The sequence below is a fragment of the Eptatretus burgeri genome, chromosome 14 (assembly GCF_056783735.1).
Source record: "Eptatretus burgeri isolate ZD-2024b chromosome 14, Ebu_testis_v1, whole genome shotgun sequence".
Taxonomy (NCBI): domain Eukaryota; kingdom Metazoa; phylum Chordata; class Myxini; order Myxiniformes; family Myxinidae; genus Eptatretus; species Eptatretus burgeri.
The window spans coordinates 2,194,064-2,306,563 of record NC_140974.1 but is presented as its reverse complement, the minus strand read 5'-3'; the positions used below and the strand labels follow the sequence as shown (position 1 = coordinate 2,306,563).

The window sequence follows — 112,500 nt, the reverse complement described above, 5'->3', positions numbered from 1 at the left end:
ATTCGAGTCACGTGGCCGTTCGCACGCCGGCGGGCGCGAATTCGCAACACTGGTGTCAGGAGTGGGATACAAACCCATCCCCCCTCCTGGCAACACTGGTGTCAGAGAGCGGAAAAACAGGCTCTCCTGTCTCCAGCTAAATTCACGGGAATCGGTCCAGGGGTGGGAGGAGCGACCCCCGATTCCCTCCAAATTACAAGCGATTTAAATTAACCCGTTACGAGAAATAAGATGGCGTCTCAAGGCGAGCGGGAGCTGGGGGTATTAGAAATGGATTTAGAATGTGTAGAATCCATGGCCCAGGATAAGAACCCCGAGCAGGAAATGCTGGTTGTGCAGGACGAACTTTCCCCCCCAAACTGAACCCAGAGTTCGAAATGGGCGCAGTGGCTGGGGTGGCGGACGAACGTCCCCCACGTGCGAATTCTCCCACGGATCGGACGATGGAAATGTTTGAGGCATTGATGAGAAAAATGGAAGGGAATACGCAACAAATGCACGAAATGAAAACGAAAATGGATACGAATACGCAACAAATGAACGAAATAAAAACGAAAATGGAAAGAAATGCGCAAGGAATGAAGGAAGAAATGAAAGAACTGTGGGGTGAGACGCAGAACCTGGGCCGAAGCCTGCAGGCGGGCATGAAGGCAATAACCGGGGAGCTTAAAATGGCGACGCCACGTGTGGGAGCGAACGAGCTTAGAGGGGGTGCAACGGCTGTCAGGCTCGCGGTGGAGGCAGGTGAGGACAAAATAATTCGGGAGACGTGTTGGGCGAGGGTCGTGAAGGAAAAAGTGACGGTGACTGAGAGGGAAAAATTAAATGGGGAGACCAAAACGTGTGAGATGAGACACGAGGTGACGACAAAGGAAATAAAAATAGTGGAGACAAGGGAGGTAAAGGGTGAAGAGGTGACCGAGTTGGCAGAGACACGGAAGATAGAGAGTGAATTGGACGGGGTTAGAGACGCACACACACACAGAGGTAGTGGAGGACAATGGGGGTGAGCTGGCGGACTGGGCTGAGACCCGGTGCGAGCAGCTGGATGGCCTCCTCCAGGAACGAGGGGAGGGAGTATGCCCCCCCCTTGAGACGACTCACGACCAGGTGGCTTCGGTCGTGCTTTGCGAGGTCGAGGGGAGGAGTGCTGTGGACAGGTGCACGGAAAGCTTGGGGGGTATAGAGGCCCCGGACCCCCTTGTGGGGACACGAATCCCCAGTGTGGTTGTCCCGGTGTGTGTGGCGTCGAGGTGTGTGTTCACGAGTGTGGCGAAATGCGTGCTGCAACGCACGCATAGCGCGGGTGCAAGGGCGTGTGTGAGAGCGACCGGGTGGGTGACAAAGACCCCGTGTGTGGATGAGACCCCAGGTGTGAGTGTGCCCCCGTGTGTGAGTGGTGTGTTTGCGAGTGTGCCGGAGTGCATGTGCTTCCCAGCACACCGTGTGTAAAAGGGGCACCGCAAGTGGAAGAGGCCGTGTGTGTGAGTGAAACGGCCAGTATGAATGGAGCACCACGTGTGGGTGGAGCCGCGTGTGCGCCAGAAACGGCACGCGTGTGCGAGGCACGGTGTGTGAGTAAGGCACGGTGCGTGAGTGAGCGGCCGAGTGTGAGAGATACAGCATGTGTAAGGTCGCTGTGTGTGAGGGAGATGTCGGTCGGCATGCGCAAGCATGCAGCCGCGTCTCCCAGTGTGAATGTGATGGAGTGGAGAGTGAGCGTCGTAGCACGCGGGAGTGCGTGTGTTGAATGGCGACGGAGACTGCGACAGAGGGACAAAAGCCGGGTAGCGGCTGTAGCTGTTTCGGGGACCGTGCCGGGTTCACCCAGCAGCGAGCGCGAGGTCCGTGCTGTGCAACGCACGAGGCCGCCACGTGCTCGCTTGCGGGAGTGAAGCCGGGTCCGGAAACGCACGTGGTGGATGTTGCCGATCCCGCGGACGGACAAAGTCTAGGCAGGTAAACGGACTTGGACCGGACGGGTTCTCCACGCGGGCGTTTGTGTGAAGCTCAATGGGCAGAGCACATGTGTTCGCGTGGGGAACCCCTCGAGATGTGGGGCTTGTGGTTTTTTTTATGCGCCGGGTGACGTCTTGGCTGCGTGTGTGGTTGGAATCCGGCAGGAGGGTGAATCCCTGCCGGATGGTACCGTCCAAGAGGGACGCGAACAGCTTCCATGACGTCACGCCAAAGGTGCGCGGCTGTGAATTGCCGCGCTGGTGCGCAGGTTGTGAGTTTCCGCGCTGGTGCGCAGGTTGCGAGTTGCCGCGCTGGTGCTGCGCGATGAAAAAAAAACAAAAAAAAACAAAAGCAAGCCTCGCTTTCGGATGAACAGGATTCCTGGGCAAGGTGTGGAAGACCCCCTTTCCTGGGCACAGGATGAAACGAGTTAGGGGGAAGGGTTAGCTGAGCTACTTCGGTTAGACCGACTTCATGGGGCAGGGGTAAGTCCTCATTGAGTCCGTGGAATGGATTAGGTAGAGGGATTTAGATGAGATTTAGGTTGGGAAAATGGAGTATGGGATTATTTTGGAGACAGTGACAGACTGTGGATGTGTAGAGGGGACGTAGCTTATCTACGTGGTGTTAAAAGGAACGTGCTACTAGTTTAAGGGACGACGTGGGAGCACGAGTTAGGGGATGTAGTTAGAAGGATGTCAGGTCAGGTTCGATCTGTGACCTGCTACAGGTACCATGTAAACCTGTACTAACCTGTTCCATGGTCGGGTTGTCGGCGACTAAACCGTCTCCCCCACCAGGTTTTCTGGTGAGGAGGGTGTTTGGATATGGACACCCAGCAGGATTAAAAACAAAACCTGTCAAAGGGCGGAGGAGCTCCTTGTGAGCCAACGGCCATCCATATCTAGTGCCCAACTGTGTCTGCGGACGTCCTCCTGCAGTTGGGGTCACTTCTTATTAGGAGGTTGGTGGCAGGATTTGCACTCCGGCCACCGTAAAACCCTTCATTCCGCAAAACGCAAAAACGCAAAAAAATCTGAAAACCCACTCCGTGGGAGTACCTCCTGTGCAGCTTCCCTTCGCAGGGCAGCTCACCGGATGACGGGATTGGGGCAAAGCCTTCGGGACCCCCAATCGTTGATAGGAGGGAAACCACGGGGTAACATCCCTGGGTCAGATTGCGGGAGAGTGTGTCGGAGTGGTGCTGAGGTGTCGTCCACCAGACGGCGGTCTCCTTGGGTTAACCTGAGGCGGTCCCTTCGGGTGGATGCCTGGAATGTCCTATCCCTAAGAGAGGATGATCACCTGTCTCTGTTATCATCTGAGCTCAAGCGTTTGGACATCGGGATTGCAGCTCTCTCTGAGGTTCGGAGACCGGATTGCGGCGAGATAATGGTGGGTGGTTACACCTACTATTGGTCTGGTCGCTCTGATGGTTACCATACCCAAGGAGTTGCTGTAGCTGTGTCCAATAAGCTGACCCCAATGATAATTGAGGTAACACCGGTCAACGAGCGTATTATGAGATTGAGGATTCGTCACTCCTTAGGTGTCATTTCCCTGGTCTCTGTTTATGCTCCGACTGAGGCGAGTGATCTCACCGTGAAGGATGCATTCTACGCCACACTCGAGTCTGTGGTTGATCAGTGCCCCAGACGAGATACACTTCTAGTCTTGGGGGATTTCAATGCATCGACTGGAAGTGATAGGGACGGTTATGAGGTGTGTGTTGGTCCCCATGGGTCAGGAACTATGAACCAGAATAGCACTAAGTTCCTTGACTTTGCAAGAAGTCATGGACTTAGGGTGGCTGGTTCATGGTTTCAGCGCCCACAAGCTCATCGCTGGACTTGGTATTCCAACGCTGGCGGTGTGGCAAAGGAGATTGACCATGTCCTCATTGACGGTCGTTGGAGGATGATCCAGAACTGCAGGGTCTACCGGAGTGCTCAGTTCCTCAATACTGACCACAGGCTTGTTGTAGCAACTCTAAAGCTGCACCTTAAATCCTGGAGAATGGTACCATCCCAGCCTAGGCTGGATGTTGCCAAGCTCAGGGATGAGAGAGTAGCTGAGGAGTTTGCAAACAGGCTGAGTGGACACTTGGGGGGTCTGGGTGCTTTGGGGGGTCCTGAAGAGTTGTGGAGCGCCTTCAAGACCACCGTCCTTGATGTTGCCGGTGGATGCCTTGGAGCTCACCGCAGGGCAAAGAAGAATTTTGTCTCTCAAGGGACACTGGATACCATTGACCAGAGTCGCAGGGCCAGGCTGAATGGCAGAGCTGAGCTGTTCAGGGAGCTGAGGCGTAAAACTGTACGTGCACTGAGGGTGGACAAGGAGGCCTATGTGCGAGGAATCTGTGAGGGGGTAGAGCATCACCTGTGGACAGGTGATTCTCGTCCCGCTTACAGGGGAATTCGCGCATTACGTTCATCCAAGCCCATCCCTCGGAGCACTACAGTTCGAGCAGAGAGTGGTAGGCTCTTGACAGAGGAGTCTGAAGTGAAGGCCCGCTGGGCCGGTTACTTTGAGCGGTTGTACCAGGCTGATCCCCCAACTGTCGAGTTGGACGTCAAGGGTGTTACAATCCCTGTTGCTGACCCTCGAATCAACTGTGGTCCACCTACGCTTGTGGAAACACGGGCTGCGGTGAACCAGTTGAAACGGGGCAAAGCTCCAGGGATCTGTGGCATCCATGCCGAACTTCTCAAGGCTGGTGGAAATGCTGCACTCGTGTCGTTGCATGCAGTTTTGTGCTCTGCCTGGAACACAGGCATCATCCCAACTGACTGGAAGAGGGGCCTTGTTGTCCCTCTCTGGAAAGGGAAGGGTGATCGCCAAGACTGCAACAACTACCGAGGGGTGACGCTGCTCTCAGTGCCGGGCAAGGTCTTTGCTCGGATAATTCTCGATAGGGTTCGCCATCATCTGCTTGAGCACCAGCGTCCAGAGCAGTCAGGCTTTACACCAAAGAGGTCAACGATTGACCGTATCCTTGCACTTCGTGTCCTCACCGAACGCAGACGAGAGTTTCGGCAGGGGCTGCTTGCAGCCTATGTTGATCTCTGTAAAGCGTTCGATTCAGTGAATCGGGACGTCCTCTGGAGGATTCTTGGTCTTCGTGGGGTGCCACCAAAACTGATCGATCTGATGTCTGAACTCTACTCTGGTACTGAGAGTGCTGTGAAGTGTGGTGGTACCATCTCTGACTTATTTCCAGTTGTTACTGGAGTTCGTCAGGGATGTGTACTTGCTCCCACACTTTTCAGCACTTGTATGGACTGGATTCTAGGGAGGATGTCGGAGAGATCAAGTTGCGGTGCGTCATTTGGGAATGTCAAGATCTCGGACCTTGACTTTGCAGATGATGCAGTCATCTTTGCGGAGACTTTAGACATCCTCTTGGGGGCCCTCGAGGTGCTGAATGAGGAGTCGGAGCCGTTGGGATTACGGGTTTCTTGGGTCAAAACTAAGATCCAGGCTTTCGGTGACATCTTGGATGCTGCTGTCCTGTCTGTGTCTGTTTGTGGTGAGGATGTTGAGGTCGTGGAGAGATTCACTTACCTTGGCAGTGATATTCATGTCTCTGCTGGCTGCGAGTCAGAGGTCAATAGACGTCTGGGTCGGGCCTGGGGAGTCATGGACTCACTGGATCATGGGGTGTGGCGCTGCCGGTACCTGTGCGGGAGGACGAAAGTCCGAGTCTTCAGGTCCTTGGTACTTCCAGTCTTGCTCTATGGGTGCGAGACTTGGACTCTGACCAAGGATCTGAGACGGAGACTTAATTCCTTTGGTACCAGGTCTCTTCGGAGAATCCTTGGCTATCGCTGGTCGGATTTTGTGTCCAACGAGCGGTTGCTGAGAGAGACTCGGATGAGATTTGTTACCTGCATAGTCCGTGAGCGTCAGTTGCGGCTGTATGGACATGTGGCTCGTTTTCCTGACTCTGATCCTGCTCACCAGATTCTCTCAGCGAGGGAGTCTCATGAGTGGAGGAGGCCAGTGGGTCGACCACGTGCCTCATGGTTGCAACAGGTTGACCATCATCTCAAGGAGATGGGGATGGGCCTGGCATCTGCCTGGGGGATGGCCAGACGGAGGCCCCTGGAGTACCGGCGGAAAGTGGACGCAGCGACGTGCTGTTCTGGCACATGCTCCCATACCTGACCTGACCTGATGGCGGAGTTCAGTGGTGTGTGTGTTGAAGAGTAGGTGAGTGAAGTGGAAAATGTGCTTGGTGAGTGAGTGAGGCCAGCAGGTCTGTGTGAATGGAGCGAATGTGGAATGCATGGTGCGGAGTGATTGGGGGGAGGAGTGACTCCTGCCAAGGGACCCCGGGGTCAGTGTAGAGTGAATTAGAGGGTTAGTTAAATTGACAAAATGGAGGTCGTTTTGTTGTTGGTGGGAGTGTAGGCTCGATACCCATTTGGAGGGGTGCAGGAGCCCTGTTGACGGACTGGGAGCGTGGCTGCGAAAGGTGAGTATCGCTGAGTGGGTACCCCGGGCACCAGGCTAGTCGGCCGTAGTAGGCCAAGGGCCCATGGAGGGCCGGGACAGCGTAGTGGGCACGGGTGCGCCCGCATGGTGCGGGGGCCCGGGGCGCCATTAGCCGCGTGGGCAGTGTTGTGGGCACGGGTGACCCTCGGAAAGGGGCCAGGGAAGCCAGCCTGCCACGTGTTCCTTTCAGGGGAGGTGCCATGGGGGGTGGGCACTCCCCGGTGTTTAGGGAGCTGGTAGGCTCGATGGCAGTGTAGTGCCCGGGGGTGCCATCGTAGGGGAATCGGCAGAGAGTCGTGCCTGCCAAGGGGAGCCACGCATCCCAGCCATGAAACCGTGTGAGGGCACGGGAAGAAAATTGGGGGGCGAGGCCCGAAATTGTAAGGACACCAACACAGGCGATGGGAATCTGGGTTTTTAGAACCAATAGCTTAAGCGAGAGGTGCTTGTTGAAAGCCCCGGGGTAGTTTAAAGGTAAATGGATAGGGTAGATTAGGAAGTGTACTCCTCCGCACCATCCATCCCCTCGCTCTCGTTGTGGGCCGCTGGACCCACTTTGGGTTAAGATCGCTGAAGTCTGGGGAGGCCATCTTGAGGCTTGAGTTGGGCCTCGATGCAGGACTCGAGCTCTCCCTTATTCCCCTCCGGGAAGGGAAAGTAGGGGTTGGGAGTAGGCTAGTAGACGATAGGTTAGCTGAACAAGGACGATAAAGGGGGTTAGGGGACGAATTATAGTGGGAGTGTTTTTAATATTGTTTTTAATAACATCACATTGAGGTGTTTTTGATAACGTGGAGGTGAGGTGTTTTTAATAACGTGGAGGTGAGATGTTTTTAATAATGTGGAGGTGAGGCGTTTTTAATAATGTGGATGTGAGATGTTTTTAAGCATGTGGAGGTGAGATGTTTTTAATAATGTTGTGAGGTGTTTTTAATAACGTGGCAGTGAAGTGTTTTTAATGTGTCATTGAGGTGTATTTAATAACACGGGGTGAAATGTTTTTAATAATGTGGAGGTGAGGTGTTTTTAATAATGTGGAGGCGAGATGTTTTTAATAATGTGGAGGTGTTTTTAATAACGTGGCAGTGAAGTGTTTTTAATAATGTGTCATTGAGGTGTATTTAATAACATGGAGGTGTTTTTAAAAACGTGGCAGTGAGATGTATTTAATAATGTGTCATTGAGGTGTATTTAATAACATGGAGGTGTTTTTAAAAACGTGGCAGTGAGATGTATTTAATAATGTGCCATTGAGGTGTATTTAATAACATGGAGGTGTTTTTAAAAACGTGGCAGTGACATGTATTTAATAATGTGTCATTGAGGTGTATTTAATAACATGGAGGTGTTTTTAAAAACGTGGCAGGGAGATGTATTTAATAATGTATCATTGAGGTGTATTTAATAACGCGGGGGTGAGATGTTTTTAATAATGTGGAGGTGAGGTGTTTTTATGTGGATGCGAGATGTTTTTTATAATGTGGAGGTGAGATGTTTTTAATAATGTGGAGGTGTTTTTAATAACGTGGCAGTGAAGTGGTTTTAATAATGTGTCATTGAGGTGTATTTAATAACATGGAGGTGTTTTTAAAAACGTGGCAGTGAGATGTATTTAATAATGTGTCATTCAGGTGTATTTAATAACATGGAGGTGTTTTTAAAAACGTGGCAGTGAGATGTATTTAATAATGTGTCGTTGAGGTGTATTTAATAACGCGGGGGTGAGATGTTTTTAATAATGTGGAGGTGAGGTGTTTTTATGTGGATGCGAGATGTTTTTTATAATGTGGAGGTGAGATGTTTTTAATAATGTTGTGAGGTGATTTTAATAACGTGGCAGTGAAGTGTTTTTAATGTGTCATTGAGGTGTATTTAATAACGCGGGGGTGAGATGTTTTTAATAATGTGGAGGTGAGGCGTTTTTAATAATGTGGATGTGAGATGTTTTTAAGCATGTGGAGGTGAGATGTTTTTAATAATGTTGTGAGGTGTTTTTAATAACGTGGCAGTGAAGTGTTTTTAATGTGTCATTGAGGTGTATTTAATAACGTGGGGGTGAGATGTTTTTAATAATGTGGATGTGAGATGTTTTTAAGCATGTGGAGGTGAGATGTTTTTAGTAATGTTGTGAGGTGTTTTTAATAACGTGGCAGTGAAGTGTTTTTAATGTGTCATTGAGGTGTATTTAATAACGTGGGAGTGAGGTGTTTTTAATAATGTGGAGGTGAGATGTTTTTAATAATGTGGAGGTGAGATGTTTTTAATAATGTGGAGGTGAGATGTTTTTAATAATGTGGAGGTGAGATGTTTTTAATAATGTGGAGGTGAGGTGTTTTTAATAACGTGGAGTCCATGCATCCATGCCTCACATCTTATGATCACCTTGACGCCAAGGTCTTCAAGACTATCGGAATCTCCCGCGCTGCAGCCGAGTCTATGGGCCTATCAGTTTGTCATTGCAGACAGGTCGGTGGTCTCTTTGTCTTCTCCAAAAATCCAGAATCATTGCTCACCTACACTCATTTGTTCCTCTTTCTTTTTTTTCCAACTTCCACATCCACTTCAAACTCATTCTTCCATTCAGGTCTTCAAGACAGCTGCTCACCACCACCCCCTCCAAAACCATAATCATTTATAACACCATAACTCCCCCCCCGCCCCCCCCCCGCTCTCAAATAATTTTTCCCAGTTTTTCCCTCCTAAGTTTGCTTGTATATACATCTTTTCCACCCCTCGTTCCTGCCCACACCACATATTTCTCCAAGTCTCCCTCTATTTTGTCCTTCAACCCTGCTGTTAGAGTCTCAGTCTCAGTCTCTCTCTCTCTCTCTTTCTGTTTCCTTCTGATCCGTTCTATGTTCAAGCTCTTCCATGAGCCTTGAGCCTTGACCTTGTTAAAACAAACAAACAAAAAAAAACATGGGAGATGGTTATTTGATGCATGGAAGAGGTGATTTTTCCACAAAACCTATTAACTTGATCTATGATTGTAGTGTCAAGGAATATAGGACAATTAAAAGTACAACATATTACCACTTCATTAACAGCCCCAATTATTCCCATTCTTGTCGGGTCAGCCAGGGAACATTTTTGGCCCAAGTCTCACGAACTGGTTGGCCAGGTCTGCCGTTCAACCGAAGGTGATTTGTGCAGGAAAGAGTTTGTCGAAGGTGCCAGCGATAGCTTGCCTACTCTTCACGAAAGACTCCGCTGAACGTGTATCGCCTAACATCAGTCCAAGGGACGAAACACGTTGTGATGAAACATCCTGCTAGTGAAGCACAAATCTGAAAGCTTATATACAGGTTGGGAAACAATTGCAGACAAGACCATTCAAAGGTAAATTATATAATTTAAACCTCTACATTATCCATTATCATTATACAGTAATTAAAACCTCTACGCAGACTATACCTCGACATTACCCCCATCAGATATAATTTAAAACACAATACATCTTAACAATCTCGTCCGATGATGGACTTATGAGATCCAAAGCAGAAATCCTCCACAAATTGAGACATCTGGCACATATATGAATAATACAAAAAACAATCAATCACAGTGTGTAAGTGGGAATTGAATTATTCCTACACCAGCAATCCAATGGTTACATTCCATCAAAAACACCGTTGGTCGTCAAATTGTTATTTATTTAATTTAATCTGCATTGCACTTATAGCCATTTAAAAAAAAAAAACCCACCAAACCTCACAAAAAGGACAACACCATGGAACTGTTCAATCAGATTTCAAACTACACGGCATTCAAAACCAAACAAGAACAAGAAGAATCAAGTTCACAAAAATGCCAAATGAAATGTCAGTTATATTAATTATTTGTGGCAATACAATGAAAAAGCAATGTGGAATAAAAATATACCTCAATTGTACAACAGTGGAGATTGGCCGTCTGGACAACCTTCACCAAGACAGCTCGTTAATGAAGATTATTCACTCATCTGCTTGGGTTAACATAAATGTCATGGACCATCTTTAGTGATAATGTATGGAACAACCACCATGGCAACAACTCCTGCGAAGACGATGACAAGGAGAAGTGCACAAAACTTATTGAAGAATCGGTCATGGCAAGACCTTCTCAGAAATGATGGTGGACCATCAGGCAATGGAACAATGATGGGTTTTTCATCGCTCGTGTTTATATGTTCAACAGAGACCGAAGTTGATGGACAGTCAATGGTCTCTATCTCAAGCCTATGTCGGGCAACTGGACCACAATTGGTTATTGTGGGATGGCCTGCACAGTTAGCTCGGTCATTTTTACAGACTTCAGCAGCAGAAGGACTCGTACCACATTGAGGAGTGTCTGGCATTTCAGGATGAGAAAGCAGTGAAGAATCTCCCAAAAGTTGAGGGAGAGCAAGCGGTGGTAAACGGGACAAAATGTCACGCTTCCGTGGACAAGGATCGGCTACAGAATAAGGCACGGAGAGAGAGTCATTGTTAGCAGGAAGCACTGGGAATGCAGAAGAGCACGTTCTGAGATTTGGTGGTTCTGGAAAGATAAACTCGGCATCGTAAGCAGGGGGTGGAGATGCTGGTAGCAAAGAAAATCCATTTGTGTGGAATGGGCACGACGCCTCGATGCTCGACAGGGACCCTATGAAGGCCGGGGGCAATTTTTGTTCTGTCACGGGTTCTGTCGTTCCTCGAGGTCTTGTCTCAATTGAAATCTCGACATTGCATGAGCCGACTGAATCATCTGGCCGATTCTCCTTGGGAGAATTGTCTCCACAAACATCAGCAGCAGTTGCAGCAGCTAAAATCTCAACAGAAGGATGTTCCTCTTTGGGCGTCCGTTCCTCACGACACGCACAAACCGTTGGTGCAGAGAGTGTAACTTGTGGTATCACCGCACCACTGGCCATGTCAACACGTTTGCGGATACAGCAGAGCAATCAGTCTTCAACCATGCATCCTGTTATCCAGAACGAGGTAATCATTCGGATCAAAAACAAGAACAAAAAGGGAGGGAGGCACAAAGGAAGAGCGTCACAATGATCCCCAACAGCCTCAAATACACTCTATTCTGATATGAAACGAAATTTTCAACAGCTCCTACATTTGGCAAGATCAATGCACACTCACTCACTCACTCATTCATTCATTCAGTGACACTCACTCATTGAGTATTTTGTTTGTCTCACCCTTTACTCCCATCTTCATGCACTCCAAATGTGAACGTGCCCAGCTTAACATGCCCACCTTGAGCAGGTGAAAGTTACTTGCATGTCTCCGCAACATGCGGTGGGTGAAGGGGCGTGGCCACGGTGTAGGGGCGTAACCATCTATGGCAACCAATGAGAATGTTTATAAAATGCAGAATGGGGAGGTCGGATCAGAGAGGTTCGTGGAGCAAAAATTAGCAGCAGATAATCATAAATTTTCCTTGAACTTGAAATCATATGCGATTGTACGCTGCACTCCCTGGAAATGGAGAGAAGGGTGCTGCATAGTGGAGCATAACATCCTTCAGGGGATCGTCAATCCAGTGGTCTGTCTGAAGACAAAGCTGAGTACAAAGGACAGGTCAAGTTAACAAACAAAACTCCAGTAAACAATGCAATGCGGTGAAGACTAAACAATTAAAAACGTGAGCCAAGATGGACGTACAGGACATGTTTTAAACAAAAGGGTGAAAAAGAGAGACCAAGGAACAGTAAGATGGGAAACAGGACTCTGAAACATCCCATCCCTCCCCAACCCCACCAACCTAACTCACCTGAGGAGGAGGAGGAGGGAGGAATCTCTTATCATGATCAATCACATCGAGAATCGCCAACATGCCATTCCAACCAACCAGGCACGGACTATCATTCCAATTAATCTGTTTCTCCTTACAATGGACTGCACATAGAGTTAAAACGGTTTAACGGACAAGAAAACGTTACAGCACTTTTACTTTAATAGTAACAAGTAAACTTTACTGCATGTACTTTAATCATAACAAGTAAACTTTACAGCACTTACTTTAATCGTAACAAGTAAACTTTACAGCACTTACTTTAATCGTAACAAGTAAACTTTACAGCACTTACTTTAATAGTAACAAGTAAATTTTACAGCACTTACTTTAATAGTAACAAGTAAATTTTACAGCACGTATTTTAATAGTAACAAGTAAACTTTATAGCACTTACTTTAATAGTAACAAGTAAACTTTACAGCACTTACTTTAATAGTAACAAGTAAATTTTACAGCACTTACTTTAATAGAAACAGGTAAACTTTACAGCACTTACTTTAAGAGTAACAAGTAAACTTTACAGCACTTATATTAATTGTAAGTAAACTTTACAGCACGTACTTTAATAGCAAGTATACTTTACAACACTTACTTTAATAGTAAGTAAACTTTACAGCACTTACTTTAACAGTAACAAGTAAACTTTACAGCACTTACTTTAATAGTAACAAGTAAACTTTACAGCACTTACTTTAATAGTAAGTAAACTTCACAGCAATTAGTTTGATAGTAAGTAAACTTCACAGCAATTAGTTTAATAGTAACAAGTAAAGTTTACAGCACTTACTTCAATAGTAACAAGTAAACTTTACAGCACTTACTTTAATAGTAACAAGTTAACTTTAGAGCACTTACTTTAATAGTAACAAGTAAAATTTACAGCACGTACTTTAATAGTAAGTAAACTTTACAGAACTTGCTTTAATAGTAACACGTAAACTTTACAGAACTTACTTTATTAGTAAGTAAACTTTACAGCACTTACTTTAATAGTAACAAGTAAACTTTACAGCACTTACTTTAATAGTAACAAGTAAACTTTACAGCTCTTACTTTATTAGTAACAAGTAAACTTTACAGCACGTACTTTAATTGTAACAAGTAAAGTTTAGCGAGGAAAGGTGAATCTCCGCCTGTGGAGTAGATCTCGTGATTGAAATCCCTGAAAATGTCCAGCACGAGGGAAATAACTGAACACACCTTGTCAGTGTGACCTGTAGCCAGGTGGTGGCTTGGGATCCCAGGGTCCTGAGTTCAAGCCTCGTTTCCCCCTGAATTAATAAACCAGGGGGTTGACTCAGACTGTCATCCTTCCGAGGTCGGCGAAATGAGTACCAGTGTGTACTGGTAGAGGGGCACTGCATCAGCGACACAGTCGTGCTTCCAAGAAATGATAGCTACCCCGACAGCTTCGCTGCCATACGCAAGAAGAAGAAGTGTGACGTGCAATCAAGTTTCTTGTGGAACGCTCGGTAAGTGTTGTAATTAAGCACTCAAGCAAGCACTCCATTCAAAACAGTTGATAAGGAACGGTTGGCTTGGGAAGCGCTAGCTCGATGCTTGTAACTGAACACACCATCAGTGAGGGAGCAGAAGCAGAGCGGTGAAGCAACAAACCCCGCACAGGGTTTTATGTGTAAACACCAAGCAGTTCACATGAAAGAGGCATCAAGTGTGCCCTTGGGAACGTTACCCCCCACGCCCCCCCCCCCCGTGACGGTGAGCGAATATCCTTCCCAGACCAGCATTGTAATTGTGCCCACTTGCTTGTACAGACGAGGGAAACAACACAACGTCATTGTGGAACAAGTGAAGTGTAAACGTTATTTCAAGGACACAGGTTCGTAGTGTCGACTCCCGTTAGTCGGGATATCTACATATTACGTACACACACACAAGCAAATCAGACACAGGTGGAGGCCATTCCACCCATCATACCTGCGCCACATCAACACCAAAACAACTCATCGACACTAGATCCGAGGAAGAAAATACAATTTATTTATTTATTTAATAGTTACAAAGGAGCTCCGCTGGGTCTCAACATCACCACCGATAAGTAGATCCACACAGTTTATATTTCCCACTCCTTCCGAAAAGGCAATTAATAATCTCCTTTGGAGTACAAGTACACCTTGCTATGGGTACAATTTACACATGGGATTCGAGGTCTCGCTTCCACACATCATGATCACTGGTGCTCAAACGATCCTCCACCGACACACGCTCAACAAGGTCTTCATTGCTCGTTGAAAGCAAATCCAGGGTGTTGGCACTTCGTGTTGGCTCTTTCACAACTTGTACAAACAAGTTATCAATGAGGCAATCTACGAACGTTTGTTCAATTTCACTGTGTGCACATCCTGATCTCCCATGAGTGGAACATTGTCCGTATTTACAGAGTTTATACAATCACAAATGTTTGTAACATTGTGAAGATGGCCTCGTTCAGGTGGACAAGCGACTCCAACAAGGTTCAGACAAACACGGCTTCAGCACACTCTTAACAACAAGCAGAACTCCTCCTCTCCCACTACTTACATATCACGTGCGTACCCTCTGGATACAAGCTCAGATCTCCATCTTGTCTGAATATCTTTGTCTTGTCCTTCCACATAAGATTCATGATCTGAGACAGGCCAGTCAAACAAGGTTTCAGTGATTACACAAATATCCAAATCAGTAAGATCGGTAAACTTGTTCCTCATGCATTGATCATTAAAATAACACAATTTGAGGTTTGTAGTCCTCACAGGCACAAATAGATACAAGTAGTACTGGGAGTTTCCTTTTGTACACCTGAACTTGAAGAATTATTTACACGAGATCGTCTCACATCAACACCAGAGGGGAGCCATTTGTGAAATTATTATAAAAAAAAAACCACCAACGTTTCAGTCAGTTCTGGCCAAGGTCGTTATTAAACTGGAATAAGTTTTGAGGAAAGTCGACGTGATTAAAGCATTTGTATACTTGTCGCGTCTCCCTCAGATGAACGGAGCTGAGCCGTCTCGACTTGCTCGCCCTCTAGGTAAGCGGCAGCGATCTTTAGCTAACAACGCTGGTTACGAGTCTTTACACATGAACGATGGAGGTTGTAGCGATTTAACTTGCCCACCTCCCCAAGGGGGTGCTCCATCTTTGGGGAAGTCCGTGATATTTCTGAATCTACCCGGAAGTTTGGGGTAAGTTGTTGGCGTTGTGGTGGTAATCATTAAGCTTTCCAGTTGGTACAGGAATTATACCTGTAACAACTGTGGTAAGCGGGGACACTTGAAGTGTTGTTCTCAATCCAAGTTAAAGAACTTGTCTCCTGATTATCACATCGGGGTGAACCCTGATGCAGCGGACGATAGGTCACAGAGCACAGTTTGCAGCCGAGAGTCAAGTGAGGAACTTTATGAGGTTTTCTCTGTTGGAACAAAGAGCTCCGATGCTCCAATTATAGTTGATGTAACAATCGATAAGATCCCGGTGAGGATGGACGTTGATACCGGCACTTCCAGATCAATTATGAGCGAGAGCAAGTGTATGGCTAATGGCTCTCTCCTGCCGAGTGCACTGGTATTCAGTCCAGAACGGTGCACCTGTGGTGCGAAAGTGCGTACATGCTATCCTCGTGCCTTCCCAAAAAAGTTCCCATAGCCAGTATCCGCATCCACAGGCACCAGAAGGCATTCGAGAATGCTGTATGTTAAAGGATGGGGAAATGGAAAAAACAACAAATCCACACATTCCGTGAGCACGATGTCACTATACTTTGGTGCCAACCTCCTCGATATGAAAACAATGGCATTTGGAACACTAACAAAGGTTTGTTTGAAGCAATCGAATGAAACCTCCATTGTGAACCAAACCAAGGATCAAATAGAGATGCACGGTGTGATGCACCATGGGTTATTCATGTTATTCCAACCATTTGCAGTGAAACAGGACACACCAAGTTCCTGGAGCTGCTTCTCAACCATCCACCCCACGTGGCATCTGAAAAGCCATGAATCCATTCATGCGTTCCAATTTGAACGAGCACAGCTGCAGGAGGCACGGAGAGCGTTACATGTTGATGGTAATCACGCACACATGAACAAAAGTACGTGCTGGATAAACGAGCGCATTGTAAACTAGAATGTATCTCAAAATGTAAGACCCATCCACGTCTGCTTTGCACTCAAACTAAACTTGACAAAAACAACAGCTAAAAACAAGATAATTTTTTTATTATTAGTACTTGGTATTGTCCAAATTCTCATAACACAGTTTGGTAGAATATTTGATGACAAAAGCTCAAATGGAAAAAAAAAAAAGAGTTCTGGCCTGGATGGACAGACACAATGCCCTCCTCCTCCCTCCCCCCCCCCCACCCACCTCTCCAGGTGTGCAGGCAGACACGCTAAAAGAAAGGTCTTATTGGGAATCACATCACAAACTCACGGTGTGATACAACTTACATACTCGAAAAAAACAAAATGATGCCCTTCATGCCATTAAAACAGTTAAATAAGACTATACTTGTGTTCTAATTATTTTACATCATGTTTCGTTTTATCTTGAAATGGAGAACACGTATCCACAACGGAATCGAGACCAATAACACATCGAAAAATGGGACAAAAAGACTGAAACATAATTCCAAAGTCCCTTTTCAAGAGCAATCAGAGAACGAGCCAGAAGTCACCGAACGTCGGGTCGTTTCATCATCAGTTCTGGTGTCCAGTCGAGTAGGAGGAAATGTCTTCAGACATGGGTTGTGGTGAGGAGAGCAAACGGGCAAAGAAGCGGGTAATGGCTGGCTGCCCCCGGTGGATGGAATTCAAGATGGGGGTTAACCCCCACTGTGCAGGAAGCAATGCATCATCAACGCCAAATGGCTGCTCGAATGTGCGGCGCACAAGGACACAGGACGCTGCGGCCCGGAGCTCGAGACCAATCTCGTGAATGATGCGACGGAGGGCAGAGCACGTCTCATTCACACAGTGCACCTCTGAGGCAAAGGGGGTGAGGGGGTAGGAGTAAAACAGATGAACCGGTGAAATTAGCAAGGTGGACAGAAAGTGCAAATAAAAGCATAATGGTGAAATGTACAAACCCAACCCGAACCGCCCGTGATTGCTTTAATCAAGACCGCATGTTGTACGTCACAAAAAAACTGCATGTCTATCTGCAACTCTCAATGAGGATGTAAAATGAAGTGAAACATGAAAAAGGACTTTTTATAACACGTCGTTGTTGCTGCTCTTGTGGTGGTTGTTATATGTGTGCTCATTCCATGTTCTTCTAAAGGATTCCTGCTGTCATACAATAATAAATGGTACTGTTGGAACCACTGCATTTAAGCTCTTCTTCCTCCTCATGGGATGAGGGCTTTAAAAACAGGAAACCTTCATATTAAACGGACACATTTTTGTTGTAGTAAATCGCTTTTTAGCTTTCCAATGGTACCATTTTTATTATCCTACAACAGTAGGAATCCTTTAAAATGAAGTACGATATGGACTGACTGATGCTTCTCCTGTCGAGCACACGTTTGTGTCGGCTCATGAACAATTTTTCAAAGTTGCACTTCCAGCATTTCATAAGGATTTCTTGTTGAGGTTTTGACAAAGTTGCTGTTCTGCTCTTGGAGCTCTTCATTTTACACGAGGATATCTGGCCACACCAAATACTATCTTGAATGATGCAACGAAGGAATTAAAAAATAAAAAAACAATACAAAACTCGTGTCTGCTTTGTACTCCAACTAAACTTGACAAAAACGTCCGTTTTTAAAAAAAACAAACAAATGTTCATTCTATTAATTTGTGTTCTCCACAATCTCATAATAAAGGTTTGTTGAAGATTTGATGACAAAAGCTCAATTGGTAAAAAAAAGTTCCGGCCTGGATAGATACAGAGAAGTGATTGCAATACTCCGTCTTCCGCTATGTGGGGGGACGGCCATACATATATATATATATATATATATATATATATATATATATATATATATATATATATATATATATATATATATATATATATATATATATATGTTACTAAAACTCTCATCTTGTATGAATGTATGTATGTTGGGATTTGCTAGATATCCGTTATTGTCGGGTTTTCCGTGTGTGTGTGTGTGTGTGTGTGTGTGTGTGTGTGTGTGTGTGTGTGTGTGTGTGTGTGTGTGTGTGTGTGTGTGTGTGTGTGTGTGTGTGTGTGTGTGTGTGTGTGTGTGTGTGTGTGTGTGTGTGTGTGTGTGTGTGTGTGTGTGTGTGTAACGCGAGGCTCCACAGCACAAACCAGCAAACCGATTTCGATGAAACTTGGCGACCAGGTGCCATATGGGCTGGGAGTGTGCGCGTTTGAGTTTCGTTGCCAGGCAACCACCCGTTGCTATACAGCGGCCGAAAAACCGCGTTTTAAGAACCCAAACGGTAACTGACGTAGCGCGGCTTCTATGATAGGTAGAACGACCAGGCCCAACTCCTGCCTATTCCTTGCAGCCCCATCTAGTTATCGCGACAGCATAACGTTCCTCTATCTCTCATTGTTTCGGAATGGCAGCCCTCCGAATGCGGAAAGGTGGTGAACCAGGGAATATGTTAAGTGACCTTGATCTCGGAAACCGTCGACGGCGGAATGTTCAAATTTGGTGTATGGATAGAGTTTAATAACTACTACGAAATTGAACCGCAGCGTTTTTTTCCAGATTCGATCACCAAAGGTGTCGGGGCTGAAATACGCAAAATTCGAAAAAAAAAAAAATTTCTCGACATACGTTCACTATTTTCAATACTTGTCCTACAGTTTTGAATGTGGAGAAACGAGACTTCGGAATTAAACACTTCGAGATATTTAGAAAATTTTACTCGAGCCGATTTTTGAGTGAGGTTTTATTTTTCAAATTGTAGTCCTGTGAGGAGTGCCAGTTGGTAAAATACGCAATCGGAAAAATCTTGCCAGGCAGAGGAACAATCACATGTGAACCAATACGTCTTGGCAATGAATCTTTGGCGGTGGATCGGTCAGAATGAAAAGCATCGAATCCAGCGCTTCGATCCGAGCGGATCCCTCGTCGCCTACCGGCTTGTACGTATGCAATGTATGTATGTTCCCGAAATACAGCAAAAATGGTACAGGATAGTGCAAAAATTTTAGTGCCACCTTACTCACCATTCTCCTGCGGTGTGCAGTTTCAAGTTTCGTTCAAATCGGACAACAACGAAAAAATTAAAAAATAAATTCACGATTCAGTCAAGTACTCTTCGGGAGAATTTGATCAATGCAAATAACCTTAGCGGTATAGTTCGCTGGAGCTATCTTTTTTTTTTTTCTTGAAATGATTTATTTTAAAATCTCAAAGATTTAGTACAGACAAAGAACAATTTATTTTTAAGCATAAAATAAACTGCCATTTTGATCTAATACTTCCGTGTTCATTTATAAATTAAATTGTGTTTCAAAGATTACGCACAATAATTTCTTCGACTTTCTTTTCTCCATTTTTTTTTCCACATTGACGCGCAATATCAAGTTTCATTCAAATCGGGCAACGAAAAAAAATTATCAAAAAATCAATTCGCGATTCAGTCAAGTACTCTTCGGGATTATTTGATCAATGCAAACAACCTCAGCAGTATAGTTCACTGGAGCTATCTTTTTTTTTTTTTTTGAAATGTTCTTTTCTTTTCAATTGCTGTCACAACGAGAACCCAACAGGTTCACAGGTCGTCTAATTACAAATCGAATTACTGCTTGTGCGTGGAACATCATCACTCCTCATTGGAAAATTAATGGAACACATTCACAAACTGAAAGGGGATGCTGAACAAGACACGTTTTATGGAACAAGCTTATGAATGGATATTGAACTGGGAAATAATTTTATGATTTGGCCCACTGGGTGTTTCATCACTGAAGCATGACTATGCCACTGATGCAGTGCCCCTTCAAAATTCAAGCAGGAAGGGCAAAATGGACATACTTCCTTGCAAAAGGCACTATGGTATAATTGTCCATCAGCAACCGATGTAGGCAGACAGGTCCCCAGCTTAAAATCCCATCCGACGGAAGGCACACTTGATCATGCAACGTGGAATCATCGGTCCAACCGTTTATAGTCAAGTTGGGAAATGAACCCAGACTAGACAACTGAAACGCAAGTTTGCAACCTCTGCACCATCCCGTCTGACCATGAACCGATTTTTATTATCTTTTTTCTTTACAGAAAGACTTGGATCAAACAGAAGATGCCCAATCAAGAGTTGGTGGTGGAGGCCTGAAGACTGAACCTCTTCCACTGGATGACCAATGAAATAAAGGGGTGGGTTTGTTTTTGATCCTTCCAGAGCAATAGAGTGAGACCGAGATATTCCAAGATTGAAGGACATCGTTCACTTATCAGACTAGAGTCCAATCATTTCCAGATCAGATTTCCAGATCTGTCTAGCAGAGGGATGGGCTACAGTACGACACAACGTTGAATCATCTGCAAAAAGGAAGAGGGGTTTCCAGAGCATCGATGAGGTCATTAATATAAATGACGAATTAGACTGGGCTCAAAACACCGCCTTGGGAAATTCCAGCCTCCACTGTGAGATGGGAGGAGAGAGGGTTCCATTTATGTCAACACGTTGACTACACGAGTGGAGGAAGTCAGAAATCCAGGAATGAAGGCGGCCTTCTATACCAAAGGCAGTGAGCTTGGAAAGCAAAGCAGAATGCCAGATTGTGTTAAATGCCCGAGACATGTCCAGGGAACTGGTCCTCACCTCTTGTTTGAGATCGAGGGCCTCCAACCATTGTCAAGTAGCAGAAGCAAGTCAAGATTTGAGTATCTGGGATGTAATTCAAACAGATGGTCAGAGATCGGACGGTTTTAAAAGAGGAAAGATTTGACATTGGAAGCAATAATGGATTCTATCACTTTGCTTGAAATTGGAAGCAAACTCACTGGGCTATAGTTGGTAGAGTCCGTTTTTGCACTTTTCTTGTAGACAGGAGTGATACTTGCCGACCTCCATGCATAGGGGAGGTGGCCAAAAGAGGACAGACTGACTAGGGCAGATATAGGGGAGCAAGAATGTCAGAGCAGGATATGAGAACAAGGGCACTAATGATATCTGGGTCCATTAGGGAAGCAGGGTCAAGGCCGGACAGAACTTTCGCTACCTTCTCAGTTGAGAAGGACACAGTGTCCAGTAGATAGTGGGGGTAAGAAGGTGACAGAATGGAATCGGTTGGGTACATGAGATTTGGAGGCAAAGATCGAGTGGACATTCTGCCTCGTCTCTGGCAGAGTTTGCAGTACAGTCGTTTGAGGTGAGGGATGGGATAGAAGGGGAGCAAACACCAGACTGACTTGACAAGGCACAACCATGACTTGGAGGTGAAGATGAATGTTGTGGTGAAGTTTCATCGAAATCATATGTGTAGTTTCAGAGAAGAAGTTGCATGTATTTGTAGACAGATGGACGGACGGACGATGTGCCATCTCAAAAGCTCCCCGGAACTACGTTCCAAGTGAGCTAAAAAAACAAAAAACAAATAGCTTCACAAAAAACGTCAAAACAATTATTTATTCACACTACATACATACATGGGGAGCATGCTCCACAGTGCGTCGCTGCGTCCGCTTTCCGCTGGTACTCCATGGGTCTCCGTCTGGCCATCCCCCAGACAGATGCCTGGCCCATCGTCATCTCTTGGGGAAAGGGCATTCCAGGCACCCACTTGAAGGGACCGCCTCAGGTTAACCCGAGGAGACCGCAGTCTGGTAGACGACACCTCATCACCACCCTGACACACACTAAAGTGTGTTTTGCGTTGTGAAAGGTTTTTGTGATGGCCAGAGTGCAAATCCTGCCACCAACCTCCTAGGGAAGGTAACCAACTGCAGGATGACGTCTGTAAACGCAGTTGGCACCAGATATGGATGGCCGTTGGCTCACACTTGGAGCTCCTCTGTCATTTGGCAGGTTTTGTATTTAATCCTGCTGAGTGTCCATATCCATAATACAACCTCCACACCATGGGGACCTGGTGGGAGGACCTAGCTTAGTCATTGACACTCGACTATGAACAGGTTAGTACGGGCTTTACATGATAGCCATAGCAAGTCACAACAGATATGATTTAACATGACCTGGCAATCGGCGTTGGGTGCCGCCATATCAGCCGGGCTACTTTGTACCATCTATTAGTGCAGCACCACACAGGGCTCCCATCCTCGAGCGATCCCCCAACCCCAGCCTCTGAGTATCCGGATTACAGGCACACGCCACTACATCCAGAATACAATTATTCACAGGTCGAACCTAAAGTGAAATCCGGCAGGTGAAAGTGCACACAACGCACGGCAGTTAGCAAGGTTGGGCTGGACTGCGTCGGTCTGAGAAAGCCCTGTGCTGCCATCTCGTAAGCAGTCTGCGATGACAGGTCAATGCCAGAGTACCTGGTGGATGGGGGAATACAGATATTATCACAGAGTGATGAGGAATACGTATCGGAGTGATCACTGATGGAATATCTTGGTGAGGTGGCGATTAGTGTGTGAAAAGCTCACGTGAGCAGGGCCTTTTGATGACTGCTGTGCACCATGGCAATCACGCGTTCTAACCTCTCCCGAGTCACATGATCTGCAACAATACTCGTTCAGATTGGCCCAATTGGCATTCCCGTTTGAACCCTGTGGCTCAAGATACTGAGTCAAATCCTAAAAAACTACGGTACATGTATTGGGCCAGTATTAACAACCAATATCATCTTAATCCTGGCATACAAAATTTGAGAAGTATCTGTTTGTTTGTAGGTTTGGTTGTTTGCCTTGTCTGCACTCAAACTGTTGAAAGGAATGAGTTTAAAATTGGTGGTTGTAATTTATGGTGTGATGGGGAAGGTTTTAGGTGGTTAAAAAAAACAAAAAACATTCATAGCCTTGGGGGTTCAACATTTACTTAGACACAAGTTCTAAGTAAATGTGTATTGTGTAGTGCAGCTTCCGGTGTGAGGGAGTATTGGGCGGACAAAATAATGACTTTACTTCAATCATAATAAAATAATGATTTTAAATCACAATAAAATAATGATTCATCATCACACCATTTTAAAGCCTTTATCCTTGAGCAGGGGTCAGCTTTTTTGCGGGCTCCAATCATGGTACCCTTTCTTGTGGCAATGTTTTTGCGGCCGGATGCCCTTCCTGACGCCAACCCTTGAGTCGCCTTCGACATGCAGGGATAATTACCAGTATACTGGTGCTCATTTCGCCGACCTCGGAAGGATGACAGGCTGAGTCAACCCCCTGGTGTTAATTCAGTGGCCAGCGGGCCTCAAACTCAGGAGCCCGAGGATCGCAAGCTACCACCCTAACCACTAAGCCAACATCAGGTTAATAAAATGATCAAGATGGTTTAAAAAATCCGGAAGGTTAGCGCTGCTGAAGCAGTCTTATAGAGTACGTTACCCTTATACACTGTAATGATATGACATTGAGTTGCAGTTTAGGAGATGGAGGCTTCATTGATCACCACAGAACGCAGCGTCAATCAGCATCGTACATCGCCATGTCGGCATCCTCTTCTTCACCCCGATACTGCACCTTCTCAAATGCCATGCTCACTTTCCAGGGGCTGCACTTGACTGGTCCTATTACATACACCACCCTCTATAACACGTCCCAAGGACTGCAAAATGGAGGTTCTTGGAAGTATCATGAAGCCGATTTGTGTTCTCGTGTTCAGGTATACAATTAAATTAAAATAAAAGGTTTGAAGATGTTTAAACATGAAGAAACGAGTAGGGCACCCAGTAGAGTGCATACCTCCACCCCGTAATGCCTGATCCATGAGAACATATTTGGTCAGGTCAGGTATGGGAGCATGTGCCAGAACAGCGCGATGCTGCGTCCACTTTCCGCCGGTACTCCAGGGGCCTCCGTCTGGCCATCCCCCAGGCAGATGCCAGGCCCATCCCCATCTCCTTGAGATGACGGTCAACCTGCTGCAATCACGAGGCACGTGGTCGGCCCACTGGCCTCCTCCACTCATGAGACTCCCTCGCTGAGAGAATCTGGTGAGCAGGATCAGCGTCAGGAAAACGAGCCACATGTCCATACAGCCGCAACTGACGCTCAGGGACTATGCAGGTAACAAATCTCATCCGAGTCTCTCTCAGCAACCGCTCGTTGGACACAAAATCCGACCAGCGATAGCCAAGGATTCTCCAAAGAGACCTGGTACCAAAGGAATTAAGTCTCCGTCTCAGATCTTTGGTCAGAGTCCAAGTCTCGCATCCATAGAGCAAGACTGGAAGTACCAAGGACCTGAAGACTCGGACTTTCGTCCTCCCGCACAGGTACCGGCAGCGCCACACCCCATGATCCAGTGAATCCATGACTCCCCAGGCCCGTCCCAGACGTCTATTGACCTCTGACTCACAGCCAGCATAGACATGAATATCACTGCCAAGGTAAGTGAATCTCTCCATGACCTCAACATCCTCACCACAAACAGACACAGACAGGACAGCAGCATCCAAGATGTCACCGAAAGACTGGATCTTAGTTTTGACCCAAGAAACCCGTAACCCCAGCGGCTCCGACTCCTCATTCAGAACCTCGAGGGCCCCGAAAAGGATGTCTAAAGTCTCCGCAAAGATGACTGCATCATCTGCAAAATCAAGGTCCGAGACCTTGACATTCCCAAACGATGCACCGCAACTTGATCTCTCCGACATCCTCCCGAGAATCCAGTTCATACAAGTGCTGAAAAGTGTGGGGGCCAGTACACACCCCTGACGAACTCCAGTAACAACTGGAAATAAGTCAGAGATGGTACCACCACACTTCACAGCACTCTCAGTACCAGAGTAGAGTTCAGACATCAGATCGATCAGTTTTGGTGGCACCCCACGAAGACAAAGAATCCTCAAGAGGACATCCCGATTCACTGAATCGAACGCTTTACAGAGATCAACATAGGCTGCAAGCAGCCCCTGCCGAAACTCTCGTCTGCGTTCGGTGAGGACACGAAGGGCAAGGATACGGTCAATCGTTGACCTCTTTGGTGTAAAGCCTGACTGCTCCGGACGCTGGTGCTCAAGCAGATGGTGGCGAACCCTATCAAGAATTATCCGAGCAAAGACCTTGCCCGGCACTGAGAGCAGCGTCACCCCTCGGTAGTTGTTGCAGTCTTGGCGATCACCCTTCCCTTTCCAGAGAGGGGCAACAAGGCCCCTCTTCCAGTCAGTTGGGATGATGCCTGTGTTCCATGCAGAGCACAAAACTGCATGCAACGACACGAGTGCAGCACTTCCACCAGCCTTGAGAAGTTCAGCATGGATGCCACAGATCCCTGGAGCTTTGCCCTGTTTCAACTGGTCACTGCAGCCCGTGTTTCCACAAGCGAAGGTGGACCACAGTTGATTTGAGGGTCAGCAACAGGGATTGTAACACCCTTGACGTCCAACTCGACAGCTGGGGGATCAGCCTGGTACAACCGCTCAAAGTAACCGGCCCAGCGGGCCTTCACTTCAGACTCCTCTGTCAAGAGCCTACCACTCTCTGCTCGAACTGCAGTGCTCCGAGGGATGGGCTTGGATGAACGCAATGCGCGAATTCCCCTGTAAGCGGGACGAGAATCACTTGTCCACAGGTGATGCTCTACCCCCTCACAGATTCCTCGCACATAGGCCTCCTTGTCCACCCTCAGTGCACGTACAGTTTTACGCCTCAGCTCCCTGAACAGCTCAGCTCTGCCATTCAGCCTGGCCCTGCGACTCTGGTCAATGGTATCCAGTGTCCCTTGAGAGACAAAGTTCTTCTTTGCCCTGCAGTGAGCTCCAAGACATCCACCGGCAACATCAAGGACGGTGGTCTTGAAGGCACTCCACAACTCTTCAGGACCCCCCAAAGCACCCAGACCCCCCAAGTGTCCACTTCGCCTGTTCGCAAACTCCTCAGCTACTCTCTCATCCTTGAGCTTGCCAACATCCAGCCTAGGCTGGGATGGTACCATTCTCCAGGATTTAAGGTGCAGTTTTAGAGTTGCTACAACAAGCCTGTGGTCAGTATTGAGGAACTGAGCACTCCGGTAGACCCTGCAGTTCTGGATCATCCTCCAACGGCCGTCAATGAGGACATGGTCAATCTCCTTTGCCACACCGCCAGCGTTGGAATACCAAGTCCAGCGATGAGCTTGTGGGCGCTGAAACCATGAACCAGCCACCCTAAGTCCATGACTTCTTGCAAAGTCAAGGAACTTAGTGCTATTCTGGTTCATAGTTCCTGACCCATGGGGACCAACACACACCTCATAACCATCCCTTTCAGTTCCAGTCGATGCATTAAAATCCCCCAAGACTAGAAGTGTATCTCGTTTGGGGCACTGATCAACCACAGACTCGAGTGTGGCGTAGAATGCATCCTTCACGGTGAGATCACTCGCCTCAGTCGGAGCATAAACAGAGACCAGGGAAATGACACCTAAGGAGTGACGAATCCTTAATCTCATAATACGCTCGTTGACCGGTGTTACCTCAATTATCATTGGGGTCAGCTTATTGGACACAGCTACAGCAACTCCTTGGGTATGGTAACCATCAGAGCGACCAGACCAATAGTAGGTATAACCACCCACCATTATCTCGCCGCAATCCGGTCTCCGAACCTCAGAGAGAGCTGCAATCCCGATGTCCAAACGCTTGAGCTCAGATGATAACAGACACATGTGATCATCCTCTCTTAGGGATAGGATATTCCAGGCACCCACCCGAAGGGACCGCCTCAGGTTAACCCAAGGAGACCGCCGTCTGGTGGACGACACCTCAGCACCACTCCGACACTCTCCCGCAATCTGACCCAGGAATGTTACCCCGTGGTTTCCCTCCCATCATCAAAGATTGGGGGTCCCGAAGGCTTTGCCCCAATCCCGTCATCCAGTGAGCTGCCCTGCGAAGGGAAGCTGCACAGGAGGTACTCCCACAGAGTGGGTTTTCAGATTTTTTTGCGTTTTTGCGTTTTGTGGAATGAAGGGTTTTACGGTGGCCGGAGTGCAAATCCTGCCACCAACCTCCTCATAAAAAGTAACCCAACTGCAGGAGGACATCCGCAGACACAGTTGGGCACTAGATATGGATGGCCGTTGGCTCACAAGGAGCTCCTCCGCCCTTTGACAGGTTTTGTTTTTAATCCTGCTGGGTGTCCATATCCAAATACCCTCCTCACCAGAAAACCTGGTGGGGGAGACGGTTTAGTCGCCGACAACCTGACCATGGAACAGGTTAGTACAGGTTTACATGGTACCTGTGGCAGGTCACAGATCGAACCTGACCTGACAAAGAAAACATATCTGGCCTAATACATTTTTGAGATATCATGCTTAACATAGTTTTTGAGCCGTATCTCAATGGTGAAGAATCACTTTAAAAAATTCTAGTACAAGGATCCGGATTCGGATCCTCACCAAAATCGAATCAATTTGTCATGTTCACACACCAAAAGTGTCCACCAAGACCAAGTTTCATCCGAATCCGTCCACAACCTTTTGAGATATCCTGTAAACAATCAAACAAACAAGCAAACAGACAGACAGACAGAAAGGTGTGAAAACATAACCTCCTTCACCTTCGGTGGTGGGGGTAAATAAATAAATTTTAGGTTTTACTGCCATTTTGCAGTGTTTATTACACCACCCTGACACGTTACATTAGTTCTTTGTTTCTACTATTGGTGTCCTCTATAATGTCCTTAAAAACAGTAAGTTTCCTGTTTGAAATGATTTGCAATTTTGTTTGACTGCCAGACAGGCAGGCAGAGTAAAAAACAAAAAAACAAACAAACAAAAAAATCTCATTTCTTTCTCCGCAGCGATCGGTCTGAATTCAGAGCCAAAGTACGGTAAAACGGCAAACTTGTCTTCCAATTCATGTTCAAAATATAACATTCAATTTAAATGTGTTGTTCCTCGATCATAAACTCAGCGGACGGATGGACCTGAACCAATTGCTTAACCACCCACACCTTTTGTTCGCACGCGTGGGGTAATAAAATATGGCAAAGACATCGTTAAAGTGGGGGATTAACCCATCCATCACGACAGGTTCTTTGCAAGTTCAAGTAAAATTACAATGACGTTTTTGTATTTTTATCCTACACATGATACATGTGAAAGTTCCTTCATGAGCCTTACGAGATCAAAGTTTAAAATAAAATAAAACAAATAAAAGTAATACATAAAAACAACTTCACCAATAAAACTGCTTTGTAGTTTAACATAATTAAATATTGATGAAGATTCTTAAATTTTCAACTTGAAGTTATTTTGCTCAATTTGAAACAAGGCTACCAGAAATGTACTCATCCATCAATTGTGTCAGACTTTAACCACAACAATACAAATGTGAATAGACATTTTAACAACATAGGATACCGGAGACCAAATCCAAGATAAAACGCTTACCATATGTGGCCTTCTCAATGACCTGCCCAGAGTCTGAGAAATCCTTCGTTGCGAAGCCCAGACGGCCATGTAGGGTGTATGTCTACAAAAACAAATTAAACATCACAAATAAATGTTTGCATTACCTCGCATACAATACAATACAATACAATACAATACAATACAATACAATCTCATGAAAAAACGATCACCTCATTTACATGTGTGTAACTTTTCCACAATGTGTATTTCTTGGCCTACCGATCAAGAGCCCGTCTGTCCTCGCAGCGCGGACGACGGAGTTTAGCAATCACATGGGTGCATGCGTGCGTGCGTGTGTCTGTTCAGGCCATAACCTTTTTCTTTTATCCCATTGTAGCTTTTGTCATCAAATTCTCCATAAATCTTTATTTTGACAATATGTAATAAAATTGACTTTTTTATTTTAAAAAGATGTTGTTTTCATCAAGTTTAGTTGGAGTACAAAGTGGACGTGGATGGGTTTTTGTATTTTGAGATGCTTTCTAGTTACCTCCGCCACCGAAGGTGGATGGAGGTTATGTTTTTTCCCCGTCTGTTTATCTGTGAGCATGGTATCTCAAAAATGTATTGATGGATTTGGACGAAATTTGTTGGACAGGTTGAGTGTGTGACAAGCATGAACAGATTTGATTTCTGTGAAGATCAGGAAACGAGAATTTAATTTTTCAAGTGATTTTTCACGATTGAGAGATGGAGCCAAAAACATGGAGCATATTTCAAAAAGATGTGTGCAGATGACGACAAAATTTGGTGGATGAGTTGGGGAGGTGACAAGAACAAGCTGATTCCATTTTGTTTCAGGTCCAGATCCAGATCTGGCCCGTCAATGGGATACAAAATGTAAACTGTTCAGCCGGGTGAGAGGGACCAACCCATTTCATCAATTCCATTCACACATCAGTGTATATACCTTAAACCTATTTCGTTTGGCTGGAGGAGACCTTTGGTGAACAGGAATGCCCGATTGGCATTCTCTGAAGGTTTACTCAACTGACTTGTGAGCATGTTCATGTGGCTTGTCATGTACACGATTAACAATATTTCAAAATTTGATAAATTTTATAAAAAGATACTAATATTTACTCGAGATGTGTACAGATGGCATAAAATTAGATAATCATGCCATCTATGTATATAAAACCCAAATATCATGACAATCCAGTTTTCCAACCAAAAACTAATTTTTTTGCCAAAATTTGGTTTGGGTTTTGACATTTTATAAAATTGCCCATAGCTTCCAAGAATCAAGTCCCATGGAGGAGTTTGATGCATTACAATTATTCCCACATAACACCCTACGTGCTAGAGTACAAAAATCATGGATTATTTAAAACCAGCAAACCCTGCTGGATCAACTCTAACAAATTATGTAACTCAGATATATTGGGTTGTCCAGATATAGCTCAGATGACTGAGCACTGGTATGCTTTTCCAGAGGACCGAGGAAAAAGATTGGCAGTCGGAGTTTAACCTGAGCAAGTGTAAGGTGTTGTGGATGGGAAAGAACAATGAAAATGGAGATTACATTATGTAAGGGGTAATTTTGGAGCGTGCCACACAGGAGAAGGATCTGGAGGTGGTAAGAGATATGGGAGGTAAGCAGGCAGCATAGTGTCGGGCAGCTACAGGTGGAGCAAATAGGGTTTTAGGTTGTATTCGGAGGGGGGTCAATTATAAATCAAAAGGTGATGTTAACATTGTACAGGAATTTAGTGAGGGCCACATCTATAATATTGTGTGTAGTTTTGGTCACCACAACTCAGGAAGGACATAGATGGCAAACAGAGGGTTCAGCGCAGGGCCACTGGATTGATTCCAGGCCTAGTCAGACTAAGCTTTGGGGAGCGGCTGAAGGAGACAGGGCTTTATACATGAGAAAGGAGGTGGTTACGAGTATATATGATGAAGATGTTTAAGATAATGAAGGGTAAAGATAAAATAAGTGCAGATGAATTATGAAAAAGAGTAGACAGTGATAGGACCAGAGGCCATCACCTGAGAGTAAAGAGGAAGAGAGTAAAGATGATAGTAAGGCAGGGGACTTTCACTCAGAGAGGAGTTAATGTATGGAATGGTCTCCCTGGAAAGGTAGTGGCAGCAGAAACAGCAGATAAGTTTAATTGGATTTAGATAGGTACCTGGAAGTTGTGGAGATAGAGGGGTATAGGGATGTTGATGGGACTTTTCAGGAGTTTGAGCACTGATGGGTGATTGTGTGCATGTTGTGTTTTTTTTTAACCAAAGGCCATGCCCCCTCCCTTGGGGGGGGGGGGAAACTACCAAAAAAAACACAAAAAATACTTCATTAAAAATTTGTTTTTGCATTTTCTTTTTCTGATCTGGTGTTGATAAATTAGCGTGGTGTTGATATGGCGTTCAGTTATCATTTCGTTTGGTGGCACTCTCTCTGGAACTATTATCCTAAGTTCTGTAAAATAAAATGACATCATTTTAAAGCAAATGATCAATGTTCCCACTTTCAAAAGTGTGGATAGCCATTTGGGAAATGCGATCAAAATCGACTGTTTCACAGGGGAGATACGATCAGCTGCTCGTGACAGATGACTGGCTCATTTAAATTTCAACCAATCAAAGGCCGTCATTCGTTAATTGTGAAGAATGTGGTGGGACAACAACACTTGTTACAGCAAACTCGTTTTTTTAAACTTTCTGTTTCTATAAAGCAATGGTTCTTCTGGTGTATGTCGTTCTGGTATGCTTGGTGGTGGGCTTGGGGTCCCTGGAATCAGAGTTCAAATCCTGCTGCCATTTAATTAATATCAGGTGGGGTTGACTCAACCTGTCATCATTCCGAGATCAGCAAAATGAGTACCAGCTTTCTGGGATGATTAAGCCATTCGAATAGCCTGTGTCGGAGTGGCGACCAGTCCAGGATTGTGCCCAGTAGCCCAGGAGATTACTTCAGCAACACCGACGCTCTGCATAGAGTATGGTCCCAATGGATGGATGGATGGAGCATCAGCTGTATGGACATGTGACTCGATTTCCTGACACTGATCCTGCTCACCAGATTCTCTCAGCGAGGGAGCCTCACGAGTGGATGAGGCCAATCGGCTGACCATGTGCCTTGCAGTTGCAGCAGGTTGATCAGCATCTCAAGGAGATGGGGATGGGCCAGGCATCTACTTGGGGGATGGCCAGACGGAAGCCCCTGGAGTACCGATGGAAAGTGATGGAGTGAAGCGCTGCCCCGGTGCACGTTCCTATACCTGACCTCACCTTCCTTGCAGATTAACTCAAGCTTTGTCAAGTTGGATGGGGAGTGCTGGTGAAGAGCAATCAAGTCCTTCCACAGATTCTCAATGGGATTTAAGTCTGGGCTTTGGCTGGGACACTCAAGGATTCATGTTTTTGGTTTTAGATTCTTGTGTCAGGTCAGGGTAGATCTGTGACCTGCTACAGGTACCATGTAAACTTGTACTAACCTGTTCCATGGTCGGGTTGTTGGTGACTAAACCATCTCCCCCACCAAGTTTTCTGGTGAGGAGGGTGTTTGGATATGGACACCCAGCAGCATTAAAAACAAAACCTGTCAAAGGACGGAGGAGCTCCTTGTGAGCCAACGGCCATCCATATCTAGTGCCCAACTGTGTCTGCGGACGTCCTCATGCAGTTGGGTTACTTTTTTATCAGGAGGTTGGTGGCAGGATTTGCACTCCGGCCATCGTAAAACCCTTCATTCCACAAAACACAAAAACGCAAAAAAAAAATCTGAAAACCCACTCCATGGGAGTACCTCCTGTGCAGCTTCCCTTCGCAGGGCAGCTCACCGGATGACGGGATTGGGGCAAAGCCTTCGGGACCCCCAATCTTTGATAGGAGGGAAACCACGGGGTAACATCCCTGGGTCAGATTGCGGGAGAGTGTGTCGGAGTGGTGCTGAGGTGTCGTCCACCAGATGGCGGTCTCCTTGGGTTAACCTGAGGCGTTCCCTTCGGGTGGGTGCCTGGAATGTCCTATCCCTAAGAGAGGATGATCACCTGTCTCTGTTATCATATGAACTCAAGCGTTTGGACATCGGGATTGCAGCTCTCTCTGAGGTTCGGAGACCGGATTGCGGCGAGATAATGGCGGGTGGTTACACCTACTATTGGTCTGGTCGCTCTGATGGTTACCATACCCAAGAAGTTGCTGTAGCTGTGTCCAATAAGCTGACCCCAATGATAATTGAGGTAACACCGGTCAACGGGCATATTATGAGATTAAGGATTTGTCACTCCTTAGGTGTCATTTCCCTGGTCTCTGTTTATGCTCCGACTGAGGCGAGTGATCTCACCGTGAAGGATGCATTCTATGCCACACTCGAGTCTGTGGTTGATCAGTGCCCCAGACGAGATACACTTCTAGTCTTGGGGGATTTCAATGCATCGACTGGAACTGATAGGAATGGTTATGAGGTGTGTGTTGGTCCCCATGGGTCAGGAACTATGAATCAGAATAACACTAAGTTCCTTGACTTTGCAAGAAGTCATGGACTTAGGGTGGCTGGTTCATGGTTTCAGCGCCCACAAGCTCATCGCTGGACTTGGTATTCCAACGCTGGCGGTGTGGCAAAGGAGATTGACCATGTCCTCATTGACGGTCGTTGGAGGATGATCCAGAACTGCAGGGTCTACCGGAGTGCTCAGTTCCTCAATACTGACCACAGGCTTGTTGTAGCAACTCTAAAGCTGCACCTTAAATCCTGGAGAATGGTACCATCCCAGCCTCGGCTGGATGTTGGCAAGCTCAGGGATGAGAGAGTAGCTGAGGAGTTTGCGAACAGGCTGAGTGGACACTTGGGGGGTCTGGTTGCTTTGGGGGGGTCCTGAAGAGTTGTGGAGTGCCTTCAAGACCACCGTCTTTGATGTTGCCGGTGGATATCTTGGAACTCACCGCAGGGTAAAGAAGAATTTTGTCTCTCAAGGGACACTGGATACCATTGACCAGATTCGCAGGGCCAGGCTGAATGGCAGAGCTGAGCTGTTCAGGGAGCTGAGGCGTAAAACTGTACGTGCTCTGAGGGTGGACAAGGAGGCCTATGTGCGAGGAATCTGTGAGGGGGTAGAACATCACCTGTGGACAGGTGATTCTCGTCCTGCTTACAGGGGAATTCGCGCATTGCGTTCATCCAAGCCCATCCCCCGGAGCACTGCAGTTAGAGCAGAAAGTGGTAGGCTCTTGACAGAGGAGTCTGAAGTGAAGGCCCGCTGGGCCGGTTACTTTGAGCGGTTGTACCAGGCTGATCCCCCAGCTGTCGAGTTGGATGTCAAGGTTGTTACAATCCCTGTTGCTGACCCTCGAATCAACTGTGGTCCACCTTCGCTTGTGGAAACACGGGCTGCGGTGAACCGGTTGAAACGGGGCAAAGCTCCAGGGATCTTTGACATCCATGCTGAACTTCTCAAGGCTGGTGGAAATGCTGCACTCGTGTCGTTGCATGCAGTTTTGTGCTCTGCCTGGAACACAGGCATCATCCCAACTGATTGGAAGAGGGGCCTTGTTGTTCCTCTCTGGAAAGGGAAGGGTGATCGCCAAGACTGCAACAACTACCGAGGGTTGACGCTGCTCTCAGTGCCGGGCAAGGTCTTTGCTCGGATAATTATTGATAGGGTTCGCCACCACCTGCTTGAGCACCAGCGTCCAGAGCAGTCAAGCTTTACACCAAAGAGGTCAATGATTGACCGTATCCTTGCACTTCATGTCCTCACCGAACGCAGACGAGAGTTTCGGCAGGGCCTGCTTGCAGCCTATGTTGATCTCTGTAAAGCGTTCGATTCAGTGAATCGGGATGTCCTCTGGAGGATTCTTGGTCTTCGTGGGGTGCCACCAAAACTGATCGATCTGATGTCTGAACTCTACTCTGGTACTGAGAGTGCTGTGAAGTGTGGTGGTACCATCTCTGACTTATTTCCAGTTGTTATGGAGTTCGTCAGGGGTGTGTACTGGCCCCCACACTTTTCAGCACTTGTATGGACTGGATTTTAAGGAGGATGTCGGAGAGATCAAGCTGCGGTGCATCGTTTGGGAATGTCAAGATCTCGGACCTTGATTTTGCAGATGATGCAGTCATCTTTGCGGAGACTTTAGACATCCTCTTGGGGGCCCTCGAGGTGCTGAATGAGGAGTCGGAGCCGCTGGGGTTACGGGTTTCTTGGGTCAAAACTAAGATCCAGGCTTTCGGTGACATCTTGGATGCTGCTGTCCTGTCTGTGTCTGTTTGTGGTGAGGATGTTGAGGTCATGGAGAGATTCACTTACCTTGGCAGTGATATTCATGTCTCTGCTGGCTGTGAGTCAGAGGTCAATAGACGTCTGGGACGGGCCTGGGGAGTCATGGATTCACTGGATCATGGGGTGTGGCGCTGCCGGTACCTGTGCGGGAGGACGAAAGTCCGAGTCTTCAGGTCCTTGGTACTTCCAGTCTTGCTCTATGGATGCGAGACTTGGACTCTGACCAAAGATCTGAGACGGAGACTTAATTCCTTTGGTACCAGGTCTCTTCGGAGAATCCTTGGCTATCGCTGGTCGGATTTTGTGTCCAACGAGCGGTTGCTGAGAGAGACTTGGATGAGATTTGTTACCTGCATAGTCCGTGAGCGTCAGTTGCGGCTGTATGGACATGTGGCTCGTTTTCCTGACGCTGATACTGCTCACCAGATTCTCTCAGCGAGGGAGTCTCATGAGTGGAGGAGGCCAGTGGGCCGACCACGTGCCTCTTGGTTGCAGCAGATTGACCATCATCTCAAGGAGATGGGGATGGGCCTGGCATCTGCCTGGGGATGGCCAGACAGAGGCCCCTGGAGTACCGGTGGAAAGTGGACGCAGCGACACGCTGTTCTGCCACATGCAAAATGTTTTGTTGTATTAACAGGTACCGTCTTGAGACTAACTCTCGGACCTCTGGTAGCTTGTGCATGTTGCTGCGTTTGAGCCTGGGGAGTAACTGCTGAAATCTATCTGTCCGGGTTCTTACCGACAACTTTGTTCTTTGTTCCTTTCACATTTCTTTCGCTTTTTCATAATTCTCTTTATTCATTCAAATTTTTCCTTTTTCTTTTCTTTCATCTTGTACTCTGTATTTCTCTTTCGTTATCTATCTCTTTAAGGAGAAGTGAATTCCTGCAGAAATTTTTCTGTAAGGTTCACTTGGCTGTGCCTGGATGGGTTTGAGGGTCATGGAGTAGCGGCTGAAACCCGAATCCCATCCAGGTACCTCTAATGACTCCATCTTTTCTCTTTACTTCTTTGGGGTTGCTTCTGACGACTCCAGTATTGTACACCACTCCTTCCCAATTGCATATACAGGCGATGCATGATGTCATCGCTGGGCACCGAAGGAACAGAGTACTGAGTTTTCACTCCGTTTTCTTGTTTGTTGGTTTGTCCTGGCGATATCTCTGCCATCCTTTAAGCTAGGAAGCTGACATTTGGGGACAAAAGTGAAGATGTCCTTTGGCAATTATGATAAGTTTTGCTTTTTGATTAATCAATCAATTGATGAATTACTTAATTTTTGGATACAAACAAACACGACATAATAGCCACTGAAGCTTTTTGTGCTGTACTCTTCAGGGTAAAAATCGCAGCAAATGAAGGCGGAAGTGAAGGCGCGTGCTTTATACGCAAATATCAATAAGGTAGACACTGATTGGTTCAACCGTAATGATGTCACGGTTAATCCGAACGCCCATTGGTCGGCTCATCATCTTCACCTCGAGCTCCCATTGGCTGGAGCAGAGTTCGGCGATGATTGACGTTTGCAACCACATGCTGGAGAGATGGGGGATGGGTTTCCCCTAAGGTCCATTCACCATTTGTTACCGTACTTCCCTCGATCTTTCCATGCTGAAAGAGACACAGAGATCGTACAAATTCCTTTTGACGACACAGTATTGGATCGGTGGTAAGGATGAAGGTTGCTTCCAACATACGTAAATGAAACGAGCTCCGACCTCGGCTCAATATCCTGAACATATCTGCATTGTACTCGTCTGCACAGATAGGGTTGGCAACCAGGTGCTGCACAATAGCAGATGAAGCAGAACTGTGGCCAGTGGTTGCTGGATGTTTCTACATGCTCGCACTGGTTGTGTTCTGACCCTCACCATCTTTGTTCGAATCGCCAAGGAGACGTATTGTTTTATCCGAGAAACAACAAACGCACAGAAAGATGAGCAAGCGTCAAATAGCAGTCCAACTACGAGCAAAGCAATTCTGGACAGATTAATGCATCAGGCTGTCAGCATAACACAATTCCTTTACAAAGGTTTGTCAGTACAGATGGAAAGAACATTAATTAGAAATCTAAGAACAGAGAGAAAAAGAGAGGGGAAGAGAAGGGAGGAAAAAGGAGAGGGCATTGAGTACATCCAGGAAAGCTATGAGAGAATAATACAGAACAAGGACAAATGTGTCCAAGAGCAGCGTCCTAAAGGTTTTGTCGGTTAAAAACAAACAAACAAAAAAAACAAACAACTTCCGATGTTTCGTCACGTGCCTTGATTAAGCCAATAGTGAGACCCGTCATAGTGTATTCACGTATTTACGAAATATATAATGTATTTACGAAATTACAATATATTAAATGGAATAATCTTTAAATAGTAACGTGAACTTTTCGAAACTTTAAAGCAAATGTCCGAATATATTTAAAAGGTCATGATAGACACTCTCAAAAGGCACCCTCAATGCAAGGATGTGCACAAGTGTTTAGTATTTAAGGAGATCCGGATCCTGTATATAAAAAGAGCAGAGTCCTAATACAGTAATACCTTGACATACGAATGCACTAACTTCCGAGTATTCCGAGTTACGAGCCGTTGCTCGGACGATTTTTTGCTTTGTGTTACGAGTCTAGATCCGAGTTACGAGTGGAGCGAGCTTTGAGACGCCGTGCAGCCAAGCAAGCGAACACCCGCATCTCCCGCCTTTTCACGCATCTCCCGCCACTCACTCGTTCAGTTCTCTTGGTTATCTCGTTGAGTAGGGTCATCCCGTAGTAATCTGCGTTGTTTTAGCTCTTGTTTTTTCATTGGTGCAGTTATTTTGTTAGGAATAAAAATAAAAGGAAATAAAAAAATAGAAAATGAAAAAAAATTGCAGCAATTAAGTTTAGCGATAAAGTGAATTGAAAAAAAAAATTGTATCAATTACGTTTAGCGATAAAGTGTGCTGAGACCTTCAAATCTCCGCTTATCTCCTCCACCACTGCCGCCACCTCCACCAGAATCTTCTGTAAGCCGAAGTCGTCTCATCTCCAAGGTAAATACACTTTATAAAACCAGTTTATTTATTTATATTCTATTTTATTATCTTTGTATTATGTTTTGCATTAATTATTTATAAATAAATTTCTCATTTTTAAAACTACGTAACAAAGAAATTAGGGTGTTTTTGGGGGGGCTGGAACTGATTAATGGTATTTTAATTAATTTCAATTGGGAAAATTGTTTTGATATACGAGAAAACCGAGTTACGAGCTCGGTCACAGAACGAATTAAACTTGTATGTCAAGGTATTACTGTATAAAGGTTTTGTCTTCACAAGAAGAAGAAGAACAAGAAGAAGAACAAGAACAACGTCAAGCTCTCTTGGAGCAGCGTTCGCTACGCGAGATGCTGCTAAAAACAGACATCCAGGAAAGCTATCGAGTCAATTGGATTTAGGCCTTTTGGCTCTAGTACAAAATAACTAAGAGAGGATACATTTGATGACAAGTTCCAATAAAATAAATTTGATCATAAGTTCCAAGAAAATGAGTTACATCAAGATGTAATAGTAATCATCAAGTTACATACATTTAGTAATAAGAAAACAGGAGTAGTAATGAACTGATACTACAATTCTTATTAATGGCCACATTCAAGCAGATTGATTTTTAAACAACTAAAAAAGGAAGTGCACTTCTGCACTGGATTCTCACGATATATGGGTTTTATATACATAGATGGCATGATTGTCTAATTTTATGCCATCTGTACATATCTCAAGTAAATATTAGTACCTGTTTGCAAAATTTATCAAATTTTGAAATATTGTCAATCGCCTACATGACGAGCCACATGAACATGCTCACAAATCAGTTGAGTAAACCTTCAGAGAATGACAACCGGGCATTCCTGTTCCCCAAAGTTCCCCTATAGCCAAATAAAATAGGTTTAAGGTATGTACACTGATGTGTGAATGGAATTTATGAAATGGGTCCCTGGTTCCCACATAAGAGTGCATACCTCCACTAGGCTGAACAGTTTATGTGTTGTATCCCACTGATAAGCTGGATCTGCATCTGGACTTGAAACAAAATCTACAAAATGAACAGAATGACAATATAAGCCACTTTATGGAAGTTGGTTCCCACACAACACTACCAAGTGCCATTCTAGTTGGCATTGCATTCATGCTGTGGAAGTGAAAGGAATTATATTCATTTATTGGTTCACGAACAAATATTTTCACAAAAAAAATAAGTGACCACTATATTTGTTATTGTTGTGTGTCTGTGTGTCTGTCTGTCTGTCCCGAGCATAGCTCCGTGGGTTTTGATCCGATCCTGATAAAATTTTGGTGGGAGGTTTATATCATGATAGAGTTGTGTTTTCCTGAGAATGGGCGTGGTGCGCCCATTATGGGCAGAGCCACACCCAAAAAACGTGTTTTTAGGGGGTAGCCTATTTCAATTTGCATCTTCTCCTCGGGGGTTTGTCGAATCTGACAAAGGTTTCGGTATTTGGTTAGCCCAATGGCACCTGCATAGCCCCGTGGAGCTCGATTTTTCATTTTTGTCCCAAGGTCAAGAACTTAGAAAATTGCAAATTTTGACATAAAAATCATACGACCGCTCAAACTTTGAGAGCTAGGATGACAATATTTTTTATGCATAATCTTGGGGTCATTCCCCACCTAAAGTCTTGAAACCATTTTGCTCTATCTCGAACACCTTGCCCGCGGCGCCCCCTTCAAGTTTGTTTTTACGCTGATTTCATTATCCAAAGTATGGATAATCCGAGGAGTGCGAAATGCCATATAACCTATATGACGTTATATTGTTCATGGAATGTTCCAGAGGAAGTTTTGCACCAAAGGTCATAATCTTTGACCTTTAAAGTTCACCTTTAAAGGACCTTTGACCTTTAAAGTTCACAAAGGTCAAATTTTCAAAGTTGTGGGAATCGAACCTGGTTTTCGACCTTCTTCGACGAACTAACTCCAATAAACTATAGCGCGTATCCTGTTTCCTTATTTTAAATGTCCACAACATTGTTTTGTGACCTTTAAAGGTTATGCAAAGGTTAAATTTTGAAAGGTGTTGAACGAAACCGGGTTTTCGACATTTTGCAGCTAATAACCTGACACTCGTACCACATCATGTTCATCATTTTTATAACTTGGTCAAACATTATCACATTGTCTCATACTTGACTTCTGAAACGATCTAAATTGTCAAACACCACTCGTGAACCATCGTCGTCTTCAGACTTGTTCTCAATTATATTCACTTGATGCTAAAATTTTCAATTGAACAAAGCAGAAAATAAGGTCTTATCGTAGTGGAGTCAAAATGACCGTCTTCATTGAAAGCCAGGTCCCAGAATCACGACCCACTCCCCCCCCCCCCAACCTCCTGCCTGAGAGTCTTTTAACTTCCATATGGATACAGGTGAACATGCACGTAAAGTAGATTATACATATAACCAATACCAAGATATCTCCAATATTTAAAAAAAAGCTGCTGAAAAGAGAGGCGCTTCACTATCGATGACTAGGAACAAGGGTGCCTGTTGTGTGCCTGAGAAATTAACTAACCGTGGAGGCATCAGGTGAGGGGCATCTGGTGACTTGCTGACTGCATGAAGAAGGCTGCGTGCTTTGACAATCTCATTATTATGTTGCAAATGGAATGCATGTTCAAAGTAATGGGCTCATGTTTCCCTCCACCCTCACCTTGCTTCCCATCATAAACTTGTTTTCACCCTTTCCTCAAAGGCTCACCCAATACTGACCGCTGCAATAGACCTTGAGTGTGTCCCTCCACCCTCCCATCCAAAATGGCTTTGTGTTGCAGTTCTTAGTTCTCTTTATCTTATGTCTGTCAGCCCCCATAATTGATTCTTGCCAGATGTCCCACCATTCCCCTTCTTTTCCGTTCAAATAGTATAAAAGACATCGATACATGTATTGGAGCAGAAAAAGGATTGTGTGTGATATTGCTTGTGTGTTATTCGTCCTCTTTCTCCATGTGTATGTTTTGTTATTAAATGGTTCAAACTCTGACAGAGAAGAACTGAATTCTTCCACAATGCACATCCGACACCCCCTCCAAAACCCAGGCCCATTGATTCTCACTTTAGATCATTCACCATTGCCCTCTCCTACTGAAACTTTCCACCGAACCCCCCCTCCCCCGCCCCTTTTACAATACTCTCTACGCGACATTCACTACTCATTCCCCCTCCCTGCCCTGACACACAACTTCAAAATGGTTCCTTACCCTGGTGAAGCGGGCCTTCTGAAACTCAGGCAGCAGCTTGTTTCCATTTCCCACAGCCATCACTGAGCAAGGAATAAGTGGTTGAAAAAAAATAAAAAATTAACAATGACAATATATATATATATATATATATATGAGAATTTTGGTTTTATTATAAAGCACTAAATAAAAAGCAGGAAGACTCAAGATATTTGGTTTTTAAAAATGACGAAAAACAAACAAAAAAACATAAATATAAAAAAAAAAAAAAATAAAAAAAAAACAATTATGTTCAAAAAGTTTAACAAGACAAAATTCATAGGTCACAATTAATAGGTTACTAAATCCATGATTTTTCAGAGAGAGAACCAAACTTGGCACATCAACTAGAATAGCACTCGGTAGAGCATATCCGTTCACCAGGCTGAGCAGTTTACATTTAGTATTCCACTAATAGGCCGGATCATTATTCCGACCTGAAGCAAAATCCAATCAGCTTGTTCTTATCAAAGTCTGTTTGGTTTTGTCACAAATATGACTGTGTGAAAATTTCATTTAGATTTTTGCAAATGTGGTATAATTTATTGTTCTTGACCTATAGTTTGAGAAAAACATTGTTTGACATTTTTTTCCTCGGCCATCTTAAAACTGGACTAAAACTCACGGAAATTTTACTGATATAACAAATTGATCAATTTAGAACTGGATTGAAATTTTTTTCTGAGGGCATTTCAGATTGGATAAAGTTTATCTTCATATTGTTGTGGTTGACCAAATTCGCAAACCACCATTCAGGTCCCTTAGGTGAGATATCTCTGTAAGTATATGTGTAGTTAGGCCCAAACCCGTTGTTTCGAGGGAATAAATGTCATTCAGTCGGGCTGCGACTCTTCAGGATAGCCGTTTTTCTTTTACTATCTTTATTTTGGACCAGCCGCCATTACTACCACCACCAACCACGTCTCAACAGCCATCACACAACAACCACCAACCACAACGCCGCTTCACAACAACAGCCACGACCTTTACCGTCACAACTCGCCACCATCGCATCACCACCATTCTTGCGCCACTTGTGGGCACCGATACTGGACTCGTGCAGGGCGCGCACCGAGCAGCGTGTTCAGAAACATCACAGACTTTCCGAAGAAAACGGATCGAAAACGACTCACGCCCACTTCTGTTCCGTCCTATCGGTGAGCGTGGGGCGATTTGGCCCCGCCTCCAGGGCGTTGGAGTGTGGTCGCTATATGCAAATTCATGGATCAAAAAGCATTCACGCCCACTTTTCCTCGGTCCAATGGGGAGCCAGTTAGAGGTGAAGGGTCGGAGGTAAAGGGTCAAAGGTGAAGGGGCGAAGCCACGGGGCATATAAGGGGCCGCGTTCGTCAGTCGAAGCAGTTGGGAGTTCGCGGAGCCAGTGAAGAGTTGGGACGAGTCAAGAGAGGGCGATCGGACGAAGCTGTGGAGAGGCGGCGGCGGCGAAGGCGGTTGAGGGGGTGCTCGCGTCGGATTCGGGGAACTGCGGAGGGAGAGGCCGGCGGCGCGACAGAGGTCGTGGTGGAGACGCTCGTCGCGGGACCCGAGACAGGGAGATATCCTCCTTTCCCCCGAGCATCAACAACCCCCTCCTGTTTCCCCCCCCCCCGCGCTGAGATAGTGCGACAAGGGGGCCCCTTTCCCACCCCCTACCAGACACTGTCTGCGAGGCCCGCGGAGTTGGGGCGCCACCGCCACTTTGCGTCTCATCATCAGACGGGTAGGCCCGACGCGGTCTCGGCCCCAGGCCCGCCTACCCCCCTCATCCTTGAGGGTGGTCCTTTTCTTTTGCTTTGGGTATATGTGTTGTCGGCGCCGTCTGTGAAGTAAAATTGTATAAGTGTTGCCGTGTGCTCGGTAGTCGGATAGCTCTGCATTGTCTTCTTCTTTTATATTTGCTTTTTGTGTAATATTGTGTGTTTCTTCTCCTTTTACATTTGCTTTTGGTGTAATTGTATATGTGTGCTTTCCGTTCATCGCGAAATAAATGTGCTTATTGTTGAACTGTTTTCCCGTTTCGCTTCGTCTTTTCCTGTATTGAATCTCCATCTTACTTCACGTAAAGGGTTGGTCGTGGGCTAAAACGCCTGGTAATTAATCGAACCGTCGGGGCCGACGATAACACCGCTCAGTTATCCCGATAGTACGGAATGGGTCGCTTAAAGTGGCCCGTGTCCGAAGTCGACCTGCGGCGAGGTGCGATCGCCCGGTCTACCCTCCGTGTGGGTACTTAGGTAGGTCGAATTTGGCGAGCAACCCTATCCCACGCGGGGGGCCGATTGGCACGATCGTGGTGAGGCCGAAAGGTCCACCCGTGACTAGTTCCCGGCGTTAGTCCGAGAGGGTCACGACTGGATTGTCCGTCCGGTGGGCGACGTGCCGCGATTCGAGTTACGTGGCCGTTCGCACGCGAATCCGCAACACTGGTGTCAGGTCGTGCGATATAAACTCATCGCCCTCCTCGCGGCACTGGTATCGGAGAACGGGAAAACGGGCTCTCCTGTCTCCAGCTAAATTCACGGGAATCGGTCCAGGGGTGAGAGGAGCGACCCCCCGATTCCCTCCAAATTACGAGCGAGCGAAATTAACCCTTTGCGAGAAATAAGATGGCGTCTCAAGGCGAGCGGGAGCCGGGGGTATTAGAAATGGATGTAGCATGTGTAGAATCCATGGTCCAGGATGAAATCCCCATGCAGGAAATGTTGGTTGTACAGGAAAACGAACTCGCCCAACTGAACCCAGAGCCCGAAATAGGTGCGGCAGCGGCCGCGGTGTATGACACCTCCCCTCCCCCTCTCCACCAAAACCCTTCCCCGATCCCTGCCGAAAAGGCTCACCCAAGCGCACCCGACATGGCCCAGCTATTCACCATGCTGGCAAAGATGAATTCGGATGCGCAACAAAGGAATGCGGAAATGAACGAAAAGATAGATACATTCACAAACGCAATAAAACGCATGAAAACTAAAATGGAAACAAACATGAAGGAAGAAACGAAAAAGCTGCGGGGTGAGACGCAGAACATGGGCCGAAGCCTGCAGGCGGGCATGAAGGCCGTTACCAGGGAGCTAAAAATGGCGACTCCACGTGTGGGAGCGAACGAGCTGGAAGGGGGTGCAACGGCTGTCGGGCCCGCGGTGGAGGCGGGTGACAAAATAATTCGGGGGGCGTGTTGGGCGAGGGTCGTGACAGAAAAAGTGATGGTAACGAGAGGGACAAACTAATTGGGGTGACGGAGACGTGCACGAGGGAGATAACAAGGGAAGAGACAGAAATAATAGTTGAGACAAGGGAGGTAAAGGGTGAAGAGGTGACTGAGTTGGCAGAGACACGGGAGATGGGAATGATAGAGGGAAGACTGCACGATGAAGACGGGGTAAGTGATGCACACACAAACACGGAGGTAGTGGAGGACAATGGGGGTGAGCTGGTGGACTGGGTGGAGGCCCGGTGCGAGCAGTTGGATGGCCTCCTCCAGGAACGAGGGGAGGGAGTATGCCCCCTTGAGGCGAGTCACGACCAGGTGAGGTCGGTCGTGCTTTGCGAGGTCGAGGGGAGGAGTGCTGTGGACAGGTGCACGGAGAGCTTGGGGGGTATAGAGGCCCGGAGACCCTTGTGGGGACACGAATCCCCAGTGTGGTTGTCCCTGTGTGTGTGGTGCAAGGTGTGAGTGCGTCCCCGTGTGTGGAAGCGACCCCGTGTGTGAGTGGTGTGGTGGCGATTGTGCCGGAGTACGTGCTTCCCAGCACGCCGTGTGTAAAAGAGGCACCGCAAGTGGAAGAGGCCGTGTGTGTGGATGAAACGGCCAGTGTGGATGAGGCACCGCGGGTGAGTGCCCCCGCGTGTGTGACTGAGGCATGGTGTGTGGATGAGGCACCGCGGGTGAGTGCCCCCGCGTGTGAGTGGTGTGGTTTGTGTGAGGGAAATGGCACGAGTGAGTGAAAGGCCGCGAGTGCGTGGAGCCACGTGTGCGAGGGAGGTAGCATGCGTGAGTGAACGGCCGAGTGCAAGGGAGACCGTGTGTGTGAGAGAGCGGTATGTAAGGGAGATGTCGGTCGGCATGTGTGAACATGCAGCCGCGTCTCCCGGTGTGAATTTAATGGTGAGGTGTGTTAGCGTCGTTACACACAGGAATGCGGGTGTCGAATGGCGACGACGATGGCGACATGTGAGGAAAGAAAGCCGAGTAGCGGCTGTAGTTGTTTCGGGGACCGTGCCGGGTTCGCCCAGCAGCGCGCGCGAGGTCCGTGCTGTGCAACGCACGAGGCCCCCACGTGCTCGCTTGCGAGAGTGAAGTCCCGGTCCGGAAACGCACGCGGTGGATTTGCCGATCCCGCGGACGGACAAAGTTTAGGCAGGATTACGGATTTGGACCGGACGGGTTCTCCACGCGATCGTGTGTGTTAAGCTCCAACGGGCAAAGCACATGTGTTCGCGTGGGGAACCCCTCGAGACGTGGGGCTTGTTTTTTTTATGCGCACGGTGACGTCATGGCTGCACGTGGGGTTGGAATCCGGCAGGAGGGGTATCTCTGCCGGATGGTCCCGTCCAAGGAGGGACGAGGAACACGTGCAGCTGCATGACGTCACGGGCAGGTGCAAAGTGCGCGAGCTCTGAGTTGCCGCGCAGGTGCTGCGCATGGAAAAAAAAAAAAAGCAAGCCTCACTTTCGGGTGTACAGGATTCCTGGGCAAGGGGTGGAAGACCCCCTTGACCAGGGCACAGGATGGAAACTAGTTAGGGGGAAGGGTTAGCTTAGTTAGACCGACTTCATGGGGCAGGGGTAAGTCCTCATGGAGTCCGGGGAATGGATTAGTTAGAGGGATTGTAGCGAGATTTAGGTTGGGTAAATAATTTTTGGGACATTTAAGACAGTGACAGACTTGTGAATGTGTAGAGGGGACGTAGTTTAGCTACGTAGTGTTAAAAGGAACGTGCTACTAGTTTAAGGGACGACGTGGGAGCACGAGTTAGTTAGGGGAGGTAGTTAGAAGGATGGCGGAGTTCAGCGGTGAGTGTGTTGAAGAGTTGTTGGTGAGTGAAGTGGAAGCATGTGCTTGGTGAGTGAGTGAGGCCAGCGGGTCTGTGTGAGTAGAGCGAATGGGGAATGCATGGTGCGATGAGTGATTGGGGGAGGAGTGACTCCCGCCCAAGGGACCCCGGGGTCAGTGTCGAGTGAGTTAGGGGGTTAGTCAAATTTACAAAATGGAGGTCGTTTTGTTGTTGGTGGGTGTGTAGGCTCGAAACCCGTTTGGAGGGGTGCAGGAGCCCTGTTGACGGGCTGGGAGCGTGGCTGCGAAAGGTGAGTATCGCTGAGTGGGTACCCCGGGCACCAGGCCAGTCGGCCGTGGTAGGCCAAGGGCCCATGGGGGGCCGGGATAGCGTAGTGGGCACGGGTGCGCCTGCTTGGTGCGGGGGCCCGGGGCGCCATTAGCCGCGTGGGCAGTGTTGTGGGTACGGGTGACCCTCGGAAAGGGGCCTGGGAAGCCAGCCTGCCACGTGTGTGTTTCAGGGGAGGTGCCATGGGGGGCACTCCCCGGTGTTAGGGAGCTGGTAGGCTCGGAGGCAGTGTAGTGCCCGGGGGTGCCATAGCGGGAGATTCGGCAGAGGGTCGTGCCTGCCAAAGGGAGCCACGTGTCCCAGCCATGAGACCGTGTGAGGGCACGGAGAGAAAATTGGGGGGCGAGGCCCGAAATTGTGAGGACACCAACACAGGCGACGGGAATCTGGGTTGTTAGAACCAATAGTTTAAGCGAGAGGCGCTTGTTGAAAGCCCCGGGGTAGTTTAACAGTTAAATGGTTAGGGTAGATTAGGAGATGTGCCCCTCCGCACCATCCATCCCCTCGCTCTCATTGTGGGCCGCTGGACCCACTTTGGGTTAGATCGCTGAACTCTGGGGAGGCCATTCTGGGGCTTCGTTGGGCCTCGACACAGGACGTTAGCTCTCCCTTATTCCCCTCCGGGAAGGGAACATAGGGGTTGGGAGTAGGCTAGGTGACAGGATAGGTTAGCCGAACAAGGACAGTACAGGGGGTTAGGGGACGATTTATAGTGGGGAAGTAAAAAAAAAAATGAAAAAAAAATAAGTGGGGGCGAAATTGGTTTTGGACAAATTAAGGGAGTGGGTATAGACAGTGACAGGCAAAGGCGATAGGTTGGGAGGGAGACCGTAGGGTCGGTCCGAGCCCGCCTTCCGAGTGGCCAGCACCACCGCACTCCCTCCACCAACCTCCATTGAACGGCAAAGGCTGGCCAGCTTCATCTGCTGGCTGCGTTGCTGCAAGGCAAAGGCCGGCCCACTTCATCGGCAGCTGTTGTTTTGCTGCAAGGCCTGTGCCGGCTGGATCGTCTGCAGGTGCTGTGCTGCAAGGCCTGTGCCGGCCGGATCGTCTGCAGCTGCTGTGCTGCAAGGCCTGTGCCGGCCGGATCGTCTGCAGCTGTTTTCTGCAAGGCCTGTGCCGGCCAGTTCATCTGCCGGCTGGGTTTGCCTGCAGCGGCCTTCTTCTGCGGGCTGTGTTTGCCTGCTACCTTTGCCATGCCATGCCCACTGCCCCTGTTCACCAGCCCCGTTCAATGTCTGCTTTGCCCCCACCCTGTTCATTTCCATGTGCGCCAGGATCAGAAAGCAACAGTTTGCAAGCTGCAAGAACTGCCCTGTTGGCAGCTACAACACGGGCCTGCAGTGGCGGCCCGTGCACCGTGTTTGCGTCCATCCATTCATCCATCCATTCGTTGTGTTCATTGCATGTGCCACTTGAGCTGGCACGGAGACTGCGTTTGTGCAGCCCATGCACCGTTGTGGTACACCATGCGTTCAGTTCAAAAGGGAAGGCCTTGGACTGCGTGTGAGCAGCCGGCCACGTTCCCTGTCACCTGCATTGTTTGAGCCAGAGACTGCATGTGAGCAGCCTGGCTCCCTGCTCACTGCTTTCTTTTTGCAGAGTTCATTGATCCTGGGCCATGGTTTAGTGTAAAATTTGTCAGTTAAGGTTAAGATGTACTGTAAATATGAGTGCGCCCCCGGCATGTATGTCTTAGCGCCGGCAATTTTATTTAAGTCGTCCGTGTGAGTGAGTTTGTTTAGGGAGTTACTCAGCCCTCAGGTTATTTATTTTGGGGACACGAATACCATGAATGTCGCACTCAGGGATCCGTAAGTAAAATGTACTAGGGGAAAACTACACATGATGGCACACGAAAATTTGACGACTCGGGACGAGTCTGTCAAAAGGGGAGGGGGTAGTGTTGTGGTTGACCAAATTCGCAAACCACCATTCAGGTCCCTTAGGTGAGATATCTCTGTAAGTATATGTGTCGTTAGGCCCAAACCCGTTGTTTCGAGGGAATAAATGTCATTCAGTCGGGCTGCGACTCTTCAGGATAGCCGTTTTTCTTTTACTATCTTTATTTTGGACCAGCCGCCATTACTACCACCACCAACCACGTCTCAACAGCCATCACACAACAACCACCAACCACAACGTCGCTTCACAACAACAGCCACGACCTTTACCGTCACAACTCGCCACCATCGCATCACCACCATTCTTGCGCCACTTGTGGGCACCGATACTGGACTCGTGCAGGGCGCGCACCGAGCAGCGTGTTCAGAAACATCACAGACTTTCCGAAGAAAACGGATCAAAAACGACTCACGCCCACTTCTGTTCCGTCCTATCGGTGAGCGTGGGGCGATTTGGCCCCGCCTCCAGGGCGTTGGAGTGTGGTCGCTATATGCAAATTCATGGATCAAAAAGCATTCACGCCCACTTTTCCTCGGTCCAATGGGGAGCCAGTTAGAGGTGAAGGGTCAGAGGTAAAGGGTCAAAGGTGAAGGGGCGAAGCCACGGGGCATATAAGGGGCCGCGTTCGTCAGTCGAAGCAGTTGGGAGTTCGCGGAGCCAGTGAAGAGTTGGGACGAGTCAAGAGAGGGCGATCGGACGAAGCTGTGGAGAGGCGGCGGTGGCGAAGGCGGTTGAGGGGTGCTCGCGTCGGATTCGGGGAACTGCGGAGGGAGAGGCCGGCGGCGCGACCGAGGTCGTGGTGGAGACGCTCGTCGCGGGACCCGAGACAGGGAGATATCCTCCTTTCCCCCGAGCATCAACAACCCCCTCCTGTTTCCCCCCCGCGCTGAGATAGTACGACAAGGGGGCCCCTTTCCCACCCCCTACCAGACACTGTCCGCGAGGCCCGCGGAGTTGGGACGCCACCGCCACTTTGCGTCTCATCATCAGACGGGTAGGTCCGACGCGGTCTCGGCCCCAGGCCCGCCTACCCCCCTCATCCTTGAGGGTGGTCCTTTTCTTTTGCTTTGGGTATATGTGTTGTCGGCGCCGTCTGTGAAGTAAAATTGTATAAGTGTTGCCGTGTGCTCGGTAGTTGGATAGCTCTGCATTGTCTTTTTCTTTTATATTTGCTTTTTGTGTAATATTGTGTGTTTCTTCTCCTTTTACATTTGCTTTTGGTGTAATTGTATATGTGTGCTTTCCGTTCATCGCGAAATAAATGTGCTTATTGTTGAACTGTTTTCCCGTTTCGCTTCGTCTTTTCCTGTATTGAATCTCCATCTTACTTCACGTAAAGGGTTGGTCGTGGGCTAAAACGCCTGATAATTAATCGAACCGTCGGGGCCGACGATAACACCGCTCAGTTATCCCGATAGTACGGAACGGGTCGCTTAAAGTGGCCCGTGTCCGAAGTCGACCTGCGGCGAGGTGCGATCGCCCGGTCTACCCTCCGTGTGGGTACTTAGGTAGGTCGAATTTGGCGAGCAACCCTATCCCACGCGGGGGGCTGATTGGCACGATCGTGGTGAGGCCGAAAGGTCCACCCATGACTAGTTCCCGGCGTTAGTCCGAGAGGGTCACGACTGGATTGTCCGTCCGGTGGGCGACGTGCCGCGATTCGAGTTACGTGGCCGTTCGCACGCCGGCGGGCGCGAATCCGCAACAATATGTTTATGTGATAAATACATAGGAAGGATTGATTTTATAAATTTAGACTGGACTTTTTATGATCTTTTTATGATAAAATAGGCACAAAAACCTATGAACAACCTACCTCTATTTTATTATATATATATTGTTGTATTCCGTGTTGAACAGGTTATTATTCCCCCCCCCCCCCCCGGATGGAGGGAGCGGGATATTGTAATCGTCCGGTTTGTTTGTCTGTTTGTAACTTTATGGCAAAACGGCTTTCGCAAACACTATCAAATTTAATCCACAGGTGGGAAATGAACCTTGGACGACCCCCATTAACTTTTGGGTCCAATTGGATCAAAGGTCAAGGTCACGAAAAGATCAAAATCTTTTTTCGCTCATAACTTCGTCAAAAAATGATCTGATTTACTTCAAACTAAGCTTATAGTGAACCTTATTCTATTTGTCACTTATCCTACCCATTCCTATAGTGAAAAATGCATGTTTGTGAAGATCGGTAGGGTCCGAAGTTTTGGGGGTCATGGTCAATCAAAATTACAAATTTTCCATTAAAACTAAAACATGGTTATGAAAACACAACTTTACGGGAAAACGGCTGGCTCAAACACTGTCAAATTGTATCCACAGGTGGGTTATGAACCTCGGACGACCCCATTAACTTTTGGGTCCAATTAGGTCAAAGGTCAAGGTCAGGTCACAAAAAGGTCAAAACTTCGTCAAAAATGGTTTAATTGACTTCAAACCAAGACTAAAATATTCATTATCAATATTCAGGTTAAGGATGTATAAAATTTAAATTTGATCCCCAAAATAACTTTATGCCTTAAATGGGCGGGATTTGTTGTGCCTGGCACCACTTGTTTAATTTTGTATTTGTATCAGTGTTTTATGTACCTGCTTGTAATCTCTAGTTTAACCATATTAAACCCAGAGAATAAATGTTGTCTTTTTCTTTCAGATCATGGATGCCGAGAAAGCAGATACACACACCAAACGAGCTGGACTGGAAATGGATTATTCACACTGCATCATCTGCCAGGGTGTGAGCCTTGAGAATGTGATTACAAAGCCAAAGGATGAAAGCATAAATAAACTGCGAAAGGTTGTAAACCAAAGAGCAGGATATGATGAGAATGAGTTTGTGGTTATCAAGGATCAGTTTCAGGGCACCTCTCGAACAGGCCTGAAGGATAATAACATCTTGTGGCACAAAGCGTGTTACGCCAACTATACAAGTGCAATACACATTAAACAATCAATCAGAAGAGCGTCATATAAGGGCTCTCACCAATGAAGATACTCCTCTACTTCGGAAAAAGAAAGGAAGGCCAGTAAAGTCACAGCATGGGCTGTCTGCTCAAACAATTTCTGCAGAGGAGCCATTCACCAGATCTCTGAAATCATCATTTAAGAGAACTGAATGCTTTTTTTTGCCACATATCAAGATTTGTCAAGGATCAACTTCATGTCTGCCAAAGTCATAATGTTGTCAAAATAATTGCTCACATTGTAGAGACCTCTGGAAATGAACAGTGGCGTGTCAACGATGCTGAACTGATCGCTCCTTCAGATGCTCTGTCAAGGGACATTCCTTACCATCAAGTTTGCATGACAGAAGTATCAAGGAAGTGCAAACATTGTCAGTTCCTCATCATCCCCTGCTACATCATCATCAGAATCTTTAGAACAGACAATAAACTTTGTTGGTGCCAAAATGCAGTTTACAGTCAGTTGAATGAGAGACCAAAGCCTGGTGTTGGCTTAGTGGTTAGGGTGGCGGCTTGGGATCCCAGGGTCCTGAGTTCAAGCCCCGTTGGCTGCTGAATTAACACCAGGGGGTTGACTCAGCCTGTCATCCTTCCGAGGTCGGTGAAATGAGTGCCAGTGTACTGGTCCCGGTGTATGCCCTGGTTAGAATAGGTGTACCATATCCCTGTGTGTCGTAAGAGGCGACCAGGGTTGGCGTCAGGAAGGGCATCCGGCCATAAAACATTGCCTCAAGGAAAAGCCAAACCCCTGCACAGCAGGGAAAAATGGCTGTAAAAACGGTCATTTTTTTTTTTTTGAATGAGAGACCAAACCAAGGGGAAATAATTCCAATTCATGAAGCTGGACAGGACTATGAGAATATGACGAGACCACGATCAAAACAGAACATGTATGATGCATCAAATTGAAGATAATTGCATTCTGATCATCTGTATATGTCTAACAGTGTTGTACAATAAATATAAATGAAATTATATACATTTGAATATATTGTTGTGGTTGACGAAATTCGCAAACCACCATTCAGGTCCCTTAGGTGAGATATCTCTGTAAGTATATGTGTAGTTAGGCCCAAACCCGTTGTTTAGAGGGAATAAATGTCATTCATGCGGGCTGCGACCCTTTTAGATAGCCGTTTTTCTTTTACTATCTTTATTTTGGACCAGCCGCCATTACTACCACCACAACCACCACCAACCACGTCTCAACAGCCATCACACAACAACCACCAACCGCAACGCCGCTTCACAACCACAGCCACGACCCTTGCCGTCACATCTCGCTCTCGCAACCATCGCATCACCGCCATTCCCGCGCCGCTTGTGGACACCGATCCTGGACTCGTGCAGGGCGCGCACCGAGCAGCGGGTGCAAAAACACCAGCCTTTCCGAGAAATCGGATCAAAAACGATTCACGCCCACTTCTGTTCCGTCCTATCAGTGAGCATGGGGCGATTTGGCCCCGCCTCCAGGTGTGTCGGAGTATAATCGCTATATGCAGATTCGCGGATCAAAAAGCATTCACGCCCACTTTTCCTCTGTCCAATGGGGAGCCAGCCAGAGGTAAAGGGTCGAAGGTGAAGGAGCGAAGCCACGGGGGCTATAAAGGGCCGCGTTCGCTCGCCAAAAAGGCAGTTGAGTTGGGAAGAGTCAAGTAGTAGGAGTCAGTCAAGGAGAGTGGAGAAGAGAAGAGTCGGAGAAAGCAGTTGGATGGAGCTGTGGAGAGTTGGAGAGGTGGCGGCGGCGAAGGCAGTCGAGAGGGCGCTCGTGTCAGAGTCGGGGAGCTGCGGAGAGGGGAGGCCGGTAACGCGACCGAGGTCGCGGTGGAGACGCTCGTCGCGGGACCCGAGCCAGCGAGATATCCTCATCCCCCCCCGAGCATCAACAACCCCCTCCTGTTTCCCACCGCGCTGAGATAGCGTGAGAAGGGGGCCCCGTTCCCACCCCATTCCAGACACTGTCCGCGAGGCCCGCGGAGTCGGGGCAACACCGCCATTTTGCGGCTCATCACCAGACGGGTAGGCTCGACGCGGTCTCGGCCCCAGGCCCGTCTGCCCCCATCATCGTTGAGAGTGGTCCCTTTTTCTTTTGCTTTGAGTATATGTGTTGTCGGCGCCGTCTGTGAAGTAAAACTGTATAAGTGTTGCCGTGTGCTCGGTAGTCGGTGGTAGATCTGCATTGTGTTTCACTTTTACATTTGCTTTTTGTGCATTATTGTGGTGTTTCTTCTTTTACATTTGCTTTTGGTGTATAATTGTATATGTGTGCTATCCGTGTGCCATCGCGAAATAAATGTGCTTTATGTTGAACTGTTTTTCCCGTTTCGCTTCGTCTTTTCTTTAATTGAATCTCCATCTTACTTCACGTAAAGGGTTGGTCGTGGGCTAAATATGCCCAATAATTAATCGAACCGTCGAGGCCGACGATAACACCGCTCGGTTATCCCGATAGTACGGAACGGGTCGCTTAAAGTGGCCCGTGTCCGAAGTCGACCTGCGGCGAGGTGCGATCGCCCGGTCTACCCTCCGTGTGGGTACTTAGGTAGGTCGAATTTGGCGAGCAACCCTATCCCACGCGGGGGGCCGATTGGCACGATCGTGGTGAGGCCGAAAGGCCCACCCATGACTAGTTCCCGGCGTTAGTCCGAGAGGGTCACGACGGGAGTGTCCGTCCGGTGGGCGACGTGCCGCGATTCGAGTTACGTGGCCGCTCGCACGCCGGCGGGCGCGAATCCGCAACAATATATTCCCTATCTTTCGAATAAACACAAAATCAACACTCCGTATTCCTCAATGAATATATTTGACATTATATGAATTTTATTGCAGGTACAGACTATTTAATGATAGTTAGAAACGGTTTTAATTACCGTTTTAGAAGATCGTTGTGTTTAGCACAGATAGCTACGTACCCAACTCTGTGAAGGCGATGGAACGACTGAGGAGAGGATCTGGGGACAAACTGATTCTGAAGGGGGGAAACACTAAAAAACCTGCAGATTGGAAGTTCTTCTTGAGCAATGATGAGAGCAAGGAATAGTTCATTGAACTCCTCACTCGACTCTGGAGCCAAGACGCTTATGCCAGCAAGTTACACGGGAGGAAAGTAATTGTGACTTGTGGCGGATCAGCAATCTACTGACATCTGAAGACGGTCTGTCAACGTGTAACAGAGAACTGAACACACTAAAATCCACTCAAGAAGAAACTGATTCTCGAATCATTCTGTATTGTGAGTATGCCAGGAGTCAGAAGTACAGCCACATCAGGGTGAAGAGTCCAGATAGTGATACATTTGTCATCTCATGCACTACGCTGCAACTATGATAGTTGTGACGATCTTGTTTGACACAGGTACCGGGAACAAGAAGAGGCTTATCGACATGACCGAAATTGCCCGTGGTTATTCTACACAGCATTCAACGGCAATAATGGCTCTTCATGTATTCAGTGGCTGCAGTGTCACTATTCAGTTACTCGACCAGCGCTTTCAAGGGTCCAGGCAAGGTGAAGCCACTGAAGACCCTTTCTAGGCTGCCCAAGTTTGTACCAGTTCTAGCTAGATTAGGAAACACGTGGGAAGTACCAACGACCTGATGGATGACCTGGACGAGTTCACCTTAGCGTTATATGGAAGACCTCGTACTCAGAGCGTCAATGAGCTGCGGTTCATGAAAATGAATGAGCTGTATGTGAAAGATGATGACCGTCTCTCCCATTCGAGCACAGTTGACATGGGCACTCTCCCTCCATGCAAGAAGAGCCTGGAGCAACACATCCGGAGAGTCAACTAACAACTTGGCATTTGGAAAAAAGCCCATGCTGCAAATCTTGAAATCCCTGAGCCAAGTGATGGACATGGGTGGATTTTAGTTGAGGGGAAGCTGGAGCCTATTTGGTACGAGGGAGGGGTCCTGCCACAGCAGTTGGTAAACATCGCTGAAGATTCAGCGAACATTAATGAGTCGGACATTCCAGACGAATCGGACTATCTTAATGGAGACAGCTCAGAGTCTAACAATGAGTAGGATTAGTTGCAATTCACGTTAACGACAGGAACATTCATTTCTATTGGAGAAAACTTCTGTTTTTAATTGTTTCGAATATGTTGTATTTAAATACTTACCATGTTTGAGATTTGGTTATGTTATTTAGTTCCGTGAGTATTGTATTCAATATGATGCGGATATAATGCAAATATAAACACCATTTTATTCACTCTGAAATGTATGCTTTCTGCAGTCTGCATTAGCACTGTAATTTGTAGATGTATGTTTGGAAATATGATGGATGAATATGGGAAGAAATATGAAGGATAATGAAATATTGCACGTAAAATATTCTTGTATTATAGGTAACTGACATGATCCGGATTATGGAGATATAGACTGGAAATGTTTATGTGCAATGAAATATATTGTAGTTTGGTGATGCTGATGGTGGGCATCTTGGATTTTTTGGTTGCTTTCAAACTATACTATTTAATAATATTTTGTGTGGTATTATAACTAATTCTCTGTAATCATGGTAATAGTTTGTCAAGTAATGTTCCATAAAAGTCACTACAAATATGTATTTCATCAAAATGTGGTTGTTTGAAAACATTATTTGTCTGAATACCTGTTTGATGCTTATTGTGTGTTAACGTTGTATATTTTCATAATAGTTGCTTGATATTTTCGAAAAATAAAAGGAAATTAATATCGTTTCTCACTATCATTGAATAGTCTGTACCTGCAATATTCATATAATGTCAAATATATTCATTGCGGAATACAGTGTTGATTTTGTGTTTATTCGAAAGATAGGGAATATTTATTCAAATGTATATAATCTCCAACCCAAAATCAGGTCACTCTAGCCTGGAAATGCTGCTTCTGCTCTCCCAACAATGTATGGAGGTCCTCAATGCCAGATATGAAATCCTAGCCATATCCCTGGACATATCACGTGCTTTTGACACTGTCTGGCACCCTGCCCTGCTCACCAAACTCTCTTCCTATGGTATCCAAGGCCATCTTCACTCATGGCTCGCAGACTTCCTCTCCTGTCGCAGTCAACGTGTGGCTCTAAATGGAGTTCTTTCATCCCCCCCTTCCTGTCCAGGCTGGAGTTCCTCAAGGTAGCATTCTGGGCCCTGTTCTTTTTCTGGTTTTCATCAATGATCTCTCCAACTCTCTGGAAAATCCTCTATATCTCTTTGCTGATGACTCCACCCTCTGCCGTACCATCGATCATCCCTCAGACCGGCAAGCAGCAGCTTCTTCACTCACTGCAGATCTGGATAAAATCACAAACTGGTCCAACACGTGTAACATGTCTTTCAATCCGGACAAATCTCACATTCTCACGTTGTCTCTCCGAAAGGACCGTTTAGAACCTCCCCCCCCCATCCACTTTCTCAACAATCCTCTGGAAGAAGTCCTTTCTTTCAAGCTTCTGGGTCTCACGATCTGCCATGACCTTTCCTGGGAAAGCCACATTTCAAACCTCGCCTCCAAAGCCAGTCGCCGATTGGGAATCCTACGTCGTGCAAAGTCCTTCCTCGGCTGACCTGAGCTCCTGACCACTTACAAAGCTTTCATCCGCAGCCTGATGGAGTACTGCTCTCCCCTCCAGGCTGGTGTTCCTGCCTCCCACCTTTCTCGGCTTCACGCTGTGGAAACCAAGGCATTTCGGATGATTGGCATCTCCCGCAATGAGGCTGAGTCTTTGGGCCTCTCACTCAATCACCGCAGGCTGGTCGGTGGTCTTTCTGTATTCTACCGTCTACTCTCCAGCCTCGCCCCCCTACTCTCTCTGCGATTTGTCCCCACCACATTTCCGCAGGGCGCTCAAGGTCCGCCAACAACCCCCTTCTGGTAAAACTACCAAAATCACGAATCACTGCTCTCACCTTCACCCTTTCATTCCTCTTTTCCCCGCCTTTGGAATGAACTCCCTCGCTCCAACAATCCCATTCTTCCCTCCAGGCCTTCAAAACAGCTGTTCACCACCACCTCTTATCATCCCCCATCCAAATCCTCGATCTTTTCTACCCCCAGTAATCCACCCAAGCCCACCTCCTTCAAATTCCCTGCTTTCCTTCCTGAAAGTCCCTGTAATGTCCATCTTGTGTTCCCCATGTTCCCCACTCCATCCCCCTCCCTTCCACAGATCTCCTAATGTCTCTGTTCCCCACTCTTTTGTCCTTCCCACTCCTGCCCCTCTTGTATCATGCCCCCCTTGCTGTGTGTTGCGTGTTAGCTCTCACACGAGCCTCGACAAGGTATACAAAAAAAAATTCATTTACATTTCATGTACAACACTGTTAGACATATACAGATGATCAGAATGCAATTATCTTCAATTTTATGCATCATACATGTATATTGGATATGATTTGGGCCTTCTGCATGCCACTTTGATTCCATCAGTAAATTGAATTCGACACAAATCAATAAAAGTATAATTTTAGGGTACCCCTATTCAAAAGGTCAAAACAGGTAGTGCATCCAAAAATTTTCAATGTTAACATTCATATTCGTGTTCAGTATATCCAGGGGATTCAGAAAAACATAGGTTTGCTGGGAGCTGGACGTATTCCCGTGCACGGTGGCCATATCTGGCCCATGGCCTATATCTGTATCATCTGATGAATGAGCTCATAAGCCATTTGTGACTTGTCTGTGCATGAATGCAGTGGACCTCCAGCTTGCATGATTACATTGTTCGTTGTAGAAAGTTCATACATGCCAACTACCTCTTTCAGGTCAACATCACGGGAAGATCGTGATATGACAAGAAGGCGAGCCATCATTGATGCAGATTCCTTTATCACAATTTCTTGTTTTCCATGTTTTGATCTTATCTCCTTTCCAGCTGATGTCCATGTTTGTACTTTGACCTTCATTTTGTCCCATAGATTTGTGTCCTTTTATTCTGTCATGAACAGACTTTTCATATGCTTAAGTTTCTGCATTCGGGATATTCTTAGTGATGTCCTGAGGAATTACCATGATGTTTTTATTGTTGATCAGTTTCTCTCTCAATTTTTTTTCCCTCCAACACATCCACATAAAAGGGAATATGTAGAATGATGACATCTTCAGATGATATCTCAATAAATATTATCTATCCATCCATCGGGACCATACTCTGCGCAGACAGTTGGTGCTGCCTTAAGTAGTCTCCTTGGATATTGGACACAATCCTGGACGGGTCGCCACTCCGACACAGTATACCAGCATGCTGGCACTCATTTTGCCGACCTCGGAAGGATGACAGATCGAGTTAACCCCACCTGGTATTAATTCAACAACTGAGCGGGATTTGAACTCAGGACCCTAGGATCCCAAGCCCACCACCCAAACCATTCAGCATACACCAGGCATATGACATCTTTGAGGCGCTGAATATTCCTTTCTTGTCAATCCAATTTCGACTGGCTGAAATCGGAGTGATGGGATCTTTATTTATCATGACAGAAGTAACTGGAGGGGGAGCACTCGGTAGAGTGCAAAACCTCCACCGCCAATACTGCTGGGTCACTCAAGTGAACCTTATATCTTATTCATTAAATATGATGTTAACAGTGCTGACAGTTATAGTTCTTTTCTCCAACATTTTGGGGGGGGGTGGGGGTTGGAAATCACTTAAAACATGTAGAAATGCAAAAAAAAGAAATCAAAATTTTGTTGAAAAAAAAGTTGCAAAAATTTTTTTTTCTATAACAATTATTTTGGGGGGAGGGGGTTGGAAATCACTTAAAACATGTAGAAATGCAAAAAGAAAAAACATTTCTCTAAAAAGTTTTTTTTTTGGGGGGGGGAGGGTGGTTGGAAATCACTCAAAACATGTAGAAATGCAAAAAGAAAAAAAAATATTCTCTAAATTTTTTTTGGATGGGGGGTAACAATTTTTTGGGGGGGTTGGAAATCACTTAAAACATGTAGAAATGCAAAAAAAAATTCTCTTTTTTGGGGTGGGTAACAATTTTTTGGGGGGTGGGTTGGAAATCACTTAAAACATGCAAAAATAAAAAATACTCTCACAATTTTTCTTTGGGGGGGGGGGACCAAGTCCAAAATTTAATGGCATGATCCTTGGACCATACCTAACCCCCCCCCCCACCAAGTTTCGTCGAAATCCGTCAAAGAGTTTTTCCGTAATACTGTTCACAAACAAACAAACAAACAGAAAGGGGTGAAAACAGTAACCTCCATCCATCTTCGAAGATGGCGGAGGTTAATAAAATAAAATGCGAAATAACTAACTGATGTATGGTGAGTTTTGAATGAAATCCAAGATGGCTGCCATACTATGAAGACAACATTGAAAAAAAAAATAAATGTCAAACTTGATTTTCAGATCATTTGGGTCACACACACTGTCTAAAAAATCACAAGTAAAAAAAAATAAAAAAAACAATCCTTATGAAATTTTCATGAAATGACAACCGAACAGACCATCACCTATCAAACTCATCCCCCTTGTTTTGTCATAAGTCGTCCACAAATTTTTCAGATATTATGCAACAACATCGTTTTTGGCCCCGTCTCTTAGTGATGAAGAATCACTTAAAAAAAACATTATAAACTCTCGGATCGTGATTCAGATCTTCACCAAAATCGAATCAATTCTTGCAAGTCACACACCCATCCTGTCCACCAAATTTCGTCCAAATCAACCATAACTTTTTGAGACATCGTGCTACATATAGTTTTTGACCCAATCTCTCAATGGTGAAGAATCATTTCAAAAAAATTATAGTATCTGGATCTTCACCAAAATCTGTTCATTAAAAGTGAAAAAAACAAACAATATTCAGGCAACATACAAGATGTTACTTATGGCAAGTAAACGGAAGGTGTGATACTAACCCGTAAAGGTATTGAAGGTGCGATACTGACCCGAAAATAAATTTAAGTTGTGATACCGACCCAAAAAGGAATTGAAGTTGTGATACTGACCCGTAAAGGAATCGAAGGTGTGATACTGACCCGTAAAGGTATTGAAGGTGCGATACTGACCCGAAAAGGAATTTAAGTTGTGATACCGACCCAAAAAGGAATTGAAGTTGTGATACTGACCCCAAAAGGAATTGAAGGTATGCTACCGACGCGAAAATAAATTGAAGGTGTGATACCGACCCTAAAAGGAATTTAAGGTGTGATACTGACCCATAAAGGAATTGAAGGTGTGATACCGACCCGAAAAGGAATTGAAGGTGCGATACTGACCCGTAAAGGAATTGAAGGTGCAATACCGACCCTTAAAGGAAGTGAAGGTGCGAGACCGACCCAAAATGGAATTGAAGGTGTGATACTGACTCCTAAAGCAATTGAAGGTGTGATACTGACCCCTAAAGGAATTTAAGTTATGATACCGACCCATAAAGGAAATGAAGGTGTGATACCGACCCGAAAAGGAATTGAAGGTGCGATACTGACCCGTAAAGAAATTGAAGGTGTGATACTGACCCTAAAAAAAATTTAAGTTGTGATACCGACCCATAAAGGAAATGAAGGTGTGATACCGACCCAAAAAGGAATTGAAGGTGCGATACTGACCCGTAAAGGAATTGAAGGTGCAATACCGACCCTTAAAGGAAGTGAAGGTGTGAGACCGACCCAAAATGGAATTGAAGGTGTGATACTGACCCCTAAAGCAATTGAAGGTGTGATACTGACCCCGAAAGCAATTGAAGGTGTGATACTGACCCCTAAAGCAATTGAAGGTGTGATACTGACCCTAAAAGGAATTGAAGGTGTGATACTGACCCTAAAAGGAATTGAAGGCGTGATACTGACCCATAAAGGAAATGAAGGTGTGATACCGACCCGAAAAGGAATTGAAGGTGCGATACCGACCCGAAAAGGAATTGAAGGTGCGATACCGACCCGTAAAGGAATTGAAGGTGCGATACCGACCCGTAAAGGAATTGAAGGTGCGATACCGACCCGTAAAGGAATTGAAGGTGCAATACTGACCCTTAAAGGAATTGAAGGTGCAATACTGACCCTTAAAGGAAGTGAAGGTGTGATACTGACCCTAAAAGGAATTGAAGGTGTGATACTGACCCATAAAGGAAATGAAGGTGTGATACCGACCCGAAAAGGAATTGAAGGTGTGATACTGACCCCTAAAGGAATTGAAGGTGTGATAGCGACCCGAAAAGGAATTGAAGGTGTGATACTGACCCGTAAAGGAATTGAAGGTGTGATACCGACCCAAAAAGCAATTGAAGGTGTGATACTGACCCCTAAAGGAATTGAAGGTGTGATACTGACCCGTAAAGGAATTGAAGGTGCGATACTGACCCGTAAAGGAATTGAAGGTGCAATACCGACCCTTAAAGGAAGTGAAGGTGCGAGACCGACCCAAAATGGAATTGAAGGTGTGATACCGACCCAAAAAGCAATTGAACGTGTGATACTGACCCCTAAAGGAATTGAAGGTGTGATACTGACCCTAAAAGGAATTGAAGGTGTGATACTGACCCATAAAGGAAATGAAGGTGTGATACCGACCCGAAAAGGAATTGAAGGTGTGATACCGACCCGAAAAGGAATTGAAGGTGTGATACCGACCCTAAAAGGAATTTAAGGTGTGATACTGACCCATAAAGGAATTGAAGGTGTGATACTGACCCGTAAAGGAATTGAAGGTGTGATACTGACCCGTAAAGGACTTGAAGGTGTGATACTGACCCGTAAAGGACTTGAAGGTGTGATACCGACCCAAAAAGCAATTGAAGGTGTGATACTGACCCCTAAAGGAATTGAAGGTGTGATACTGACCCTAAAAGGAATTGAAGGTGTAATACTGACCCATAAAGGAAATGAAGGTGTGATACCGACCCGAAAAGGAATTGAAGGTGTGATACTGACCCGTAAAGGACTTGAAGGTGTGATACTGACCCGTAAAGGAATTGAAGGTGTGATACTGACCCATAAAGGAATTGAAGGTGTGATACTGACCCATAAAGGAAATGAAGGTGTGATACTGACCCATAAAGGAAATGAAGGTGTGATACCGACCCGAAAAGGAATTGAAGGTGTGATACTGACCCGTAAAGGACTTGAAGGTGTGATACTGACCCGTAAAGGAATTGAAGGTGTGATACTGACCCGTAAAGGAATTGAAGGTGTGATACCGACCCGAAAAGGAATTGAAGGTGTGATACCGACCCGAAAAGGAATTGAAGGTGTGATACCGACCCGAAAAGGAATTGAAGGTGTGATACCGACCCGAAAAGGAATTGAAGGTGTGATACTGACCCGTAAAGGAATTGAAGGTGTGATACTGACCCGTAAAGGAATTGAAGGTGTGATACTGACCCGTAAAGGACTTGAAGGTGTGATACTGACCCGTAAAGGACTTGAAGGTGTGATACCGACCCGAAAAGGAATTGAAGGTGTGATACTGACCCGAAAAGGAATTGAAGGTGTGATACTGACCCATAAAGGAAATGAAGGTGTGATACTGACCCATAAAGGAAATGAAGGTGTGATACCGACCCGAAAAGGAATTGAAGGTGTGATACTGACCCGAAAAGAAATTGAAGGTGCGATACTGACCCTAAAAGGAATTTAAGTTGTGATACTGACCCGAAAAGGAATTGAAGGTGTGATACTGACCCATAAAGGAAATGAAGGTGTGATACTGACCCATAAAGGAAATGAAGGTGTGATACCGACCCGAAAAGGAATTGAAGGTGTGATACTGACCCATAAAGGAAATGAAGGTGTGATACCGACCCGAAAAGGAATTGAAGGTGTGATACTGACCCGAAAAGGAATTGAAGGTGTGATACCGACCCGAAAAGAAATTGAAGGTGCGATACTGACCCATAAATGAAATGAAGTTGTGATACCGACCCGAAAAGGAATTGAAGGTGTGATACTGACCCATAAAGGAATTGAAGGTGTGATACTGACCCATAAAGGAAATGAAGGTGTGATACTGACCCATAAAGGAAATGAAGGTGTGATACCGACCCGAAAAGGAATTGAAGGTGTGATACTGACCCGAAAAGGAATTGAAGGTGTGATACTGACCCATAAAGGAAATGAAGGTGTGATACTGACCCATAAAGGAAATGAAGGTGTGATACCGACCCATAAAGGAAATGAAGGTGTGATACCGACCCGAAAAGGAATTGAAGGTGTGATACTGACCCGAAAAGGAATTGAAGGTGTGATACCGACCCGAAAAGGAATTGAAGGTGTGATACTGACCCGTAAAGGAATTGAAGGTGTGATACTGACCCGTAAAGGAATTGAAGGTGTGATACTGACCCGTAAAGGAATTGAAGGTGTGATACTGACCCGTAAAGGAAATGAAGGTGTGATACTGACCCATAAAGGAAATGAAGGTGTGATACCGACCCGAAAAGGAATTGAAGGTGTGATACTGACCCGAAAAGGAATTGAAGGTGTGATACCGACCCGAAAAGAAATTGAAGGTGTGATACTGACCCATAAAGGAAATGAAGGTGTGATACTGACCCATAAAGGAAATGAAGGTGTGATACCGACCCGAAAAGGAATTGAAGGTGTGATACTGACCCGAAAAGGAATTGAAGGTGTGATACTGACCCATAAATGAAATGAAGTTGTGATACCGACCCGAAAAGGAATTGAAGGTGTGATACTGACCCATAAAGGAAATGAAGGTGTGATACTGACCCATAAAGGAAATGAAGGTGTGATACCGACCCGAAAAGGAATTGAAGGTGTGATACCGACCCGAAAAGGAATTGAAGGTGTGATACCGACCCTAAAAGGAATTTAAGGTGTGATACTGACCCATAAAGGAATTGAAGGTGTGATACCGACCCGAAAAGGAATTGAAGGTGTGATACTGACCCGTAAAGGAATTGAAGGTGTGATACTGACCCGTAAAGGACTTGAAGGTGTGATACCGACCCAAAAAGCAATTGAAGGTGTGATACTGACCCCTAAAGGAATTGAAGGTGTGATACTGACCCCTAAAGGAATTGAAGGTGTGATACTGACCCATAAAGGAATTGAAGGTGTGATACTGACCCATAAAGGAAATGAAGGTGTGATACTGACCCATAAAGGAAATGAAGGTGTGATACCGACCCGAAAAGGAATTGAAGGTGTGATACCGACCCGAAAAGGAATTGAAGGTGTGATACCGACCCGAAAAGGAATTGAAGGTGTGATACTGACCCGTAAAGGAATTGAAGGTGTGATACTGACCCGTAAAGGAATTGAAGGTGTGATACTGACCCGTAAAGGAATTGAAGGTGTGATACTGACCCGTAAAGGAATTGAAGGTGTGATACTGACCCGTAAAGGAATTGAAGGTGTGATACTGACCCGTAAAGGAATTGAAGGTGTGATACTGACCCGTAAAGGAATTGAAGGTGTGATACCGACCCGAAAAGGAATTGAAGGTGTGATACTGACCCGTAAAGGAATTGAAGGTGTGATACCGACCCGTAAAGGAATTGAAGGTGTGATACCGACCCGAAAAGGAATTGAAGGTGTGATACCGACCCGAAAAGGAATTGAAGGTGTGATACTGACCCGTAAAGGAATTGAAGGTGTGATACTGACCCGTAAAGGAATTGAAGGTGTGATACCGACCCGAAAAGAAATTGAAGGTGCGATACTGACCCTAAAAGGAATTTAAGTTGTGATACCGACCCGAAAAGGAATTTAAGTTGTGATACCGACCCGAAAAGGAATTGAAGGTGTGATACTGACCCGAAAAGGAATTGAAGGTGTGATACCGACCCGAAAAGAAATTGAAGGTGCGATACTGACCCGAAAAGGAATTTAAGTTATGATACCGACCCGAAAAGGAATTGAAGGTGCGATACTGACCCGAAAAGGAATTTAAGTTATGATACCGACCCGAAAAGGAATTGAAGGTGTGATACTGACCCATAAATGAAATGAAGTTGTGATACCGACCCGAAAAGGAATTGAAGGTGTGATACTGACCCATAAAGGAAATGAAGGTGTGATACTGACCCATAAAGGAAATGAAGGTGTGATACTGACCCATAAAGGAAATGAAGGTGTGATACCGACCCGAAAAGGAATTGAAGGTGTGATACTGACCCGAAAAGGAATTGAAGGTGTGATACTGACCCCTAAAGGAATTGAAGGTGTGATACTGACCCCTAAAGGAATTGAAGGTGTGATACCGACCCATAAAGGAATTGAAGGTGCGAGACCGACCCAAAATGGAATTGAAGGTGTGATACCGACCCAAAAAGCAATTGAAGGTGTGATACTGACCCCTAAAGGAATTGAAGGTGTGATACTGACCCTAAAAGGAATTGAAGGTGTGATACTGACCCATAAAGGAAATGAAGGTGTGATACCGACCCATAAAGGAAATGAAGGTGTGATACCGACCCGAAAAGGAATTGAAGGTGTGATACCGACCCGAAAAGGAATTGAAGGTGTGATACCGACCCGAAAAGGAATTGAAGGTGTGATACTGACCCGTAAAGGACTTGAAGGTGTGATACTGACCCGTAAAGGACTTGAAGGTGTGATACTGACCCGTAAAGGAATTGAAGGTGTGATACTGACCCGTAAAGGAATTGAAGGTGTGATACTGACCCGTAAAGGAATTGAAGGTGTGATACTGACCCGTAAAGGAATTGAAGGTGTGATACCGACCCGTAAAGGAATTGAAGGTGTGATACCGACCCGAAAAGGAATTGAAGGTGTGATACTGACCCGTAAAGGAATTGAAGGTGTGATACCGACCCGTAAAGGAATTGAAGGTGTGATACCGACCCGAAAAGGAATTGAAGGTGTGATACCGACCCGAAAAGGAATTGAAGGTGTGATACTGACCCGTAAAGGAATTGAAGGTGTGATACTGACCCGTAAAGGAATTGAAGGTGTGATACCGACCCGAAAAGAAATTGAAGGTGCGATACTGACCCTAAAAGGAATTTAAGTTGTGATACCGACCCGAAAAGGAATTGAAGGTGTGATACTGACCCGTAAAGGACTTGAAAGTGTGATACTGACCCGTAAAGGACTTGAAGGTGTGATACTGACCCGTAAAGGACTTGAAGGTGTGATACTGACCCGTAAAGGAATTGAAGGTGTGATACCGACCCAAAAAGGAATTGAAGGTGTGCTACCGACCCGAAAAGAAATTGAAGGTGCGATACTGACCCTAAAAGGAATTTAAGTTGTGATACCGACCCTAAAAGGAATTTAAGTTGTGATACTGACCCGAAAAGGAATTGAAGGTGTGATACTGACCCATAAAGGAAATGAAGGTGTGATACTGACCCATAAAGGAAATGAAGGTGTGATACCGACCCGAAAAGGAATTTAAGTTATGATACCGACCCGAAAAGGAATTGAAGGTGCGATACTGACCCGAAAAGGAATTTAAGTTATGATACCGACCCGAAAAGGAATTGAAGGTGTGATACTGACCCATAAATGAAATGAAGTTGTGATACCGACCCGAAAAGGAATTGAAGGTGTGATACTGACCCAAAAAGGAATTGAAGGTGCGATACTGACCCCTAAAGGAATTGAAGGTGCGATACTGACCCATAAAGGAATTGAAGGTGCGATACTGACCGCTAAAGGAATTGAAGGTGCGATACTGACCCCTAAAGGAATTGAAGGTGTGATACTGACCCCTAAAGGAATTGAAGGTGTGATACCGACCCATAAAGGAATTGAAGGTGCGATACTGACCCATAAAGGAATTGAAGGTGCGATACTGACCCATAAAGAAATTTAAGGTGCGATACTGACCCATAAAGGAATTGAAGGTGCGATACTGACCCATAAAGGAATTGAAGGTGTGATACTGACCCATAAAGGAATTGAAGGTGTGATACTGACCCCTAAAGGAATTGAAGGTGTGATACTGACCCCTAAAAGAATTGAAGGTGTGATACTGACCCCTAAAGGAATTGAAGGTGCGATACTGACCCCTAAAGGAATTGAAGGTGCGATACTGACCCATAAAGGAATTGAAGGTGTGATACTGACCCATAAAGGAAATGAAGTTACGATATGGACCCATAAACTCACATGCATTCAAATCCAAATCAAAAAGGTTGCACAATTTCTCAGAATGAATATATAGTACAATCAAAGTAAAAATTGTGGCATGAATTGCCAACATTAATCCAGTGGTCAGAAAAAGAATATAAAAAGGAGAGACAGGAGGGCTGGGCAATATGAAGGCGTGAGGCAGAGCATTGAGGCAAGTCAGGACAAAACTGGGACTTTACCCCGTTTGCTCTGGAATTTCTGCCTGGTACCACAGCTTGGCCTATAAGTAGTGTGTATCAGCGTCGCTTCCAAATTGGAGATGCTTGTTCACAACCTGGAACATCAGAGTTGTGGTGGAAAAGGTTGACCAAATAGATGCAACGACAATCTGAAGCTGGCTTTTGAATATGCGATGCTGAAACTCTGAAGGGGCCAGCACGAGGGTCATTTTTCGCATTACGCTCATCAAGTAAAAACGCTCATTTTTTTGCATAATGATAATTATATTGAAATGGCGAATAGCAGCCTCATAGAAGGCCAGGTCTTCCGCTAAATGAGCCTTGAGTTTCTCGTTGACGGCAGCTTCCTGAAGCTCCTCATGCAGCTGCTGCTCACCAAGATGTCTGTGCAATTCCTCCATCGTTTGCTTGTGGACATGGCGCTCACGTGCGTGAAATGCTTTTCCACAAGCAGCAAGCTGATGCTGAAGTACCTCACAGCATCCCTGAGCCAGACTCAATTGTTTGTCCATGGATGAATCCGAGACATCGGGGTTTGCTTTAGCAGCCGTTGTGGTGGATGGTGAAGAGGAAGAATGAGGAGAAAGGAAGATGTCCAAGCTCTGCCAGCTCTCCTGGCCCTCTGCCGGTGTATCCACATCCCCACCATGGTGGTCATTCAATGATAGAGAAAAGGCTCAAAAATGGAAGCTGTAAAATTTTGTCAAGTGAAAGTTGTTTTTTTCGCAGGATTGCTGGAGACCAAGAGGTTTTACAACTACGATGTTATTTCGCATTCACCATTGAACATCGAGTTGAGCAGAAGAATCAGATTTCCGAATGACAAAAATGTTTAAATGTCAAAACCAAAACTACGACAAATAATTTACAAATGTTGTTTGCCCCAAATATAGAAGTTCTTCTTTAATGTGCAGCACTTGGTTGCCGGTAGCATCAGTTGCTGGGGGAACAGCTGTGTTGCTGATGCAATATCTTCTGTTTGTTAGAGCAGGAATTTGTTATTTGTTCAGGGTGCTGGAGATAGCTCACAGACTCTTCACAAAGAACACCATGGGATCTTTAACTTCCACCAACTAATGCTGGCAGATGAGAGAGACAGACACAGTTTACCATCCATTCGAGAGATGGCACACACACATCCATGAATCATCCTGAATTGGAAACACCACGATGGTAGTTTATAGTTGGGTCAAGATGCAAACGCAGGCGAGACAGCTCAGAAGTGAGTGTGTATACCTCTAGATTATCCTGCCAGCCCCAAATAAAGGTCAATAAAAAACGAAATAGATCAATAATCACAAACCATCTGAGGACACCCCCGTCCATACCCCCGATCTTTCATACCCTCATTAACCCTTCCCAAGCACACCTCTTTCTAGGTTTCCAGATGTTCAGGTTTCCAACTCACTCTCTCACTCTCCACTTTTTTTTGTTTGTTTGCCCATTTCTGCTTCTTGCCCAGTTTTCCCTTCCACTTCTATGATCGAGAGATTTTGCCTGTATCCACCTTGTGGTGGTGTATCCACCAGTAGTTGGATCCAGATCCCATCCCCTTGCTCTCATTCTTCCCAATGTCCTTTCTTTCTCTAAATCTCACTCTACCTTGTCTAAATTCTAACCCTCTAACCAACTTTTGGTGCCCCCCTCCCCCAACCTCTTTTTCCAATGCAATTGCTGTTGTTATGTCCCAGCTACTCCGCACGCCTCGACTTTGTACACAGAAAAAACAAGAATCCAAACCTTTCACCTTTCATCCACAATCAGGAACGATTCCAGACATTGATAAAACACACAAATTTAATCATACTTACCAAGAACTCCAGAGGACATGGTGTCGAGGCGATGTCCAATTCCAATTTTAATGTGTCGATATAATGGACCATTAACTATGGAAGAAGAAGAAACAGATGGTGGAGTGAATGGGAATTATAGGAAACAAGCGCAAGTGGTTTGAACAAATATGACACGTGATAGCACAGCTCGATCAAAAATACTTCTGAAAATATTTATTTTCAACAAAAATCGAGGCTCATGGAAAGTAGATCAAGATGACGGATGATATGAACAGATTGCTGTATATACCATAAATCCCCATGTACAAGACACACGTGTGTGTGAGGCATATGTTGTATGTCACTTCCAAAACATTTATAATAATTAGAAGGGTACTCTGTAGAGCGCATACCTCCACCACAAGAACATATCGAGCCCAATTCATTTTTGAGATATCGTGCTCTATATCTTTTTTAGCCCCATCTCTCAATGGTGAAGAATCACTTAAAAAATTCCAGTAGTCGGATCCGGATCTGGATCTACCTCAAAATCTAATCAGTTCGTCCTTGTCACACACCCAACCTGTCCACAAAATTTAATCCAGATCCATCCACAACTTTTGAGATATCCTGTGATATCATGATGAGATATGAGACAGAGACACAAACAGACAGACAAACAAACATACAGACAAGCCTGTAGGCAACATGGGTGGTTGCTATCATAATAATTGCATACTCGTCATACAGTTTTTGACGGATCGGGCAGAATTCTTTTGACAAAGAGGTTGATTATCGTACACATAAAAGCCTGCAACAGATTTTTGATTTTCGAAAAAATTAATTTTTAGGATTTTTCAAAAATTTCAAAGTCCCGTTGCTAGGCAACGGTGGCGTCCATAGCAACGGTGCTCAAAAGCATAGAACTAGATCCTGGTATGAACCTACCTGTCAAGTTTCATCAAAATCGGTCGACTCCTCTGGCCTCCAGAGCTGTCCATTACATATAAACAAACATACAGACAGATGGAAAAACTGAGAATAAGGGTAGTCTAGCGACCACCCAACAGACAGACAGGGGTGAAAAATATAACCTCCTTCCATCTTTGGTGGCAGAGGTAAGAACAAAGCAGACCTTTACATTATTAACATACTGTAACATTGGTCACATTAACTACATTTCAGATGTAGAACGACTCCACCAGGTGTGTTTCAAACACAGCCCAAGATGCTTCCAAACAACAAATCATCACAATACATCCGACGTGTTCAATGCAAAAATGAGTTTATGAGCAAATATATTTGTATTAACGACCGAAGGAAAAATAAAAAAGGCAAATCGTAGACTCCCCGGTGAGAATTGTTTACTCTCAAACATGAGATCTTCGTTGTTCGTTGTGAAAACACACCATCTGTCCCTATAGGTGTACAAACTTTTGATTTCCTCCTCTTTTGTATTTTTGAATTATTATTATAGATGTTGGTTAAACACAGAAACATTACAAAACCATCTCTACTATAAAAGAGAGCCGTGTGTGTGTGTGTGTGTGTGTGTGTGTGTGTGTGTGTGTGTGTGTGTGTGACCGTTTTTCTCAGAGATGGCTGAACGAATCTTCATCAAACTTTCACAGGCCGTCAGTGAGTGCCAGGGAGTGTTTCGGCAAAAACTAGATGTCAAAATTTTTGAACAAAAAAGTTTGTTTTTTTTCCCCTCGTTTTTCTTGTTTTATTTTTATAAATCACTGTTTGCCTTTTTGATTAATGACAGTTATGTTCAAGTACACATACGCATAAATAAATACAAAACAATTACCAGCCATTTAAATTACCCTCTTCCAGAAGCAGTCAAAGGTAGAGGTACATCTTCTTCCTGAACGCACCATGTTAATAGATGGTGGCAAACTTAATAGGTCATGTGGAGGTGGGTGGGTTCGTTCAGTTTCGTTGTGCAGATCACCAATCTAAACGAAATTCACCCTGTACATTCATGAGAACACACCATTGAAATTCCTACTTGTTTCCATATGCACAAGTTGACACACCGACAGTTATTACCATTTGAAATTACCGCCGTGAAGTGGACGTGGCGTGCTTCTAATCGCGGAGGAAACGACCAGGAAACAACAAATCAAGATGGTGGCGCCCATGGTTGTCGTGTGATTTTGAGTGCTTTTTGGTCTTTCAACAACCAAATATGCGTCGTTTCATACACGTGGGCAGGGACGAAGATGAGAAAGTGACGCAATTCACGGATAAGAGCTGGCTTAAGGTATGCGAGTGTGCGAAGGCTTGGTGCGATGTCACAGATAGTGAAACCATCAACAAATGCCGTTTGCTGATCAAATTATGAAACTGTTGCCAATGACTGATCCTCCTGTGGATGCCAGCTGTCACCGGTTCTGCTATGCGTCGTTTTGTAACAAGGATCATATAAAACGTACTGAAGCCAGGAAAAGGAAAATCAGAAGCCAGCACTACTGCAGTTTCTGCTAGAGCCAGTGAGGTGGTGGGCGGACTAGAAGAAGAGGGGCACTCATACCACAAAATACATAGAAAATCCCTCAGAACCTCTGTAGAAAGGGTGGCTGGCAAATCAGCTGGTGTACTGCCAAGAATTTGTATCGTATGCCAGAAAAAAAGACAAATTCATCCGTGTCAAAGGAAAATCTCAACGTGATCAGTTGTCCCTGGCAGAAACACAGGATGGAGGAAAGCTGAGGGAAACTGCTGAGCAGAGGAGAGATGAACGTGATGTGAGAATAATGACAACTATAAAGGATAAAGATTGTGTGGCTCTGGCAGTTTGTTATCACCGTAAATGTTATTATGAGTATGTGAATGACACATACCACAGACAAAGTGAAAGTAAACTCCAAACTCAGAAAGTGAACTACGACTCAACATTCGACATTTTCTGTGATAAAGTAATCCAGGTAAGACTCATTGATGGAAAGCAATCTATACATATGAAGAAGTTGTGTGATGTTCAATGACCTACTCAGAGTATGCGAAGGTCAGGATAAGGCCAACTACCAGGCAACAAGACTGAAGGAAAGACTGCAGGAACGGTACCCAGACATGATTTTCTATCGTCCACCAAAAATGTCTGAGAGCGAAGTGGTGTAGATGAAGGACATCGATAATGATTCCATTGCTCAGGCTGCTGTTGTAGACAGTAGCTCTACAACAGAAACAGAGTCAACTACAGAGGATGAAGCCAGCCAGGGTCCACAGCAGGGCGACTCAGACCTCAATTTACATGTTCTATACTCGGGAGCACTCATGGTGAGGGATGACCTGAACAAACACCAAAGTGTGGACATTACATGGCCCTACTTGGAAATGGTGGAGCTAGCACTAGAGCTTATACGGGCAACTCGTACTTCGAACTGGCCGAAACACCTTGCGATCACGAGAGCGTCAATGCCCTGGTACTTTGCGTACGATCACCTAAACTATACAAGGTACTTACTCGTTTACTGGCTGGAAATGGCCGGGCTAGAGCACTCCCACCCAGACACCTATCAAGCGTTCGTGGACGGCAAATGGACTGCCCAACGGCATACTCGTTATGGATTTAGTAGTGTTCCGTGTGATCAGATCATAGAGCAGACTTTAAATAGGGACAGCAAGACTAGTGGAGGCATCATTGGTTACACTCAGAAAAGAACAGCTGTGAAGAAGTGGATCCTGTCCCAACCAGCACGTGCGGAAATCGCAAGGAAACGAGTCCATGGCGGGTATCCACGACGAGCCCCGAACGAGAAAGGATTTGGATGTGTCAAGCTCGAAGAAGAACGAAGCAGCGGTGGTACAAGTGATGGACACAGTACTTCAAATGATTAACCCTTTCTCCGGCGCTCACCAAGAACTCGTCGATATTAGTTCAGGTGTCATCGCACTGCCAGCCACTTCCGCGGACTTGATGAACGCGTATGTCAAGGGAGAGAATGCTGTCGTGCAATTCATGCGCGATTGGCTTCTCTCGGGTGAGGTCCCATTCTTCAGTCCGATTTCGAAGGCCAAATTGGCAACTTTCTCGAAGGCGCGAGGCAAGTCGGCGACTCCCCACCAGCAGATGCCGAAGGTCGAAATTGCAAATGAACGTCGTATTTTCATACGACTGCTGTTGATTGGCGAGAAAAGCAATGTAACACTCCACGATCTGCTCGCATACCCACTGGCGAACATATCTTTCCCGCTGGCATCCGGTGATGGTTCGATTGCTAAGACGGACAAAGCCAAACTCCGCAACCATATACTGAAATTGTGGCCTGATTGCTGTGTGGACGCTCGGCCTATCCAAGGTGCAACAATTGTGCATGGAATGGCCGTTATTCAGGCGATAAAGGCTGGTTCACTGCCTAACACTTTCGGCAAACTGGAAGAGATGGTGCTGAACATCGTAGTGGCCAAAGCACGACATAACCAATCTTCAAGACTGGACGTGGTGTTTGATACTTACCCAAGTATCAGCATCAAAAGCCTGGAGCATGCCAGACGAGCAGGTAGGGCGGGTGATCTTCAGGTGTGAACCATCTATGGACGCGATCAAGCCCTTCCAAAATAGTGGCCCAATTATCTCCTGAGCAGAGCCAACAAAGGAGGCGTTGATAGAGTTCATCTTCGAATCGTGGATGAGAAACATCTCTCCATCAGAACTGGGCGACATGCTGTTGTACGTCAGTCATGCCGGCAAATGTGAGAAAAACAAGGCGTCGAATGGTGTCATGACTGTGTCGTCAGTACTTGAACTTGAATGTGACCATGAGGAAGCTGACCTGGAGATCCTGCTACATGCCGCTCACGCGGAACAGAATGAAGAGTCGGTGTGCATAGAGAGTATCGACACCGATGTGTTTGTGTTGGCATTGGCTCACTCGAAGTCGATTCGGGCTCGAAATTTCCATCTGGTCACAGGAAGTCCCAACGACATTTTCGTCGTTGACATGAGGAAGCCGAGTAATGCCCTGGAAAGTTCTGTCTGCGATGCATTGATAGGTTTACACAATTTCACAGGAAGTGATACCACCAGTGCATTCCACGGTAAGGACAAAACAAGGACATTTGACTTGATGATGAAGGGTCCCCATCTCATCACCTGTTTCGGGAGCATTGGTCGAGAATTCACGCTAGATCAGAACATCATTCACAACCTGGAACAATTCGTCTGCGCCATGTACAATCAGCCGACCATGAAGAGTGTGGATGAGGCTCGCTGCATGCTATTCTGCAGCCAGTCGCTGGGAGAACAGAAGTTGCCGCCTACAAGCGACGCTCTGATGCTGCATTGCAAAAGAGTGAACTACCAGTCTGCGATCCACCACCGCGCGACTGAGAGGTTTATAGAAGCCCCTTCTCCTATATTTCACGGATGGGTGGAATGCAACGGAGCACTTACTGTTCACTGGCTGAACAAACCACCAGCGCCGAAGGAACTGTTAGAGGCGACGAAATGTCATTGCAAGAAGACGAAATACGAGACCAACCAGTGTTCTTGCCGGTCAAAAGGACTGTCCTGCACAGAGTGCTGTGGGTGTCAAAAATGTGCCAACGATGAACAGACCCGATGCAGAAACTGCGCCAATGATGAACAGACCCGATGCAGAAGCTGCGCCAACGATGAACAGACCCGATGCAGAAGCTGCGCCAACGATGAACAGACCCGTGCAGAAATGGAACTTATGGATGATGAAAGCGGAACTGACGATGATTCCGACGACGAACTGTGAATGCAGGTGCCACACTGCTTTTACTGTGGTGATCTACTACACAGTAGTATTCAGGTTGGTTAGCATGTAATAGTGGACTTGAGTTTTGTAATAGCAGCAGTTAAGAGACTAGTTCAGCAACCGCTTCAGAGCAAGAAATACTGGAGTTCCAAGACAGTAATCCTCTTGTGGCGGTTCTACTTTTCATCAGGCTGAGTCGCGCAGTCTCTTTGTCTTTGATTTAATCTGTAATAGCCAATGTAACTGTCTTTAATAGGCACTGTAACTGCCTTTAATAGCCAGTGTGGCTGCCTTTAAGCAAAAAGTTGCCTTGGTCATTTTGAAGGCCTGTCTGGTCGGTCCAGACGTTTTCGGCCGGTAAAAATATGTAACTGCTTCGGTTTATGACCTTTAATTATAAACATCTTTAATAACAGTGAATAGGGCTCTGTATAAACATATTGTATCATTTTAAGACCTCACAAGAGTTTTCTTTGACATACATATCAGTCAATCCTTGATTCTTCATTTCTGTGTCAAAATCGTGCTTTAATGTTCGGTTTATCTTCAATTGCCAAAAATGACCAATTGTGTCACATCCTCGACGTGGAAACAAGTGGATTTGGACTCAGCGTCTAAAATTCTTTAAGTATGCCAAATTTCATTCAGATCGGTGATCTACACAATGAAAATCATTTTCTGAAGGTAATAGCGAGTCCCTCCACATGGTCTATAACCCAGAAACATCAATGGCACATTCATGAGCATCTAATTCCACTTCTAAGGTAACACTTTTACAAGATGCCTCTTCACAAATAATCCACAGGGTGTTTACAAAGTCCTGTTACCTCCTCCACACAACCTGATACATAAATATAATGCACGGAAAATGTAAAATATTCAATATATATATATATATATATAAATATATATATATATACATACATACATACATATATATACATACATACATAAATATATATATACATATATACATACATACATACATACATATATACATATATACATACATAAATATATATATACATACATACATAAATATATATATACATATATATATATATATATATATATATATACATACATGAAACGTACCAGGGTAGATGATGATTGGGGGGGGGGGGGGCGGATAACAGGACTTTGTGACCACCCCGTCAGATACAGTCCAGTACATTTCTCGATGTGCGAAGTTGATTTTGCGATCTCTTGGTTTCTGGTCTTCTGGTCATAGTCACAATTGCATGGGGTTGCCACAAATCTCATGGAATTGTGAGTTGGACAGGCAACCATGACGGGCCATCTGAAAATCCCTTTATAACGCATAAACCTTTGCAGCTATGTGAAAGGTAATATTGAATGATCCCAGACCCCATTCCTTCACAGGTGCAGGGAAGTTATTAATGCCCCCACAAAAAAAAAAATATATATATATATATATATATATATATATATATATATATATATATATATATATATATATTGTTACGAATTTCGGCCCGCCCGGCGTGCGATCGGCCACGTAACTCAAATCGTGACGCGTCGCCCACCGGAACGAACAATTCAGTCGTGACCCTCCTTGGAACTATCGCCAAGAGCTAGTCACAGGTGAGTCTTTCGACCCCACCACAATCGTGCCAATCGGTCACCCATGCAGGATAGGGTTGTTCGCCAAACTCGACCTACGCGGGTAGTTAACCGGGCGATTGCACCTCGCCGCTGGTCGGCCTAGGACACGAACCGCTTAAGCGGTCCGTTCCGTGCTTCAGTGATAACCGAGCGGCGTTATCGCCGGCCCCGACGGACGTGATTATTTACCGGGTGCTTACACCCTTCTACCAATTCCTTCCGTGATGCAAGATGGAACTTTCAAACAAAGGAAAGGACGCAACGAAACGGGAAACAGTTCGACAAGTACATTTATGTCACACACACACACACACACACGGCAAGCACATATTCACAGCCATACAATAATTCAGGCACACATACAATGAAAGCAAGAACACAACGCAGAGTTACAACCGAATAAAAAGGGCAATTATTTTCAGCACACTTATACAGATTTACTTACAAGACTGGCGCCACACATACATTTACACAAAAAGCAAAGAAAACAAAAGCCACCCTCATAGGCAAGGAGGCAGACAGGTCCGTGGACCAAATGCGCGTGGAACCTGGATGAGCGGCCAGGTCCACGAGACCGAAGTGGTCTTACCCTCGCCCTCATGGCGCGATGGCGGGCAAGCCGCAATGTCAGCGCAACAAGCCTGACTCCGTGCCCCTGGTGTGGCCGGGGAGCTCCCTCCGGCGTGCTCTGCGCAAGCACATGTTTCTCGGTCGGCACCACGGTTGGGGTGGGGAACGGATAGGGTTACCGTCGCTATCTCAGCGCGGATGGGGGGGAATTGTTGATGCCCGGGATGGGGAAGGTTCTTGTTGCTCGGGATAGGGAGAGGGGAATGGCTGATGCTGGGTCCCCCCTAGCAGGGCCTCGGGACCGCACTGACTCCGGCAAACCCTCTCCCCCGAGCCTTCCTCCACGTCCCTGCTCCACTCCGCAACTCGCCCCTCGACCTCCACTCCAAGCTCCGTCTCCCGTTCGTCGATCGGGCCCCGTCTGCACTGCCTGCTTCGAGCTTCTTCCTTTCCACTGTCCGTCCCCGTATATCCTTCACTGCTGACTTCTCCAACTCAACCAGACTCACGGCTCCACCGATTGACCTCGAGCCGCACCGCGTTCGCTCTTATATAGCCCGGGGGTGGAGCGCATGTGCAAATATGCAGATCAAATCGCGTTTGCAGGCGGGGCTACGCCGCCTGATGTTCAGCCATTGGACGGACGGAAAGGGGGCGTGAACCTCTCCTGATCCGTTTCTCTCTCCAAAAAGGGATCCATATGCTTCGCGTTTGGAGGCGGGGCCACACCGCCCGACGCTCAGCCATTGGACGGACGGGAAGGGGGCGTGAACCTCTCCTGATCCATTTTTACTCTCCCGAAAGGATCCATGTGCACTCGTGGCACGACGCGTTTGGTAACAATCACCGAACGGGCTTTGGACAGCACGACATTCGGTGTTGACAGGTGGTGTGGTTGATGGTTGTGGAGGGAGAAAGGCGAAGGTGGTGGGGGTTAGCTGTGGTGGTTTGGTTGTTGGCGGGCATCGTTTGAGAATGGGGGTGAGGAGATGTTTGCGGGGTGGGGTTGTGGAGGTGTAGGTAGTGGCGGTTTGGTGTAGTTGTTCGGGGGCGTTGTTGGTGGTGGCGATTTGGTTGTTGGGGGATGATTGGTCCAAAATAATGACAGAGAAAAGAAAAACGGCTATCTCAAAAGATCGCAGCCCGGTGAACACGGAAATTCCCTCTAAACAACGGTGGGGAAATCTAACTACACACATACTTATCGTCATAACTGATCTGAGGACCCTTAATGGTGTATTGCGATTTTTTCACAGCCGTAACAATATATATCTGGCAACACCAGGTACCCCTGCTCGTTGCATAATAATAAAATGAAGCTCGCTCTACCTTGGCTGTGCCTGAAGTAGTATACAAAATTCCAGGTTTGTACACCCAAGCATTTGAGTGATTAATCAAACACTCGGGGATAGAAAGACAAACAAAATTATATGACTGAACACCGTAGTGACTCAAGTGGTCGCTGTATGGCCATTGCCAAAGAAATGCCAAATATCAAGTTTTACAGCATGCACACGTGGTACTGATGACAAACATTACAATAACTTAAATGACAAATGTAACGATGTGATTACAGAAAAGAAAACGGAACAGTCAGACAGATTTCCTTCCCAAATGATGGCATCAAAGGGTGTGCATGTTTGTAGAGCTGTATAGATAACGTAGAGCTATGGGCATTCGCCTCAGCTGTCCAGCATGGGATTGAATTTCGATGCAGCTATAAACTGTCACCCTCGTGTTGCACAGGTAGGGTAACGCATCAATGTATGCACCATTCATCAGATGGGCGTGAAGCCTGGTCATTGATGGACGTTAAAGATCCCATGGTGTCCGAGCAGAATTATCACCGGAACTCTGTCCAATTTCTAATCAATATTTTTTTTTTTTTAATCTTTGATTTAAAATTTTTTTAATCAAAGTTAGCAAGTGGTTTGGTCTTCCTGGAGAGTGCACGACATCAAATTAAACTGCTTGCAATCTCAGAATGTTGTTGCTCTCTGGGCAGGAGCTCCTTCCCTATAAACAAGTTCACACTCCTAGGTGTTCCGATGTTAAGGCCCTGTCACGCCTTGACGTTTTAGCCAGCGTATGGCAAGGTATCAAAAATGTATGTAAAACGCTGACATACGCTGAACTATTGATGTTTTTTTTTTCCAGTTTTGGACGTATTCATAACGAGTTGGACGTATTCATAACGTATTAGTAACGTACACAGAACGTTTCGATAACATATAGATAACTTATACCAACGAATGCTGAGCGTGTTGTCGGCGTTCACAACCTATGCCCAACGATAGTCTAACTTATGCATAGCGCGGCAGCGTATCGTCGACGATCACGTGGCCTAGCCTATTAAAAGGCTGCGGCTCGATGATTCAAATCATAACCACACTAGACATCGAGGTGTCAAGCCACTGTCACACCTTGACGTTTTAGCCAGCATATGCCGACGTATGAAAAATTTGCTAAATACGCTGGCACACGTCGAATACGTTATGGGTAAGTTTTGTATACATTAAGAGCATGCTGAAGCACGCTGGCATACGTCGTAGTACGCCGAGTACGTCAACAAATTTTCAGCATGTTGAAAATTTTTCGACGTATCCAGCATATGACGCACACGTTCCACATACGCTGGCATAAGTTGTAGGCACGTTACTTGTAAGTTACTCATAAGTCGAAACACGTCGAGGTAATGTTTAGCGTACCCGAAACTTATTTCTAACCTATGAGTAACGTGCTTTGAACCTATGTGTAACGTATCTCCAACGCACATTGACGTATTTAGATATATTTGACGTCTTCCGGACGACCACAGAACTTACTGAACGTGTTACTAACTTACAGCTACCGTATAATGGCGTATTGGCAGCGTTTAGGGGAATTGGTATATAAAAATGGGGTTCACACAGGAGGAACCCATCAGTGTTCCAGACTCCATGACTTTTTTTTCTTTTCTTGGGCATGGCAGTGATGTTGACACTTCGATTTCTAGTACGGTTTTGATTTAAGTCGTTGAGCGGCAGCCTATTAATTATATTATATTATAACCGCACTATAAATCGAAGTCTCAACATCACCATCATGCCGAAGAAAAAAAAAAAACCATGGAGTCTGGAACACCGACGCTAAACATTACCTCAACGTGTTTCGACTTATGAGTAACTTACAAGTAATGTGTCAACGATCGCGTAACGTGCCTACAACTTATGGCCAGCGTATGCGGAACGTGCGAGTCATATGCTGGCATACGTCAAAAAATTTCAAGCATGTTAAAATTTGTCGATAGCTCGGCATACTACGACGTATACCAAACTTACCCATAACGTATTCGACGTGTGCCAGCGTTTGACAAATTTTTCATACGTCAGCATACACTGGCTAAATCGTCAAGGTGTGACAGGGCCATTAGGTGTAAACAGCCACCTTTGGCTATAAAATGGAAACGATTACACGCATGCATATAATATGTAGATGTTATAGCATAGATGACAGTGGTCTTAAAAGAATGTAAAACACCCTCAACGGCCACCATGCTCCATGCTTGGCTTTGCCAAAAATGGCCAGCTTAAAACTTTTCTTTGCAGGTCTGCATTGAGCAGTTGCTGTCATTCCTGACCCCCTTCAACGTGAAATCCTCGATCGCATTCATGATGGACACTTGTGGATAACAAAGTGTCGTTAGCATGCAAAACAGTGAGTGTGGTGACCAGGCATCAGCAAAGACATTCAAGAGTGGGTGGCAAAATGTCGACATAGTCTCGAGAAACAGCCATCACCCTCAAGCGAGCCACTTCTTACATCGATGTTGCTCGATCGACCGTTCCAGAAGATAGGAGGGGGCATTTGTAAGTTTAAAGGACACCCATACCTTGTGTCAGTGGATTACTATTCCAGATACATCGACACATCATATCTTTCAGAAATTACATCATTCACAGTGGTATGCAAAATGAAGAATATTTTTTGCACAACATGGAATACCTGAGATGATCATATCAGATAATGGCACAGTTTGCTTCGGCAGAGTTTCGGAAATTCACCACAAATTGGAACTTCAGGCATGTTGTAAGTAGTCCATAGGCAAATGGAGAGGTGGAGAGAGCAGTTAAGACAGCGAAGGAGATCCTCAAGCAGGAAGACATTGCTCTTCTCGACTGATCTATCGTCAGCTCCTATTCCTGCTCTCACGGTGATCCCAGCTGAGCTCGTGTATTGTTGGAAACTACAGACAATACTACTGATCATTCCATGTACGCCCATGCCTTACGCTTTCAACCATGATGTAGTGCGGGAGCGTGACAGTGTTGTGAAATGTCAACAAAAGAAGTATCTTGATCACAGAGCACACCCTCTACCGGAGCTGCACCCTGGTGATCCTGTCCTTGTTAAAGGTGATAGAGATAAGGGTTGGAAGCAGCCGGCTGAGGTGGTTCAGCAATGCACTCCCCGGTCATACATCGTGCAGACTGAGGGAGGAGCGGAGCTGAGGCGTAACCACAAACATCTCAGACTATGTCGAGCAGAGGGCCAAGCTGCAGGCAGTGAGCAGTGGCCTGAGTACATGGACAGGTAACAGGCGGTCAACGGGACCATGCCCTCAACTCCAACCATCTGGGCAGCTTCAACTCCAGCCATCAAGGGAACAACCTGTCCAGGCAGGCATCAGGACAGCAACCGACTCCATAATACACCCTCAGTGGCAGAGCAGTTGTGAAGCCAACAACATTCCAGTCGCTACTCATCAACATCCCTTGCTTCAATTCTGTTGAAGTCTGCAGTGCTTCGCAGACTTCGTGGACTTCTTAAAGTTTGACTCAATTATTTTAAAACAATGTTGTAGTGATGAATGTTTCTGCACTCCAGAGTTCAAACAATAGATTTGGGAATTATTTTACAAAGTCTCACAAGTTAGTCAGTTAATTAATTTGTATTGATATAAAAGGGGAAGATGTGTTGAGACTACAAGTATAACAAGTTAATGGTAAAAGTGGTGCAACCCTTCAGTGTGAATGTTTCTGTATGCACGTTCTGTGATTGGGAACTCTCTAGTGATACGCGAGATCCTCGCGCATGCGCAAGGGCCTTCTAGTTTACCCGTATTGGAACATGGCGTATTGTCAGACTCTCTGTAGATCACGTGAGCAATCCAGCCGATAAGTACGCACATTACGGCCATCGAGGTGCGACTCTTACAACCGCCACCATCTGCCGGGGGTTTCTTGGTTTCCACCCTTGAATGCGAAGGCTGATCTCCCGTTTTAGATGTGCCACGAGAAGCGGCGTTTCGCTCTGTCTGTATAGATGTAGCACCGGACATAGATGTTGGACAAGCGCTTATCAAATGCCCGTGCTCACCACAGGTGAAGCACGTCATCGTCTCCGTTGCGATGTGCATGCGGTAGTTTTCGACTATCAACTACCTGCATTGCGGAGGCAGAGTGACTGCGACTGGGCATTGTTTTTTATATTTAAATGATACAACAATGCCGCAGGAAGGACATAATGTGGTGAACTGTGGAATGAGAATGCAAACAAAAGGGAATCATGGGGATTCGTGACACCATCATGCCAAACTCTTTTAAAACAAGAGAATTATCTTGGCTTTTCACGAATGGTGGCACATTCGATAAAATAACCTTCACCGCCGGTGTGTCTAACGGACTCACATTAACACAGATGTCCGGCGGTACCGACAAACCAGTTTCAACCACCTGGGCGATTTAGCCCACCTCTGAAAGGAAAAAAAATCAATAAAACACCACTCGTTGGTTCATCTTGGAAACCGCTAAAACGTTTTGAAAGCCAACGAGCTCTGAAAGCACGCAGCCCTGACAGGGGAAATGGTGACAAAGACCATTATTTACCTTCTGCAGACAAGATGCATTTTTGCACAATAACTTAACACAAGAAATAATTTTTTCCCAGAACCCTGTTCTCGTTAAGACAGCAAACAAAAAAGAATGGTCAACATTGTCAAAAGCTTTTCCTTGATCTCAAAGCAACAATCCAAAACCGGGAGATGTAGTTCAACCGAGACTGATCAAGGCCACACCAAACATTGTGAGGAGGGGAAGGGGCTGTGGAAAGTAGCAAACCTTGCAGTGTTGTCTTACGTGACCTCATTATTGGTTGTGCCCCCCCCCCCCAACAGCATTCAAAAACAGGATCCTAACCTTTCTTTGCCTGGCCAGTTTAGATGGGGAGGACAGATCATGTGATACCTTGAACTAGCTGTCTTTCTAGGGCTCGCAACAACGCACCCTGACATTGCAACAGCACCCTGACATAGCAGGACCATCTTAGCCTAAACATGAAATTATCATAATTATAAGCAAAAATGACTACTCTATGCGAGCACACAATTTATCATAATGCCTTACACTTTGACAACGGCCCTGTACCCCATACACGCAACAATGTGTGTGTGTGTGTGTGTGTGTGTGTGTGTGTGTGTGTGTGTGTGTGTGTGTGTGTGTGTGTGTGTGTGTGTGTGTGTGTGTGTGTGTGTGTGTGTGTGTGTGTGTGTGTCACCTACAAACCTCGAGAATGGTTGATGAATGAGGGCACAGATGAGTGCGTTAGCTGCAAGCTGTATGCATCTGGCCCTTTGTTTGAATGTGCAGCCATATTTACATCCACAGTGTCCAAATTTGTCTGCCCGGCGGCAGACAGAAGTCGTGGTGTGGACTGAGAGAGATCGTTCAGGTCTAGAAAAAAAAACAATGAGTGAATAAGAGAGTGTCCATTGATATACAGTATACGATTATGTTTGGTCAAGTCAGACAAAGCCCATTGGATCCAGGGCCGTGACGTCTCAAGTAGTGATGCCTCAGGTCCCCAAAAAGGTTTTATGTAAGGAAAGTCTTTTGAGATGGGAGTTTATTTATAAATGTATATACTGTTGCGGGCTGGGGATCGGTTGAGAGCACGACCGCTAGGTGGAGCAGCAGGGTCGACTCCACCGAACACCCGCAATCTAGATCGTACCATTCGGGAAACTCCGAGGGTACGGGTCCCTTACAGGACCGTGAATAGTCAACAATTCCACCACGTGGGACAGGGTTATTTGCCAAACTTCAAAATACCTAGAGACCCACGTGGCAAGCTACCGAGTATTCACACCCTCGACGGCACTCGTACGGGACGAGCCATATGCATGCTCAACCCGTGCGTGACCCGAGCGGACGGTCACCGAGCTTCCGTCAGTCCCAAATGCACACCACGACGGCAACAACGGCCTTCTTTAATTCTCCCAACATGCACCGCGTTAAACCAATGAGGAAAACACAAAAACGAGCTGATACATTTAACACATCGATATTTATTTACAATGGGTGGGGAAGGAACACATCAGAGCAGAGTTAAACTGACTACAGCAAGGCAAATAATGTACAGCGAAAGCACTTATTTAATTCCGACTTACAGACAGGGCCACAGACAGACACAGAGACACAGAGACACAGAGACACAGAGACACAGAGACACAGAGACACAGAGACACAGAGACACAGACACAGAGACACAGACACAGAGACACAGACACAGAGACACAGACACAGAGACACAGACACAGAGACACAGACACAGAGACACAGACACAGAGACACAGACACAGAGACACAGACACAGAGACACAGACACAGAGACACAGACACAGAGACACAGACACAGAGACACAGACACAGAGACACAGACACAGACACACCTTCCCGCCTCATGCGGTCTGAGACAAGACGAGCGAACCAGACCAGTGTCGCGATGTGGTCAGAAGAACCCGGCGCCAGCGAGACGTGAGCAGAGTTGAGAGCTCCGTCAGCGCTCGCCCCGACAACCAAAACTCTTCTTGGTCCGTTCGCACCGCAACCTTATTCACCCTTGTCCAGGGGGGGGGAGGGGACGCCTCCTCCCTCCCTGATCTACCTCACTGGACGGTTTTGGCGCCCAAAATCGCTCGTCACCCTGTCATTGGCCAAAATGGGCGCCAAGGCCGTTGATTGGACCGGGGGGTGTGACGGCCGTCCGGCGGACTGCCCTCCAAACAGGCAGAGGAACATTGTCCTGCGTGGGCTGCGCTCATTAGCTGACTGACGGCAACCTCGCTCGCATCCCCAATTGGGCGAGAGCTGCTGCGAGGCTCCTCCTTGAACTCCACCCACTACGGGCACTATGGCGTCGGCCAGAACGAGGTGGAGGCAAGGGTGATGCTGGTGTTGTTGTAGAAGATTTATGGATGTAATAATAAAAACCCTAACTATCAAAATAACTCCACAGCTCATGAACATTTAATTACCCATGAAACACAGGTAGGGGGCCCTAACTATAAACACACACTTAACGATACAACTGATCTATAGGGACTCTGAATGTTGTGTGTGCACAAGGCTTCCAGATTCGTAACAATACTCTATTAGAATGTCAAAATGAATAGTTTAGAATGTGAAAATATAATAAACTTTACATGGTGGCCCATGAAAGAAAAACAAACATTCAATTGCAAATTAACAGTTTGAATGTGTACAAAGTAACAATGTAAACAAATGTGAAGTATTTTTGAAGATGTATTTGCTTTGAACAATGTGATCACCATCTTGCCGATGCACCTCCTGAACCGACACCAAAAGTTACTCACTATTCTGGCATACAAATCATTGCGTATCAAGTTGTACAATTCCAGCACCTTCGTATCCTGAGCTCGATGAGAATCTGTGCCCTTTTACAAAGACTTCCCTCTTCAAATGTCCGCACAGAAAGTAACAGCACGGATTGGGACTGTGAACAGGCTATGTTATTGTAACATGTAACATGAAGATGTGTGGTTATTATGAAAGAGGTGACATGTTGATGTAACATAAGGTTGTGTGGTTATTATTAAAGAGGTTACATGTTGATGTACGAGTTGTGATGTAACATGAGGAAGTGTGGTTACATGTTGGTGTATGAGCTGTGTGGTTATTATTAAAGAGGTTACATATTGATGTACGAGTTGCGATGTAACATGAGGATGTGTGGTTATTATTAAAGAGGTTACATGTTGGTGTACGAGTTGTGTGGTTATTATTAAAGAGGTTACATGATGTACAAGTTGTGTGGTAATTATTAAAGAGGTTACATGTTGATGTACGAGTTGTGTGGTTATTATTAAAGAGGTTACATGTTGGTGTACGAGTTGTGTGGTTATTATTAAAGAGGTCACATGATGTACAAGTTGTGTGGTAATTATTAAAGAGGTTACATGTTGATGTACGAGTTGTGTGGTTATTATTAAAGAGGTTATATGTTGGTGTACGAGTTGTGTGGTTATTATTAAAGAGGACACATGATGTACAAGTTGTGTGGTAATTATTAAAGAGGTTACATGATGTACAAGTTGTGTGGTAATTATTAAAGAGGTTACATGTTGATGTACGAGTTGTGTGGTTATTATTAAAGAGGTTATATGTTGGTGTACAAGTTGTGTGGTTATTATTAAAGAGGTTACATGATGTACAAGTTGTGTGGTAATTATTAAAGAGGTTACATGTTGATGTACGAGTTGTGTGGTTATTATTAAAGAGGTTACATGTTGGTGTACGAGTTGTGTGGTTATTATTAAAGAGGACACATGATGTACAAGTTGTGTGGTAATTATTAAAGAGGTTACATGTTGATGTACAAGTTGTGTGGTTATTATTAAAGAGGTTATATGTTGATGTACGAGTTGTGTGGTTATTATTAAAGAGGTTATATGTTGGTGTACGAGTTGTGTGGTTATTATTAAAGAGGTTATATGTTGGTGTACGAGTTGTGTGGTTATTATTAAAGAGGTTACAAGGATACCAAGCATGTTGGAAGAGAAAAAGACAAATACTGTGATTTGATGGTAAACATATAACTTATTACAAGGTTGAATGCCACATGGAAAGAATGAAATATATAATAAATACATATATATATATATATATATATGTTTCGTGGTTGTTGGTGAATGGTGTCGTGTGGCTCGGTCCCTCCACACCGTACCCCCGTCCCTCCACACCGTACCCCCGTCCCTCCACACCGTACCCCCGTCCCTCCACACCGTACCCCCGTCCCTCCACACCGTACCCCCGTCCCTCCACACCGTACCCCCGTCCCTCCACACCGTACCCCCGTCCCTCCACACCGTACCCCCGTCCCTCCACACCGTACCCCCGTCCCTCCACACCGTACCCCCGTCCCTCCACACCGTACCCCCGTCCCTCCACACCGTACCCCCGTCCCTCCACACCGTACCCCCGTCCCTCCACACTGTACCCCCGTCCCTCCACACTGTACCTTGTAGTAGACGGTGTTCAAGCTGACGTCGCAGCCTCGTCCAGCTGACGGCCTGGGGTTTGTAAACGGGAAATACTCCGTTCAACGCGTTCCAAGCACGACGAGCCATGGTGAACAAACACACAACCACTCGACTCCACTTTGGTTGGAACGTTCGACTCTTCTTCCGAGTAAAAGTTTTCATCCATCTCCATCCGAGTCGAAAGGAACCACACGAACCAGATGTTATATCCGCAACGCCTGGCTGAAGAACAGTTTGAACCTTGGATAAAATACACACTGGATAATCTCTTCAATGAAAAAGGAATTTTGCGAACCAACCACACAACCAAAAAAATTTTTTCGCAGCACTATGCTTATACACCGCCTCGAACGTTTCAGTTTGTCACCTGAGCTTGTGGACCTCAGCCCCCCCCCCCCAAAAGGGCGGGAAATGGTGAGGTGAAGGGGTGGGTTGAAGCTATCCAGAGTTTGGGAGGGTGGTACGTGCAGTTTCCAGGTCGGAGTTAGTCCATGAGCCGGTAGGGTTGGTCGGTACCATCTGGGAGGAATAATTCTCATCGTGATTTTTGGCAAGGTATACAACCCTAGAGTTAGAAAATATGTGATAGCATTATATCGGTGGGAGCTTTTTATGTGTTATCACCCTGTTTATATGCTTACCCTTAAATAAGCTTTTGTGCAAAATGTCCAGTACAAGGCAAGACATCCTACTTCAACTTAACAACATTTCTTTTTCATCAGTCAAACATTAACATTGAAATTTGTCTCACCTTTTGCTCGGATCATTTGCTTCTCAACAAAAAGTGCTTATATTAACATGCCTCAGTTGAGAGGTTTGTCATTGGTGACACTTGTATATCAGTGTCTATTTCCTGTGTGATAAATCTTACCGCCTTCAGAAAAGTATTTGTCTATCATTTACTGTGGAAAGTCAATAAAAGTTCTGGAACAATATAATTACATGGATGTTTAGCAAATTTATTAAGAAATCCAAAAATCTAAATTTATTTTTTGTATGTTTTATATTAAAATCAGTATAACAGAAAATGTTACCCACCCCCCCCCCCCCCACCCAAATAAAAAAATACCTAATTTGGACGGATTTATGTAGTTTGGTCCTTGCCATGATATTTTCCCTGTTGTTATTGAAGGATACTTTCCAAGAATCAAACAAAGGTAAATGATAGCACGTTCACGAACAAGATTAATGTTTTTTTCCCCTGTAAATTCTCAAAAAGTACAGAATTTCAGGCATTTAGATACTCAAGAATGCACATATGAAGGTATCAAACACCTGTATTACACAATATAAACCAATAACAATAAGACAGTAGCAATATGCTTAATCATGTGCAATCTGATGAATGAGTCAAAGGTGAAAATGAAACACAATCTTCTGTTGTGGGGCATAAAATTACAGAATAGAAACACAAATGTGGTGTTCCACACTAACGAGGCCATTCCCTCGGCCCAATGTGTTGCTGATAAAACATATTGTCTTATGAACCAAAGATGGGTCCATTATAGTTTCTAAGACATCTCTGATCATATGCACTGATTGTAAGTGATATATAATGTTCAATATTAACTTAAAAATCATAATCATTATCCAGTTCTTCAATATCCTCATGTAAACTTTCCCCATCGTCTGACGCAAAGATGGATGCCTGGTTCTCACAGTCTGGCAATCTGCACATATCAGTGCACTTCAATCCGTTTCACAACACATGCATTTTGGTGGTGAACACTTCCTTCTTACAATTGCAGGCCAATAAATCAAGGACCGCCTCAGGTGCTGGCTGACCATCCATTCAGTGCACCACCAACTGTTCAACTCCTTCTTCCTTCTCCATCTTCCATTATCAGCCAACAGGATTTGGTACTTTCGGGTCCTGTTCAAGACATCGTCTCCATATTGCAGCCTGGTAGTTGGTGGCTCTTTGTGCGTGTTTCACTAAACAGTCCCTGCATGGTGGAAGCTGCTGGCTCTCTATCTCGCCTTTCTTAGCACAGAATCGGTCATACCTGAGATCATTGACCTGAGTGGATGATGCCTTTGGTGCATAGAGGAGGTAAGTAAATACCTCTAGTTTGTCCATAAATTCTCGGGAGAGGTCCCATATATGACCAAACTCTACGAATGTGTCCTGGGTTTCCCTGTTGCTGGTGAAGAGTCTCAAGGCGCTTGTCTTCCCTTTGCCTGCAAATGCACTGACAGTGTCACATCCTGTATATGCATGCATCCCAATGAGAGCCCGACAGACATTTCTGCCAACAGTGGCAGCAACCTTCATGATATCAACGAGCCTCGTCCGAGTTCTCGTTCCACATTTCTGGAACAGTGGGACTCCAAGCTTGTCATGAAATGCCAAGGACATTATGAAGACATCTGTGTCCCCTGAGTAGATCACTACAGCCTGATAGCCCTCTCTTGCTACATGAGCAGCATGGAGAAGTAGGTACCCATCTGCTTCTTCCTGTTGGCACTGAAAAGCTGGCACCTCCTCACTGTCCTGAGATGTGATTCTGTAACATTTGTCGTTCACAGTTGCATGTAGAACCTTCCCCTGTAGCTTTTCTCTGTATTCTGGTTTCCTCCATTCACCGATTAAGAAGGTAACGAGACTGGTCTTGTTATTAACTGTGCTCAGGAACCTCCTCCACTGCCTCACAATATGTGTGCCTGTGATGCTTTGCAGCTAATGGCCGGCCTCTCCACCTCGTAGTGATCTCTCACTGTTCTTGATAGAGTTCTCCCTGTAAGTGTCAAACCCAACATCTATTCTGTCACTATTAGCTCCTTCCCTCAGTGCCATAGACAAAACTGCAGTGGCAACATCTCCAAAAGTAACTTGATCACCTTTTACTCTTTGGACTAAGTTAATCCCATCGACCACTGAAGCAGAGTTACCTGGGAGTTGCTCTGCCACTGTCACATTCTTCTGCAAAGTTGTGGCTAAAGTGGCTTTGTTGGTCTTTCGCAGCAATCCATCTGGTGTGGACAGGGCCCATGGCAATGGTCCAAGGGGATGAGAGAGGATATCCTCCATCTGGAGATTGCATCCTTGTGCCATCACTATGATGCGACCAAACAAGGATGTCTGCCTTCAAGATCGTCACCTTCCCACTTGATTTCACTTCCTTCTTCTTATACATATTGCTGAATGTCTTCAGCTTCTTAGTTTTCATTGGGTCATGGAATTTATTCGCTGGTGGGTCTCTCTCTAGTCTCTCATCCTTAAACGTTGCATTGGTGTGCTCACCGATCTCATACGCCTTCAAAAGAAAAACGAAAAGTAACAAATTTTCCTTGATTTGCGGTATTTTTCGTTTTGGTGGGTGGGGTAACAATAATAACAATAACATTTATATTGTACATCTAACTTAAAATATATTTTGTTATTTTAGTTTACGATTAAATTTTCTTCAAATTCACGTATTTAAACATGGTATCCATGTATGGGCAAAAAAAACTTCCGTACCACTTTTTATGAAAATAAAATCATATGTTCTGCAATGTATCAGCACTGGACTATCAGTGCCTGTAATTGCAAACACTAAATGCTAAGCTAGTTTTAACAACTGTTTTGAAAAGCAAGTAACATGAGCTACGTGCCTAACAACTTTCAAGAAGATATATCCTATAATAAGAGAGAACCATTAGTTTTAAATAGAACGTCTTCTTCTGTCTTAACGCCGGTTTCAGAAAAGTTTATTTTGGGATGGGGTTACTAAACGGCTTATAACACACAAAAGGCTACCACCAATGCAATGCTATTACATAGTTTCTGACTGTAGAGATGTATACCCTGCCAAAAATTAGGATGAGAATTATTCCTCTCGGATGGTACAGGTGGCCAAAAATTACTGGGTCTGGCTCATGGCCAAAGTGTGCTTCTGTGCTCTTCCAGTATTCCATGTCGTCTCTTCCCGCACTGTCCTGATTCGACATTTCTTGGGCCAAATTTCACGCAGGTGAAATTTTACTTATTTATTCAGCAACTGGCATTCAACAGGGTGACCCTTTCGGGCCAGGTCTTTTTTTCCCTGGGTATCGACCCAATAGCCAGGAGGTTCAGTCAGAGTTCAATACATGGTACCTCGATGATGCATCGTTTGGGGATGAACCCACGAAAGTGTTGGCTGACCTCCAGAACGTCATTTCCCGGTTGATTGACATTGGCCTCGAGATAAATGGTGACAAGTGCGAGTTGACCATCCTCAACCATGCATCGCTGGATGACTGTCAACTTACCTAGGCCATATTTAAGGCAGTGCTCCCTGATATTAAGATTGTTTTGATCAATGACTGTACTCTTCTTGGTGCCCCGATCTCCCCGAGGCCTTCACCCAAAGCTATTATCGAGAAGCATGACAACTTGATCCATATGGCAGGCCGTTTGGCACAAATTGACACACACAAAACATTTTTGTTGTTCAAAAGTTGTTTCACCCTGCCCAAGCTCCTGTATATCTTGCATGCGTCTCCCTCATACAAGAATGGTGGACAGCTAGGAGATTTTGACCACACTGTTTGTGAAACCTTTAGTAAAATCTCTAATGTTGCTTTCAACGATTCTGCTTGGATGAAAGCTATGCTCCCAGTTAAGCAGGAGGTCTGCGTTTCAGGAGGGCTGTTGATATCACTCTTCCTGGCTTCATCTCCTCATTGCTGGAAGTCTGCCCCTCAGTCGATGCCGTTCTGTCCCACATAAGCGGTTTGGCGCAAACAGGGGAGTTGACAGCGGCGGTGTTGTCATGGAGTTCAGCCCATATCGGTGTTTACGAACCCGAAGGCCTGTTCCGGCTTAACCAAAAATAATGGGATGGTGAGGCAGCAAGAGTGTCATTTGTCAGCCTGTTGAACAGTGTGGATCAGGTCGCAAGAGCCCGTCTTTTGGCCGCAGCCACTAAGGAAAATGGGATGTGGCTTCATGCAGTCCCTGTTCCCTCTTTGGGAACACAGCTCCACCCCGAGTCTTTCTGGGTTGCGGTTGCACTGCGAGTTGGAGCATCGGTTTGTGAGCGGAATAAATGTCGATGCGGCAGTATGATGGATACACTTGGACACCATGGTTTGTCGTGCCATTTCAATCTCAATCGGTCGATCTTTTAGACATTCGGCCTCAAACGATGTGGTCAAACGTGCCCTTTATGGGGCAGGGATACCATCTGTCCTGGAACCCCTTGGTGTAGACCTCGGCGAAACCACCCGCCCAGATGGCTTGAGCATTGTCCCATACATAAATGGGAAAAGCCTAACCTGGGATTGCACTTGTGTCGACACTTTCACCAAATCACAAGTTTACAATACAGCCTCAATGGCTGGAGTGGCTGCCACCGATGCGGAAGTTCTGAAACGTAATAACTACGCCGGCCTCAGCCAAACTTATTTATTTGAACGAATCACCATCAAAACAATGGGAGTGTATGGCCGATCTACGTCCAACATCATGAGTGATATCGGTAGAAGGTTCGGTGCATCCACTGGCGATTATAAGGCAACTGGTCTGGTTCAAGCAGCGACTGAACTTGGCCATCCAGCCGGCAACGGCGTTAGTATTGTGGCTTCGGCGTGGAAAGAACAAAATCCCACATTTACACCATTTTAAAGTTTGTTTTTCAAGGAGGTTGTGGGGGGTTTTATTCATTAATTTTTTTTTTAATCTTTAAAAAAGAAACAACAAAAAAAAAACTTCCATTTACTTCGGAGTTTAATTTTTTTTTCATTAATTTTTTTAGTCAACGTGTTTTATGGCTCGTAATGGAACTAAAATAAATAAACAAACACATAATGGTTTGAAAAATTTCACCCCCTGTGGGTCCCCGTGGAACTGGAGGAGTGATGGAATGGAGAAAGCCTGGTGTTGGCTTTATAGTTAGGGTGGCTGGCTTGGGATCTTAGGGTCCTGAGTTTAAGCCCCATTTTCTGCTGAATTAACACTTGGTGGGGTGGACTCAGCTTATCATCCTTCTGAGGTCAGCAAAATGAGTTCCAGTGTACTGTTATGGGGGCACAACATCAGCGGCACAGTTGCACCCCAACAAAATGATAGCTGCCCGGCAGCCAAGGTACCATACGGAAGAAGAAGAAGAAAAAGAAGAAAAAGAAGAAAAAGAAGAAAAAGAAGAAAAAGAAGAAAAAGAAGAAAAAGAAGAAGAAGAAGAAGAAGAAGAAGAAGAAGAAGAAGAAGAAGAAGAAGAAGAAGAAGAAGAAGAAGAAGAGAAATGTGCTAAAGGCTTAAATTTATTATGTTGCTTATCTGGCACTGATTGTGGAGCACATCAGGAAAGTCTCTTCCTTATATATTGTTGTGGTTGACGAAATTCGCAAACCACCATTCAGGTCCCGTAGGTGAGATATCTCTGTCAGTATATGTGTAGTTATCCCAAACCCGTTGTTTAGAGGGAATCAATGTCATTCATTCGGGCTGCGACCCTTTTAGATAGCCGTTTTTCTTTTACTATCTTTATTTTGGACCAGCCGCCATTACTACCACCACAACCACCACCAACCACGTCTCAACAGCCATCACACAACAACCACCAACCGCAACGCCGCTTCACAACGACAACAACGCCAACAGCCACGACCATACCGTCACAACTCGCCCTCGCAACCATCGCATCACCGCCATTCCCGCGCCGCTTGTGGGCACCGATACTGGACTCGTACAGGGCGCGCACCAAGCAGCGGGTGCAAAAACACCAGCCTTTCCGAGAAATCGGATCAAGAATGATTCACGCCCACTTCTGTTCCGTCCTATCAGCGAGCGTGGGGCGATTTGGCCCCGCCTCCAGGCGCGTCGGAGTATAATCGCTATATGCAGATTCGCGGATCAAGAATGATTCACGCCCACTTTTCCTCTGTCCAATGGGGAGCGTGGCTCCGCCCCCGAGCCATTCCTGATCCAAAAATCTGCATATGGTTTCTCCTGTCGCACTATAAAGCACCGAGCGTGGAGCGAATCGAGGCAGTTGGGGAGAGTCAGGCAGTTGGGAAGAGTTGGAGAGTTGTGGCGGCGGCGAAATCAATCGAGAGAGTGTCTGTCGGGGTCCGGAGAGGCTGGAGAAGCCAAGAATCTTTGTGGAGGTCTGCGCTCGTGTCAGAGTCGGGGAGCTGCGGAGAGGGGAGGCCGGTAACGCGACCGAGGTTGCAGTGGAGTCGCTCGTCGCGGGACCCAAGCCAGCCAGATATCCTCTTTCCCCCGAGCATCAACAACCCCCTCCTGTTTCCCCCCGCGCTGAGATAGTGTGAGAAGGGGGCCCCGTTCCCACCCCATTCCAGGCAGTGCCAGCGAGGCCCGCGGAGTCGGGGCGCCGCCGCCATTTTGCGGCTCATCACCAGACGGGTAGGCTCGACGCGGTCTCGGCCCCAGGCCCGTCTGCCCCCTCATAGTTGAGGGTGGTCCCTTTTTCTTTTGCTTTGAGTATATGTGATGTCGGCGCCGTCTGTGAAGTAAAACTGTATAAGTGTTGCCGTGTGCTCGGTAGTCGGTAGTAGATCTGCATTGTTGCATTTGCTTTTTGTGCAGAATTGTCGTGTTACTTTTACATTTGCTTTTGGTGTATAATTGTATATGTGTGCTTTCCGTTTGCTGCGGAATAAATGTGCTTTATGTTGAACTGTTTTTCCCGTTTCGCTTCGTCTTTTCTTTTATTGAATCTCCATCTTACTTCACATAAAGGGTTGGTCGTGGGCTAAAAACGTTCAATAATTAATCGAACCATCGAGGTTGACAATAACACCGCTCGGTTATCCCGATAGTACGGAACGGGTCGCTTAAAGTGGCCTGTGTCCGAAGTCGACCTGCGGCGAGGTGCGATCGCCCGGTCTACCCTCCGTGTGGGTACTTAGGTAGGTCGAATTTGGCGAGCAACCCTATCCCACGCGGGGGGCCGATTGGCACGATCGTGGTGAGGCCGAAAGGCCCACCCGTGACTAGTTCCCAGCGTTAGTCCGAGAGGGTCACGACGGGATTGTCCGTCCGGTGGGCGACGTGCCGCGATTCGAGTTACGTGGCCGCTCACACGCCGGCGGGCGCGAATCCGCGACACTGGTGTCAGGAGTGGGATACAAACTCATCCCCCTCCTCGCGGCACTGGTGTCGGAGAACGGGAAAACGGGCTCTCCTGTCTCCAGCTAAATTCACGGGAATCGGTCCAGGGGTGAGAGGAGCGACCCCCGATTCCCTCCAAATTACGAGCGATTCAAATTAACCCTTTACGAGAAATAAGATGGCGACTCAAGGCGAGCGGCAGCCGGGGGTATTAGAAATGTATATGTGTAGTAATGTAGGATCCATGGTCCAGGATGAAATCCCCATGCAGGAAATGTTGGTTGTGCAGGAACACGAACTCGCCCAACTGAACCCAGAGCCCGAAATAGGTGCGGCGGCGGCCGCGGTGTATGACACCTGCCCTCCCCCTCTCCGCCAAAACCCCCCGATCCTTGCCGAATCGGCTCACCCAAGCGCACCCAACATGGCCCAGCTATGCGCCATGCTGGCGGCAATGACAGCGAAGATGGATACAAACACAAATGAAATGATAAACGAAATAAAAGGCATGAACGAAAAGATGGATACAAACACAAACGAAATAAAACGCATGAACGAAAAGATGGAAACAAACGCACTCAAAATGAAGGAAGAAATGAAAGGGCTGCGGGGTGAGACGCAGAGCATGGGCCGAAGCCTGCAGGCAGGCATGAAGGCAGTAACCGGGGAGCTTAAAATGGCGACTCCACGTGTGGGAGCGAACGAGCTGGGAGGGAGTGCAACGGCTGTCGGGCCCGCGGTGGAGGCGGGTAAGGAAAAAATAATTCGGGGGACGTGTTGGGCGAGGGTCGTGACGGAAAAAGTGACGGTAACCGAGAGGGAAAAACTAATTGGGGTGACGGAGATGTGCACGAGGGAGATAACAAGGGAAGAGACGGAAATAATAGTTGAGACAATGGAGGTAAAGGGTGAAGAGGTGACTGAGTTGGCAGAAAAACGGGAGATGGGAACGATAGAGGGAAGACTACACGATGAAGCCGGGGTAAGTGGCGCACACACACACACGGAGGTAGTGGAGGATAATGGGGGTGAGCTCGCGGACTGCGTAGAGATCCGATGCGAGCAGTTGGATGGCCTCCTCCAGGAACGAGGGGAGGGAGTTTTCCCCCTTGAGGCGAGTCACGACCAGGTGAGTTCGGTCGTGCTTTGCGAGGTTGAGAGGAGGAGTGCTGCGAACAGGTGCACGGAGAGCTTGGGGGGTATAGAGGCCCCGGAGACCCTTGTGGGGACACGAATCCCCAGTGTGGTTGTCCCGGTGTGTGTGGTGTCGAGGTGTGTGTTCACGAGTGTGGTGAAATGCGTGCTGCAACGCACGCATAGCGTGGGTGCAAGGGCGTGTGTGAGAGCGACCGAGTGGGTGACAAAGACCCCGTGTGTGGAAGCGACCCCGTGTGTGAGTGGTGTGGTGGTAAGTGTGCAGAAGGGCGTGCTTCCCAGCGCGCCGTGTGTGAGTGAAACACCGCGGTTGAGTGCCCCCGCGTGTGTGAGTGAGGCACGGTGTATGAGTGAGGCACCGCGGATGAGTGCCCCCGCATGTGTGAGTGAGGCACGGTGTATGAGTGAGGCACCGCGAGCGAGTGCCCCCGCGTGTGTGAGTGAAACGGCCAGTATGAATGGAGCACCACGAGTGAGTGGAGCCACGTGTGCGAGGGAGGTGGCATGCGTGAGTGAACGGCCGAGTGCAAGGGAGACCGTGAGTGTGAGAGAGACAGCGTGTGCAAGGTCGCTGTATGTGAGGGAGATGTCGGTCGGCATGTGTGAACATGCAGCCGCGTCTCCCGGTGTGAGTTTAATGGAATGGAGTGTTAGCATCGTAACACGCAGGTGTGCGTGGGTGGAATGGAGACGACGACAGCGACATGTGAGGGACAAAAGCCGAGTAGCGGCTGCAGCTGTTTTGGGGACCGTGCCGGGTTCACCCAGCAGCGAGCGCGAGGTCCGTGCTGTGCAACGCACGAGGCCCCCACGTGCTCGCTTGTGAGAGTGAAGTCCCGGGCCGGAAACGAGCGCGGTGAATGTTGCCGATCCCGCGACGGACAAAGTTTAGGCAGGATTACGGATTTGGACCGGACGGGTTCTCCACGCGATCGCGTGTGTTAAGCTCCAACGGGCAAAGCACATGTGTTCGCGTGGGGAACCCCTCGAGACGTGGGGCTTGTGTTTTTTTATGTGCACGGTGACGTCATGGCTGCACGTGGGGTTGGAATCCGGCAGGAGGGGTATCCCTGCCGGATGGTACCGTCCAAGGAGGGACGAGGTACACGTGCAGCTGCATGACGTCATGGGCAGGTGCAAAGTGCGCGAGCTGTGAGTTGCCGCGCTGGTGCTGCGCATGTAAAAAAAAAAAAAAAAAAAAAAAAAAAGCAAGCCTCACTTTCGGGTGCACAGGATTCCCGGGCAAGGGGTGGAAGACCCCCTTGCCAGGGCACAGGATGGAAACTAGTTAGGGCGAAGGGTTAGCATAGCTAGACCGGCTCCATGGGGCAGGGGTAAGTCCGTCCGGTGGGCGACGTGCCGCGATTCGAGTTACGTGGCCACTCGCACGCCGGCGGGCGCGAATCCGCGACAATATTGTTGTGGATCCGGGGTTTGAGGCTTGCCACAAGGGGAAGCACTTCGGTCCCTCCCAAACGCCCGGTCCTGAGACCGCCGGGCACAGATATCTCCGGTTACCGGCCCGTTGCAAGGCAACCACGAATGCCAATTGGCACGGCCAATCCGGGCAGGGTTACACTACTTCGCGTAATATTTTACCTGTGAACGGCCGGCTAATTATGGTCACGTGCCCTCATTGCACACTCAGATTACTGCTGAGCATTACAGTGAGTGTGCGCTGGTTAACAACGCAAATTATTGGTGTTGAACTTCTCGCCTAACTATACTTGTGCACTGTGTTGGACTAATAAAATAAAAGACAACCGAGACAGATTGGAAATCGCAACAAACAATTATTTATTACAAACACACAAGCAAGCAATCATTTAAAAGCAAGAATACTACATGGCCCAAAGTATGCAGACACCCATTCTAATTTGCCACACCCATTGCTGACAGGTGTATAAAATCAAGCACACAGCCATGCAATCTCCAGAAACAAACATTGGCAGGAGAAGGGGCCGTACTGAAGAACTCAATGACTTTCAACGTGGCACCGTCATCGGATGCCACCTTTCCAACAAGTCAGTTCATCAAATTTCTGCCCTGCTAGAGCTACCCCGGTCAACTGTAAGTGCTGTTATTGTGAAGTGGAAACGTCCCGGAACAACAACAGTTCAGCCGCGAAGTGGTAGGCCACATAAGTTCACAGAACGGGACCGATGAGTGCTGAAGTGTGTAGCGTGGAAAAATCGTCTGTCATCAGTTGCAACACACTGACGTGGATTTCTGTCCTCGAACCGCGTCGTGATCGAAAGGATTCTTGATTGTTGAGGGATCTTGACCTCCTCGAGGATTCAACGTCTAGCCGACTCAGTGTTGCATGTATCGGGATAAAATAAACCACAGAAGTCCAGTAATAATCAATGTCCACAAGGAGTTCTTTCTTCTGTACCATTTATTTGCTCTCCCCCTGATCATTCTCCCCCTCCCCATATATCCATTCCATTTTATAAGCAGAGAGGCCTTTGATCGCAAAAACAGAATGCACAGCTTATCAGCCCGGTCACCTTGTACTTTCAGAAACCCAAGCAATGTCCAAAGTGTCAAAGAAAGACAAGATTATAAGTAGGTGGTAGGCCTTAACAACTAAATAGTAGAACAGTAGAGGAAAAACACAAACACTTTGACCTACTCAGACTGAGGCAAAGGTTTCTTGTCTAGAGAGTAATAATTTCCCCAACACTACCATCGAGTTCCAAACTGCCTCAGGAACAATGTCTGGACAAACACTCTTTGTCGAGAGCTTCATAAAATGGGTTCCATGGCCGAGCAGCCGTACACAAGCCTAAAATCAACATGTACAATGCCAAGTGTCGGCTGGAGTGGTGTAAAACTCACCGCCGTTGGACTCTTGAGCAGTGGAAACACATTCTCTGGAGTGATGAATCACCCTTCATCATCTGGCAGTCCGATGGATGAATCTGTATTTGGTGGATGCCAGGAGAACACGACCTGCCTGAATGCATAGTGCCAACTGTAAAGTTTGGTGGAGGAGGAATAATGGTCTGGGGCTGTGTTTCATGGTTTGGGTTCGGTCCCTTAGTTCCAGTGAAGGGAAATCTTAACACAACAGCATACAATGGCATTCTTGACGATTCTATGCTTCCAACTTTGTGGCAACAGTTTGGGGGACCAGTTTGGCCCTTTCCTGTTTCAGCATGACAATGCCCCCGTGCACAAAGTGAGATCCTTACAGAAATGGTTTGTCTAGATCGGTGTGGAAGAACTTGACTGGCCTGCACAGAGCCCTGACCTCAAACCCATCAAACACCTTTGGGATGAATTGGAACGCTGACTGTGAGCCAGTCGGAATCGCCCAACATCAGTGCCCGACCTCACGAATGCTCTTGTGGCTGAATGGAAGCAAATCCCCACAGCAATGTCCCAACGTCTAGTGGAAAGCCTTCCCAGAAGAGTTCAGGCTGTTATAGCAGCAAAGTGGGGGGGGGGGGGCGAACTCCATATTAATACCCAGGATTTTGGAATGAGATGTTGGATGAGCAGTTGTCCACATACTTTTGGCTAAGTACTGTATTTGTAAGCAAAAGCAAAAAGGCACATAACAGCATATTTAACCACGAGCAAATACCATCCGTCACTTCGCTGATGGGAATACGAAAGGGGGGGGGGGGAGGGAGAAAATGAGGGGTGAAGAGGGAGAAAGAAGAGGGAGGGGGAGCGAAGAGGGCAGGGGAGCGAGGAGAGGTGGGGGAAGGGAAGGCTGTGAGTTGACAGGAAGGGAGGGAAGATGTGCAGTGGAGCATTAATTAGCGCCCATACGCATCCAGAGACAAACACCACCTGGAAGCATCCATAGACAAACACCGCCTGGACACATCCAGAGACAAACACCACCCAGATGCATCCAGAGACAAACACCGCCTGGACACATCCAGAGACAAACACTGCCCAGACACATCCAGAGACAAACACTGCCCGGACACATCCAGAGACAAACACCGCCCAGACGCATCCAGAAACATCACTGCCCTGCATAAAAAAGGTGCAAAAACAGATCCCTATAACTACAGACCAATCAGCCTTCTCCCAATCATCAGCAAGGTGATGGAATCCATCATCGCCTCAGATATGAAATCCTTCCTCTTCTCCAATGGCTTGATTTCCAATCATCAATTTGGTTTCAGACCAGGTCACTCTACCCTGGATATGCTGCTTCTGCTCTCCCATCAATGGATGGAGGTCCTCAATGCCAGACAGGAAATCCGAGCCGTATCCCTGGACATATCACGTGCTTTTGACACAGTCTGGCACCCTGCCCTACTCACCAAACTCTCTTCCCATGGTATTCAAGGCCATCTCCACTCATGGCTCGCAGACTTCCTCTCCTGTTGCAGTCAACGTGTGGCCCTAAATGGAGTTCTTTCATCCCCTCTTCCTGTGCAGGCTGGAGTTTCTCAAGGTAGCGTTCTGGGCCTTGTTCTTTTTCTGGTTTTCATCAATGATCTCTCGGACTCTCTGAAAAATCCTCTATTTCTCTTTGCCGACGACTCCACCCTCTGCCGTACCATCTGTCATCCCTCAGACCGGCAAGCAGCAGCTTCTTCACTCACTGCAGATCTGGATAAAATCACAAACTGGTCCAACACGTGGAACATGTCTTTCAATCCAGACAAATCTCACACTCTCACTATGTCTCTTCGAAAGGACCGTTTATAAACCCCCCCCCCCATCCACTTTCTCAACAATCCTCTGGAAGAAGTCTTTTCTTTCAAGCTTCTAGGTCTCACTATCTGCCATGACCTTTCCTGGGAAAGTCACATTTCCAACCTCGCCTCAAAAGCCAGTCGCCGACTGGGAATCCTCCGTCGTGCTAAGTCCTTCCTCGGCCCTCTTGAGCTCCTGACCACTTACAAAGCTTTTGTCCGTAGCCTGATGGAGTACTGCTCTCCCCTCTGGGCTGGTGCTCCTGCCTCCCGCCTTTCTCGGCTTCACGCTGTCGAAACCAGGGCATTTAAGATCATCGGCATCTCCCGCAATGAAGCTGAGACTTTGGGCCTCTCACTCAATCACCGCAGGTTGGTCGGTGGTCTTTCTGTCTTCTACCGACTCCTCTCCAGCCTTGCCCCCCCTGCTCTCTCTGCGATTTGTCCCCACCACATTTCCACAGGGCGCTCAAGGTCCGCCAACAACCCCCTTCTGGTAAAACTACCAAAATCACGAATCACTGCTCATCTTCACTCTTTCATTCCTCTTTTTTCCCGCCTTTGGAATAAACTTCCTCACTCTATTCTTTCCCATTCTTCCATCCAGGCTTTCAAAACAGCTGTTCACCACCACCTCTTATCTTCCCCCATCCAAATCCTCGATCTTTTCTACCCCCGATAATCCACCCTAGCCCACTTCCTTCATTTCTCCTGCTTTCCTTCCTGAAAGTCCCTGAAATGTCCATCTTCTCTTCGCCATGTTCCCCGTCCCATCCCCATCCCTCTCCCTTCCACAGTTCACCTAATGTGTCTGTTCCCCACTGTTTTGTCCCTTCAACTCCCGCCCCTCTTGTCTCATGCCTCCTTGCTGTGAGTTGTGTGTTAGCTCTCATACGAGCCTCGACCAAGGTATACAAAAAAAAAAAAAAAAAAGACACAAACACCACCCGGATGCATCCAGAGACAAACACCGCCTGGACACATCCAGAGACAAACACCACCCAGACGCATCCAGAGACAAACACCACCCGGATAAATCCAGAGACAAACACCGCCTGGACACATCCAGAGACAAACACTGCCCAGACACATCCAGAGACAAACCAAACGAGCACGATCCAGACAAGTCTGGAGCCAAGCTGGCCGGAGACAAACACCGCTTCGACACATCCGGAGACAAACACTGTCCAGACTTAAACACCATCCAGATATGTCCAGACAGAGACAGAGACAGAGAGAGAGAGAGAGAGAGAGAGAGAGAGAGAGAGAGAGAGAGAGAGAGAGAGAGAGAGAGAGAGAGAGAGAGAGAGAGAGAGAGAGAGAGAGAGAGGTGTGGGAGGAGGGTGCTGGATTGTATTTGGAGGGGGTAGAGCAAGGATGGGACAGCGAGAGAGAGAGAGGGGGGGAGAGGGAGAGAGTGTGTTATGCCATATGAACAAAACACACACACACACACACACACACACACACACACACACACACACAAACACACACGCACACTTGGCTGATATCGGTAACAACCCAAAAACCACGAGCAGCTTTCACCAAAAAACAATGTTGCATTTATATCGACGTTTCAGGGATATGTTCACAAACATTATTCTTTATAAACAGCTGCGTGTGATGGGTGGAAAAAGTATTGGGCTTGGTAATTTAGAAAACACGTTAATACGGCAAACGACTCGAAAACCGGGTGTTATTTCACAAAAAACTCACTCAGAATGACGGAGCACGAATGCTCAAGGTGACAGAGCACAAACCACTTGCTCAAGGTGACGGAGAAAGAACCACTCCCTCAGGGTGACGGTGCGCGAAACACTCCTTCAGGGCGGCAGAGCACCAAACATTCCCTCAGGGCGACAGAACACAAACTACTCCCTCAAGGTGACGGAGAAAGAACCACTCCCTCAGGGCAACGGAGCATGAAACACTCCCTCAGGGTGGCAGAGCACGAAACATTCCCTCAGGGCAATGGAGCATGAAACACTCGCTCAGGGCAACGGAGCACGAACTACTCACTCAGTGTGGCGGAGCACGAACCACTCACTCAGGGTGACAGAGCACAAACCACTCTCAGTGTGGTGAAGCACGAACCACTCGTTCAGGGTGATGGAGCACGAACCACTCGTTCAGGGTGATGGAGCATGAACCACTCGCTCAGGGTGACGGAGCACGAATATTACGGAGCACGATCCACTTTCTCAGGGTGACGGAGCACGAACCACTTGCTCTGAATGAAGTGGCAGTCAAAAGCGTTCGCAGTGAGTGAACAATTCGCTCAGTCGGACGTAGCGCGGTACTGCGATCAACTGTAAGGTGTTCGGCAAGCGACTTTAGCACTCATGCAAACACTCCAATTCAATGGTTCATAAGGAACAGTTGGCCAGGCTGTCGATACATATAATATAGGATCCCTTTAACTTTAAAGCTGGTCTTCACCACACATGCAGCAGTTAATGAAATAAAATGAATTCATTAAAATAATGAATTTATACACAAAAGAGTTACAGCTTAATGCAGAACAACCCTGGAGACATCGCAAAGTTCAATTGCCAGTGAAATAAACATTGCAGATAAATAATCCACCACATTGCCTGCTCGGCTGTGCACGCGTCACGTGGTACATCGGTTCGGGGTCCAAGCAAACGTTATCACGTTTTTTTTATACCAGATTTGCTTTGATTCCCTGCAGAGCACCTCGCGAAACCTCTGAAAATATAGACACAGATCTGGCGGATGCTATGGATAGGCAGTCCCTCTGGGGGACAGGACGCGAGGTCTCACATTTAATGCATTAAATCATATAGCTCAATGAAGCTGGTTAATTTTGGCATGTTCCTAAATTTTTTGTTCACTCAATATAATTCTCCAAACAGTTGAAAAAGATAAGTTTAATGCTTTGGAAATTTCACATTTTCTTGTGTATAAATGGAGATGGAGAGAACATAACCTTGCTTGCTTAAAGTAAATAGGTATACCAGGTCAGGTCAGGTATGGGAGATGCACCAGAGCAGCACGTCCCTGTGTCCACTTTCCACCGGTACTCCATGGGCCTCCGTCTGGCCAACCCCCCAGACAGATGCCTGGCCCATCCCCATCTCCTTGAGAGGCTGATCAACTTGCTGCAACCACAAGGCACATGGTCAGCACATTGGCCTCCTCCACTCATGAGACAACCTTGCTGAGAGAATCTGGTGAGCAGGATCAGCATCAGGAAAGTGAACCACATGTCCATACAGCCGCAGCTAACACTCACGGACTATACAAATAATAAATCTCATTTGAGTCTCTCTCAGCAACCGCTCGTTGGACACAAAGTCCGACCAAGGATTCTCCGAAGAGACCTGGTACCAAAGGAATTAAGTCTCCATCTCAGATCCCTGGTCAGAGTCCAAGTCTCACATCCATAGAGCAAGACTGGAAGCATCAAGGACCTGAAGACTCGGACTTTCGTCCTCCCGCACAGGTACTGGCAGTGTCACACCCCATGATCCAGTGAATCCATGACACCCCACGCCAGACCCAGATGTCTATTGACCTCTGGCTCACAGCTAGCGGAGGCATGAATATCACTGCCAACATAAGTGAATCTCCTTGGCCTTGGACTAACCTGTTAAGAAGGTCATTAAGGACAAGGGGCTGGATTCCCTTCCTGTAAACCCTGTCCATAAAGTAGCAATTTGTCGTCCTTGGACTCTTGAAACCCCCTATCTCCACCTGGATATCTCTGGGGAAGAACTGGGCAAATCCTGTGGCAACATGCAAACAGGCAATTGAATTTGTTAATTGAATTGGAGTCAATCCTTGCATGATTATATGGACGGGTCTAAAGACCCTGCTATTTGGAGAACAGCAGCCGCTGTATGCATCCCAGACCTCAGGGTGTTCGATCAGTCTGGCTTAGTACTATCTCTCGGTTGTCTCCACTGAATTATTTGCTGTAGTTCTGGCTCTTGAATGAATCATTGAGTTTAGCCCTCTCAGTGCGGTCATCCTCTCTGATTCATTTGCTGAATTAAAGGCATTGGAATCCCAACAGGATGTTGACAGATATGACCTGGTTCTTGAAGTTCTCCATTTTGTTAACACTGCGCATTGGAGGGGTGTAGTGGTCGACCTGTGCTGGATCCCCACCCATGTGTGCATTGGTGGGAATGAGGCCTGTGATCAGGAAAGGAAGCAAGCACTTAAAATCGAAAATGTGACTCAAATCCCTCTTGGTCCATCCAAAATTGGTAGTTTAGTAAAGGACCTGATTGTGAAAAAATGGCAATTTCAGTGGGACACCAGCACGAAGGGAAGATTTTGTTATAAGGTGCATCCGGGCGTGGTACCTCCAGTTGGCTTTCCAGGCTGACCTGGAGAGATCAGGTAGCTCTCTGTAGGTTGAGACTCGGACAATGTCGCCTAAATGCCTACCTTCTTAGAAGAGGATGTCACCATACTGGTATCTGTGCACATTGCAGGGATTGCGAAGACCTGATCCACCTATTCTTAAAATGCCTGCATCACGAGGGATCCAGAAGGCACCTTTTCCACACCAATAAATGTCAGTGTGTGTGTGGTGTGAGTGTGTGCGTGCCTGTGTGTGTGTCCTCCTTAACTCCAAGACCATGAAACTTAACAACCTGAAACTTTGCATGTATACTAAGGGAACTCCAAGGAAGTGCAAGAGTGAAAATTGGGTGTTTTGGTTAATTAAAACACCCCTTTGAAGATAATTAACAGCCTTATTTAATTATATCCTTTATCGGACACATCCTCGGCCACCTCCCTTGCTCTCTGGGTCTTAAGACATGTCCTGGGTGACCTCGCTGGGGTCTGAAGCCGACATGTTTTTTTGGCCTACTCAACCATGCCTTAACTTGGAACAAGCCGCAACGATTTCTTAATGATAAAGTTTTATTTTCACTTTCTTCACTCATATCCAATCCCTGTTCATCATAGCTACAAATTGCTGGGTACATTGCAATGCTTAGAAAACGCCCAGAGACGCCAGCATTCATGGCTTTGTTTCATTTCCGCACATGCCATAACCTCGACAATATCTTAAACTAAGCTGGATTATAAAATTTAAAGGTTCCCTGACATGCCAAAGTACATAAATTTCATTTATATATGTCCTAGAGGAGTTTTTCATCATGATTTCAGATCTGACAATTTTTTTCACAATACTCATTCTGTAAAATGTAAAATTAAAAAAAACAAACCTCTTCGGGAATGCCCCTAAAAATTCTCCTGAAAGGGGCGTAACCCACATGACGTCATATACAGGATGTCAAAGGCTGCATGTTAATTACTCGGGTTGGTGGTCTACGTGATTCTATTGGCTTGCTGTGCGTTTCCACATTCGATTGGTCGACTCAATCGCTTCGTTCATTTCTGCTTTAAAAAAAATCGAACATTTGTTTTTGAATAATGGATGACATGGACTTTCACTTGTCTGGTAACGACAGTGAGTGTAAGAAAAATGAAGGATTATGGTCTGAATCAGATGAAGAATTGCCAGATAACGTAGTCGCGGGAGGTGAAGTTCAGGCAGCTGGAAATGAAATACGGCCTTACCAGTTCGAGCCCAAGCAGGACAAGCAGAGAAAAATGGTGATGAAATTCCCGGAGTTCATGATGATCGGGAGGACATCGAAGGACGACTCGGAAATAACAACTGCTTACACTAAATCCTATTCGTAATTCAATAATGTAAATTCGACTTGCATACTGCTCGATATCAGAAATATTTTAGTGAGGTGACGTGAACAGTGCAGCGGACATGTTGCTCCATGGCAAATTAATCACAAACAAGGCTGGCGCATGTCATCGGCTGTATCTCTCCGCGCATAAAACGAAGGAATCTCGCTGTCTGGATACGATAAAAACTTGTGTGCAGAACACACCTTGCGACACAATTGTCTAGAGTAGTCCGATAAATCTGACGTTCTGTTGCATTTTTATTTATTTTATTCCTACTGTTGTCATGTAGCACCAGTAGAAAACAATGGAAAAAAGAGAATAATAAATAAAAGCTGCAGCACGTCAGATTTATCGGCCTAGTCGGACGGACGACGGATTTATCGGACTAGTCTAGAGTCTAGACTCTAGAGATCTCGAGTCAATCCACTCTGTGCGAGTTTCTGTATGTGAGTCAACGCTGCGATTTGCTGAAGTCAACTTTTTTTTAGGGGCGGGGCATAGCAAGTTGTGAAAGGCACCAGAAATGATCGAAATATTGCTCTAATTATCCCATTTTTGATTAAAAAAAATAACATGGGTGATTTCTTCACGAGGAAGGTCAAGTTAATTTATAGATAACAAGTTTATTTTGCATGTCAGGGGATCTTTAAGCTCCACGTTTGAACGAAGCAGCAGTTCCAACTACTAAAAACGTGTTCTTTTGTCTAACTCACACATGGTTTGGACATTTCAACATCGCTATCACTTGCCAAACATTTAACTTGAGTGCTTGCTTGAGTGCTTAAGTTGCTTGCCGAGCGCCCTACAGTTGACAGTGGTACAGTTCCTGTCCCGATTGGGACGTACAGTTGGCAGTTGTTCCATGGTAAAGGAACATATTTGGGTATATGTTGATTTGTAATTTAGGGACTCTCTGCGGGTGTGTGTGTATGCCTGCATATTTGGTTATGGGTGCCGTGGTGGCCAAGTCTCATCCCATATCTTGGAGGTTTTAATTTTTAACCTCAGCAGCGTACGAGCAATTACGTTTTCCTTTGTCCTCGTGACTGTTTCCAAAGCAATTGGTTATTTTATGACTCAGTGTGCTTTATAAAGGTAACGTGGTTTCTCGTTGTGAGTTTCAAAGCAAAATACATTTGATAATGCCCGATTTCTGAACCGTTCACCATATTAACGTGTTTGCTCAATAACAGAGCCAAAGTTTTTCCACTTGCCACATGACGGTGTGTGTGTGTGTGTGTGTGTGTGTGTGTGTGTGTGTGTGTGTGTGTGTGTGTGTGTGTGTGTGTGTGTGTGTGTGTGTGTGTGTGTGTGTGTGTGTGTGTGTGTGTGCGCGCGCGCGCGCGCGCGTGTATGTGCGTGTGCGTGTGTGTTGATTGGTATCTACATATGCGGGTTTCAGAATGTGAAATGGAGTCTTCCCAGGGCAGGCTCAAAGTAGCCACCTTCATTTCGGTAAGGGGTCATGATTAACAGACCAAGCTGTGAAGTTTTTTTGTTCTCAATGTTTTGTGCCGAGGACTCTCTTCAGGATTGTGACTGAGTCCCGGACAGCTTCCAACTGTACTTCATTTGTAATAATATTGCCAGATATGGTGTTTAATGTCTCTGTGAGATTCTTCGTCATCATTCTCATAGCTCCAACTATCACTGGTACAATTTTGGCATTCTTCATCTTCCAGGATCTTTTCACTTCATTCTTGAAGTCTAGGGATTTTGTCATTTTCTTAATGTCTGCATTGTTTAGTCAAAAATCACTGCTATTAACACCCAAGTTATCAATGCCTTCTTCTCTTTTTTTGTAGCTCAGTATGATATCTGTTCGCAATGCTTTGTTTTCGATGTTCACGTTCGATGGGATCACTGGGTCGTACGGGAGTGGTACTTCCATGTTTACTGTGATTGCTTTTGGTTCATCTTCTCACAAATTTTCTGGAACTGGGATATTATAGTTTTTGCAGATGTGTCAGCGGATTACTTTACAAAATCTGCTGTGTCATTGTGTGTACAGCTGTTCTGACATGAGATGTGTGTGTGTGTGTGTGTGTGTGTGTGTGTGTGTGTGTGTGTGTGTGTGTGTGTGTGTGTGTGTGTGTGTGTGTGTGTGTGTGTGTGTGTGTGTGTGTGTGTGTGTGTGTGTGTGTGTGAGATAATTTAGCATAACATCCTTCTCTTTGTTAACACCAACTTCACACATCACCTTTCTCTCTTTTTTTTCCTACTGCCCCCCCCCCCGCTCTCTCTCTCTCTCTCTCTCTCTCTCTCTCTCTCTCTCTCTCTCTCTCTCTCTCTCTCTCTCTCTCTCTCTCTCTCTCTCTCTCTCTCTCTCTCTCTCTCTCTCTCTCTCTCTCTCTCTCTCTCTCTCTCTCTCTCTCTCTCTCTCTCTCTCTCTCTCTCTCTCTCTCTCTCTCTCTCTCTCTCTCTCGCCCCCTCTGTGCACCTCTCCCTGCTGCAGCATATAATGTTTGGTGAGACGTCGCTCTCCCCACCTCTCCCTCTCCCCCTCCCTTTCCCCGACCTAACTTCCCCTCCCTTCCCTCCGTCCTCTACCCTCACTTCCCCCATCCTCTCCCCTCCCTCCCTCCATCCTCTCCCCTTCCCTCCCTCCATCCTCTCCCCTCTGTCCTTTTCCCCCCTCCCTTCCCTCCATCCTCTCCCCCTCCCCTCATTCCCTTGACGTATCTGGAGAGTGGTTATGCCCGGATGGTGGTTATCTCCACCCATATCCGGATAGTGGTTATTTCCATACATGTCTGCAAAGTGGTTATGTCTAGATGGTGGTTATTTCCCTCCCATCACACTGCTTTACCTTGCTCCCCCCCCCACCCTTACGCTGCCTTCCCTTGACGTATCTGGACAGTGGTTATGCCCAAATGGTGGTTATCTCCGAATGTATCCAAACGGTGGTTATCTCTACACGTATCCAGATGGTGGTTATTTCCACACGTATCCAGACAGTTGTTATCTCCAGACGTATCCAGATGGTGATTATGTCCGGATGCACCCTCTCCTCATGCTGCCTTTCCTTGCCCTCCCCTCATGCTGCCTTTCCTTGCCCTCCCCTTACACTACCTTCCCTTGCCCTCCCCTAACCTTGTCTTCCCTTGCTGTCCCCTCATGCTGTCTTCTCTTGCCCTCCCTTTATGCTGTCTTCCCTTGCTCTCCCCTCATGCTGCCTTATCTTCCCCCATCCCTCCTTGTTACCCTCCTTTCCTCCACCCTCTTGCCCCTCCCCTCCTCGCTCCCTCCTCCTTCCTCACTCCCCCACCCCTCCTCACTCTCACCCCTTCCTCAGTCCCCACCCCTTCTCGCTCCCCTCTCTTCCCCCTCCCTCCTCGCTCCCTCCTTGTCCTCACTCCCCCACCCTCCTTGCTCTCCCTTCCTTCCTCGCTCCCCCTCCTTGCTCTCCCTTCCTTCCTCGCTCCCCCCCTCCTTGCTCTCCCTTCCTTCCTCGCTCCCCCACCCCTCCTTTGTCTTCCTCCCTCCTCTTCTTCCCCTCACCCAACCATTCTTCCTCTCTCCCTCCCCTCCTTCTTAGTCCCCCCCCACCTTAATATTCTGGTTGTATTTGCTCATTCAGAATATTACAGAGATGCAGAGCCTCTGCTATGTATGTGGGTGGCCCCCTGCAAAACCTCACGTGTGTGTGTGTGTGTGTATGTGTGTGTGTATGTGTGTGTGTTTGTGTGTGTGTGTGTGGGTGTGTGTGTGTGTGGGTGTGTGTGTGTGTGGGGGGGGGGAGATCCTTTCTATCGGAGGGCCAATAATATAGTGACATCTTCAGGTGAAAAATTGATTCAAGCCTCACCCCCGAAGGGGGTTAGTGAAGTATTACAATGACCACCTATTTCTGTCTGTCTGTCTCTGAGTGTACTGAATCTGTCTTTCAACACCATCATGGGTATATGTCGGCGATGCCTGGACCGATTGTCACAAAACCTGGTAGGAGAGTAGCATGGGTCAACCAAAGTGTGATATGTGGCCAACAATGATCGAAGTCAAAGGTCAAGGTCATGGTCATCAGGGGAGAAAAATCACCTTTCTAACTGAAACTCTGGAATGAATCATCAGAGAAAGAAGTGGTTTTTTGCATTACATTTTATTAATCAAGGCACATCAAAAGTATCCTTGACATTAATATTTCTCTGATGTCACATTTTCCCAGAAAATGACGTCAAAAGTGACGTTTCCATGTAAAATATAATGGGTGCAGAAAAAGACATTTTCCTGTCTGATTAAGCAAATATGACTTAGGAATTGACTGTCAGGTCCCACTGGGATACCACATGACCTGAAACAATCACAATGACCGAAAATATGAACATTTTAAAATGTAGAAACTGAGCCAGAGAAATCCTTCAAAATTATTTTGTGGAACCCTCTTAAAACCCCCAATCAATGGCATAAAATAAAATGAGCGAGTGGAAAAATTGGTACAGGAAAAATGTCGTCACTGATTCGGATTTCACGATGGAAAGAGCAAATGCAGATCTTGTGATATCTGAACATATCTGTGCACATAACTTTGTCTATAATGACCCGATCTGCTGATCAGCAACAAAAAAAGATGACACAGATGTAGGATGGACTGAACACACAAAAATCATGAATTCCTGTGATTAAAGGTCAAGACAATAACTCAAGAACAGAACGAAGTGAATGTCACATCATTCTACAAAGTGCTCAAAAAGATCATTATTTTAAAATATCATATGGTGGAATTGGTTAATAAAACAAGAAATGTGAAGAACATAATACAAACACTTGTGAGGTAAACGAATATAAACACTTTAAACAAACACTCATGATGTAAACAAATATAAACACTTTATACAAACACTCGTGAGGTAAACGAAGAGAAACACTTTATACAAACACTCATGAGGTAAACAAAGATAAACACTTTATACAAACACTCATGAGGTGAATGAATATAAACACTTTATACAAACACTCATGAGGTGAAGGAATATAAACACTTTATACAAACACTCATGAGGTAAACGAATATAAACACTTTATACAAACACTCATGAGGCAAACGAAAATAAACACTTTATACAAACACTCATGAGGTAAACAAATATAAACACTTTATACAAACATTCGTGAGGTAAACGAATATAAATACTTTATACAAACACTCATGAGGTAAACAAATATAAACACTTTATACAAACATTCGTGAGGTAAACGAATATAAACACTTTATACAAACACTCGTGAGGTAAACGAATATAAATACTTTATACAAACACTCATGAGGTAAACGAATATAAACAC

The 112,500-nt window shown here is 46.2% G+C and overlaps 2 protein-coding genes and 1 long non-coding RNA gene across 9 annotated transcripts; 1 reads left to right on the top strand and 2 right to left on the bottom strand.

The window, feature by feature from the left end:
- Positions 1–10,015: 10,015 nt before the first annotated feature.
- LOC147012557 (uncharacterized) lies at positions 10,016–16,252 on the bottom strand. Of its 4 annotated transcripts, XM_085853529.1 has the most exons (3): positions 16,166–16,252; positions 14,767–14,854; positions 10,016–11,397 (listed from the first exon to the last, which is right to left on the bottom strand). In XM_085853529.1, the coding sequence occupies exon 3, from the start codon at positions 11,345–11,347 to the stop codon at positions 10,439–10,441; it is 909 nt and encodes a 302-aa protein (XP_085709655.1). In that variant the 5' UTR covers positions 11,348–11,397; positions 14,767–14,854; positions 16,166–16,252; the 3' UTR covers positions 10,016–10,438. The 4 variants fall into 4 exon arrangements, with proteins under 4 accessions (XP_085709655.1, XP_085709656.1, XP_085709657.1 ...); XM_085853530.1 differs by lacking the exons at positions 14,767–14,854; positions 16,166–16,252 and adding an exon at positions 11,627–13,925; XM_085853531.1 differs by lacking the exons at positions 14,767–14,854; positions 16,166–16,252 and adding an exon at positions 11,685–13,925.
- LOC147012555 (pseudouridylate synthase TRUB2, mitochondrial-like) lies at positions 16,183–87,986 on the bottom strand. Of its 4 annotated transcripts, XM_085853525.1 has the most exons (9): positions 87,642–87,984; positions 83,888–84,055; positions 69,457–69,531; positions 41,172–41,233; positions 28,662–28,743; positions 22,769–22,841; positions 22,521–22,657; positions 16,901–17,206; positions 16,183–16,257 (listed from the first exon to the last, which is right to left on the bottom strand). In XM_085853525.1, exons 1-8 carry the CDS (start codon positions 87,823–87,825, stop codon positions 16,923–16,925), a joined length of 1,065 nt encoding a protein of 354 aa, XP_085709651.1. In that variant the 5' UTR covers positions 87,826–87,984; the 3' UTR covers positions 16,183–16,257; positions 16,901–16,922. The 4 variants fall into 4 exon arrangements, with proteins under 4 accessions (XP_085709651.1, XP_085709652.1, XP_085709653.1 ...); XM_085853528.1 differs by lacking the exon at positions 16,183–16,257 and having other exon boundaries at positions 16,916–17,206; positions 22,561–22,657; positions 87,642–87,983; XM_085853526.1 differs by lacking the exons at positions 16,183–16,257; positions 69,457–69,531 and having other exon boundaries at positions 16,586–17,206; positions 87,642–87,986.
- On the top strand, positions 51,087–58,412 carry LOC147012556 (uncharacterized). Its single transcript, XR_015050988.1, has 2 exons — positions 51,087–51,171; positions 58,151–58,412. It is a non-coding gene; the product is annotated as an uncharacterized LOC147012556 (long non-coding RNA).
- Positions 87,987–112,500: the final 24,514 nt, after the last annotated feature.

Excerpts from the sequence above, each read along its gene's own strand:
- LOC147012557 (XM_085853529.1), bottom strand. The coding sequence starts at position 11,347 with ATGGCCAGTGGTGCGGTGATACCACAAGTTACACTCTCTGCACCAACG.
- LOC147012555 (XM_085853525.1), bottom strand. The coding sequence starts at position 87,825 with ATGAAAACTTTTACTCGGAAGAAGAGTCGAACGTTCCAACCAAAGTGG. Across the intron at positions 41,234-69,456 it reads CATGTCCTCTGGAGTTCTTG|TGATGGCTGTGGGAAATGGA; the intron begins GTAAGTATGATT and ends TTCCTTGCTCAG. Across the intron at positions 22,658-22,768 it reads CATCAAAAGGCCCTGCTCAC|GTACTCTGGCATTGACCTGT; the intron begins GTGAGCTTTTCA and ends CCCATCCACCAG.